The sequence below is a fragment of the Monodelphis domestica genome, chromosome 4 (assembly GCF_027887165.1).
Source record: "Monodelphis domestica isolate mMonDom1 chromosome 4, mMonDom1.pri, whole genome shotgun sequence".
Taxonomy (NCBI): Eukaryota; Metazoa; Chordata; class Mammalia; order Didelphimorphia; family Didelphidae; genus Monodelphis; species Monodelphis domestica.
This window is the reverse complement of record NC_077230.1, coordinates 320,573,221-320,717,399: the sequence shown is the minus strand read 5'-3', so window position 1 is coordinate 320,717,399 and position 144,179 is coordinate 320,573,221. Positions and strand designations below refer to the sequence as shown.

Below are 144,179 nucleotides of genomic sequence, written 5' to 3'. Positions count from 1 at the left end.
TCTGTCTTTTCCCTTCAGGCATTCTCTTTGACTCTCCTCCTTGTCAAGAACACCCTTCTTTCTCTGCTCCAACTACTTAGTCTTAAGTTTTCCTTAAGTCCCAACTAAAATCTTTCTCTCCTTCTAGAGGAAGTCTTTCCTGACCTCTCTTAATTCCAGTGCCTTTGTTCTGTTAATTATTTCCTATTTGTACCATTCTTAGCTTGCTTTGTACATATTTGTGTGTATGATGTCTCCCTCATTAGACTATAAGCTTCTTGAGGACAGGGATTGTCTTTTGCCTCTTTTTGAATTGACAGCACTTAGTACAAAACCTGGCACATAGTAGGTGCTTAATAAATGTCGATCAATTGATTGTCTTAATGCATAACATTCAAAATCAGCTGAAAAAATTTATTGAGTACCTGATACATTTAGTTTAGACTCTGGTTTAGACTCTGGAATAGTAAACATCCCCCAGAATCCAGTAACAAGGATGCACCCTCAGCAAATAGTCCCGTTCTGGGAATTTTCCCCTCTGGAAAATTTCCATGAATGAGGTTGGTTAGGCAAAAGGCAGTTCTAAGAAACAAAGCTGCATTCATGACAGCAGGGATCTGGCATCTTTACTACATGCTTTCCCAGAATCCTCTACAAATAAATCTTTTTGTGGTGTTGAATGGATGACTTTTTAATGACCCCTTTTTACTAACCCAGTGATTCTCAGCATCAGGACCATTCTTAACCCTTATTGTCAAATAGGGGCTATGTCTTTTTTGGACTCTATGGAAGAGAATGGAAGACCACCCTGACAAAAACAGAAACTGAAAAATTTTATACGAAAAAAATCTCACCCTTATAATCAACAAACAGCAAAGTTTTTTCACAGATTATTTTCCTGAAGGTTGTGTATTTTAGCTGTTACACATTATACCCCTTATCTTGGACTCTGGCCCTAGGATGCTGGGTTCTGAGGGTGAGCTTTTGCCTTGTTTTACCAGCAATCCTGCCTTCCATGCACTTTCTGGACATTTCCAAACCATGTGGACCTACATTTTGATCATCTTTCTCTTCCATGTCCTTTTGCTTCTTTCTCACTGCCCTTTTCTCTTCTTTTCCCAACTTTTCCTCCCTCCCCTCCTCTTCATCTCTCTCTCATTCCTCTTTCTTTTCTCCTGCTTTCTCCTACTCTTCTTCTATTCTCCTTCCTCTCTTCTTCCTCCTCATCTTCCTCTCATTCCTCCTTCTTATCCTTCTCTTCCTTCTCCCTTTTCTCTTCTTCTTCCTCCTCCATCCTGTCTTACTTCTCCTCTCCTTATCAGTGATATTTAGACTTTGTCCATGGAACCCTTAGTTCTGATAAGTGAGTGAGTCTTTGCCTCTGGCCTGGAAGCCAGGCCACCATGCATTGGCTACCTGAACATTTCCAAACTAAGCCCTTCAAACTCCAGATGTTGTCTTCTCCTAGGATAGCATAAATTCCCTGAGGGTACAAACTGTCTTGTTTGCATTTGTATTCTATCACTTAGACTTAGAAGAGTGTTATAAGCCCTAATAACTCATTTTTATTCATTCAATCATCACCCATCTCGCTATGGCACTTAGTACACATTTAATAAGTGTTTATTGATTATTCAATTTCTTTCCCACTCTACCTTCTTCACCATTTAAAACTTCAGATTTTCAGCCGTCATCTTAAGTCCATGCATGTATTTCATCCATGAAATCTAAAATGTGGCATTTCTTAAACCTTCAGTCACAACTTTTGTATTCATCCCATGGTAGGGATGAAACCAATACAGTATCCAGTGACCAAACAGGTACTGAGTTCCCTTCTTTTTACCACTAGATGGTGCTCATTGGGTGAGTTACATATGATACCTAATTTAAAAATAAAACTACTTTGAAAAAAATCCTTCCTCTTCCTTACAGGTATAAAAATAGTAGTTCCCTTGTGTGGGTGGGAAATGGGGGAGGGAAAGAGATTCTAGTATTCATTATAGAAAGCATCAACATAAATTTTCCCTAGATTCACCTCCATTCATACATTATGTTTGGTAAATTTCCAGCCCAAATATTTATAGCACCAGTGATGGTGAACCATACTAATATACGCTGGTTTATTTGGCATAATTTGAATGCTGTCAAAGATACAGAGGATATTAACTACACAAAGGAAGCCTGAGATAGGCAACTGTCAAAGCCAAGTTTCCACCCTTTTAAACACCTAGTGAGGCATACTTTAAGCCTTTGATAAATATGGGCCACATCAATGAAGCTACACACTCCAACCAGACAGATCACAATCTATTGATGTCTCATTTTGTGTACCTCTCTTTACAAAAGCTCAGAGTCTGAGGAAACTTCACAATTTAGTTTAGTTCAACTCATTCTTGAACAATACTCAATCCCCTCTACAAAGGACCCAGTAAGAGTCTGGCCACTGGTATCCCCCAAGGCATCCAATTATACCTTTGGATAGCTCCAATTGTTATTAAAATTTTCTTACTTCAAGCCTAAATTAGCCTTTTTGGAATCTAGCCCTTGTTCCTAGTTCTGGTCTTTAAGGTCAACAGAAAAAGTTTATATATAAAACTGTCATTTAAATTCTGAATGATGACTCTAAATCTCTTAGCCAGGCTAAACAAACTTAGTTGCTCCTTGTATGACATGATCTCAGTCTCTGCAGGGAAGGATAATCAGAATAATAAGCTCTCTCAGAGATAATTTTCTTATTGTTGTTATTCAGTTGTTTTTTAGTCACGTTCAACTCTTTGTGACCTCCATTTGGGGTTTTCTTGGCAGAGATACTGGAGCGGTTTGGCATTTCCTTTTCTAGTTCAATTGATAAATGAGGAACTGAGGCAATCAGAGTTATGGGACTTACTTAGGTTCACAAAACTAGTAAGTGTCCAAAGCCAAATTTGAATTCATGAAGATGAATCTTCCTGATTCCAAGCCTAGTGTTCTATGTGTTGTGGTGAAGGAGCCCCAAGCAGGGAGCTGCTTGGTCAGTACAGCACGTATCACTATAGAACATCTGACCAACAGACTACTATCAGGGAACCTAAATGTGCTGATGCCCAAAACATAGATTCCAGGAGAAACTTGTGGGCCACGTATGGTGGCTAGTGATATGCTATCAGGCATTGGGTATAAAAAACTCTGCACTCACAACTGCAGTTGGAACTCTTATGCTAAGCTTCCCCTGGTAAGTACCAGATCAATAAAGGACCCTCCTGCTTGATTGCATTGTCTGTGGGGTTTTCCTTGGTGGTGGGTGAGGAACTGGACCTTAACATTTGGGGGCTTGCCAGTACCCCTCCATCTTGGAACCCCCTGGACAGGAGGGCCTAAGGCACTGCCTTGGACCAGACCTTTGGGTGAGCTGAGTGTTGTGTGGCTGTGGGTGCGAATGGTGACCAAATGTGTATGGGGGTGACGAGGACCCCTGATGGGCATAAGGCTTAGTGGGGCATTCCTTCTTGCGGTTTAAACAAGAGCCCCTATGCCAAGCCCCAGGGCCCGCCTTTTTCTAAGGCAAGAGGCTTAGCCTCTCGGCATTGGTCCGACCCTCCCACTTGTTTCTGAGTGTGGACTCTGACATGGCTGCAGTTCTGTGTCCCTCGGGAGAGGGCCAGTCAGCTCCCCAGAGGAAGCGTTTGTGGTCAGGGGTGGGGAAGGAATACGGTCCAGGGCACATCCCGCACTCGGAACTTTCAGGGTGTTTGAGGCTCCTGAGCACGGTAGTTCAAGTCTCCGTCTAGTTGTCAGGCCCTGAGCACGGGATTTCATGTCCCTGTCAGGTACCCTGACACTTTGGGGAATTCCAGTTCCCCTGGCACAGGATTCGAGTCCCTGTCTAGTTTGGGAAAGGGGTTTTTCAGTCCCCTTTTTGGGAAGATATTGCACCCTAGGAGAGACTGGGGGATGCCCCAAATCTCTAGGTGATTTTTAGACACACTGAGGTTTTTTGCCACACGGAGGGATCGGGTGGCTAGCCGCTGGCTACTTGCCCCTGACAGGCAGCTGAAGGAAGCCGAAGCAGCCGAAAAAAGCCGAGGGTCAGGTTTCTTTCCTCATTAAGACTAGCTGCTTTGGGCAGTTGTTAACCCTTTCCTTGCAACTTCTTGGTCTCAATAATAGAAAATCAGCCTGTTTGTCAAACAGCTTGCTCAAGGTTTTACGGTCTTACAAGTACATGCCAAGAAATGAGATCTTAAGATAAGCTCCTAGGATTGGGGAGTTTACGTGTCCATGTCTCTGTTATTTGTCTTCTGGCTTTTGCTGTTTGTCTCGTGTGTCGTTCTGTATTTGGACGCAGGTATATGGATGTGTGGGAGAGGGTGTCCTATAGGGTTCTTTGAGTCTTTGTTGTGGCTGGATTAAGGGGGAAAGGAAAAAAAAGGGGAGGGGGGAGTTTGGGATGCAGGGTTACAAAGGAGAATAGATTTTGCACCCCTGCTCCCTCTGCCTGTGTTCCAACCAGGCAGGCTATGATGAAGTAACATTGTGACAGGCTTCAGGGTGGGAGAGAGTGCAATTACCCGTTCAATGATTTTTCCCTCCTTCTCCCTTTGGATGGGCCCCCAAAGGAGCGGAAGAGAGAAAATTCTGAGCAGAAAAGGGAGATTCTTAACTCCACAGTTAGAAACTTTCTCTTAAAATTAATTCTCAAACTGGGTGGACTGCTAATGATTTTGATATGGTACAAATGTAATGTATTGTAGTTATTGTTTGTCAAACGTGAAATGTTGCCAGATTTTTATTGAACAACAAAACTCCTGATTAGAAGTTTGCTTTATTAAACCTTGTAATGCATAATGATTTCAGTGAATTTGAGAATTGTGTAAATGTGATTGATAACAAGCCTGATGCAGAGAGGAAAGTTTATTCTGTATAGACAGAAATTGTACTGACTACTTTATAGATGTAAAAGTCATTCAGAAAAACTTGTGTTGTTGAAAAGAACTTATTCTAGAATTTGAATTTGGGAATCGTTCAAATCACATTTATTTTAATATATGTGCTGTCAGAAATAGCAGCAAGAAATTATATTACACACACAAGAAGTTTTTTTCTTTTTCAAAGTGGTTAATCTGTGCATGGGATTAATGAGATAAATGCTAAGAATTGATGTTTTATAAAAGAGGAAATTTTAAAATAATGTTTTTAATCAAGGTTATATGAATTGTTTTTAAATGTGCAAAATGCAAAATGCATAGGAAGGAATTTGTAATCTAGATGCCAAATGCTAGAAATTAGTAATGCTGAGTGAATGCTAAATATGCATGCATTATATTATGAAGAGGATTAAGTTTTCCACCTAAATAGGTTAAGGGTATATGACATACAACCTGTGTGCCCTTAACAAGACAAATTCAACCAGCCCTGTAATCGAGAGGGCTTTTCATGAGGATTAAATATAGTCTAGCTTCAGATATATCAGAGAGGTCAGGCTGGAATGCCAGGTAACATATAGCTAGTGTGAATTTTAAAATCTCCATCTTGGTCTAGCACCCAAAATTACCCCCCCCCCCCCCCACTACACGGGCATGTGCTAGTCAAAGACAAATCAGAAATAACTAACTGCCCACCTGGGCTGTCCTAAACCAAGCTTGAGCCACCATTGGCACTTGTGAGGCACAGGAAGTGACGGAGAGAGCAGCCTCGGAAATTCGCTCACTTCCTGTGGACAGGGCTAGAAGCGTGTTCGTGTGAGGAGCTTGGACAGAGAGGAGGCCCGCAGACAGCTTCCCTTCAGATGGGTCACGTGAGTCAAGGACTGATTCCTTCCACCTTGGCCCTTTGGGCCTAAACTCCCTCTGCCTTCGTCAGAGGTTGAGTAGCCCCTTACCCTTTTCTCCTCTCCCCTTCTCTCCCTCTCCTTTTCCCTACTCCCATTGTGATTAAACCTCCATAGACTCCATTCTGACTTGAGTGTTTCATTTTAGGAATTTCATAAGTAAATTCCTTGGCGGCCATTGTTCAATATTATAACAATCATAAAAGGTGCCTTTTCACCACAACACTAGGTGATTAAGTACATGTGAAAGGAAATAACTTCATATCTTATAACCTAGCTAGATAAGTTAATAATTGGATTCTGGGGTGTCTGGATTCATTTTATGAAGTGCTCCATTTCAATGAGAGTAATGAATAGAGATACTAGTTGATATTATGATACAACAAATTATAAATTGGGATTTAATCAAGTATGTAGCAATATTTTGAGCTAAAAGAAAACTAAAAAGGAGGATCTAAATGCTTTGTACTTCAGTTTGGTTACACACTGAAAGATCGCTAAAGAATTTAATCAGAGTTATTTGGAAGTTGTGAAGTTCAAACTAAAAATTCACTGAGAGTAAGTTATTATGAAAGAGGTTTGATAAATTCAAAATTTTAAATTGCAGTAAGCTACTCACTAGTTGAAGACGAATGGGCCAGGGTTGCTAAGTAATAAAATCTAAGTCAAGGCCAGCAGCCTTGGGATAAAATTGCTCAGAAGCTATTAACCCCTTCCTGGTACCCAGGAAGGAGAAAGAAGTGCTTATAACATTATGAACTGACATAGGGGCTTCAAAGAGTTAACAACCTCTGTGTGATAGAACTTAAAGATGAGTATATCTTAATTGTAGAAACGGAGGTTTTAAGGTGCTCAAGCAAGCAAATATTGCCAGCCCTGTCTGACCAAAAAGCTTGTTTGCAGCTGTGGAATCTCACTACAAACATTCCAGGTCCAGAATGATAAAATGAGTTGAGTGATATGTAATTGATAAAGTTACCTCATACGAGCTCTGGGGATTGTTGGTTGATATTTTGATTACATTTTGATCTGTATAAGGATATATGTGGCAAACAATAGCCAAAGAATAGGTAGGGTGTTAAAAATGACATATATGTGAAAATGCTTGCTCAGAAATTTATGATTGTTATGTGAGTGGCTGCTAAAATGTGTTTAAGTATCGTTTGGATGTAAACAAAACCTCACTGTAAATCTGACTCAACCATATAGTTTGTTACCTCAGTCTACCAATTTGTACTATGAACTGAAATTTATAATGGTTGAGCTCTATGCTACAGACTGTTCAATGATGTAATCTTTTTAAACCAGAATTCTTTTGGGTTACCGATTAGCAGTTGAAGTGATACCAGGGGGCTGGTTGTTTGACTTATGATAGTAAAAGCATGTTAGAGAAAGTGGGGAGGTATGTTGGGTTTGAATTTGGTAGAAGGGGACTTTGATTTAGAGTCCATAAAGCTTTAGTATGTGGGTTTGTAAAGGAAGAACGGACTGTGTGTTCTGCTTTTAAGCAGAGGGTTTTGAAGGAACAGAAAGGGAGAGAGGTGGTGAAAGGGAACAGATGAACGTTCTGCTCTCATAATTGGCTCTTTAACTTAGGAATAATATATACAGTAATGTATGTGGGAAAATCACACATGATTCTTTAATTTCTCTGGACAGTTACCCTGAAGTGATTCCTGCATGACCTTGTCTTAGTCTTTCAGATGGCCTAGGTCCAGGAGAGGATACAGCCCTGGTTTATAGGGAACTACTTAATTCAGCACTCATGTGACTACACCTGATGTGTAAATACATGAAAATAATTGCGTGATCAGCCTTGTAGGGATATTAAAGGCTTGTTTGGGGGTATGGAGATTTGTTTCTGGATTGCTGATAAGCAAATTTCTCTGAGCTGTTAATGGGTGAGACTTGTCCTTTAAGGAAAAGAAGGCTTCTGGGACCCAGTGGCAAGTGCTCTAAGGAGAGAAAAAGTCCTAGGATGGCTATAGAGAAGGCAGCCCAAGGCTCACTTTGGACTGAATTTTCCTGACCATCCTCGAGTGGAACAACAATGGCAAGTGACAGCCTTGCTTCGGGTGTCTTTTGTGACTTGGAGATATTTCCCTTTCAGGGCCTTCTTACTTCGTGACAATTCCCATGATCAGCACATAATGCAAATTATGATATTAAAGTTTCCATTTCCTCAAACAACCCTAATAATTGGGAATTCTCAAATTGTTAGGAAAATGCTTTGAGAAATAGATGGAGTTTATTCCTAGATGGCTCGTATTTGTAGCCTTAATTACCACAGTTGAGGTTTGGTTCTTGAGCTTGGGAATATAGTTCACAGCGTTCTTGATTTCCCCAGCCTCTGGGGTAAGGAAATTCATCTGTAAGATATTGTTACTCCAGTGTTTATAGATGTTATAGTTAATGTGTACTTTGCAAAGGGATATTCTTTTTTTTTTTTAAACCCTCACCTTCCATCTTGGAGTCAATACTGTGTATTGGCTCCAAGGCAGAAGAGTGGTAAGGGCTAGGCAATGGGGGTCAAGTGACTTGCCCAAGGTCACACAGCTGGGAAGTGTCTGAGGCCAGATTTGAACCTAGGACCTCCCATCTCTAGGCCTGACTCTCAATCCACTGAGCTACCCAGCTGCCCCCGGGATATTCTTTAACAGAAATGTCACATACCAACTCTGCAAACAACTCAGGAAGGGATCTGTTCCTTTAGAAGATGATTCGGAAGATGAAGTCTGTTGGTTAAGATACCCAAATGCAAATATGTGATGTTCATTGCTATTGTATTAATGTCCTGTTCCTATCTGCTATTTGCTCCAGTACCCTTCTATCTTGGGGGCTGACTCTTCCCCTTGTGACCGGTCTGCCAATCGGGAGACACTGTGGCGGGACACCCTTCAGATCTCCAGACAGTTCTCCACCGACCTGGGACCTTGGAATCCACTGAGAATGCACCCCTAAAGACACTGTCTGCAGCCTTCCCTCCCCCTCTTATTCCCCTCCCTCTCTCTCCTACACATAGGTAGGGACAGCTCTACATCCATGCTCAGCACTGAAGAAACTACAGAAGATTTGGACCTCCGCCCTTTTCCCCTTAGATCCTTGGAGAGGGGAGGGGATGGGATGGCAGGGGGCACTGAACCAGGTGGGGCCTGAGACTCTGGCCCTCTGGGAGGCTGGGCTGGCCAGATGGCACGACTCACCAGAAGCAGTGGGGAGACAGCTAGCAAAGGGAATACATGACCCACTCGCTTCCATTACTTCACTTTCTCCCCCGCCTCTTGGCTTCCCCCTCCCTTGTCACAGAGTATCCCTCAACCAGGAAAAACCTTATCCCACCCGCAGGAGCGCACTGGCCGTGCCCCCGTTCTGGCCTACAGCCCTGTGTCTCCCCTAGCTCCCTCCCTGCCCGCTGCACCCCCTCACAATAGTACCCCGAGTGACCTACTATGCCAAGCAGGACCTCTTCTTCCTTAAGGAGGGGGCCTCTGTGCAGCCTTGGGTGAGGAATGCTGCTTCTATGTTAATCACTCAGGGATTATTAGGGACTCCCTGAGCAAGCTACGAGAAGGAGGGGGAAACTGCTGGCCCCTGGTACGCCCACCTTTTCAATTCTTCTCCCTAGTCATGTCCCTCATAGGACCCCTCAATCTTAACCCCACTCTTGACATTTGGCCCCTGCATTTTTAACTGCCTTGTTCGGCTCCTAAAAGACTGGCTGGTGCCACCCAGGTGTTGGCCCTCCGACAACAGTACCAACCCCTAGCCACAACCGAACCCCGAGCCGAGGGCTGCGAAATGCCCCCACAGACAGGCTTTCTCTCTGCCCCCTGAGAGAAAAAGGAGTAGGGAATGAAGGAGCCCCAAGCAGGGAGCTGCTTGGTCAGTACAGCACGTATCACTATAGAACATCTGACCAACAGACCCCTGTCAGGGAACCTAAATGTGCCGACGCCCAAAACGTAGAGTCCAGGAGAAACTTGTGGGCCGCGTATGGTGGCTAGTGATATGCTATCAGGCTTTGGGTATAAAAGACTCTGCACTCACAACTGCAGACGGAACTCCTGTGCTGAGCTTCCCCTGGTGTATACCAGAATGAAGGACCCTCCTGCTTGATTGCATTGTCTGTGGGTCTTCCATGGTGGTGGGTGATGAACTGGACCTTAACAGTGAAAGAGCTTTGAGGTGAAACCCCATGTTTGGGACAGGTTTCCCTTTGTAAGAATGCAAGACTCCAAAACTTAGCTTAAAAATAAAAGGAGAAATTTATTAATTTGGAAGCCATGTTGAATGGTCAGGAGACAGTATGCAGGTGGAACACTGCCTCCCTGAGGAAATGGAGTCTCAGGTTTTTATACTCCTTTGTCAAAGGGGTTACAGGATAAAAAAGGGTGGGAAGTGAATCAGGAATGAGGTTCATTGAGGTTGGGGGTATAAGGGATGATCTGTGGAATTCAAGGGATCATTAGATTAGGTACCACCCAAAGCTTTTCATATTGAAACAGAGAGGTTCATATCTATATTGATTGAAGATCTAGGGGAAAGTTCAAGGGGGATGTTTCCCTCAAGGAGCAGAAAGGAATATCTGATGTCCTTTTTGACCTGGATTACTTCTGGAGTTTGGGATTGTATCCCCATATCATATCTACTGTGCCACCTAACTGCCCTTATTTATGATATTCTTCTTAAAATGTGTCACCCAGAATTAAGCACAATACTCCAGGGAATTTTTCATATAGAGGCTATTTCTCATAATGTAGCCTAAGATTGAATTAACTTTTTTCCCTGCCATATCATCCTATTAACTCATGCCACCATCTAGTCTAATCCTAAAATCTTTTCCAGTCAGTCAACAAGTATTTATTATTAAGAGTTTATATGTGCCAGGTTTGTGTAAGTACTGGTCAAGAAGCAAAAACAAAAAGTCAAGATCATGATCCTCTATCTCAAGGAGCTCCCATCCTAATATGAAAATACAAACCATTACATATATGTAAGAAAAAAACAGAGAAAATGGAAGATGACCTCAGAGGTGAAGGTACAAATATATGTGGAGGTGTGATTAGGGAAACAAACCTCCTGAAAAAGAATGGCAATTGAGCTGAGTCTTAAAGGAAGCCTTGAAGCCTTGACTGATGCCTGGTCATATATACTTTATATTTGTAAAATTGATTTAAAAAATTAATGTAAGGGCTGGGGAACTAAGACAATTGAGTAGAGAAAACACTCAGCTTTGCCCTCCTAATAGTCTCCTCCAAACAACTTTAAAATAATGCTTCAAATCAAATTCTGGAATGGCAGAGTTAAAAAAAATAGATCAATATAAGATATTCTTTTAGCTTAAGACATTTTAGGAGTTCAAAAGAGTGATCTGTGACACAAAGGTGGAGGCTAGTCCAAACTCCACATGGATGAAATACCAGAGGTGGAACTAAGTGGTGAAGACAGAAGGAATTGCAGCTTCAGGAACTCCCAAGCCAGAGTGGTTAAGGGACTTGGCAATGGTCAGAAAGAGACTATAGGGGACCCCTGTGTTAGCACTGGATCCAGGACCAGATGCTGTTTAGCAACTCCATTATTTATACCTACTTCTGGGTCATAGTTCAAAGGCAGAGAGAAGTGCTTTCAGTCCAGAGGGAAGAGAAGGACTGTGGGATAACTGGTAACTTCACTATCTAAACTTACTTTTGTATCTATACCTACTTCAAGTTCAAGGGCAAGAAGGTACACTTTGGGTGAAAAGGGAGTAGAAGCACTCAGGATCAGTATCACTAACTATCCCAAAGGACCAGAGATCCTGAGGAGCAGTGTCCATTGCAATTCTAAGGGATGAGGAGCCCTTCCTGTGTAAGAAGCAGAGTGCAGACCAGGAAAGCAGAGATCACACTTTTCCCCAGATTGCATCACCTTAGAAGTCCTGAAGTCCCAGAAATAACTCTGAAAACAGCAGTGTGAAGAAGCCTGAAGCTGGATAGTGCCTCTTAACTCTTGACTGAAGGAACAGAGCCCAATATTAACATAAAGTTCCCAATTAAGAAATAAGGTAGAAAAATGATCAAACAACAAAAAAAAGAACTTGACCACAACAATATACTATGGTAATTGGGAAGATCAAGATACAAATTCAGACAATTTTGACAATGAAGTCAAAATAGCCACAAGTAATATCTCAAAAAAAAAAAAGTGAATTGGACATAAGCTGAACAAGAATTCCCAAAAGAACTAAAGCATAATTTTCAAAATCAAATAAGGATAGTAGAGGAAAAGTTGGACAAAGAAATGAAACCAAAGGAAGAAAATTAGGAAATGACAATGAACGACTTGGTAAAAGAGTCACGAAAAAACCTGAAGAAAATAATTTCTTGAAAATTATAGTTGAGCAAATGGAAACTAATGATTCCATTAGACATCAAGAAAAAAAAACAAAATTTAAAAAATAAAAAAGAAGAAAATATGAAATATGTGATAGGAAAAACAATTAACCTGGAAAATAGATCGAAGAGCAAGAACTTAAGAAGAACTAGGAGATCATTGTATACACTAATAGCAAAAATATAATGATAATCATGTATGAAAAAATTGGCTACACTGATCATGTAATGATTCAAGAAAATTCCAAAAGACTCATTATGAAAAAATATAATTCTACCTCCAGAGAAAAACCAATGAATTCTGAGTATAAATGGAAGTTATACTTTTCTTTTTTTTTTTGCTTTTTAAAAAAATATGGATAAAATGAAAATTTGTTTTGTATGATTTCACATGTATAATTGATAGCATATTTATTACTTTCTCACTGGGTAAGAGAGAAAGAATTTGGAACTCAATATTTTAAAAGAATGTTAAAAATGAATAGTCAAATAAAAAATACATTTAAAGTGATTACAGACACTATAAAATACTTGGGAGTCTATCTGACAAGACAAATCTAGGGATTATATGAACACACAATTACACAACTTTTCACCCAAATCAAGACAGATCTAAATAGGTGAATATTCATTGCTTGTGGAGAGGCCAAGTCAATATAATAAAAACAACTATTCTACGTAAGTTAATTTACTTATTCAATGCCATATCAATCATAGCTTTTTTGTTCAGTTATATCTGACTCTTTATGACCCTATTTGGGCTTGTTTGTTTTTTTTTTCAAAGATACTGGAGTAGTTTGCCATTTCCTTCTCCAACCCATTTGACAAATGATGAACTAAGCTAAGCAGACAATTAAGTGACTTGCCCAGGTACCTGAAGCCAGATTTGAACTCAGGAAAATGATTTCAGGTCCAGCATGCTATCCACTGAACTATCTAGCAGCCCCTACCAATTAGAGTGTCAAAGAATTATTTTATAGAACTATGAAAATTAATAACAAAATTCATTTAGGATAACAAAAAAGTCAATAATACCAAGGCAATCAGTAAAAAAAAGGTTAAGGAATACAGCGTAACAGTTTATTTATTTATTTTTATTCTATCACCTGTACCACATACCTGTACTACCATCCAACTTGTACCACAATTTGTTCAGTCATTCTCCAATTGGTGGATATCTCTTCAATTGCTAATTCTTTGCCACTACAAAAAGAGCTGTTATAAATATTTTTGTACAAGTAGGTCTCTCCCCACCCCCTTTTTTAAATCTCTTTGGGATACAGACTCAGTAATGGTATTACCAGATCAAAGGATCTGGTAGCCCTTTGAGCATAGTTTTGAATTTCCCTTCAGAATGATTGGATCAGTTCACAGCTCCACCAACAATGCAATTTGAAATTTCAAATTACATTGCAAAGCAGTAATTGTCAAGAAAATTTCATATTGTCTAAGAAATACAGTGGTGAATCAGATTAGGTACACAATATGCAGTAGTAAATGACCACAGAAATCTAGTGTTAAATCCAATAAGAAATCAAATAATGATCTAGTATTTAATATTTTATTCTATTCTGTAACTACCTGAGGCCATATTTCTTTGTCTCAGAGTTAAGTTCAGTAGTTTCTGGCTCCTGAAGTTCAGTTTTCTCATCTGAGTTAAGTTTATAATTCAGTTGTCCTATAAATTATGTTAACTCAAAGAAATATATTATCTCTATACATGCTTGCATACCTGTGAACAATTAAGGGAGAGCTGCTATTTGTTAGTATGTAACAAGTCCTATAAAATGCAAGTGGGCTCCAAGAAATCTGTTATATGTTTAACTTATAATAGTTAAATTGGGATTTTGACTTAATAAGAGAGTTATAAAAAAGTGGTTGCTAATTATTATCCCTTAAGTCAGGAAAACTATTAGCAGGTTTTAACAATTTTGTTTAATTGGGATATTAGTAAAAAGAGGGAAATGTGGAAGGGAAAGAGGTAAGGAGACTGCCTAGCCTACCCTAAATGCTGATCTTGTGAAATGAAGTTCTTCCCTGACAGAGTTCCAATCTCCTAGTCACTTACCAGAAAACTGGGCAAGATATAGGCAAGGACCCAATACAGAAAAACCCTTGTGAGCTAAGTTCACCAAGGTAGCAGTGAACCCAACAAGAAAGTCCCCAACTCCAAGAAGCTCCAAAGTCAAAAGTCCAAGTCCTGAAGCTGAAAACTCCAGTCAAAGATCCAAAAAAAGCTCCAAGTCGAAGTTGAAGTCTAAAATCCCCAAGGAGCTGTCCTCTAAAGAAGAAGTCTAAAGGAGAAACCTCAAGGAGAAGTCCCTTGGACAGGAAGTGAAGGACTTTTTATAGTCCTTTTTCTACATCGCTTCCTGTCCCTTCCCCACTTTATGAGAACCAATTGTGTCTTTCAATTCACCTAGCATTACCCAGGGTGGGGCAGTGGCCCCTGGAATTGTCACCCACTTTAGCAAGTGACTTGTGAACTCTCATACTTAGTGATTGGTAAGGTACTAAGTAGGGGTACTTAAGTTTTTGATTGATTAACTTAAAAGTTGCTGATTGATAGACAAAGAGAGTTTGATTCAGTCTTCACAAACAACTGAGTGGATGGATTCCATCAATCAACTTTTCCTGATGGCAAGATAGAAATAGGGATTGTTGCTACCCCAAATGTTTTTTAGTAAAATAACCAAAATTGGACAAATATTGTTCTTTGTCTATTTAATAACCCCAGAGAATGTATGGCAATGGCTATACTCTGCACTGTTCCTGATTGGGATTTTAATTGTGGAAGCTGTAATGTTGTATCTATTTTTTCTCTAAGAAAAAAAACTAGGAAATACCATATATAAGCTAGAGAATCAGATAGGAGAATTATGTCAGTCTCCCCTTGAAAAACCCATTTCCTGGTTAAACTGACCAATTGCTCCTCCTCCTACTCAATAAAATGCAGAACTAAATACTTGGCTGGAGTTTATAGAGGAAAGTTTGGGGGAGCTCATAGCTTTTATGGAAAGCATTAAAAGGGACTCAATAACATCCCAGAATAGGAGTGACTTATCTCTCCATACTTCCTCATTATCAGAATCTCTGTCCCACCCTGTTCTAGACAATATGGCTCCTAGTTCACAAACCATCCCCTCCCATACTCAATTTACTACTACCTAACCCACTCCTTTCCTTACCCATACTGACTGCCCAACCCCCTCCACCCTAACTTCACACCCTTCCCATGCCTCCTGCCCAACCCCCTCTGCATCCTTCCCCCCAGCTACTGCTCCTTCTTCCTTTGCCCCTCCTTCCCACCCTGCCCAATTAATTTTCCATACTGCTTCTACCTCTTATCTTTCTGGTACTATGGGCCAACAACCCCTCCCCCTCAGTTTGCTTACCCCTTCCTTTCTCATACTTACCCCATTAAAAACAGAGCAAGAAGCCTAGAGACAGAAACATGAGAAAATTCAGATAGAAGTTTATTCCCTTTAAGGGAAATTCCAACTTTCACTAAAAATGGGAACTTGGTATCTATAAGACAACATACACCTTTCAGTCCTGATTTAAATAAATTCAAGGAAGAACTTCCCTCATTTGAGGAAGATCCAATATTAATTATAAAAATATTGAAGAACATATTCAAACTTTTGATCCCACTTGGATAGGTATTGAAAATTTATTAGAAAAATTTCTGACAAACAGAGAGGAAAAATAAAGTCATCTCTTTAGCTAATCAGAAGCAAGGTAGGGGAGCAAATTATTGGCCAACTGAAAATCCACATTGGAATCCCAATGTTGAACCAGATTATACAAAACTAAACCAAGGCAGAGAAGCATTATTGACAGCCATGAGAGCATGCTCTGATAGACCAGATTCATGATCTAAATTTGAAAGCACCAAACAAGAAATAGATGAGATTCCATCTCAGTTTATGAATAGACTTATTGATGTGGGGAACATATATATGGACTTTGATCTATCCAGAGAAAGAGACATTAGACAAACACATAGACAATTCATTAAGAATTGTTGTTCAGTGGTAAAAAAATACTTTAAAACTAGCTGCCCTAATTGGGACTCTATGAATCTCAAAGAATTGAGGAGAGTAGCAGCCTATGTTTATAAGGGCCATACAAAAAGACTCACAATTTGACAAAAATTCAGGGAAAATTGGAAAGCAATTTTCCAGAAACAAGGCATATACCAACATTTTACACTATATATCAAGATATGGCCAAAATGGACAAATGACTTAGACATAAAGGGTGATTTAAGTAAATTAGAGGAGCATAGAAAAATGTACCTTTCAATTCTATAGTTAAGGAAAGATTTTATGACCAAATAAGGAGATTACAGGAAGTAAAATAGATAATTTTTATTACATGAAATTAAAAGGCTTTTACACAAACAAATGCAGCCAAAATTAGAAGGAAAAACAGGAAACTAGGGAAAAATTTCCAGCAAGTTTCTCTGATAAAGACCTAATTTGTCAAATACATACAGAGGGAATGAAGCCAAATATATAAAAATAAGAAACATTTTTTTCCTTTTTAAATATTATTTTATTAGGTCATTTTCAAACATTATTCATTGGAAACAAAGATCATTTTTTTTCCCTTTCCTCCTCCCGCCACCCTCCCATAGCCAGCGCGTGATTCTTCTGGGTTTCGCATGTGTCCATGATCTGAACCCATTTCCATGTTGTTGGTATTTGCATTGGGGTGTTCATTTAAAGTCTCTCCTCAGTCATTTCCCCTGTAGTCAAGCAATTGCCTTTCCTCATTGTTTTTACTCCCACTGTTTGTCCTCTGCTTGTGGGTAGTGTTTTTTCTCCTAGGTCCTTGCAAATTGTTCAGGGATATTGCATTGACACTAATGGAGAAATCCATTACGTTCGATTGAACCACAGTGTATCATTCTCTGTGTACAATGTTCTCCTGGTTCTGCTTCTTTTGCTATGCATCACTTTCTGGAGGTTGTTCCAGTTCACATGGAATTCCTCCACTTTTTTATTCCTTTTAGCACAATAGTATTCCATCACCAACATACACCACAATTTGTTCAGCCATTCCCCAATTGAAGAGCATCCCCTCATTTTCCAACTTTTTGCCACCACAAAGAGTGCAGCTATGAATATTCTTGTACAAGTCTTTTTCCTTATGATCTCTTTGGGGTACAAACCCAACAGTGCTATGGCTGCATCAAAGGGCAGACAGTCTTTTATCGCCCTTTGGGCATAGTTCCAAATTGCCCTCCAGAATGATTGGATCAATTCACAACTCCACCAGCAATGAATTAATGTCCCAACTTTGCCACATCCCTTCCAGCATTCATTACTTTCCTTTGCTGTCATGTTGGCCAATCTGCTAGGTGTGAGGTGATACCTCAGAGTTGTTTTATAAGAAACATTTTTTAGGGGACAAATGGTCAAAGGATATGAATAGACAGTTTTCAGAAGAATCAAAGCTTTCAATAGTCATGTGAAAAAAAATGCTCCAAATCACTACTGTTTAGAGGAATATAAATTAAAACAACTCCGAGACACCATTTCATACCTATCAAATTGGCTAACATGACAAAAAAAGATAATGACAAATGCTGGAGAGGAAATGGAAAAAATTGGGTCACTAATTCACTATTGGTAGAGTTGTGAAACAGTCCAACCATTCTATATAAAATTACATACCTTTTGACTCAGCAATACTATGAAGTCTGTCCAAAGCTATAAAAGAAAAGAGGGAAGGACCTATTTGTAGGAAAATATTAAAGCAGCTCTTTTTGTGGTGGCAAAGAATTGGAAATTGAGGGGATGCTCATCATTCAGGGAATGGCTAAACAAGTTGTGGTATGATTGTGGTGAAATGCTGTAAGAAATGATAAGCAGGATGGTTTCAGAAAACCTGAGAAGACTTATATGAACTTATGCAGAGTGAAGTGGCAAACAGGTTAAGAAACTTGCCCATAGTCCTATGGCTCATATCTAGGCTCAGATTTGAATTCAGGTTTCCCTGACTCCAAGATCAGGGTTCTTTCTACTGTACTACCTGACTTCTGCTGGACAAGTGGTCTACAAATTGGCCACCATGAAATAGTTACCATTTATGAATAAAATATCTATTAAAGATGATATTTGGGGGACCATTCCTGTGATTTTATTGTGGTCTCGGGTCATATGATGGATGGTCCTCAACACTTTCAGAGGATCCATGAGGTTAAACCTATTTTCATAAAAATATGAGTGTGTTTTGATTTCTAATACAGTAAATACTGAAGATATAATTTACCAAAGCAAAAGCTCTTTGGGATCATTAATAACTTTTGAGAATGAGTTCAGAGACCAAAAAGTTTGGGAATCTCTAATGGAAAGAACTCCCAGTGATGAAATTCCTTCTAGTCTTAGAGAGTTGCTGAGTACATCTGAGAGTTTAAATGTCTTGCCATTTTCATGGCCATATCTGTCAGAAATAGACTAGAGTTCAGATCTTTCTGATTCTGAGACCAACTCACTATTTACAATGTCACACTTCAGTAGGTTTAATGTAAAGGGAATCCTGCTTAAACTAGTCAAAATATGTTAGAAAACATGGTTTAGGATCAAGAATTAAAAGACCAAAGGCTTGTGGATCACTAGCTATGACAAGGATAGACAAAGGAAGGAAGAATGATTTGTGTGTGTGTGTTTGTGTATGCACATTTTAAAAATAATAAACACATACATAGAATTTTCTCATCCTTAACCAGAACAATAGAAATAACATCCTCTGAAGAAGAAATTCCTGGCTTACATGCTGCCTCCCTTTGTCTATCAGCTTTTTGTGTTTCTCTGTCTGGCCACTTGTGCAGGTCACTGTAATGCAGTGCATGCCAAAATTCCATTGTTTTTATTAAAAGCTATGGAGAGTTATGTGAGGATAGTATAAATCCCTGACAGTCTCCAGCATGTTGTTTGACTACGGTAGTGTTGTTGTTGAGTCTTTTTGTGACCCCGTTTGTGGTTTACTTGGCAAAGATACTAGAGTGATTTACCACTTTCTTCTCCAGCTCATTTTAAAGATGTGTAAATTGAGGAAAATAGGGTTAAATGACTTGTCCAGGGTCGCACAATTGTAAGTGTCTGAGGCTGAATTTAACTCAGGAAGATGGTTCTTCCTGACTACAGATGCTCTATCTACTGCACCACCTACATGCCCAGAGATGAGCCAGTGGTAAATTTCCCACTTGGGGAGTAGGGGACAATGGGAAGTAGTGGATAATATTTTATTCGACAACAATCTGCATCGTTAGTCGTCTTCTCTTTCCTGGGATGCTGTAATACTAACAAACACTTGTCTTGCATTTTTTACTTCTTTGTCAGCAATACCTGAAGACATAGCCTATAAATTGATGTAATACTTTTGCTATTATCTCTGCAGCTTGAATAGATTAATCTGAATATAAGTCACATGTGCCAGCATGCTCATAAAACAACCCTGTCAAGTGTCTAGAGACAATGCGTAAATTTGTCAGGGTTTTCCCTTCACCTTGTAAGAAAGCTTTCCTTCTCTGAGAATTTGTATTGAGAAATCTGTTCTGCTTTCTTAGACTTGTCCTTCATGGAGACAGAGAGATTTAGATGATAGACTAGGTTTATCAACAAACAGCAATACACTGAGGCTAAATAAACACATTAACCACCTCTTTCCCAAGAGCAGAAAAAAAAAATCCCTTATTATGGATGATTGTAAGCATCATGCCTTCTAAACTGTGCATTACCTAGGGAAAGAAAGCTGACAGATACTTTTGGGGGCTGGGGAGGGAGCCAACCTTCAGGACGCCATCAGGTATGCAAATGGAGGTTATGAAATTGGACTGAATGAAGGATGTTATTAAATGGAAAACATGGCCTATCTTTAAATCATTCGACAAGCGTTTATAAAGCACATCCTATGTGCCAGGCATGGTGCTATATATACACATACAACAACTCAGGACTGGCTGAACAAATTGTGTAGTGCCATCCAAATTATAAAGCATCCTTCTGTATATCGCTTGTTTGACACATAAATCACTGGATTCAAGCCTGTGGAATTTCTACTAGTCTTCCTTTGGTCAGGGAAAAGGCAAGGTGATGCATTTGGATAGGGACCTGGCATTCAATGACCCCTACTTTTTGGCCTATGGAGGAAGGAAAGGAGAAGGGCTGACCTTTGGTCTAAAGTTAAATTTGGTAAAATTTATTTCCCACTTATCTCCCCTCCCCCGCCCCCCCCAACTCACATCCCTGTCCTTTTCTATATCTCTATTCTTCTCTCACCTTCTGCATTTCCCTTCTCTCTGCCTCTTGGAAAGCTAGTTTTCTCATGCTGTCTTTAGTAGAGCACCCCACCCAGGCTTTCTCTTCCTCACCCAAGGATTCTAAGGTTATCACAAATCAGAGATTTAGAACTAGACAGGACCTCAAAAGATAGTTAGTTTAAGCCTCTTATTTTATAGGTGGAATAACTGGGTCCCAGAGAAGTTAAGCAATTTATTCAGGTACACACAGTTACTAAATAAGTGAGGTAGGCTTTGAACCCACATCTCTTCCCTCTATGACAACACTACCTAATTGTCTCTCTTTTCTTTTTTCTTATTCCATCTCCCTTCCCTACTTCACACAAAACTCCTATTCTCTCTCTGTCTTTTAACTTGTGAGGCAAGCAAAATGAATAAACTAATCAAGACTGAATGAAAAATGATAGCCTCTTCCACTTTAACCTGCCCAGATTGTTAAACTGTATGAACTGGTATCATTTCAGGCCCTATGGGAAATGTGTTTTGGGTCACTTCCCCTTAAATATACTACTCGGTCTATTTCACCCAAAGGAAAACCTGTCTGTGGAAGGGTAAAAAGAGCATTCATATTCTTTTTATCTCACCCCACATTCCCTACTAAGGGATAACCACTTATAAACCATTTCCCATTCCTACTGTACCCTGAGACCATTTTATTTCTGGCAGTCAGGGAAGATAAGGCAAATCTCCTGTTTTATAGAAGCAGATGAACCTTGGACCCCAACAACTGGTCATTAGCATCTTTATTAGCTGCTGTAATAGGGAGGCCCTGGGTTACAGAAATGTGGCTGAACAAAGCCCCTCAAAACTACTTTCTGTGCCTCTCTTCCCGCATTTTTATTGCTGGCCCTAGAGAAATTCCCTTCGACCTTTCTAATGGTCCTATTCCACCCCAAGCTTAGACTCTTCCTTTTCATTTATTCTCCAGGAAGTTAGGCTGTTAGTTGGGCCAACTTTCTCCTTCCTCTGGTTATTTTCCAGTGAAAGATTTGGACCAAACCCTGACTCACCTCCCATAGGATCCATCAGAATAGGGGATCTATTCGTTGGAACTGGGCTGAGAGTAGAGGAGCTGGGTTGGTGGTAGGGCCACCAGTTAACTTGTGAAGTACGTAAAAACTTAGCCTTGACTCTTTCCATTTCCTTTACTGACTAACTACTGGAAGGATCCAGGCAGTTAGAATAATAACCAATTGGCATTTTACCTAGAACATTTAAAAGCATTTGTCCTACCTTACACATCTCAGTATCTATATCTTCATCTCATGACCTCTTCTCATCTGTCCTCTATTATATCATTGACTTGGTATGGGGGTCGGAACAGGTCCTATAGATATTCTTATCTTAAATCGTATAGATGAGGAAATGGAGGCTCATAGATGCCAGAGAAGATTAGGATCCCAGCTGAGAGCCCTGGGTCATAGATGGAGACTTGGAAGGGCCCTCAGAGACTATAGAGTCTGAAGTCCTCATTTTTGAGATGAGGAAATTGAGATTCACAGAGAGGTAAGTTATTTGTCCAGCTAGGCAGCTAGGAAATATCCTAGACAGAGTTTGAACTCTGGTCTTTTTAAGTCCAAGTCCAGCCCTCAAGCGCTCACTCTCTTATGCAAAAGAGAGGCAAATGGACAGTATGATCTAACAGGGTCAGGGCGATACTCTATCTGTAATTTTGAAAGGCTCCACAGAGATATGTCAGAAATACCCTGCAAGGTCAGCATATACTTTACAGAACAGAGTATCCTACTCACTCCTCCATAGCAGTAATTCCAGGTCCTTGAACACACAAATGATTGCTCTATAGAGGTCTTTTGTGAACTCAGTGCAATGGAGGATAACTTATTTATATAGATATAGAAAGGAAACAAAGCAACCAGTCGGTAGGATGCCAGGCAGCCCAACGATTGAGGAGGGGGAGGAGAGAGGACTGTGAATAAGGGGGCCTTGTCATTGACAGAGGCATGGGGGGGGCAGTCTCTGCCAGGCTATGCTGAAGGGCAAAAGTAGAGAAAACCCATGTTAGCATCCCAGTCATGGGAAAGCAGAGGAGCCAATTTTGGGGATGCAGGAAGTCTTCAGTCTCAAAATAATATTGCAGAATCCTACAGGTTACTAATTTCTGCTCATTTCTGTACACCAATGAGCCAAGCAGTAGAGGAATCAAGTTTAGAAGAATGCTCATTTTGGGATGCAATCTGTCTCATTCCTTCTTTCAACTGGGTGGGAGGTTCTAATTAAGGGGAGATAAAATGTTTCCCTTGTTTCAAGATGTGTACCTAGTTTAAACAAGTGAGATAAAGGCTGTGGTTTTGCCCAAGCAGGGCCATTGCTACAATGTAGAAGACTCATAGGAATTTAGAAATGGAAGGACATTTAGAGATAATCTAATACATAGGTATCAAAATGCAGTCCTTGGATCTCATGTATCTTGGAATAATGAAGAACTAGGCTGAAATGTAATTGGGACATATTTGATAAAATAATAAAAATAGAATAAACCAGATAATGTTAATATGTGATTTTCTTGTTAATGGTAACTTTGGCAAGAAGGGATCCTTATATACAGTTGAGTGACTTGTTTCTATTTGAGTCTAATAACATGAAATTCCCTTCTTTTTATAAATGAGGAAACGATGAGAATTCAAATGAATTTTCCTTGTTCAAGTAGCTAGTAAGTGGCAAAATTGTGGTGCAAACTCAGTTCTTCTAGACTCTAAATATGGGACCCTTAATCCTGTTCCATGCTAAAGGGCCAGGCATGAATAGTCTGGATCAAACTCTCTGTCTCTTGGTGGAGGAACTCTCCAAGAGTATTCCTAAGTGATAACTATGGATACCCTGGCTACAGCTGATCAAGGGTCAATCTTGTTTTCTGGTCTCTAGAGCTATGTCCCTAAGAGTCAATAGGGCTTTCTGGGGAACATTTACTTTGCTTGTTATCCACATTGGGTAGTGATATGGGGCACTCAGATACCTAGGCAATGCAAGGAAAAGAATATCTAAGACCGGTAACCTTTTTTTTTTTTAAACCCTTACCTCCCTTCTCAGAAACAATACTGTGTTTTGGTTCCAAGGCAGAAGAGTGGTAAGGGCTAGGCAATGGGGGTTAAGTGACTTGCCCAGGGTCACCCAGCTAGGAAGTGTCTGAACCCATATTTGAACCTAGAACTGCCCATCTCTAGGCCTGATTTTCGACTTAATGAGCCACCCAGCTACCCCCCAAAACCAATGACCTTTGACATAGGCACACCTGAGAGAACAGAAAATGGCAAAGAGGGTGTTGTGAAGAATGCAGCTATTGCTAACCTTGTGGTAGATTCATTACTATCCAAAGCCTTCATTGATATTAGTCAAGCAGTCAATACCTAGCATAATGATTAATGGATTAATATCAAACTAGAAAATAATCAATCTGGTGCAGAATGCTATATGGTTCTGTCCTTGATCCTAGTCTTCTCAATTCTTAGAAATGATTTGGATGACAGCATGGGTGGCATATTTATAAAATTTGTTAGCATGAAGTTGGGAGTACAGCTGATAAAATGAGTGTTAGAATTAGAATCTGATCTAAATAGGCAAAGACTATGGACTAAAATTAAATTGTAGTGTGGGAATAATAAGCTTAACAGAATTTATATCTCCCTTTAAGCTTTACAAAGTGCTTTATAAATATTACTTTATTTTATCCTCAAAACAATCCTGGAGATAGATGCTATTATTATCTTTGTTTTACAGATGAGGAAACTGAGGCAGAGATTAAATGACTTGCCCATCATCACACACCTAGTAAATATCAGAGGCTAGATTTGAATTCCTGATTTCAGGCCCAGCTCTCTTTCCACTGTACCACCCAGTTGCTCCCATATGCTGTGTGGCTGTGATATTTAACACAGTTTTTGCTACATAGAGGGACTTAATCAATGTTTGATTGTCTTTGTTATTCCCATGGTCTTGTACACAATAGAGGGTTAATAAATGTTTGTTGTATTGAATTACATTGATGAATAAGGAATGAAAGGGGGAAGATTACCTATAGGAAGAGTCAGTGGCATAAAATAATAAGGGAACACCTGAAGGCCATGATGATTTCCTAGTCATCACATGGAATCAGGACAGTAATTTCTCTACTTTTACACTCTTTCTTTTTTCCCTAAAGCCTGACTTTCTATCTTAGGATCAATACTGTTTACTGGTTAGGGTTAGGCAAAGGGGGTAAAGTGATTCGCCCAGAGTCACCCAGCTAGAAAATGCCTGGGGCCATGTTTGAACCCAGGACCTTGCATCTCTAAGCCTGGCTCTCAAGCCATTGAGCTAGCTTAGCTGCCACCTGGACTCTTACATTTTCCTTAGCCTCTGTGACTTCCATTCCTTAAACAAAGGATTTCATATCTTCTATCCACTAATCTCCTCTTCAATAGCTCAGTTTTGAGGGGGCTGTGGTTCCAGGCCCACCGGGGGATTGTAAAGCTTGGAGGAGATTTTATCAGGGCAGAGAGAGAAAAATGCATCATTTCCTGGAAATGCTCATTGACTTGTGCTTTGGAATATTACTGTCATTTTTGAATTGAGGGAATGTATTTGTTGCAGTGTTATGGGGAGGCGGAGGGCGAAGGGAGGTGTGCAGAGAAAAAGCGGGTTAATTTGCTGAAATGAATGGTTTTGCAGGCAGTCCTGATTTCTTCAGGCCATTAGGTGGCTGAGTTTGAGCGGCTGGCTGTTGGCGAGCCTAAGCTGCAGCCTTAATCATCATTTCAAACAAGGCACACCCGGGTTCTGGCTCCTGGCTTTCACTGAAGGATTTGTTGGGGTAGCTTAGTATTCTGATTAATTAACTTAAGCCGAGTTTCTATATAAATGCAAATTGATACCTTCCCCTGCCCACTGAGTTATGGGTAAGCAGAGAAATGGGTAATAGGCACCAAAAAAAAGAAGCTAAAATTATGCCCTAAACAGACTTCCCAGGAATTTACAGTTCCCAGGGGAAGGAAGGAGGCTCAGTGCTAGCAGGGTTATGCGCAGACAACGTTCACGTGCCTGGCATCCACAACATTTACCAACAGCCTGACGTGGAGCCTTAGCCTGGGACATTCTGACAAACGGTAAAATACTAATGAAATAAGATCAGACCTTCAGGGCATCCTCCTGGGGAGCTTGGGGGGGAGGTAGTCATTTTTTGCAGTCTGAAACAGAGGGGGAGAAAATCCTGCTCTAGTCAGTCAGTCACTAAGTATTTATTAATTAAGTGTCTGCAAGGGCTAGGCACTGGGGAAGCAGAAACCATGACTGAAATAAACTCTTTTCCCTCAAAGATTTTACACAGAGCGGAAGGGAGTAGGGAACAAGTATGTATATGCATAATGATATATATAATATATAAAGAATAGACATAATATAGATTTATATGTGTAGGGATATAATGTATAAAGAATATACATAAACATATGTATATAACAAAAATACAACATTTACATATTGTATTTTTGTAAATAGAATTTGTTTTGTAAACAGAATGTGTTTACATAAATATGTAAGTACATAATATATAAACACATAATAAATATATAATATATAGAAAGAACACATAAGTATATATTTATAAAAGTATAATATAGAAGTACAGAAAATATATAATATATAAAGAATATATAGAAATATATTTATACACATATGTAACATGAATATGTAACATTTATATAAATATGTAATATAAAGATATATAGAAATATATTTATATAATGATATGTATCTCACATATAAATATAATGCATATAATATACAAATATAAACATAATATATAAATACATATTTATGTGAATATAATAAATATATAATGTATGCAAATGAGTTAGATACAAGGTAATTTCAGAGACAGGGCACTAGCAGTTGAGGTAGGGCTGGGGAGATCCAAGTTGTTTAATGTAGAGAAGATAGTGTTGAGCTACAAATAGATAGATAGATATAAACTAGATAGAATAGTATTGCAGTCTACATCAGGCTCTGTGCTAAGAAAAATTATTCAAGAAAAAATATAAGCAGAAAGACATTCTCTGCCCTTATGAAACTTACATTCTAATGGGGGGAAGATAATACATACAGGGGAGTCAGAAACTGAAGAAGAAGGTTGTTGACTGACTAGTAAAAGAAAGCTGGTTAGGGGAAGAAGCCCATTTGAGAGTGGAGTGGACATGAAGTAAATGGTGGCTCTAGGATCAGGCTGCAGATTGGAGGTAATTCTAGGGGAGAACAAGGCTGGTAGTATGGTTGATTTATAGCAGATATAAAAAAAGTCCAGTTATTTTTAGATATTTAAAAATACATTTTGTTGTTGATACTGTCAACCTTGAAAAACATAGAACCACCAAAGTAGTTAGAGCAAATCTTTAATCAGGACAAGAAAGACAATGCTCTAACACTTCCACACAGTCATGCACAAAATACCGCACAGAGACAAGCTCTGGGACTGTGGGAATACTGTCTCAGGGAAAAATGTACCTGGGAAGGGGATTTTTCCACTGAACTGAAGAACTTGGGATACTACCTTCTGGGAAATAAAGAACAGGAAGGACAATTAATTGGCTTACGATGGAGACTAGTGAAGGAGGATTTCAGTCTAAGACAAGGGTCAGTCTGGGACTTTCCTAAAGGCAAGTTCCCAAGGGACAAAGACAAATTTGGGGATTTCATAAAATAAGATCATCAATACATATGTTTAATAAGTTTAAGCAATTATATTCTCTGTAAGAAGTGATTATCCTACTCTTGGTAAGTAAAAGACCCAGGTGTCCTGCCACCCCTCCAGGCCCAGTAATCAGAGAACAGGACCCCTCAAGTTGCCTGTTTGACTTTGATAAATAGTGCTGATCTGTAGCCATTGCAGACAGTTTAACTATAGACATAGATACAGAGAGGCTTCTTTTCTTTTTTTTAAAGAACTTTGTTTTCTTGATTAAGAGGTAGTTTCACACATCAGATCCTGAAACCCTCCCTCTAGGTCTTTTCTTTCTGTGATTCTTATCATATCTTTTCCTAAATCCTTTTATTATTATCCTGTTAATAATCAGATTTCTAGTTTTGGAAAGGGGCTTAGAAGGTTTTAGTTTAACATTTCATTTTACAGATGAAGAAACTAAGGTCCAGGGATTTGCCAAAGATAAGTATTAGAAGCAAAATTTGAATCTTCACCCTCTGACTCCAGAGCCTTCTTCCTTTATCCTTAATTTTTTTCCCCCTTACCTTCTTTCTTAGAATAGTATTATCAAATCTAAGGCAAAAGATTCATAAAAGCAAGGCAAATGGGGTTAAGTGACTTGCCAAGATTATACAGGTAGATAGTGTGTGAGGTCAAATTTGAACCCAGGTCCTTTAAAAATATTTATTTAATTGATTAATTTAGAGTATTTTTCCATGGTTACATGATTCGTCTTCCCTTCCCTCCTGACTCCCCCGTCCTGTTGAACCTAGGTCCTTCTGAGCTAGGCCTGGTGCTCTTCCAATATACCACCTAGCTGCCCCTACCCTGCCTCTTTTAGGTACCCAAGACACTTTTAGTTTGGACATTATGTGAAGTGAGTTGGTTGAAGAGGTATTCTGTTTTTCTGGGGTTCCCTGTATGTGTGTGTGTGTGTGTGTGGACTGTCCCAACACTGCTTTAAGGTAACACACAAATGGATTTGTTTTCTTTCTCCTCCTTTGCCAGATGCCAGGATTGAAGCTGGTGGTTTCCATTCTTCTTCTTCATGAACCTTTCTTTAGCAACAGCTCCCGTGATTCATTTGCCTCAGCTGTACTCATGATGAGTTGCCTGGCACACACTTTTTAGTGACTGCATGAACTCAGGTTCCAGAGTTCATTTGGCTTCTTCAACTTTGTTGTTGTTTTCAGTTGTGTCTGACTCTTTTTGACCCCAGCTAGAGTTTTCTTGGCAAAGACTGCTGTGGTTTGCCATTTCCTTCTCCAGCTCATTCATTTTACTGATGAGGAAACTCAAAAAACGGGATTAAGTGACCTTCCCAGGATCACACAGTTAATAAGTTTCTGAGACAGATTTGAACTCAGGAGGGTGAGTCTTCCTGACTGCTACTCGGCTTTATCCACTGCACCACCTAACTGACTTTTGTGAATTTTAAAACTACTCCACCCTACACAGACCATACTTTAGAAGATCTGATTTAGCTATCTCCTGATTAGTAACAATGGAGATACTTGGTTTAACAGAATCAAGTCTTGAGAACTCTACATTTCTCCACCCTACTTAGTTTAACAAGGTCAGGAATGTCTGCACCATACTCAAGGATTAAGTATTTGAGAAAATGGCCTTCAACAGACATGTGCAAAAAACAGCAGACAGACCCCTGTCCTAAGTCAAGCTAAGCTAACATTGGTACAGATGAGACTCAGGAAAGTGATGTAAGACCATCTATATAGGGCAAGTCACTTGCTCTCTTTCACCTCTTTTCCTGGAGAGGTGTCTCTGACTGGGAACATGCTAAGTGTTCCGACATCTTGGAGTGGTGGCAGCTATTTGTCTGGGTTTTGGCAGTGAGTTTGCCTTTGAGCTAATTCAGGTTCAGGCATCTTGACTAAGCCCTCTTGGAGTTCAGGCTGATTCCTTCCTCTTTTTCTTTCCAAAACCTTACCTTCTAGAGACTCTAATCTTCCTGCCCAGCACAAGCCAGGCAGGAGAAATCCTACACCCTTTTCCTTGTCCCTTCTTAAATTTCTTTCCACTATATTAATTAAATCACCATACATTTCCAGACTGACTTGGGTAAATTTTTTTTTGTTATTTGGGATATCCATGGCAGCCAATAATTAATATAGTTTAGGTCACAACGTTAAAATTATCCTTTACACTTTTCTTCAATTAAACACTAATTCTGTGCAAGGCAGTATGCTAGTGCTATATGGAGGCTATGAAGAAAGCAGTTGCTGCCTTCAAGGAATTTATATTCTCCTGGGACAGTGGAAGCATAGTCACACACTAATATACTACATATAAAAGAACAATAAACACAAAAATGATGACTGCTGACAACCAGGAGACCCAAGAAAAACCTCTTAAAGGGAGTAGGATTTAATTAGAACCTTGAAGGGAGTGAGGGTTTCCAAGAGGTGGAGCTGGGAGGGTATACCAGGTTGTAAAAACACAGAGGTGGGAGATGGCTTGTTATACTGGGAATATCAGGTAGGCTAGTCTAGCTGCAATATGGAGTATATGAAGAAGAGAAATATGGAATTGATCTGAAAAAATAGGGTGGAATCAGCCTGTAAAGGCTGCCATTTAGGAGTCACTGAAAATTCTGAAGAAGGAAAGGGGTCAAACTGGTGATTAATTTAATTTAAAAATTTAATTTAAAATAATAATTATTTTTTAATTTTAAATTTAAGTTTCCATATTAGTTTCCCAAAGTTATATGATCCAAATTGTCACCCTCCATTCTTCCCTCCAATTCAATCTGGGTTATACATGTATTATCAGGCAAAACTCATTTCCATATTATTCATTTAAAAATACATTGAGAGCTGAGTCAGCGGCCTCTCAGAGGGGTGGGTCCTACTGTCTAGAGTGTTGTGATTCAGTCAGATAAATAACGAGAGGCACTGTATGCTCATTCCGTGTCAGGCATCACACAGTACTCTGTCATGGCATAGAGGTTGGTTTATTTTATAGGTTCAGTGAGTACATACTTTTCTGGCGCACAATCATTTTTCAACATACATTTTTCCATAGAACCTAACAACAGACATGAAGCCTAAGGAGATAGTCAATTAGACATTGTTGCTACAACAGAAATAGATGAATGACATGGATAGGGTGATTTGGAGATTAGTCCCTCCTGACCCAGGGGTTGACCAGTTAGGAGAATTATTGTTACTTTTGTTCAGCTTTCACAATCAATCACAATTACTTAGGAGATGGGTAACAAAACATTTCATAGCTTGGTACAGGGTTAGAGGGTAATTTAAGACAGACCAGAATTGGGATTTTCCTCAGTTTCCAAGTTGTACATTTCTTGTGCTTGATTCAAACACCTGGCAAGATTGCTTGGTTTTTATGTAACAAATCAGTGGAGTGTGTCCTATAGACCTGGGTTTGAAGGTGATTAATGTTCTTGGTTTCCCTGGCTTGTAATGGGAGTGAATGTAACTCTGTGGAGAAGGAAAGGAAGGGGGGTAATGGGTAATAATCTTTAGGTTTTAATTCTGTGAATATAATCTTTTAGTGTAATAATCTGTGGGGATTAAGGTGGGATATATGTGTATTAACCCTATAAGCATTTGCTTTCATATTATTTCTCCTGTATTGGGGAGAAAACAATAATCATAGCAATTCCATTAGTAAGGGAAATTAGAGGGAGAAGTCACACAGAAGGGGGTTCAGTGGGTGCCTTATTTTCTGGGGGCTGCTTTGCAGTATGCATTTCCCCAGACTGTGACTCTGTTAGACAGTAGGGGTGTGATGGCTCTTCACAATAAGTGAATAATCTTATCAAACCAAAATCTCAAAACATAAACCCAAATAAACAAATGATAAGTTGTATGTTTTCATTTGCATCCCTACTCCAACAGTTCTTTCTCTGGAGGTGGAGAGCATTCTTTGTCATAAATACCTCAGAATTGTTCTGGATTATTGCACTGCTGTTAGTAACAAAGTCTATCAGAGTGGATCATTCCACAATATTGCTGTTACTGTTCTCCTGGCTCTGCTTATTTCACTCTCCATCAATTCATGTATGTCTTTCCAGTTCTTTCTAAAATCATCCTGTTCATCATTCCTTATCGCACAATAGTATTCCATTACCATCATATACCACAACTTGTTCAGCCATTCCCCAATTGAGGGATGTCCCCTCATTTTCCAATTTTTTGCCACCACAAGAAGGGCAAATATACATGTTTTTGTACGAACAGGTCCTTTCCCATTTAAAAAATTTCTTTGGGATAGAGACCTAGTAGGGGTATTACTAGATCAAAGGGCATGTATGATTGTATAAAATGGGGATAATATCTGCCCTACCTGCTTCATAAGATTGTTTGAGGGAATCATAAGTTCATGTGTGAAAAGTATTTTTATTTAATATATACATATATTTGCAATGTGTAGGAATATAAACTTTTGCGATATGTTGATATAAATGTTTGTAATCTTCACAATTAGGTTGCTTCCCATGGTATTATTTCAAGGCTTCCCAGAAGGCCCCCTTATCTAAAAATCTCTCTCCTACAAGCCAGAAGTTCTACCATTGGTTTTACTTTTTGGAATCTGTTAGCCATAGAATATAAGCTCCTTGAGGATCAACACAGTTCCTTTTGTTGGTACATATCAGCACCTATTTGTGCTATTGGGGTTTGGGTAGATACCCCAAGAGAGGCAGTGATTGCACTGTTATCAGCTACCACCTCAGGAGAAAGATGAAGGTTCTGGGAAATGGAACACAGCTTTGGGCTGGGGAAGGGTCTCCTCACCATTTTGCCCAGAAGGGACTAGTCTTTTATTTGGCCTTGATAACTTTGTTTTCTCACCTACAGCAGGACAGCAGATAGCGCCAGAGCATTTTACACTCACCGGGGCTCTGCTGTGCTCACCTGGGCTGTGCCATGAAGCTGGCTCCCTCTTGCCTTGGGTCCTGGACTCACTTCAAAGCAGGCCATCTGGTCTTTGCTGGAATGCCAAGGGGCCCAGAATTAATGGGCCACCACTCTCTAAAGGCTCCCCCAGGTCTCTTTATCATTCCGGCTGGAGGTACAAATCCTTCCTTCCAAAGCAGACCCAAGGGAAGAGAGCCAGCTTAGAATTGCCAAGTAAATAGCCCATTGTTTGTCTTGGCTCAAAGTCAGAAGAGTTTGAGGCTGGCAGCCTTTGGGGCATATGCTGGAGGGGCTGAGGACAAACAGCTACCTCTCTCTGGGCAGCAACTGAAGCTGATGTGGCCATGCCACGTGTCTAATACTTCCAGGATCCTAGCTCAAAAGCTGAAAGGGACCTCAGCAGCCATCTGGTCCAACTTCCTCATTTTGCGGTTTAAGAAACTGAGACCTATGAAGGGATTGGTACAAACAAAACTCACACATACAACCACAACCATCGAAGTGTCACAGGTAATATTGTGTCTCAAGTCTTGGCTTCTTCTCTGAATGGAAGAGCTCACTATTCTCTAATTTAATATATGACTTTCGGGATAGTGGTTTATGGCTTGAAAACTTCATTCCTCCAAACCCCGCAATCCATTACCCTTAGACCACTTTAGGGATGAATCTTAATGAATTTAGCTTACCTCAGACACCAGAAATACAGCCTATTTCCTGGGGGATTTGCACTTTTCTGGAGTAGACTTACAGAACCCAAGGTCGTGTCTACCTCGTATTGAGGAGTCCAGAGGAGGATTTTGGTATGAATAAATTCAGCAATTCACCCAAACATCTATTAAGCTCCTATAGTATGCAAGGCACTATGTTAGGACTACAAAGACAGAAACATGAATCAGTCCTTTATCGTGGCAAGAGAGCTAAATTTGGAATCAGAGGTCCTGGGTTCAAATCCTTTTTCTGCATGATCATGGACATATTATTTCTTCAGAGGAATGGGACTCAGTTTCCTCCTCTGTATAATAATGGTGTTGGACATAATGATTTATTTTATATATATGTATATGTATATATATATATATATATATATATATATATATATATAAATTAGTTTTTTTCCCCCATGGTTACATGATTCTTCTTGTCTCCCTCCTCTCTTCCCTGCCCCATTCAGAGTTGATAAGCAATTCCACTGGGTTATACACATATTATCACTCAAATCCTATTTCCACAATGATTTATTACTATAGAAATGAGGTTTCCATATAAGTGGGTTTTCCTAAATAATGGAAGGTTTCTTCTTTAAGTCCTGTGTATTCATTTAACAACCCAGAATTCAACAATCAACAACCTGTGTGCAAGGAACAATGGCAGGTGCCTTCAATCGTGTCTTTTGTTGCAATGTCAGGTTTGGATCTTCTATTTGATCCAGAGTCATAATAATGATAATGATGCATTATTATTTTATTCCAAATTATCTTGCTATAAAAATATTTATACAGTGTTATATTTGAAACATAATATAAACTATATTTATTCATATTTTATATATTTATTTATAATATAAAATATATATAATATATAAACATAACATAAAATATAAAATATGTAATATATTTATATGATGTATAAAATATATTTTATTATAAATTATATACTACGAGTAAAATAATAAAAATATAAAATGATAGCTAACATTAAATAGCATTAATTACTATAGGCCTATTCAGAGGCAGCCCAGTGGTTCAGTGGATAGAGCACTGCGCAGGAAGACCTCAGCTCAAACCTGGCCCTGACACTTACCATTTGTGCGACCCTGGGCAAGTTGCTTCATCTCTGTTTGTCTTAATTCACCGGAGAAGGAAATGGTAAACCATTCCAATATCTTTGCCAAGAAAACTCCATCCAGGGTCACAGAGTCAGACACAAGTGAACAAACACAAGTATTCTGCCTCCAGAGGTCCCCTCTCTACTCTCCACTCACATCCATTGTTCAAGAACTCTTGTTTAGACTAGTGCAACAGAGGAGTCATCCGTCCCTTCTCTCCAGTCCTTCTCTTCTCCAACTCACCTTCCACCTAGCTGCTGAAGTGATATTTCCCAGTACAGAATGCTGATTGTTCCATTTCCCTGATCAAGAAATTCATTTCTCCCTGTTGCTTTTAATATAAAATATATGCAGGGTAGCTGGGTCGCTCAATGAATGGAGAGCCAAGCCTGGAGCCTGGCAGTGCTGGGTTCAAATCTAGTCTCAGACATGTCCTCCCTGTGTGACCCTGAGCAAGTCACTTAACCTAGCCCTTACAGCTCATCTGCCTTGGAACCGATACCTGCTATTGATTCGAAGACAGAAGGTAGGGGTTTATATCTTTATCTTTACATCTGTCTATATTTTAATGTATTCATAGATAGATAGAGATAGAAATATTTATTCTTCTGTTTGGCACTTAAAGCTCTTCCTACTCTGGCTCTACCTGAACTTTGTAAACTGACTTCCCGTGATTTCTCCTCACATACTGTGTTCCAGCCGGCTTGCTGACTTGATACTGTGCAAACCCAACACCCTACCTCTCTCCCACTGATCCCATGCCAAAAATGTTTTCCTTGCTCACTACTACTTTTTAGAATTCCGTCCTTCCATACTAAGCATGAGAACCACCTCTTCCAGGAAGCCTTTCCTGATTATCCTCGCTTTTAGCGACTCATCTTACCCCTAAATGACTTTGTATACATTTTGCATTTATATATTTATACACTTTTTTTGTGTGTTGCCAGCACCTGGCATAGTGCCTGTCAAAAAGTAAATATGTAAATACATTTAAAATGTTTCTTAAAAAGTAAATACTTAAACTGAACCAAGCAATGTCAGTTGGCTGTGCTTCCTTTGGAAGCACTTGGGTTCACAAGGCTCAAAGGATTAAACCATTTAATTTACCAGGTAAAAGATACAGAAAGGCCTTGCAGCCAGACATAGAGGGTCAAAAGGCTACCGGTAGGCCCCTTTCCCAGGCCCTGTAGGCTCTGGCCTGCAGTCCTTGCAGTTGCCTTTTCCCGCTCCTCTCAGCACTCTCATAGCAGGGCTCCCACTCCCTAGCTAGGGTCCCTAGCTTGGTCGGGATGTTGAGGTGGATCCTCTCTCGATGGCTAGTTCCACCACTCTTTACAGTTTAGCTCTCCTCCAGTAGATGGTGCTCGTGACTTCTCCTCCATGTGGCCAGCTAGGGATGACCCTGGTGTGGCGACGGACCATCAATTTTGGTGCCACAAACAACTCTTGGCTTGAGTGCTTTGGGAACTTTTCTGCCTTTATGCACTGAGGGCTCATCTTTCCCACGTAGAATTCTTCAGGGTCTTCTGGAAAGACCTCTATTGGACGTGTTGGCTCTCTCTCTCTTTTCTCCTGGTTTGGCTCTGTTTGAGTCACTGCTGCGTGCCTCTCTCCCTTTCAGCACGCGGGCAGGCTATGTGCTTGCACGAGCGTTTAAGGGACTCTTCTACTTTCTTGCCATTGGCCTTCCTGTGTTCTGTGGAAGTTGGGCCGTTATACCAATTGCTATGGGTCACTGACTGAAGAACCTCCTAAAGGGAGGGGGAAAGGCCCTGCAGGAACTCAAGTTCTGATGATCCCACTCTCCTTCTATCCAATACTATGGACTGTGTGATCCCTTTCAGTTAACCAGAATACTCAACAGAGCATCCTATTTCACAACCATTCTGGATAAATCAATATTTACTTTGCTTATCTCAGTCTTTTGCATAGTAGGTATGATTTAGAAAGCTGTGCTAACATGGCTAATATGGAAGTATCTTCTTGCGTGACTTCACATGTATAATTAATATCATATTGTTTGCTTTCTCAAGGGATGGGAAGAAGAGAAATTTGGAGAAATTTTAAGAAAATTTTAAGAAATGAAAGTTAAAATGTTTTAATGTATTTGGGAAATATTTAACATTTAATATTAATTAATTTAATTTAACATTTAATGAACAAATATTTAACATGAAATGAAAATATATCTAAGTTAAAACAAAAAGCTATACTAAAGGTATCATAATGTAGGTTCATAGGCTTGAAGCTAGAAGGAACCTTGAGGTTACCTTTCATTTTACAAACGACCCTAAGGTCCAGAAAAGTTATGTAATTTGTCCAGAGTCACATGAGTAATTGGCAGTAGAGCAAGAATTAAAAAAAAAAGTATAAATTAATTTGTTGGATACTTTAAAATTCCCAGGTATCTTCCCCCACCCTGGTCCTTCCCCCCTACACTAGAGAAGGTATCCTTTAACAAAAAAGATCCATATATATATATATATATATATATATATATATATATATATATAACTATGTCTTGCTTGTTTTCTATTTGTCAGTTCTTTCCCTGGAGGTGGACGTACACAAGTCACTCTTCAAATGATATTTCTGTTGCTATATATCATGTTTTCCTGGTTCTGCTCATTCTACTCTTCATAATTTTATGTCTTTCCATATTTTTCTAAAATGAACAGAGCTGGGATTTAAACCCAGGTTCTGCGACTTTAAATCCTGCATTCTTTCAAAGGTGGCATGTTATCTCCCATAATTATTCTTATATAAATTGTGATCAATATCACCTATGTGTTCTAAAAGCATCATGGTAAAGATCAAATGAAAAAATGTACCAAGAGATGCTGTACAACTGAAACTCTTTCCAAATGTGTTTGTATCCAAATTTGGATGTATCCAAATACCTGGTGTGATATTGCCCCAGTGGACAGGACCTTGAAATCATGTCATGAATAACCTCTGAGGTGTGTGTTTCTGGCCCCTCCCCGAGGCAGAACTGCAGGTGAGAGGACCCGTCCCCACAAGCTGGAAGAAAGGTCTCTCCAGCTGGGGAGCCAGCCAAGGGAGAGGCTGGTAGGTTCCTGTCTGGAGCAGGGCCAGAAGGATCACCTTGGCTGAGCAGAGTTCCGGTTGGTTACCAGGGATACAGGATGCTGAAGCAGAATAGATAGAAGCCAAAAGTTGAGTTTCAAATAAAAGTATGAGTCGATACCAGGGCGTCACAGTGCCTCAAGGACAGAACATGAGATGTTTAGGTTAAGCAGAAGGTTAGGGAATCATAGATTTCATGCTAGATGGGATACTAGAGATCTTCTTGTCTAACCTTCTCATTTTGCAGAAAAGGTAACTAAAACTGAGAAGGATAAAACTGACTCACCAAAGGTTACAAAGGTAGTAAGGAGAAGGGTTTGGATTTGAATCCAGGATTTTTGACCCCAAATCTAGCACTTTTTCAACAGGTCAATAGTTTTTTGTTTGTTTGTTTGTTTGTTTAAGCCCATTAGGTGGCATAGGATAGTGCTGTACCTGCAGTTAAGAAGACCTGAATTCAAATCCAGCTTCAGATACTTATTAACTGTGTGACCCATGGCAAGTCACTTAGTCTCTTTTTGCCTCTGTTTCCTCAACTATAAAATAGAAGGCATATTATCACTCACTTCCCAGAGTTGTTATGAGGATAAAATGAGATAATATTTGTAAAAGTACTTAGCATAGTGCCTGGGACATAGTAGGTCCCTTTCCTTCTCCTTTTATGCCAGGGCTAAATTAGTTCTACCAAAAATTCTTTCTATGAATTTAAGTGAATTCCAAGTTCCCAGACCATGGTAGCCTCCAAGTAAATGGTCACCATTAAGTGGCAAGAGATAGTGGTATTGAGACCATGAAACTTTATGTTTAGCCAGTCATCCCAATCACATGGCTGTTGTGAAGCTGTCCCCTGCAATAATGGTTCCTCTAACCACTAGGCTTTCTTAGAACTAGTTAAAAATATTAGGCAGAGAATTGTTGTTGCACACTTGCATTCCATTTAGGGGTTTTCTTCCTGGGTTCCGGTGCCTCCTAGAAGCTTTTGGCTCTAACAAGTCAGTAAGGTAGCTTCCATTTAAGTGTGACTGGCACAGCTACCATCCAATAGTTGAATATAATAAGCCTTGGAAGGAAAGTAGATCCAGGCTTTCAAGGAAATCTCTGCGGTACCTAAATGCCTGTTGGCTCATTCTCATCAATGGCTTCCAGAACTACCTGCCAAATGGGGAAGAACTTGGCAGCCAAATGGCCTTGGATCTCAGCAGGCCTTTTCAAGGATCTGCCATTTCCCTAATAATTAAGGAGTGTTCCATCTGACTTAAAAGTGACAAAGGTGAATTTTTCAATTCACTTTGGAAGGGACCTTAGAGAGCCTGGAGCAGGATCCATGCTCTTGTCCTTCTCTGGAACCTCAAACCTGGTATCTCCACTGGCTTTTGTTTTGATTTAGGTTCTGGTGAAATCACCACAAAGAAATTAGGCATAGTAGGAGGTTCTACCTCCATCAACCTCTCCCTTCCTGGCCTGAAATGTCATATATTAATAGTAAAACACAAATGAAAATAAAAAACAACTCTTTGGCTTTGGAAATATTCTAAAGTTTGAGAATACAAGCAGTAGGCTTTTCTTGGCTGGTTATCATATCTATATTTATACATCTATATATATCTCACATTCTAGATTTTTGTTGTTCTGGAGTCATTTCAGTAGTGTCTGACTCTTCATGACCCCTTTTTGAGATTTTCTTGGTAGAGATACTGGAGTTATTTGCCATTTTCTTCTCCAGCTCATTTTACAGATAAGGCAACTGAGGTAAACAGGGTTGTGACTTGACCAGGGTCACATAGCTAGTTAAGGGTCTAATTCTGGATTTGAACTCAGGTCTTCATGATTTCAGGGCTGGTCATCTGTCCACTATGCCATCTAGCTGTTCTTTATTCTGGATTAGCTCTCTTCGTAAGTTAATTAATCAGCAATCATCTATGAACTACGTACTGGGTGCTCAGGTATTTTACTGGGCACTAGAGATACAAACAAAAAAGTGAGGTAGTCTCTGCTCTTGAAGAACTTACATTCTAAAAGGGAACAGAACACAAATAAGGCAGTTATAGCTACAGAGAGGAATTCTGATCGAGAGAACCACTAAGATTGTATACAGAGCCCCAGGGCTCTTTCCAGTAGCACTGGTCAGGTTATTTCAGAACAAGAAGAGATAGAAAAGGGTGGAGGGTGGAGAGATGGGGAGGAGGTAGCATTTCAGGGGTAGGACAGATGGCAAGTAGCCTATGCTGAGTAGGCTTTGCTGTCCTGAGCAATGAGTGTGGCATGTGAAGTCTGGAGATGCATAGATGGAGATTTTCACACCTTAAGCACCAATCAGGACATCTCAGCATCATGGCAATTCTCTAAATTGGTTGGTCTTATTTCTCTCCCTTTCCCCAATCTCCCACCTTAAAGTTTGTTGAGAAGATAATCTCTGGAGGTCTGGAGCAATTTTGGGCAGTGGGTGGGTCCTTGAGTCTTGGCAGATGATTGATTGTTAAGTCAATATTAGGCAATTTGATGATCATATCTATATTTATAAAAATGCTTAGTTCAGTGCCTGGCACTGTGTAAATGTTAACATTATTACCATTCTTCTTCTTTTTATTACTATTATCTTGCTAACCATAGTTGGCAGATGGTAAGGGCAGAACACTTCTAGCAAATGACAAATAATGGGGCAGCATGATATTGTGGAAAGAACTCTTACAGCCCTGTTGCCATTAACTAGCCATGTGACCTTAGGAAATAACTCTGTGCCTCAGTTTCCATATCTTTAGAATAAGGGGTCTAGATGAGAAGCCCTTTCAGCATTCTAGTTCTGTTTGTTGGTGCCTGCAAATCAATTGAAATCCAAGGGACAGTTCTGGTACAGAATGACTGGAGGAGGAAACAAAGATATATTTTAGGGGTACTGGGCTTTTTCCATCACTTCAGCTTCTCAGCAGGGCTAGATGAGTCACTGAGCATGTGGTCAGCTGGAAAGATGCTGTCTCATTGTGCCAGTGGTGTCTGAGCAACACTGAGTCTGAGCTAACTAGAGCTTTCAAGTCCTAGAAAAAAAAATTCTAAAGAATTCAATCTTAGCTAGAGGATTCTGGGCAGGAGAAAATCAGAGCCTGAATGTAAAGATTGGGCTTTAGGGGCTCCTTGGACCCCTTTCTAGATACTAACTTTCATTCTTAACTTTGGGATTAAGGAGGCAATTCTCATCTGATGTCAATAGTATGATGGTCAGTGTTTACATCCACATGGGGAATGAGAGATTTGAGATCCAGGTGATTGCCCTGTTAGCTAAGATGGGCTTTTTGTCCAGGATCCCTCAAGTCTTGAGACTCTTGCCTCTGAATTTGGGCTTGAAATGGACTTGTGATTAGGAGAAGGAAGACCCTGGTAAAAGCTAAAGCCACTGTAAGAAAAAAGATCTGAGAAATAGGAATGGAGAGATGTCAGAGGTTAAGTCACAGTCAGTGGCTGTGGAATTTCCTAAGGAGGCTGAGAAGAGGAATTGGGTGAAGTCTTCTCTATTAATGATGCTTAGATAGGGAAAAGAGATGGTGACACATACTCTTTTCTTTCTTTAATGTATTGTGGGGAGGGGCGGAGTCAAGATGGTGGTTTAGTAAGCAGCAAAAGTTCAAACCTCGTGGAAGACCCTTCCTTACCGATACAGACTGAATGCTCCTAGGGCACTGAAATTCAAGCTGAACAACAGGACAGAAGCGGGGAACCCTCTTTCTGGACTCAAATAAAAAGGTACGCCCCCCAAAAGCCGGTATCCGAGAATACTCAGGGCTAAGGGGAAGGCAGAGAGAAGGTCCCAGGACCCCTCCCCCACAACCCAGAGGGCTGAGCCCCCAGCAGCAGCGGGAACCTCTGAGTGGGCAAAGGTGCTGGTTTGGAGGGTCTACCTTGTGAGCAGTGAGGCACCAGGCTCGGAGCATCCAGCTTGGACAGCGGGGAGGAAGCCAGGGAGAGACTGGCCATGGCTGGGTCCCTCCATTGGGCTCCAGTCTCACCGTTGCCTCGGGGCACATCCAGACCAATCCAGTTGAACATAATTCCATCAGAACTCCTTAGAGTTTAGGGAGGCGGGCAAAGGCACTTTCGGACAGCGGAGAAGCAGCTGGAGAGAATTGGAGAGAGCCTGGGCGGCCCAGCCTTCCAGGAGTCTTCAGAGCCTCAGAGCTTAATGTATTGTGGGCTACCCACATAGACCCCTTTATAACCCTCCCTACTCCCAGCTAACTTCCTAGTCACCCAGATTGGCACCCCCAATGTCATCCTTGACTCTTTCACACATTGGAAATATCCAATCAGTTGTCATATCTTATTTCTATTTCCACAACCTTCTTCACATACACCCTCTTCTCTCCCCTCACAAAGCCATAATCCTTGTTTAAGCCCTTATCATCTCTTGTTTGAACTGTTGCAATAATCTCCTAATTTGTTTGCATGGCTTTTAAGCCTCTTTCCATTTCAATGCATTCTTCACACAGCTAGCAAAATGGTTTTTCCTAAAGCACAGGTCTGATTGGATAATGCAGGAGGTGGTAGAGTGGTTAGAGCATGGGACGTGGAATCAGACATCTACTGGCTATATGATCTTGGGCAAGTCAGAATTCCGGCCTCAGTTTCCTCATCTGTAAAATGGGGATGATAATAGGGTGAACTTTACAGGGTTGTTGAGAGGATAAATGACATAACCTATGTAAAATGCTTTGCCAACCTTAAATTGCTATATAAATGCCAGTAGTTATTCTGACTAGAATAATTATTATTCTATGTCCCAATCTTCTCCACTAAGAGATGCCAAGACGTTATGAAATCTAGGCTCATATACGAACTCCTATGTTTGGGATTTCAAGGTCTTTACAATTTGGGTTCTTCTTTTCTTTCTGATCTGCTAGATTACTCCCCTCTATGAACTCTGCAATGCCATCAGATTGGCTGACTTTCTGTTCCTCTCATACAATGCCCCATCCTTTGCCTTGGTACTTTTGTATGGTATATTCTCTATGCTGGAAATCCTTCTGCCTCCTACAGTTCCTGATTTCCTTCAGAATTCATCTCAAGGGCCACCTACTTCAGGAAGCCTTTCTGATCCCTCCCCTGGCTGCTACTTAATTATCCTCTGAGGTTATCTGATACTGGGATTAACATCTATCTTGTATCTCTATATGTACATGTTAGAATGGAAGCTCCTTAATAAGAGAGAATACTTTACCTTTGTAAAAGTGGAGCAATGGATTGAACATTGAGCTTAAAGTTAGAAAGACCTGAGTTTAAATTTGACCTCAGATATTTTTAAGTTGTGTGATCTTGGCCAAGTCACTTAACCACAGTCTCTTCAAGTATAAAATGGGGGTGTTAGGAGCACCCACAACCTAGAGTTGTGAGGTTTGAATGAAAATGGTCTAAATCCCTCTTGAAAAGAGAAATGCAAATTAAAACAAATCTGAGGTACCACCTGACATCTATCAGATCGGCCACTATGACAGTAAAGAAAAGTGATAGATATTGGAGGAAATGTGGCAAAATTGGAACACTAAAAAAATTGTTGGTGGAATTGTGGAGTGATCCAACAATTCTGGAGGGCAATTTGGAACTATGCCTAAAGGGATATAAAACTATGCATATCCTTTGATCTTGTAATATCACTACTACACCTATATCCTAAAGAGATCATAAAAAGGGGGAAAGGACACACTTGAACAAAAGTATTTATAGTACCTCTTTTTATGGTGGCAAAGAATTAGAAATGGAGGGGTTGTCCATTAATTGGAGAATGACTGAAGAAATTATGGCATATGATGGTGATGAAATACCATTGTGCTATAAAAAACAATGAGCAGGATGATTTCAGAAAAAGCTGGAAAGACATACACGAAGTGATGCAAAGCAAAATAAGCAGAACTAGGAGAACATTGTACATAGTAACAGCAATATGGTGTGATGACCAACTGTGAAAAACTTAGCTACTCTCAGCAGTACAATGACCTAGGACAATTATGAAGGATTTATGATAAAGAATGCTCTTTATCTCCAGAGAAAGAACTGTTGGAGTCAGAATGCAGATTAAACTAGCCATGATTACACAAAATTAGAAGGGAGACTAAATATGAAAAACTTAAACCACCACCGATGATCCATTGTCAGCTTGTGAGAGCCTCTTTGGAGTCCCCACCTCTCCCCTTTACATTATAACTAGCACAAGGATTGAGCTGGTTTCACCAGGATAGATTAACAATAAGAAACTGCTGTTGTTATCATCCTTTATTTTTATTTTTATTTTTTAAACATTATTTTATTTGGTTATTTACAAACATTATTCATTGGAAACAAAAATCATTTTCTCCCCCCCCCCCCCCCGTAGCCGATGCATGATTCCACTGGGTATCACATGTGTTCTTGACTCGAACCCATTTCCGTGTTGTTGGTATTTGCATTAGAGTGCTCATTTAGCGTCTCTCCTCATTCCTGTCCCTTCCACTCCTGTATTCAAGCAGTTGCTTTTCTTCGGTGTTTTTACTCTCACAGTTTATCCTCTGCTTGTGGATAGTGTTTTTTAGATCCCTGCAGATTGTTCAGGGACATTGCATTGTCCCTAATGGAGAAGTCCATTACCTTTGATTGTACCACAGTGTATCAGTCTCTGTGTATAATGATTTCCTGGTTCTGCTCCTTTCGCTCTGCATCACTTCCTGGAGGTTGTTCCAGTCTCCATGGAATTCCTCCACTTTATTATTCCTTTTAGCACAATAGTATTCATCACCAACATATACCACAATTTGTTCAGCCATTCCCCAATTGAAGGGCATCCCCACATTTTCCAATTTTTGGCCACCACAAAGAGTGCAGCTATGAATATTTTTGTACAAGTCTTTTTTCTTATTATCTCTTTGAGGTACAGACCCAGCAGTGCTATGGCTGGATCATGTAAACCTTAAAATTTCTTGGACTTATGAATGTTGGAAATTTCACCATTGGAAAATTTCATACTTGAAAAATTTCCTACTGATAGTAAGAACTCTATTGGAATGTGAAAAGCCTTGGCATGGGAGGGTCCTTCTCCTCCCTACCTAAGACTACTTTAGGACAGAAACCTTTTGCTAAACAATGGAAAGGGCTTTGACCTATACTTAAGCATAGAACAGGAAGTTCTTTGAGTCATGATTGATTTTAGAATTGATACAATAGAGATACTTGGAATGACAGAACCAGGTCTTGGAAAATACAATCTCCACCCTACTCAGAGTAAAATGATTTAGGAAGGGCTGCAGCAAGGATCAAGATTTAATTATTTGAGAATATGACCTTCAACAGACATGTGCAAAGGGGCAGACCTCTGGGCGGTCCTGGGTTAAACTAGAGCCACCATTGGCACAGGGGAGACATCGACAGTGATTGGTAGATGTGAGAACTGAGGGGAGGGAACTTAGATGGTTTCCTTAAAGATAGCGGGGTCTGAGGACTGGAGGGGTTGAGAGGTTTTGCTCTGAGAGGTTGTCCTCTGAGAAGGCTTGCTCTGAAGGAGGCTGGAGGTGGAGGCCCCTGAGACTGTTTCTCCATTTTGGTCACGTGAGTGATAGGGACTGATCTCTTTTCTTTGCCTCAGTTATCTAAGGGCTTGGGCCTTTTGGCCCAGCCTAAAAGGGGGTATTTAAGCCCTATTCCCTTCTCTCCCCCTTCTCTCTCTCCCTCTCTCTCTCTCTCTCTAATACCTTTCTTCCTCCTGTTTGTAATTAAAAACTCCAAAAAAGGTTGACTGCTGACTTGAGTTTTCATTTAGGAATTACATAGCTGAATTCCTTGGCGACCTTAAATTAATATATATCAGTCTTTTAAAGTGATTTCCTTGTCACAATCAAAGGGTAGACATTCTTTTATTGCCTTTTGTGCATAGTTCCAAATTGCCCTCCAGAATGGTTGGATCAGTTCACAACTCCACCAGCAATGAATTAATGTCCCTACTTTGCCACATCCCCTCCAGCATTCATTACTTTCCATAGCTGTCATGTTAGCCAATCTGCTAGGTGTGAGGTGATACCTCAGAGTTGTTTTGATTTGCATCTCTCTGATTATCAGAGATTTAGAACACTTCTTCATGTGCTTATTAATAGTTTTGATTTATTTGCTTCCCTTGCCCATTTATCAATTGGAGAATGGCTTAATTTTTTGTACAATTGATTTAGCTCTTTGTAAATTTGAGTAATTAAACCTTTGTCAGAGGTTTTTTATGAAGATTGCTTCCCAATTTGTTGCTTTCCTTCTGATTTTAGTTACATTGGTTTTGTTTGTACAAAACCTTTTTAATTTGATGTATTCCAAATTATTTCTTTTGCATTTTGTGACTCTTTCTAAGTCTCGCTTGGTTTTAAAATCTTTCCCTTCCCAAAGGTCTGACATGCATACTATTCTGTGTTTGCCTAATTTTCTTAGTTTCCTTCTTTATGTTCAAGTCATTCACCCATTTTGAATTTATCTTGGTGTAGGGTGTGAGGTATTGATCTAAACCTAATCTTTCCCACACTGTCTTCCAATTTTCCCAGCAGTTTTTATGAAATAGTGGATTTTTTATCCCAAAAGCTGGGTTCTCTGGGTTTGTCGTATACTGTCCTGCTGAGGTCACTTACCCTGAGTCTATTCCACTGATCCTCCTTTCTGTCTCTTAGCCAGTACCAAATTGTTTTGATGACTGCTGCTTTATAATATAGTCTGAGATCTGGGACTGCAAGGCCCCCTTCCTTTGTATTTTTTTTCATCATTTCCCTGGATTTGCTTGATCCTTTGTTCTTCCAAATGAACTTTGTTATGGTTTTTTCTAAATCAGTAAAAAAATTTTTTTGGAAGTTCAATGGGTATGGCACTAAATAGATAAATGAGTTTGGGTAGGATGGTCATTTTTATTATATTGGCTCATCCTACCCATGAGCAGTTAATGTTTTTCCAATTGTTCAAGTCTAGTTTTAGTTGTGTGGAGAGTGTTTTGTAGTTGTGTTCATATAGTTCCTGTGTTTGTCTGGGGAAATAGATTCCTAAGTATTTTATTTTGTCTAAGGTGATTTTGAATGGGATTTCTCTTTCTAGTTTTTGCTGCTGAGCTGTGTCGGAAATATATAGAAATGCTGATGACTTATGTGGGTTTATTTTGTATCCTGCAATTTTGCTAAAGTTGTTGATTTTTTCGATTAGCTTTTTGGTTGAATCTCTAGCATTCTTTAAGTAGACCATCATGTCATCTGCAAAGAGTGATAACTTGGTCTCCTCCTTGCCTATTTTGATGACTTCAATTTCTTTTTCTTCTCTAATTGCTACTGCTAGTGTTTCTAATACAATGTCAAATAGTAGAGGTGATAATGGGCATCCTTGTTTCACTCCTGATCTTATTGGGAATGTATCTAGTTTATCCCCATTGCAGATGATATTAGCTGATGGTTTTAGATATATACTGATTATTATTTTTAGGAACGACCCTTCTATTCCTATGCTTTCTAGTGTTTTTAATAGGAATGGGTGTTGTATTTTATCAAAGGCTTTTTCTGTGTCTATTGAAATAATCATGTGGTTCTTGTTGGTTTGCTTGTTGATGTGGTCAATTATGTGGATGGTTTTCCTCATCCTTTATTTTTAAAGAGAACCAATGACATCATGGGGTAATGTCTTGACTTGCTTGTGAATTGGATTTAGGTGAGGCAGAACTGCACAAAGTTGTCAGTCTTATTCTTTCATCTAAGTCCAGTGGCAAGACAAAAGTCTTGAAATGCAAAGATGACTCAAGTACCTGCTGTTGCTCTACTGGATGTGGTCAGTCCTACCTGAAGTCCTCTATCTCCAAACTTAACATATGAATTTAAGTCAGATTCCAAATAGAAACTTCTAGATCCTAGGTCAATATTATGTTTTGTTAAGCCACTGCAGTTTCCTCAGTCAACAAATTCCATCTCTTCTAGCAGAAGTTAAAACAGAATGGAGCGAAGTGGTCCCTTTTTAGTAAATGAAACAATCAAACTTTTCCTTCATTAGCAGGAGAAAAAGTGAAAACCCAGAATCAGGATCCAAGATACTTAAACACTCCATATCATTTACTTCCTTTTTAGGAAAACCCAGGAGACTCACAACAAACTTGAAGGGAAACTGGTAACTCATAATTCTTGTTATTGTAATTATGGGCAAAAAATAGATGATAATAAACTGACATTTTAAAAGCTCTTTAAGAAACTTAAGAAAATATTTTTTCTGGTGCTGTTTAGAAATAGTGTTTTGAGGCTAGGACTAGGATTCTACTTTGGGATTATAATGTATGGCACTAAAATTGGAGCACTAATGCACTGGTTTTAAATTTTTAAAAAATTTCCATATTGTTCATTTTTTTTTAAACCCTTACCTTCTGTCTTGAAGTTTGACTTCAAGGCAGAAGAGTGGTAAAGGGTAGGCAATGGGGGTCAAGTGACTTGCCCGGGGTCACACAGCTGGGAAGTGTCTGAGGTCAGATTTGAACCTAGTACCTCCTATCTCTAGGCCTGACTCTCAATCCACTTAGCTACCCAGCTGCCCCCTGTTCATTTTTTATAAGTGAAGAATCTTGTAAAAACAAAATCCCCAAACATATACCCAAATAAACAAGTGAAAAATCATATGCTATTATCTGCATTCCTATACCAATAGTTCTTTATCTGGAGTTGGATTGAATTCTTTGTCATAAGTTCCTTAGAATTGTCTTGGATCATTGTTTTTTTGAGAGTAGCTAGGTTAATCACAGTTGATCATTCCATAATATTGCTATTACTATGTACAATGTTTTCCTGGTTCTGCTTATTTCACTCTGCATCAGTTCATGTAGGTCTTTCCAGCTCTTTCTGAAATAATCTTGTTCATCATTTCTTACAGCACAAAAGTATTCCGTTATCATCACATACCACAATTTTTTCAGCCATTTCCCAATTAATGGACATCCCTTTAGTTTCCAACTCTTTACCACCATAAAAAATTTTATATATAAAAAATTTTTGTATAAGAAAGGCTTTTCCCATACTAATGCACTTGTGGTGGAGTTGTGAACTAAATGACTATTATGGAGAGCTATATGGAACTATGACCTAAAGGTGATTAAATTGTATATATCCTTTGATATAGCAATACCACTATTTAGCTCTCTGTCCAAAAGAGATCCAAAAAAATGGGAAAAGACCTTTTGGTATAAAAATATTTATAATAATTCTTTTTTCTGGCAACAATTGAAAATTAAGGACATGCCCAACAATTGGAAAATGACTGAACAAATTGTGGTATATGATTGTAATGGAATAGTATCATGCTGTATGAAATGAGAAGGATTTCAGAAAAACCCAGAAAGACTTACGTGAACTGATGCAGAATAAAATGAGCAGAACCAAGAGAACACCATACCCAATAATAGCAATATTGTACAGTGAACAACTTTGAATGATTTAGCTATTCTTAGTATTACAATGATCCAAGACAATCCTAAAGGGCTCTTGATGAAAATACTATCCATCCACCTCCAGAGACAGAACTGAGTCTGAATTCAGATCTAAGGTTACCATTTTTTACTTTATTTTCTTCATGGTTTAAAAATGTATCTTCTTCTATAATATGACAAATATGGAAATATGTTTTGCATGATCAAATGTGTATAATAAATATAAAATTGCTTAACATCTCAAGGAAAGGGAATGGGAAGGGAGATAATTTGGACTCAAAATGTTAGAAAATGAATGCCGAAAGTTGTTTTTATGTGTAATTGGGGGAAAAAAAGAAAGCATTACTGAAGGGAAAAACCAGTGCTGCTATGTAGATTTTTCTGTCTTTGTCTTCCTTGAAGTATGTGTGTAGGGAGAAAATTTCTGGGTCAAAGGATATGAACATTTTAATTACTTTCTTAGCATAATTCCAAATTGCTTAAAAAAAAACTTTGAAAAGAAATGAACTAAAATACAAATGTGTATCATTCTTTACTAACCCTTTGCTGCTCCCTTAGCAACTTATTCTAACTCTAATCTTATACACATACCCCAAATATAATGCTAACCTTAACAACATCATTCTCCTTTTTAATTTGGTGGCAAGACCTCCCAGCAACTTTGTTTACCAGTTGTTGGCTTCCCAGGATTTAAAATTGCTTCTTTTTATTGAGAGCCGAATTGACTGCTTCCAAGTTAATTGAAGGGGCATTAGTTTGTCTTTCTAGTACTCCAGTTAAGCTAAAAAGCTCTATATTTTCCCTTTGGCTCCTGGCTCGAAGATCTCTTCTTTCTTTCTTTCTCACTGTAAGAAAAGAACAATCTATCCCTCTCTGCCTGGGAACTTGAAACTCTCTGCTGCCCCTATGAGACTGAGAACTCTTGTGTATCACAATTCTCTCCCCAGTTAACCCAACCCCTCCACCATCACTCCTAACCTCCAAGACCCCCTTTGAGAAAACATTGCTTAAATTAGTTCTGATTAAACCAATTTGTTTTCATTTCCCAAAATCTATGCAGATGGTCAATATGAAAGATCAGCCTTAAAAATTCCCTGTCTTTCCCAGATTATTGGGGGCTGACATTTTGGGGCTGGTCTAATCCCACCCTAGATGTTGCTATTGAATTCCAGGGAACTTGCAAGAGAAAGAATTTTTTTACTCTACCCCAAAATCAACTGAACTTCATTATTTAGGGAAATTCTCTCATTGACAATCATTTAACAAGAATATAGGTGACTAGTTATATAGATGAATAGAATTTGAGGTATAGAAGAAAGTTATTTAAAGCTAGAAAGTCATTGCATGAAGGAGTGAATGGAAGCAGGTCAAGTTCTTCTAAAGAACAGAAGCATGGTACAATGGAAAAAATAGTTTCTCTAGAGCTAGAGTTCTTGGGTTCACAATCCTTATCTCCTCTGTACTGCCCTTGCAAGGCTAGGAAAGGGATGGAATAAATGTTAATATTGCAGATTAAATTGAAGAGAGTGGACATGGGCCTCTGAAATCTAACTCTAGATTTTTTATACTAAAGATCAAAACAAATAAACTATATTATAACTCATAAAACATTGGAATTGGAAAGAATTTTGAAGATCCTCTAGTCCTTTGACTGAAGGATTAAAACTGAGGGTCTTAGAAGTTATCAGTTCTAAACCTTTTCTCACTTAGTGGTTGAAGAAATTGAGGCTCAAGATGGTTAAGTGATTTGCTCAAGGTGATAGAGAAAGGTAGTAGTTAGGACCTCTAACTCCAAATCTACCCCTTTTACTCTACCTCTCTGAAATAGTTCCCTCCTCATTTTAGAACTGGGGAAACTGAGTGTGAGAGAAGTGTACCCAATGTAGAGCTCTGAACAGCTGTTTGGTAGTGGGGCCATCAGATCTAAACGAACAAGGTAAATCAATCTTGAACATTTTTCTTTTCTTTCTTGTTTAAATATTTTATTTGTAAGCTAGGAGCAACATCTATTCGAATCCCTGCCATGTAGGCCAGGCTAGGTTTTTTTTTTTTAATCCTTCCCTTCCCTCTTGGAATCAATACTGTGTATTGGTTCCAAGGCAGAAGAGTGGTTAGGGCTAGGCAAAGGGGGTTAAGGACTTGCTCCAGGTCACACAGGTAGGAAGTGTCTGAGGCCAAATTTTAACCCAGGACCTCCCATCTCTAGGCCTGGCTCTCAATCCACTGAGCTACCCAGCTGCCCCCCTCCCCAGGCTTTTAACTCTTGCAAGGTCATGAACCTAGTCTCAAGTGTTAAATAGTATAGGTGAGAAACTTGAACCATTAATGGAACTTCCATCTCCCTTAAGTTCATAAAGACCAACATACTAGGAATCAAGGGACTCTTAGGTTTGACAATCCTACTGTGAACCCTCATAGTAAATGTGGAAGCAAGGAAGCTGGACCATGCAGAATCAATGCTGTGTCCTTGCTGAATATCTTTTCCATGCTCTTAAATAAACCCTTTTAATGATGTTAATAGCAAAACGAAAATCAGAGAAAGCATACATAGGAGGAGGGGTGTGTGTATGTGTGTGTGTGTGTGTGTGTGTGTGTGTGTGTGTGTGTGTGTGTGTGTATGGCAATACTGAGAATGAGATTACTCAGATCAGCCAAGGGAAAATGTAATACAATGGGATGTTCCCCAAAGTCTCTCTCTAGTTTAGCAAGCTGGTGCTAAGGGGATAATGGAGATTGATTACTCCTCATATCAACTTCTTCTCAGTCTCCCCCTCCTCCTTTCTAAAGTTAAAATTGTTCTTGTTAAATGGTCTAAAAATGTCTCACTTGGTTCTAATTTTGAGGATGAATTTCCTGATTAGCCAAAGTCAGGTCCAGCCCAGAAGTCCCTAGAAGTGTTCAGTGGGGCCCAGCTCACCTTCATATATATTCCCATGGACCATAATCACAGAATATAGGGTAGGAGACACAGTCACCCTCATTAAAAGAGTTAACTGAAAGCCATTACAAGGGTTAAATATGTAGAAGGGGAACTATACTATTTCTGTTAAATTTTTACCTTTCATCTTAGAGTCAAAACTGTGAATTGAATCCAAGACAAAAGACCAGTAATAGCTAGACAATAAGAAATAAGTGACTTGTCTAATGCCAAATTTGAACCCAGGACCTCCCATTTCTAGTCCTGGCTCTCACACTACTGGGCCACCTAGCTGTACCCCCCAAAACTTCTTTGTTGTTATTTTTAAAAATTATTGTTTTTTGTCTTAGTAACAATTCTAAGATAGGCAGCCAAAGGCTAGGCAAACGGAGTTAAGTGACTTGCCCAGGGTCACACATCTAAGGAAGTGTCTGAGTCCAAATTTGAACTCCTGGTCTGCTGCTCTATCCACTGAGCCACTTAGCTATCCCAAGGAACCAAATCATTGCCGTGTATTATGCTATACATATTTTTCTTAGTTTCCTGTTTTCTTCCTAATCTTGGCTGCATTGGTTTTGTTTGTGCAACCCCTTTTTAATTTAATTTAATATAATCAATTAATTATCCATTTTATATCTTATAAAGTTCTATCTCTTGTTTGGTAATAAATTCTTCCTTCTCCATAGATCTGAACAGTAAACTATGCTATGCTCCTCCATTTGCTCAAGATACCAACTCTTATGTCTAGATAATGCACCCATTTTGACTGTATTTTGGTACAGTGATGGTGGACCTTTTAGAGACCACATTCTGTGCTCCACCCCCTCACACACTGAGTGCTGGGCATACCCTACTCCCCACTTTACCTCATACAGGAGAAAGAGGAAGCACTTCCATTGGGCTGCTGGACAGAGAAGCAGGTGATATGAAAAATGTCCTCAGGCATGGTGGAGAGAGGGAGGGGAGCAGCTCTGCCTTTCTAGTAACAAATTCTCAGGGGGGTGGCAGCTCATGTGCCCATAGAGAGTGCCCGCTTTGCCATCTTTGGCACCTGTGCCATAGGTCCACCATCACTGTCTTAGTATAGGGTATGAGTTGTTGGTATATGTCTAATTTCTGCCATTTTATTTTTCAGTTTTTCCTATAGTTTTTGTCAAAGAGTGAGCTCTTGCCCCAAGAACTTTGATCTGTGGGTTTAGCAAATATTAGATGACTATGGTCATTTTCTACTGTGTATTGTATACCTAATCTATTCCATCGATCCTCCACTGTATTTCTTAGCCAGTACCAGATTGTTTTGATGATTACCCACAGCAGCACTTTGTAATATCAAAATACTGAAAGTAAAATAGATTTTCTATCATTTGGGAAATAGGTAAACAAATTGTGATATATAAATGTAATAAAATATTACTGGCATGAGAAATCATGAATATGAGGAATTCAGAGATGTATGGGAAGATTTTTATGAACTTATTCAGGAGTGAAGTCACCAGAACTAGGAAAATAATATCCACAATGACCTAGAGGCAGTGAGATGGTGCAGTGGATTGAGCTCTGAGCCCAGGTTCAAATGCCATGTCATATGTTTACTAACCTTGCAACCCTGGGTATGTCACTTAATTATCTCAATTTTCTAATTAAAATGAAAACAAAATGGCACCTATTTCTTAGAATCATTGTGAGGGAAAATGGGTAATATTTGTGCATTTAAAGGCTAATTATAACTGCTTATTATAAAAATATAAAAAAATTTAAGGTATCTGAACCCCTCATAATTATAGTGACCAAGCTTAGTTCTAAAGAAAAGATAAAAAAATGCAGAGACTGTTGACAATATATACTATGTATTGTTTTCCTCTTTATAATGTCTGGGGCCAGCTAGGTGATTCAGTGGACTCCCAACCATGCCTGGAAGCAGGAGGTCCTGGGTTCAAATGTGACCTCAGATACTACCTGGCTTAGAGACCATGAGCAAGTCACTTAACTCCAATTGCTTAGCCCTTACCATTCTTCTGCCTTAGAACTGATGTTTATTATCAGTTTTCAGTTTTAAGACAGAAGGTAAAGGTTTTGTTTTTTTTTAAAGTAAACTCGCTGACGGCAATAACTGTCCTTCCTTCTGCTTATATTTGTAAAGTACTTTTCAAACTTTAAACCACTATATAAATGTTAGAGATGAGTTATAATTATTTCTAAAATGTATTTATTGGTCATTTTTATATCCCCAGATGTCTTCATCAATTGAAGCCTGTCTTTAAAGATCCTGAGGCTAATTTACCACTTTTACTGGAATAAAATACTCTTAGGCATATTTCTCTGAAGTCAGTATTTGCATGTTGCTTCTTCCCTTGCCTATGCCAACTTGAACCTTCTCTTCAGTTTCCTGCCTTGTACAGAAGTACAGGAAGCAATTAAGGGAGCAAATACCAACCTCTTAAATGCTCAGCCTCAAAAAATACAGTCATGAAAAAGAATGAAAAAACCCCCAAGCATGTATTAAGTGCCTATTATGTACCTAGGCACTGTGCTAAGTAAGCCCTTTACAAATATTATCTCATTTGAACCTCACAACAACTCTGGAAGGTAGGTGCTTTTATTATTTCCATTTGACAATTAAGGAAACTGAGGCAGACAGCTGTTAAGAGACTTACCCAGGGTCACATAGCTAGTAAGTGTCTGAGGTCAGATTTAAACTCAGGAAGATGAATCTTCTAGACTCCAGGTCTGGTACTGTGTCACCCAGCTGAAATTTACAGTTTTTAATAGTTTGCAAAGCAGTTTATATATATAATTTGAAACTTTACAACAACCTGTTGAGATAAATGCTGTCATCACCATCTTCAGCTTACTGATAAATAAACTGAGGCTTAGAGAACTGAAGTGACTTGCCAGGGTTACATATAGCCACTAAGCAGCAGAGGCAGGATTTGAACCCTGGTCTTCCTTTCTCCATGCCCAGTGTTGTATCCAGTATGCTGTGCTGCCTCTCTTCTGGAGTTTATTGAGACAGTTCCTTTGAAAGACAGATTTACTAAAATACGTCTGCCGAGTATTTCCATACTCAGGGTTTTTCCTATCCATTTTCAGATCTCTCCAGAAAAGATTCTTTAAGAAAAAAGCAATATGAAAAATGAAGTTTACCTTTGTTCATGGCTGCCATGGTTAATGGAGAGAAACTGGGCAAATCCCTTCAAGTGATATAATAAAAAAAGCATTACATTTTAGGTCCTTTGTGGGTTCTGGTGTACTACTTACTACTTGTTTCCTTCTCTGTTTAAAAGAAGAAGAGGTAATCCTGGATAAATTCTATGGCTCCCTTGGCTTTAAATCTATACCATAATAAACTAGTTAATTCTAATCTCCTTTCCAGTTCAGTATTTTTTTTTAAACCCTTATCTTCTGACTTAGAATCAATGCTGTATATTGGTTCCAAGACAGAAGAGTGGTAAGACCTAGGCAATGGGGTTAAGTGACTTGCCCAGGGTCATACAGCTAGGAATTGTTTGAGGTCACATTTGAACCCAGGACTTCCCACCTCTAAGCTTGGCTCTTAATCCACTGAGTCCCCTAGTCATTCCCTCAATTTCAGCGCTTTAATCCTGGCTGTGCTAGATTTGGCCCAAATCACCTCCAAGGTCTCTTCTAGCTCTACATTTCAACAATCCATGAAGAGCTTCCATAAAGAATAGTCTCATCTCATTGTCATGGGCCATCATTAAAAGCAACTAAGACACCAACAATCAAAAAAAGGGCTTCCTTTTGCCCGGGGTCTTCTTCCCCTTGCACATATAAGAATGGGGCACACACTCACTTTCTTTTTTATTATTATTATTATTATTTTTTTTAAATATATTTTATTTGATCATTTCCAAGCATTATTCGTTAAAGACATAGATCATTTTCTTTTCCTCCCCCCCACCCCCCATAGCCGACGCGTAAGTCCACTGGGCATTAGATGTTTTCTTGATTTGAACCCATTGCTTTGTTGATAGTATTTGCATTAGAGTGTTCATTTAGAGTCTATCCTCTGTCATGTCCCCTCAACCTCTGTATTCAGGCAGTTGCTTTTCCTCAGTGTTTCCACTCCCATAGTTTATCCTTTGCTTATGAATGGTGTTTTTTTCTCCTGGATCCCTGCAAGTTGTTCAGGGACATTACACCACCATTTATGGAGAAGTCCATTACGTTCGATTATACCACAGTGTATTAGTCTCTGTGTACAATGTTCTCCTGGTTCTGCTCCTCTCGCTCTGCATCACTTCCTGGAGGTTGTTCCAGTCTCCATGGAATTCCTCCACTTTATTATTCCTTTGAGCACAATAGTATTCCATCACCAACATATACCACAGTTTGTTCAGCCATTCCCCAATTGATGGGCATCCCCTCGTTTTCCAGTTTTGGGCCACCACAAAGAGCGCAACTATGAATATTTTTGTACAAGTCTTTGTGTCCATTATCTCTTTGGGGTACAGACCCAGCCACACTCACTTTCTTACTTCTATGTTTACTCACTTATTTTCCTGGGGTCAGTACTTCAGAGTCAGCCATTCAACACCATATTGTTGAGGACCTGATAGGTAGAAAGTGTGGGTTAAAAAAAAATATTGTGGCCAGGGGACTTCATTTCCCAGCATTCTTTACTCTTCCTGGGCTTCCCTTGTCTTGCGTTCCTGTGTTGTGCCCTTTCATGGGGTTGTTTATGAATTTGCTGAAACCATGCTTAATGGGCTTTGGGCTTTTGCTTTAGCTTCGGCATGGCAGGTGTGGGTCTCTGGCTCTTTGCTCTGCTCACTCAGCTGAAGGAATTCCTTTCTCTCTCGCTTTATTGTTATTAAATCCTATAAATTTAAATTCTTGGAGTATTCATTCATTTTTAGTCTTACAAAAGCATTGTCCGAAGCACAATGGCACAATGGACAGAGTGCCAGGTCTGGAGTCATAAATGCTTATCTTCCCGAGTTCAAATCTGATCTCAGACACTTACCAGCTGTATTACTCTGAGGAAGTCTGTTTATTTCACTTCCTAATCTGTAAAATAAGCTACAGAAGAAAATTGCAAATATTCTACTATCTTTGCCAAGAAAACCCCAAGTGGGGTCATGAAGAGTCAGATACAACTGAAAAATGACTTAGTGACAAGGGATAGGAGGTAATTTCAGGAGGATTGCAAAGAAAGAAGATGCACATCCCTGAGGATTAAATGTGATCCTACCCCTGAAAAACCAGAACTTTTAATATTAAGAAAGGCTGTTGCAAGACTTGATAGAAAAACATATTGAATTTAATTGGAAAAGCTTCCACTCCACTAACAAAATCTATGTATAGAGTGTTTTTACAGATCTAGAACGATAAGCATCAGCAGTACAATCTATATTTTTTTCTGAAATGAAAAATCAACCAATATGACTATAGCTTTTGGCTTCCCAGGAAGAAAAACACTCTAATAAAATCTCTTTTTACTGGGCTGTAAGAGTGAGACCACTTGGCAGACAGATTTAGCCACTGATGCAAATCTGGGTTATTATTGTTCAGTGTTGATCTAAGTTTATGAGATACCAGAATTGACCTCATTGAGTACTGATATCATATAGCTTTCTTGGAAATTTCAAAAATGATGAATCTTTAGGACCTTTCTAATAAAAAAAAAGACTTTACAGAAAGCTCAATAAGAAGATAAATGAATAGCAATGGATACAGAATCATTTCCTGATATCACAAAGTTACCACTCAAGGTTGAAAATTGGTTCTAGATGGTAGATTTGGACAAGCTATATTTGGAAAATCAAGGTTATTGAGTAGAGAGTGTCAAAGACTTTGAAAAAGGGATAGGGAGGGAGGTGCTGAGGATGAGATAATGGAGAAACAAATGTCAGTGGTTGAGGATTCAGTATCATTTGTGTTGGGATCTTAATTGTTCCCATGTGGTGGGAATATTTTCTGGGCAAAAACTGAATTTTGTAGTTCTACAGAAAAAAAGCACAAGATTCTTCTTCTAGAAATTTAGAAACTAAGGCAGAGTCACAATTTTGCTGAGGTATTTGGGTGTATTACTCTGGAGAGGCTGAGCCCAGCAGAAAGTCTATTACCCTTATTACTAACAGGGTGATGAGAAGGTGGAGGAGCAATTGGATGGCAATCTCAGGGTAGGACCCCTTATTCCTGTATTTCAAAGGTGGCAGGAAAGACACATTTAGAATTCCAAGCCTTCTGTTTCTGATGCTTAAAAAAACTCACATCTTAAAAAATTATTGAATAAATGATCCCCCCCCCAATTACATGCAATAACAATTTTTAACATTCTTTTTCTAAATGTTTGAGTTCCAAATTCTTTCCTTTCTTCCTCCTATCTCTCCCTGAGACAGCAAGCAACTTGATCTAGGCTATACATATGTGGTCATGAAAAGCATATCTCCACCTTGGTCACTGATAGAATACTTATATATATAAAAAAAACCCAAATACATACAAAAAAGTGAAAAATAACATACTTTGATCTGTATTAAGATTCTATTGGTTTTTTCCCTGGGAGGTGGATAGCATTTTTCATCATGAGTCCTTTTGAATTGTCTTGGATTGTTGCATTGTTGAGAATAGCTAAGCCATTTACACTTGATCATTGTGCAATATTGTTGTTTCTGCCTGAGATGGGATTTGTGCTCAGGAAGATGCGTGTTCCTAACTCCAGAACTGGCTCTCTATCCACTGTGCCACCTAGCAGCTCTATCTTTGACCCCAAAATTCCAGGATGCAGTTCAAATATTATAGTGACCAGCACAATAATTCCTTTTGTTAGAAGGATTTTTCCCAAAGAAGAGAAGATAAAGATAATTAGGTTTCACATTCTATCACTGATACTATTTATCTATAGGGACCAAAACAAATCTGGACATTTCTGACATGACTTGGCTCTTGAGATCTCCTCATTAATTAACTGAAATAAAACTATTTCCTGGGCTCCACAGATTTCTGAAGTCATTGGCTATTAAATGATTATAAAGTATTCATTAGCTATTAGGTACAAGATAAATTTTCTATAATTGTTTTCTTGGACTATTCGCTTACATCCACTTTTTCTTTGTTTGTTAAGCTGAAGAAGCAATTTCTGACTCCACCTTTGGAGCTGTTAAAGATGTAGGAAGGAAGCAGGCCTAATATCTTTAGCAAAGAGAGCTGTTAAATTGATATTGGTAGTGCATGATTGAAAAGTACAAAATAAATTTTAAATGATATTTATAAGAACTAGAGAGTTTAATAGAGAAAAAACATTTAAGAAGAACTAGTACTGTCATCCCAAATGTATATGTGCTACATATACTTGTCATAGTAAGAATTTATTAAGCCCTCACAAAGGAAAACAAGTGAGAACGTTGGAAAATTACTCAACTCCTTTGATTCTGTTTTCTATATTTGAGCCAAGATGGATAGTATAACGAGTGAAAGATGAAATGACTAAGGAAACAAAGGTTCACTCTTTCAAGAAAATCAATTTATTAAGTGAAGCATGGCAAATTCCCAACAAATAAGCACCAAGTTCCTTCCTCACTTAGGACTGGACCCCAAATACAGGGGTGGGCAGGGTTTTATATAGTAAAAATAATCAAATAAGACTAATTATCTAAAAGGAAACAATATGAGATTAGATAATCTGATTTCTAATTGGATGAAAGATTAGAGAGTCTTCAAGTTAGGAGGGGGGGAGTGACCAAGTACAATTCTCTGGATTCAGAAAAGGAGGAATCCCACTCCTACCAAGTGTCTGTAAACAATCAAAGGAACTCAGAGATAATGACAGATTGATCCGTGTGGGACCAGTTCTCAGATAAAATATATGAAAAAATTCCTTGCATCAATCTTAAGATCTGACTGTGTTTCTGGTCAACATAACCTAGGTACTTGGTTATGGGCCTCCAAACATCAAGTACAGGTGGTTCAGTTTCCCAGCCTTGAGGCTAGGTTCAAACAATGAAATAAGGTTTCTGCTAATTCTCAAAATTGAATAAAGTTTTCTCAGAGGACAGACGTTCAACTGGTTGAACCATAATTAAATAGAAAAGGAACTGAGCAAGCTCTAGAATTGAGTCACAATATGGAGTCAGTGTGGGTTTACACAATTGCCTCAATCCCTACTACCATTTGCTGTCCTAATCCCATCAATTCTCAATGTCTCCTCAGAGACTGGGTTTGGGAAGTGGAGGTTTAGGTCTGGAGGAGAGGGTTTAAGAGAAGCGACCCACTGCCTCCCTTCTTGATCTTAGCTGTTGACAGGCAGGATAGATTTTTCTGTCTCTGGATCCTCCCCAAACCCCAATTGCCACTTTCTCCTTTGAGATCTGAGTTCACTCCTCAGCCCTGGTCTTAAACTAATTCTCCTTCTTTGGGGAGAGGTGTGGTTCTCCCCAAATCTTCAGTCCCCTTCTTTGGTGTCAGAAAGTAGGCAGACCTGATCTAGATAGTAACACTTTAATAGAGAATCAATCACTCAGGGAAGGGAAAATTGGAGGTTTGGGTAAGGAAAGTGGGTGGCAGGAGTCTCTAACAACTGGCAGACTGACCCCCCCCCCCCAACTCTCAGGCGGTCCAGGTTCTCAGCCTTGATCCCTTTTCTAGTTAGCTGCTGGTTTTTCCCTACTCCTGAGCTAATCTGGTTAATTGATGGAGTTCAGGACAGATTGGGCAGAGAGAGAGGTGGAAAAAATGCTTGGAAAGGATTTCCTCAGTAGATGGCTTCTTCCAAAGTCCAATCTACTGTGTTGAGGTGAGCAAAAGACTTTGAGGGACCACTAGGAAGCAGTTGGTGTCCAGGGGGGAACCTCCAGCCTCTCAGATCCTCTTGTCAGGATCTTAGTTGAAGGAGTGGGAATTGAAGTGCAGTCTGGAGTTCTACTCAGCTTCTGTTCTCACCCTGGAATCCTGGATCTCTTCCTTTCTGCCCCTCCCCTACATGGACTGCTTCTTGTTTCACTGAATCAGTTTTCCTTCTTTTGCATCTTCCTCTCTTTTGCATATTCTTCTCTTACCAGTATTTTATACTATTTACCAAGATAAGATAAAAATGGATATATAACTTAGACATAACAGGAGATATCATAATCAAATTAGAAGAACATGGAAGGTATTACCTATCAGATATATGATATTATTATATTGTTGCCCCAGTACCAATCAAAGCTTTGTAGTTTTGTTCCCCAAATTTTATCCACACAAAAGGTTCTTGATTATAATTGCTTTGCAAAACTGGTACCATTGTGTTTAATGATTCTGTGTGATTCATGCCTTGACATAACTCTTGCTCAGTGATTTCTTGCTTCAGACCTACGGCTTCAGTTTGCAAATCTGTTTCCCCTTCTATTAGATCTTAATAAAAACTAGGTATAGACTAATATTTTATGCTATTTACCAAGATAAGATAAAAATGGATATATAACTTAGACATAAAAGGAGATATCATAATCAAATTAGAAGAACATGGAAGATATTACCTATCACATTTATGGACAGGTATATAGAAGAATTTATATGGATAGATTCAAATCTATCCATATAACATATCTATCATTTAGGTATCTATATGATGTATCCATGAAAATGTGGGTTTCAAGACTGTGAATTGGCAAAACTGTAAAGATAATTTTTAGAGTCTTGATTTAAATAAAAAATAAGTGGTTGCCATGGGAAAAATTCCCAAATATGAAAATACCCAAGTCAGCTGGGTTTTATGGAGATTTTAATTAATACAAATGAAGGAATTTAAGGAAAGGGAGAGAGAGAGTAAATAGTATGAAGGTTAAGAGAGACTAGTCAGTCTTTAATCACTCACCACAAGATTTGTCCCAAGCAAAACTCTGTCCTTCACTGAAATCCTCAACTCCTGAACTGAGTTCAGAGACCCAGCTCCTCCAACTAACTCCAAACTCCAACTAAGTTCAGAGAGACAGCTCCTCCAAATTAACTCCAAACTTTCCTAAGTTCAGAGAGCCAGCTCCTCCAAACTAACCCCAAACTCCCTCTAAGTTCAGAGAGCCAGCTCCTTTTAAAGAGAAATTTCTCTTATGCCACCTCCCCTAAATTTTCACATTTACCAATCACAGTAGAAGTTTTCCCCAGGACTGTCCATTCTTAGTTCACATCTTCTTTTGTTATCACCTTCTCTGATTAGATTATATCTTCTGAGTATTTCACATCTCTTTGCTAAGCTTGCCCTTTGTAAGTTGCTTGACTTTTTAGTGATTAATTTAACCTTTATACGTACTTAGCACCCTTTTGTATTAGATCTAAAAACAGACCTACCTTAGGGTTTTTGCTTCACTATAAGTATGGAGTTGGGGATTTTTCATTGTTCAGTAAGGAGTTTACAACTTTATATTTAGAATATTCAGAAGTACTCTTTTTGGGGTCGATTGGAAACTGAGAGGATATCCATCAATTAGGAAATAGCTAAACAAATTGTGACATATGATTGTGAGGAAATTACTGCAGTGTGATAGAAATGATGATCAGATTAATTAAAAAATGTGTGTGTGTATGTTTGTATGTATTTGTCAAATGATACCTTCTCTAGTGCAGGAAGGTGAGGGAGGGAGATATCTGGAAACTTTAATATAACAAACAAATTATTTTTTTAAAGTTTAAAAAAAATTAGAAAATGGAAATGACTCAATTTCCCACCAACTATACTGCTTTTGAGCTTCTCTATCATTTTCCCTGTTCTATTGAATACCTTCTCCTCTATTATTCCTTCCTTCCCTTCTTTTTAGTTTCCTTTTGTGTGTTGTCTGCCTCATTAGATTGTAAGTTCTTTGAGGACAGGGATTTCCTATTTTTATTTATATTTGTATTCCTTCTGTTTAGCACAGTGCTTGGCATAGAAGAAACTTAATAAACATTAATTCCTCAAGTTATTAGTCTTTTTATCTCCTCAAATATTTGAAGAGATCTTTGTTTGGCTCCTTCTTTTGTCTGCATTATTTTCTAGTTTCTATTATACTCATTTACCTGTAAGAAAGGATGATATGACAGTAAATCATTGAAATAACACTAATGGTATAGCATGTAAAGCTCTCTACAAATAAAGTGCAATGTAAATGTTAACCATTTAAATATCAAGATGCTAAGTCTTAATATAGTCACCAGGAGAAAACTCTTTATCTGTTAAGTCAGTCAAGCATAGACTTTAAACTAAGAGGGATAATTGATTTACTTAGAGGGACATTACACAAGAAATATATTTGGATTGGCTGAGGAAACTTGATTATACCCTTTGCATAATCTAGGTCATTTGGCCCCAGGAGATCACATGCCTGGCAGAGGAGGGGAGAGAGCATTCCAGATAAACTCCTTGAGAATAATTGGTTGAGTTTGGTATGGAGGCTCCTGGGGGTACAGGCACAGAGCCTCAAGCTTCAGCTATGGTTTCTTCTTTCTTTCCCCTTGACTATAGACATTTCATGAGTTTTGAAGGGTCCAGAGGATTTGAATTTGTCTCTTTTGGTATCCTAGCAACATCTCTAGAATGGCTAATGGCAATGTTTGATTTAGGTAACCAAGCACAGCCTAGACATAGTGAGCAAAGTAAATTCAAGGCTTTATAAAAATCTAAGCCATACATAAGAAGAATATCTTGAGGATTCCACAAAGGATTTCCAGGAGCTGTGTGTTACTCCTTGGTCAAATGTGCTCTCTATACTTGAGCTGACGTTCCCTGGAATCTGTATGTATTCATGGGAAATTGAGTCACAGATTTTTGGTGAGAATTATTTGTACCAACTCTACTACTATAGTAGGTACTTCTATCTAAAAACTAAGTCTGACTGAATACTTGATATCAACTGATAAACATGATGGGAAGTACAGGAATGAGGATTTGTGAAGTACTGCAATAGAACCACACCCCCTTCATCACACTTTAGGACTAAGGTTTTAGGCTTATTTTGCCTTTTCAGCATATTTCACAGTCATGTGACTGCCCTGCTCATAATCCTACAATGTGTGCCTATTGCCTCTGGAATAAAATTGAAATGCTATTCACATCCAGAGAAAGAATTGCCAGAGTCTGAATGCAAATCAAAGCATACTTTAAAAAACGATTTTTCTTGGGGGTTTTTTGCCTGTGTTTTCTTTCACCACATACCATGGAAATACATTTTGTTTGACTGCACATATATAACTAACTGATATCAAATTGCTTGCTTTCTCATTGAGAAGGAAGGACGGAGAGAATTCAAAACTCAAAAGTTTTAAAAATGAGTGTTAAAATTGTTTCTACATACAATTTGAAAAAATAAAATATTTGAAAAAAGAGGGGACAAAAGGAATGAAGTCTGATCTTCTACCCAATATTTAAGGGTGACCCCAAAATGACATGAGCCCATCTTTCTGATTTTTCTTACTCTACTTTCTTGAATGTTCTCTCTATGTTTTAGCTAAACATAACCCTTTATGTCCCACTTTCCTATCTTTATGAGTTTGCTCAAATTGTTCTGCATTGCTAGGTTGCCCCATGAAGCTGCAGATATGAAAGAATCATTCCATGAATGTAAATTGAAGCAAGTGTAGGTGATATTCAGATAAACAGAACTAGACTGAATATATTATAAACAAGGCAAAAGAACTGTTATTAGAATTAATAAATGCTCCAGATTTCTTATTTCAAGTCCCAATATCACCTCTTTTACTTCATCTCAGGATAGAAAATAAAGACTAGAGTAAGCTCCTTTCATACTCTAGATCTCAAAATGCCTTTTTATTACTTCCCTTCCATCTCTCTTTTCTTTTAGTTTCTGATAAAGAGGTGGCCCATCTTTTCACCAATGTCAAACCATCTATTTTTACTCTTAATAACATTACCTCACATCTTCCCTGGCCAGATTTCCTCTATAATCATTCTCCATGTAATTCTTAATTTCTTCCCATCTCCTGGCTCCTTCTCTGCTGTTTTCAAACATGACCAAGTCTCTAATTCCTCTAATGAATATTCATGTAAAATATTGAACATATTCTCCAATTGATAAATAGTCAAAGGATATGAACAGGCAGTTTTCAGACAAAGAAATCAAAGCTATCAATAGTCATAAGAAAAAATGCTCCAAATCACTATTGATTAGAGAAATACAAATTAAAATAATTGTAAGATACCACTTCACACCCATCACATTGGCCAATATGACAGAAAAAGAAAATGACAAATGTGGAAAGGAATATAGGAAAATTGTGGCAGTAATTCACTTTTGGTAGAGTTGTGAACTAATTAACCATTCTGTAGAGCAATTTGGAACTATGCCTAAGATCCATTAAATTGCACAAAACCTAAGAATATGAGCCATTCTCCAACTGATAAATGGCCACTATTAAGGGCTCAATCTGAAGAGATCTTTTTAAAAAGGAAAAGCACCTATATACACAAAAATATTTATAGCAGCTCTTTTTGTAGGGCAAAACATTTGGAAATTGAGGGGATGTCATTCAAATGGGGAATGATTAAACAAGTTGTTGTATGAGATGGTGATGGAATACTATTGGGTTTTAAGGAATGATGAGCAGGATGCTTTCAGAAAGAGCTGGAAAGACTTACATGAACTGATGCAAAGTGAAATGAGCAGGACTAGAACACTGTACTCAGAAACAGCAATACTGTATAATGGATAATTGTGAATGACTTAGTTATTCTCAGCAATGGAGTGATTCAAGACAATCCCAAAGAACTTATGATGAAAAATGCTATCCACCTCTAGAGAAAGAACTAATAGAATATGGATGCAGATTGAAGCATGGCATTTTCTTATATGATACAGCATGTTTAAGCAACATCAAATTGTTCACTGTCTCAGGGAGAAGGGAGGAAAGGAGAAAATTTGGAACTCAAAATCTTAGGAAAAAAACAAATGCCAAGAATTGTTTTTACATCTAATTTACATATAATAAAACATCACTAAAAAGTAATAAAATGAAAATATTGAACAAAATTTTAGTAAGAGATGCAATATATTTGAAACATTTTCTTTGACCTAGTGGATTTGTAATAGAAATGCAGTGTTGGTTTAATATTAACTTATAGCTAGAATTTATTTAACATTTTAAGGTATGCAAAGCACTTTAAATATGTTTCTCAGTTGTGAAATAGGTGCTATTATCAGTACCATTTTATAGATGAAAGAAGATGAGAAAACAAGATTAAGTCACTTTCCCAGGGGTCATAGAGCTAGTAAGTGTCTGATGTAGGATTTGAACTCAGGTCTTCTGAGTCAGATAATCATATAACATATTTATAACATATAGCCCCTCTCTCAGGGACATCATGGTGAAGACTTATTATTCATAGTTCTTTATTTTTGGGAATTTTGTCATTGGAAGGAGCTTCCAGCCCCCAAGAAGCCATGTGGCTGAGATTGAGAGAAGCCATAGGGAGTGACAAAGGAGATGGAAGACTTGAAAAGGCTTTGGTCCTTTTTGAATGCTTCTAGATGGAAGATTATGTATTGCCTCTGTGATAGGAAATGGAAAAAAACAAGCAAAGGTGGGGTAGAATGTTCATGCAGGTAGGGAAGGAAGTCATTGGATGGGCCAGCAAAAACAAACTGGTGTAGATAGTTGACCTGCTGCAAAGAAGCCACAGCTCTGGTGAGAAAACCAGGATCCAGGTGCCAGCACTGTCTTGCACCCTGATGCTTTGGAACGCTTCCTGGGATAACCTCTATCTCCAGTCTACCCATCAGATTCTTTCTGTTCCCCCTGGTGAGAGAAGAGATGGGGAGATTGAGGGTGAGAAGGGAGGAAAAAGAAATTCACCTTCCTGGTTGTAGTCTTTGCAGCTTGTAAGTGGAAACTTTTTTTTGCATTTTATGTCCCATGTAGCTGCTATTTTTTTTAAATGACATTTATTTTCATTCCAGTCCAAAACTATAAGTGAACAGTTTGGGATAAAGAGAGTAGTTTCCAGATTAAAGTGGAGAGGTTTTCCCCAGCTCAGGTTGATGGGGCAGGGAGAGGGGGAGAAGCCAAATAGAGAAAATTTTCTTGAATATTAGTAATCTGTGAGGTAAATTTTGAGTCTTAATAAGAAAAAGACTGAGTTAGTGGAAAGAGGTATAAAGTTGGTATATTTTATATTAGGGTAACTACCCTACTTATAATACCCAGCCTATGCCCTGACTATTGGGCAAAAACAGTGAAAATAACATATGTTAATAAATGCAAGAAAAGCTTTAAATAAAACATAGTAAATATTCACTTATTTTAAAAATATCAAAAACTCTAGAAATAAATAGATCTTTCCTTAATATCATACATAGCATCTACTAAAACCAAGAGCCAGCATTCCTTAATGGAGAAACACATACACACAAAAAACATTTCTAATAAGACTGGGTTAATAGAGAGCATTTCAAGAACTTTATCAAGAACTTATGAAGATATAGCTTCTACTTTTGGGGAGAAATTATTTATTGTTTATATCATGGTTTTTCCCTTTCATTGATCTGGATTTCTGGCTAATTTCTATCTTAATTTCTTCTTCTAAAAGTTTTTTCCTCCCTCTTTTGAACAATTTTGGATTTTTTTTTGCAGTTGTTCAATTATATATAGGGAATCAGAATTTGTCTTGTTTTCTTTTTCATTAGAGATTATTGCTTTACATTTCTTTTTAAAACAATTTTACTTTTTTTTTTTACCATTTATGTGTAATAAATTTCCATACCAGTTTCCCTAAGTCTGTGTTGGCGAACCTATAGCACACATGCTAGAGTGTGCTGGAGGGGATTGCTCCCTTCCCCCTCTCCTCATGGGCCTAAGAACATTTCTCACATGACCTGCCCCTCTGCTCAATAGCCCAATGGAATCGCTTCTTCCCTCTCCTGTCTGGGGTAAGGAAGGGGGCTCACATGCACTGTGAGGGCTGCAGTTTGGGCACTCAGTCTCTAATCCTTAGAGTCTCTAAGCCATATAATTTAGGGCATAAAAATAACTGCCCTAAATTATATGATTCAACTCTTCTCCCTCCCCCACTTCTCTTCCCCCTCCTGGTGCTGGCAGGCAATTTGATCTAGGTTATACATGTATTATCATGTAAAACAAATTTCCATGTTGTCTATTTTTTGTAAGGGAGTAATATTATAAAACCAACCCCCCCCCCAACATAAACCCAAATAAACAATTAAAAAATAGTGTCATTTCATCTGCATTCTAACTCCAACAGTTCTTTCTCAGGAGGTGGATAACGTTCTTTGTCATAAATCCTTCAGAATTGTTATGGATCACTGTGTTGTCGGTAATAGCCAAATCTATCATAGTTGATCATTCCACAGTATTGCTGTTACTGTACACAATGTTCTCCTAGTTCTGCTTATTTCATTCTGCATCAGTCCATAAAGGAGTTTCTAGCTCTTTCTGAAATTATCCTATTCATCATTTCTTACAGCAGAAGAGTATTCCAACACCATCATATACAATAATTTGTCCAGCCACTCCCTGACTGATGGACATTCCTTTAGTTTCCAATTCTTTCCCATCACAAAAAGAGCACCTATAAATATTTTTGTACAAGTAGTCTTTTCCCTTTTTAAAAAAAATATCTTTGGGATACAGACCTATCAGTGGTATTACTGGATCAAAGGGTATGTATAATTTTATAGTCCTTTAGACATAATTCCAAATTGACCTTCAGAATGGTTGGGATAAGTTGAGAGCTCCACCAGCAATGTATGTTTCCCAATTTTGCTACTTTCCCTCCAACATTTCTCATTTTCCTTTACTGTCATATTGGCCAATCTGATAGATGTGGGGTGATACTTCAGAGTTCTTTTAATTTGCATTTCTCTCATCAAGAGGGATTTAGAACATTTCTTCATCTGAAAACTGTTTTTTCATATTCTTTGACCATTTGTCAATTGGGGAATGACTTGAAGTCTTATAAATTTGATTTCATTCTTTATATATGTTAGAAATGAGATATTTATACCAGAGCAATTTATTATAAGAATTTCCCCCAGTTTGTTTTTCCCGTTGTAAGGGTTAAAATTATGGCTGAGTCTGAATGTAATAATATTTTTTGGTAGCCAAGGATTTTATTTATAAAATCCTAATGAACACCCAAGTCAGCTGGAAATTTTATTTTGATTTAATTGATAGTAGAGGAGATTAAGGAGAAGGAAGAAGGAAAGGACTAGGTTTTCTCCCCCCCCCCCCCCCCTTCCCCTGCCTAGGAGATAAGGTTTTGGAGAATGAAGGAGGAAGGAGTCAGGCTTGAACTCCAAAAGGGAAAGGGCTAAGCCAAGATGCCTGAACTTGAAATCAGTTCCAGGGCAAAACTCACCACCAAACCCAGATAATAGCTGCCACCAAGCCAAGGTGTCAGAATGTTTAGCACATTGCCAGCCAGAGTCATCTCTCTGGGAAAAAGAGGAGGAGAGAGGAAGTGACATGCCTTATATAGACAGTTTTACATCACTTTCCTACGTCTCATCTGTACCAATGATGGCTTAGCTTGACTTAGGACAGCTCAGGGATCTGTCCTTTTTTTTGCACATGTCTGTTGCCTTTTTCTCAGATACTTAAATCTTTGAGTTTGGTGCAGACCTTCCTAATCTTGTTAAACTAAGGAGGGTGGGGAAAATGTGGACTTCCCAAGGCCTGATTCTGTTATTCCAAGTATCTCTATTGTTATTGATCAGGAAATAACTAAATCAAATCTTCTAAAGAATGGCCTGATTAGGGTGGAATAGTTTTTAAATTCACACCTTTCAATCTTTATTGGATTGGTTTTGTTTATACAACTCCTTTTTAATTTAATATAATCAAAATTATTCATTTTACATCTTATAATGTGCTGTATCTCTTGTTTGTTAGTAAATTGTTCCCTTCTCCATAGATCTGACAGGTAAACTATTCTATGTTCCCCTAATTTACTTTATAATATCATTCACATTTCTTTTGAGCAAAAATGTATTCATTGTGTTGTGGCCATTTGGGAGAATATTTGGCAATTTTCTTCTTTGTTTATGAATCTCACTATTAGTTTATCTTCTTGGGACCTAGGTTTATAAGTAAGCTTTCTCTCTTGGCCCATCTGTCTTTTGGCTGTTTTTTTTCTATTCCCCCTAATTTGCTTCAGGCTTTCTTCCTCATTTTCTGTTTCTCTTTCTATTGTTATTTTCATGGTTTCCTTTGCAAAGAGCCTCAAGTCTGAATGGCCTGAATATTCTCAAGTTGGAGGTGTTGAGGGCATAACTCTAGTTACAGTGTTATAACTAGGTGTCTATACCCCCTTTCTCCTAGGGCACAGGAGCTTTGTTCCTTCTAGCTTCCTCTGTACTCCTCCCCCTCCCCCCAATAAATCTGCCTTTAGACACATCTTAGCTGTGTGACCCTGGGCAAGTCACTTAACCAAGTTTGCCTCAGTTTCCATATCTGTAAACTGGGGATAATTATAGAGCCTATTTCACAGGGTTGTTATTAGGATCAAATGAGATGATCTTCATAAAACATTTAACCCAGTACTTGGCACATAGTAGGCATTTAATAAATGCTGGTTTCCTTCCATCCTTCCTTCCACTATAGTTGGACCTCTTTCCATTCCATGGCTGTGCAGGATCAAAGTTTTCTACCTGTTATGAGGTTGGGGTTTCAGACTTAGCCATCATCATGAGGAGACAGAATAGCAATCAGCACAGATGGAGTTTGATATACAAATCTTTTCAGGATGATCTGAGGGTAGTTAGCATGGAAGGTGACTTTAAGTGGTTCTGCCATTGGCTGCTATTTCAAAATACTTTTTAGCATTTAGAAATATTTCCATATTCTTGCTGCAGTTTTAATTACTAAAGATTTGGTACAATTTTTGCAATTTTGAGTTAATGGGATAACAAATTATATCAAGACTTACCTATATTGTAAGTTGTTAGTTGTCAGAGATTTTCTCCTAGGTAGCATAGTGGATAGAATTCTGGGCTTGGGATCAGGAAGACAAGTTCAAATCTTGCCTCAGATACCTACCTGCTAGCTGTTTGACCATGAGGAAGTCACTTTGTCTCTGTTTGTCAGAGTTTTGTCATCAATGAAATGGAGATAATAATAGCCCTTACCTCCCAGGATTATTTTTTTTTACTTATTATTATTTTATTTTCCCCCATGCTTACATGATTTACACAGTCTCCTTCCCATCTTCCCTCTCCCCTCCCAGAGTTGACAAGCATTTCCACTGGGTTATACATGTGCTATCCCTCAAAACCTATTTCCATTTATTCATTTTTGTAATAGAGTAATCTTTTAAAACCAAAATCTCAAATCATATACCCATATAAACAATTGATAAATCATATATTTTCTTTTGAATTTCTACTCCAATAATTCTTTTTCTAGATGTGGGTGGCATTCTTTCTCATAAGTCTCTCAGAATTGCCTGGGATCATTGTATTGCTACTAGTAGCAAAGTATATTACATTTGATCATCCCAAAATGTTTCAGTTACTGTGTACAATGTTCTCCTGATTCTGCTTATTTCACTCTCCATTAGTTCATGGAGGTCTTTCCAGTTCTTAAAGAAATCATTTGGTTCACCATTACTTATTGCACAAAAATATTCCATCACCATCATATACTGCAATTTGTTCAGTCATTAGGGAGATATTTTAGAGGAAAGGTTGTCAAGTGCTCTTTTGGATCTATAGCACCTGAGGTGTTAACTCCCAGGATTGTTTACAGACCAGCTCCCCACCCTTTCTCCATCTTAATCCTAGACTCACTGGAGAAAGACCTATTTTTATTTCTAGAGCAAAAATGGGAAGGATGAAGTGTCTTCTCAGTTTCCAGATGTACTCATCATCTCAATGATCCTGAAAGAGTACAGGAGAGAAGAGAAGAGAAGAGAAGAGAAGAGAAGAGAAGAGAAGAGAAGAGAAGAGAAGAGAAGAGAAGAGAAGAGAAGAGAAGAGAAGAGAAGAGAAGAGAAGAGAAGAGAAGAGAAGAGAAGAGAGCGGCATTGACTGAACTCATAGAGATGACTCAGAGAATCCTTCTGATGCCCAGATCAGGTTCTTAATAGTCAGTGAATGAATAAAATAAAAGATATAAAAAATTGAGAGACTTTACATTTTACAGTGTGGAAAAGGTTCTATATTTTACTGGATATAGAAATGTGGACACAGATACTTGCATACTGGGTATATACAAAATATTTTGAGAGGAGGTAGGGAACACTAACACCCAGGAAGATTCACAAAGGTCTCCTTTACAAGGCAGAACTTGGATTTCTTTATTGCTGGACACTGGGGATACAAAGAAAAGTACAGGAAGATCCCTGCTCACAGAGAGCTCATAGTCTAGTGGGAGACAACCAGAAAACAACAATGTACAATTAAAGCTTTATACAGGATAAATTAGAGATAATCAACAGAGAGAAGGCACTAGCATTCAGGGTCATCAGGAAAGGCTTCTCGGAAGCTAGGGATTTGAAGTGGAGAAAAGGAAGGAGGATATTCTGGGGATAAGAACAGAAATGAATGAAATCTTTTATATCCAGAACAAGTCTGTCCTCATGATTCTGTCTGTCCACAGACTCATGAAGGGGAGAAATGTGAGATCAGTCTTGAAAGACAGGATAGTCAGATTGTGAAAGGCTTGGAATAATAGACAAAGAAGTTTGTATTTGATCCTAGAGGCAATCAGGAGCCATTGCAGTCTGAGTGGGGGAATGACATGATCAGACCTGCGCTTTCAGAATACCAATTTGGCAGCGTGTGGAGGATGGATTGGGGAGAGGGATAATATACACAGAGATCAGTTGGGCTCTTTTAGCAGTCCTGAATCTGGCTCTGTTATCTGACACATAAAATTCCACCCCTGCCTGAATTCTCAGGCTTTTAGTGAGAGCATTGCCATGGAACATAGGTCTGCTGCCCTATCAGTGTTATATGGTTCTGTTTCTATCAATTCTATTTCCTGACACTCCTCTTCCTAAGCTAAGATATGTGGCTTGTGTTGACTTCCTACTTAAATGCTACTTCCAACATAGCAATAAGTAAATGTATAAAAATCACACCACAATTTGTCCAGTGGATTTGAAAATCACTTTACAAGGTACAAAATAGTGGTCACATTATTAACATTAATGAATGATTCCCTGGTACTCTTGTTGGAATAGAATCCATTAGTCAGTAGTCTAGCTTCCATGTAATTCTAATGGAGATACATTTGCTTAAAAAATTAACTCTTCCATTTAAAAGGAGAGGAGAATAAGAAAATTCAAGATTAAAATAAAGTCAAATAAGAGAGAACATTAATAGAAATTTTCTTAAAGATTAAAAAAAGTTACGTTCTTTCTTAGAATCAATATTAAGTATTGTTCCAAGGCAAAAGAGCAGTAAGGACTAGGCAAATGGGGTTAAGTGTCTTGCCCAGAATTACACAGCTAGAATGTATCTGAGGTCACATCTGAACCCAGGACCTACATCCACCAAGATTTTTGATGTGCATATGACAATTGGTCATTTCTTCTCATAATTTCATATTCTCTTGTATATTCCCTTTATATCTTCCCCTTCTTTTAAGCTTCCTTTTTTTCTGTTGAGGGCACCACCATCTTGCCTATCAGCCAGGTACATAAGCTTGAAATCATTCTTGACTCTTCCTTCTTCCTCAGTTCCCATAACTAATCGTTAATCAATTTCTCACTCCTCAGCAACATCTCTCACATTTATTTCTTTATTCACTCACACACAGTCACCCTTACAATGCCTCATCACCTTTTATTTGGACTACTTAACCAGCCTTTGTCCTCCATGCTTCACATCTATTTCTTTTACAATCTATCTTCCATTCCATTCAACAAAATCATCTTCCTACATCAAATTCCGATCAGGCCATTCTCCTGTTCAAAAACAATCAGAAGTTCCCTCCTTCCCCCGGGCAGTTTGCAGGTCTGGAGATGAGCCAAGGTCCTGTCATAGTCAGCTGCATTTAACAGGAGCCAGTCCCACCTTCCACAAGTTTCTGACACAAATCAAACAAACATTTATTAAACACCTCCTTTGTGGAAGATTCTATGCATAAATCAAGGGCGTCCTTGATGAGGATGTTAGTAGAGAACAGGCAGACTTTTGCAAGCAATATTTGGTAGACCTCATGTTTGTTATTCACAGTGGCGTAGAGTACAAGATCCCATTCTGCTTATTATTTATTGGTTTTGAAAAAGCATTTGATTCAACTGAGCAGAATGCTTTCTTACAGGCTCTCTTCAGTAGGGTATCTCCAATTTGTAAATTAAAAATCATTTAGTATTCCATATAATGGTAGAAGCAAACCTGTTCAAAGACCCTTCTGATCATAGGCTAAGCAAAAACAAAACAAAACAGGGAGCTATATTCTATCCTATGTGATGGAGAAGGTACTGGGGATATAAAGGCAGAAACAAAATAATCTCTAGCCTCAAGGAACCTAAGTCCTACCAAGACATATATAACCTGAGAACAGATAAGTAAGTCAAAGATAATTTGAAGACTGAAAACCCATTAAGACTTAGGGGGTCAGGAAAGATTTGCTTTAAAAATGCCACCTGAGCTAATATAATAAAATAATATGATAAAAATGATAATTCTACCTAAATTAATTTACGTATTCAGTACTATACAAATCAAACTACCAAAAATTATATATAGAACTAGAAAAATTAATAACACAATTCATCTGGAAGAATGAAAAATCAAGAATTTCAAGGGAATTAATAAAAATAATTAATGAAAATGAGGATTGTGTCCTAGCGGTACCAGATCTCAAACTACTCTAAATCAGTACCCATCAAAACAATCTGACTAAGAAACATAGTGGTGAATCGATGAAATAGATTAGGGGTAAAAGAACATAGAAATCAAGTGTTTGATAAACCCAAAGATTCTAGCTTTTTTCCCTTTTATTTAAAAATATTTGAAAAATTTTGATAAATTTCCATGAGTTTTTTGAAGTTATATAATCCAAATTGTCTCCTTCCCTTCTTCCTTCTCCCTCATGGAGCTTGCAAGCAAATAATGGATTGTATATGTATTATCATCCAGAACATGTGTCCATATTATTCATTTTTGCAAATGATGATTCTAGTTTTTGGAATAAGAACTCACTGGTTGACAAAAACTACTGGGAAATTGGAAAACAGTATGGCAGAAACTAGGTATAGATAAATATCTCACAACCTATACCAAGATAAGGTCAAAATGGGTATATGATCATGAAATAAATGGTAATACCAGAAGTAAATTAAGGAAACATAGAATAGTTTATCTGTCAGATCTATGTAGAAGGGAAGAATTTATGACTAAAACAGATAGATAATATTATAAGATGTAAAATGAATCATTTTGACTATATTAAATTTGAAAGGTTTTATAGAAATAAAACCAGTGTAACCAAGATTAAAAGGAAACAACAAACTCAGAAAATTTTGTTATAACAAATTTCTCTGAGAAAGGTCTCATTTTTTCAAATACATAGAGAACTAAGTCAAATTTATGAGAATAAAAGCCATTTCCCAATTGACAAATGTTCAATGAATATGAACAAACAGTTTTCAGATGAAGAAATCAAAGCTATCAACAGTCATATGAAAAAATGTTCCAAAACACTGTTGATTAGAGAAATGCAAATTAAAATAACTCTGAGGTGCCACCTTATACTTATCAGATTGGCCAATATGACAATAAAGAAAAATGATAAATGTTGGAGGGGATATGGCAAAATTTGGACACATGCATAATTGGTGTTGTGAATTGATCCAACCATTCTAAAACTATGCCCAAAGGGATATAAAACTATGCATACCCTTTGGTCCAATAATACCACTATTGGATCTGTATACCAAATAGATAATAAAAAAGGGGAGAGGACCTATTAGTATAAAATTATTTATTGTAGCTCTTTTAGTGATGGCAAAAAAAACAAAGGAAATTGAGGGGATATCCATCAATTGGGAGGAAATGAACAAATTATCATATATGCTGGTGATGGTATACTATTATGCTATAAGAAATGATGATCAAGATGATTTTATTTTTTTTTATTTAGGATTTTTTCCCATAGTTACATGATTCATGATTCCTCCCACCCTTTTCCTCCCCCATCCTGGAGCTGACAAGCAATTTCACTAGGTTATATATGTATCATTGTTCAAAACCTATTTCCATGTTATTAGTATTTGCAGTAGAGTAATCTTTTAACATCAAAACCCTATTCATATCCCTATCGAACTATGTGATCGATCATATGTTTTTCTTCTGTGTTTCTGTTTCCACAGTTCTCTCTGGGTGTGGATAATGTTCTTTCTTATAAATTCCTCTGCATTGTCCTGGGTCATTTCATTTCTACTAGTAGAGAAGTCCATTACATTTGATTGTGCCATAATGTATCAGTCTCTGTGTACGATGTTCTCCTGGTTCTGCTCCTTTTTCTCTGCATCAATTCCTGGAGGTCTTTCAGTTCACGTGGAATTCCTTCAGTTCATCATTTCTGAATCAATGGACACCCCCTTATTTTCCAATTTTTTTTTTGCTGCCACAAAGAACATGCCTATACACATTTTTGTATAAGTATTTTTCCTTATTATTTCCTTATTATTTCTTTGGAGTACAAACCCAGCTGTGGTAAGGCTGGGTCAAAGGGTAGGCATTCTTTTAAAGTCCTTTAGGCATGATTCTAAATCACCCTCCAGAAATTAGAAAGAGAAACTCCATTTAAAAATCACTCTAGACAGTATAAAATATTTAAGAATCTATCTACCAAGACAAACACAGGAATCATATGAACAACTTCAAAACACTCCATTTTATTTGTTTTTTTTTTTCAAAGCACCAGCTCCTTGTCTTATTTATGAGTTCAAGAATTCTTTTACTTTCAATTTGATTAACTTCTCTTTTAATTTTTAGGATTTCCATTTTAGTTTTTATCTGGGGATTTTTAATTTGTTCTTTATTTACTTTTTTAAGTTGTAAGTCCAATTCATTGATCTCCACTCTCTAAATTTGGTTGTTATAGGCACTCAGAGATATAATTTTTCACCTGAGAACTGCTTTGGCTGTATCCCATAGGTTTTTTTTTTAAACCCTTACCTTCTGTCTTGGAGTCAATACTGTTTATTGGCTCCAAGGCAGAAGAGTGGTAAGGGCTAGGCAATGGGGGTCAAGTGACTTGCCCAGGGTCACACAACTGGGAAGTGTCTGAGGTCAGATTTGAACCTAGGACCTCCCATCTCTAGGCCTGACTCTCAATCCACTGAGCTACCCAGCTGCCCCCCATAGGTTTTGATATGATGTATTCTTATTATTATTCTCTTTAATGAAGTCTGAAATTATTTCTATGATTTCTTTTTTGATCTACTCGTTCTTAAGAATTAGATTATTTGGTTTCAAATAAATTTTAAATTTGCCTTTTAGTGGACCCTTGTTAAGTATAATTTTTATCACATTATCATTTGAAAAAGTGGTATTTATTATTTCTGCTTTTCTGCATTTGTTTGCAATATTTCTATGGCCTAGTACATGGTTGATCTTTGTATATGTACCATGTATTACTGAGCAGGTATATTCCTTTTTATTCCTATTCAGTTTTCTCCAGATATCTACTAATTCTAATTTTTTTCTAGCATTTCATTAACTTTCCTTCTTTCTTATTTATTTTTTGGTTGGATTTATCTAGTTCTGAAAGGGGAAGATTGAGATCCCTCACTAATATGGTCTTATTATCTATTTTCTCCTTAAGCTCCTTTAATTTTTCCTTTAGAAATGTAGATGCTATGCTATTTGGTGCATAAATGTTTAGTAATGATATTACTTCATTGTATATAGTACCCTTTAACAGAATGTAATTTCCTTTCTTATTTCTTTTAATCTGATCAATTTGCACTTTAGCTTTGTCTGGCTGGTATTATGATTGCTACTCCTGCTTTTTTTTACTTTAGATGACATATAATAAATTCTGCTCCAGCTTTTTTTCTTGAATCTGTGTGTGTCACCCTGCTTCAAATGTGTTTCTTATAAATAACATATAGTCTGATTCTGGTTTTTAATTCACTCTGCTATCCACTTCTGTTTAATGGGTAGGTTCATCCCATTCACATTCAGCATTATGATTACTGTGTTTTGCCCTCCATTATATTATCCTCTTTAAATCCTACTCTATTCCCTTTCTCTCTGTTCCTCCTCACCAGTGTTTTTCTTTCTGTCACCCCCTCTACACACACTTCCCTCTCTCTCTTCCCATGTCTTTTTCCCTTCTACTTCCCTGTGGGGTAAGATTGAATACTACATACCACTAAATAGGGTAAGACAGAATTCTATATCCTGCATATACTTGTTTTACCCTCTCTGAGCCCTTTGCAATGAGAGAAAAGTTTAAGCATTGCCCGTTCCCACCCTTATCCTCCCCTCTATAATGATTTTTCATGCCTCTTTATGGTATATAATTTACCCATTCTATCTCTCCCTTCCCTTTTCTCTCAGTGCACCATTCTCTTTCAGCTCTTTAATGATTTTTTTACATATCATTCATATGCATACATATCATATCATACGTACATATTATTCCATATAATCACATTTACATATACATCATATCATCATAATCAGCTTACTTCCCCACCCTCTTTCTGAGTAAATCCCTTCTATCTTCTCTACTACTAAGGGTATTTTGAGAATTATAGAGATCTTCCTTCCATGTTTACATATAAACATTTTGACCTTAACTAGTACCTTAGATTTTCTCTTTCTTATTTATTACCTTTTTGGGCTTCTCTTGTGTCTCATATTTGGACTTCAAATTTTTTGTTTAGGTCTGGTTTATTCCTCAAGAATTTTTGGAAATCTTCTATCTTATTGAACGTCCATTTTTTTCCCCTGAAAGAAAATATTCAGTTTTGCTGGATAGGCTATTCTGGGTTGTAAACCCAAGTTTTTTGCCTTCTGGAATATCATATTCCATGCCTTTTGATCCCATAATGTAGAATCTGCTAGGTCCTATATGATTCTGATTGTAGCTCCATGGTATTTAAATGGTTTCTTTCTGGCTGTTTGAAGTATTTTTTTCCTTGGCTTAGTGGCTCTCAAATTATATTCCTGAAGTTTTCATCTGAGGATTTCTTTCTAGAGGTGATCTGGGAATTCTTTCAATTTCAATTTTATTTTCTTGTTCAAAGATCTCTGGGCAGTTATCTTTGATAATTTCTTGTACTATATTATTCAAGGTTTTTTATCGATCATGGCTTTTAGGTAGACCAATAATTCTCAAGTTGTCTCTCCTAGATTTATTTTCTAGGTCAGTTGTTTTTTTCAGTAAGATATTTAATGTTTTCCTCTACTTTTCATTCCTTTGATTCTGCTTTATTGTTTCTTGATTTATCATGAAATCATTAATTTCTAGATGGTCACTTTTGATTTTTATGACCTGATTTTGCTCTGGCAGTTTTTGGTTCTCCTTTTTCAGTTGGCCCATTTCTTCTTGAATTACTTTCATTTCTTCTTGCATAATTTTCCTTTCTCTTTGCATCACTTTTGTTCTCTTTCCAACTTTTCCTCTGCTTCTCTTAATTGATTTTTGAAGTTTTTGAGTTCTTCCAGAGTCTGTATCCAAACCATATTTTTCTTTTGAATTTTGTGCATGTTTCCTTTGCTTTCACTGTCCTTCTGTGCCTGTACCTTGATCTTTGTCTCCATAAAAATTCTTTAGAGTTAGGTGCTTTTTTTTGTTGTTTGTTCATTTTTCCTATCTAAGTATAGGTAGGCTTGGGGGAATGATGTGATGTTCTGAGGGCTGAAAGCTCTGAAAGCCCCTTTCCCCTGATGATTCAATTGAACCTTGTGATGTTGATTATCTTAAAGACTTGCCTCTGGCTTAGGTGTAAGCTTTTGATTTCACTCTGATCTTGATCAGGTCAGGGACTAATCAAATTCTAGCCTTTGGCTCAGTCTCAAGTTTTTAGTCTCACTGTGTACTTGATTTTATCAGGCACACCCTTGATTATTCTGTCTTGGAGCTCTACCCTGAGCTTTAGGCAAAAATATCAGTATTTAGTACTATCACCCACCCCAAAGTGTGAATTAAGTGTTTGTCCCAAGCCCAGACTAGAATTTTCTGGAATTCTCCACAGGTTTGAAATTTCAAGGGGTATGGGTTGGTTTGTACCTCTATTTGCTCAGGCAGGATCTCAGGGTGTGGATGTTGGCTTGGGCATAGCTTCCCAAACCTTGGACAGCAGATGTGGGGAGGGGGGAATGGCTAGCGCTTGGCTTGCTCTTCCCTCCTTGCTACAGCTTCTTGCTGGGTCTGCTCTCCTCTCACCCTAGTACTCCAGATGTTTGTTGCCTACCTTTTGGATTTTTCTTTTCTTGAAATTTGTTTTACTCTGTCTCTTTGTTGGTTCGTTCACTCTGTTTGTGGAGAAATTTTAATCTTGGTTGGAGAAGATTCTCAACAAGCAAGATGATTTCAGTAAAATCTGGCAAAGTCTACATGGACTGATACAGAATGAAATAAGCAGTACCAGGAGAACATTGTATATAGTAACAGCAATATTGTATGAAAATCGATCGTGAAAGACTTAGATATTCTCAGCAATATGAGGATCCAGGACAATCCTGAAGGACTTAGGACAAAGAATGCTATCCATCTCAAGAGAAATAACTGTTAGTTTCAGAATGTAGATCAAAGCATATTCTTTTTCACTTTAGTTTATTTGGGTTATAATTTTGGAATTTTGGTTTTATATGATTATTCTCTTATAAGAATGAACAATATGGAAATATGTTTTGCATGATAAAAATGTATAATCTAGATCAAATTGTTTATCATCTCTGGGAAAGGGGAAGAAAGGGAGGGAGGGAGATGATTTGGATTATGTAAATTCAGAAAACATATGGAAAACTGTTATCACATAATTGGGAAAATAAAATATTTTATAAAAATAAATGTTATATTGCTTGTTAAAATTAAATAAATAAAATTATATCTGAGTTGAGTTGCAGCATAGCATCTAGGATATAGTAGTTACTTAAAAATGCTTATTGATGATTTATTATTTATTGATTGATTGAATCTTAGGGGAAGCAAAGGATTCCAAGAGGCAGAGGTGAGGAGCATTTGGGTTCCAAGCATGGGATACACAGCCTGTGCAAAGGTGGAATATGGAAAGTAGAGTTCAGGGAACCACCAATAGACTTCTCTCCTAAAAATATAGGTAGCTCATATTTTACTACCCACATTTTACATAGTAGAACCTAGAGAGTTATAGTGGTATGGTATAATTTTCTGGCACAAAATTGCCATTGGTCAAGTGCTGGGACTCAAACTGAGACCCCACTGGCCTCTAATCCAGAGTCTTGGCTATTATACAATATCCTTATCATGCATGGGAGATAATTGCCTACAAAGTAAACATTAAGTCTCAGGCTGGTCGAGTACTGAATTTTTCTTACTTCACTTATTTCAATATTGACATTAATCAACTCGCTGAGACTTGAGAAAAATGAAAACCATTAGAACTAACTTGTAAAATTAAGTTCTCTTATATTCTCCTGTCCCTAAAATAACAATTTTAATGTTACAAAATATATTTGCTAAGGAGATTAAAATTAGTGAATTGAACTGGACATTATTTGAATATGCAAAATACCTGCTTCATCCATGAATGTCAGTATGTAGGTGGATCTATTCCCAATGAATCATTCTGCAACCCTCCACTGAATTTGATGTCACTGCCTTACCATCTTTTAGAGTGAGAAACTGGACCTTGAGAGCTATGAAGCGTTGTTTAGTTCCTAGCTAATAACTATGTGAAAAATTAGGCAATGATTCTTTTTTAAAGAAAGAAAGAAATGGCAAATAAGACAATCATAAAAAAATAAACAAAACAACCTTAGGAAGACTTAAATGAAGTCATGAAAAGTGAAGTGAGGAGAGCCAGGAGAACACTTTATGCAGTAACAGCAATATTGTTCAATGATCAGTTGTGAATGACAACTATATCAGCAACACAAAGGATCCAAGACAACTCCAAGAGACTCATGATAAAAAAAAAAAGCTATCCACCACCACAGAAAGAACAGATGGACTTGGAATGAAGATTGAGGCATACCATTTTTTCACTTTATCTCCTTCTTGAGATTTTTTCTAATATAAGCAATCTGTGTCTTCTTTCACAACATGATGATCCTAGAAATATGTATTGCCTAATTGCATATATATATAAAACCTGTATCATATTACCTGACACCTTGGGGAGGGGGAGGGGAAAGGAGGGAGAAAGAGAACATGAACCACAAAATATCAGAAAACAATTATTAAAAATTTTATTGACACGTAAAAGAATAAAAATAAAACTAAGTTACCTGCCCCCCCCCAAAAAAAAACAAAGAAAGAAAGAAACTTACTTGGAAAAGATAAACTCTGAGGGAAAGTGGGAAGAGACAGCCTGGATTGTTGCCCTTCTTAGGTGAAAAACCAAACCTAAACAAATCAATAACACTATCTCTTGAATTTCCCAAAATACCTTTTCTTATATTTTACTTAATATTCATATTTTCTATATTACCAAAGCAAACTTTTAAAAAATAAAATTTTTTAACCCTTACCTTCTGTCTTGGAATCAATACTGTGTATTGGCTCCAAGGCAGAAGGGTGGTAAGGGCTAGGCAATGGGGGTTAAGTGACTTGCCCAAGGTCACACAGCTGGGAAGTGTCTGAGGACAGATTTGAACCCAGGACCTCCCGTCTCTAGGTCTGACTCTCAATCCACTGAGCTACCAAGCTTTCCCCCCAAAACTGAATTTCTAACTGTTCATCTCATTATTGTTATGAGCCTAGGTGGGAAGGATGGTTGGGGACCTTTGATAGAAAAAGGGTGGGTTTGGGAGAGAAGATACTGTGACTACTTATCCCATATAATTCACTGGATGAGGATGGGGGTGGTGGAGAGGGTAGTGGAAAGATGTTGGGGAAATAAAGATTTTCTTAATAGTACTTAAACAGTTGCTGCTGTAGATGTCCAGGTAGCAGCTAGATTTTAACTACCCTAAGGAACTATCAACAGTCTCAGAAAGGGAAAGCTGGGAGTTTTCATAGCAGAAGGAAAGAGCAGAGTGAAAGTTTGGGAAGAGAGGCAGTGAACATCTCACCCTGCCTCTAGGATCCTCAATTACCCTTAATGGATTTGGGAATGTCTAGACATTCTGAAAATAGCTTTAGCCTGGACTGAGAGTGTTTCTTCAAGTGGAGTGTATGTGTAGGGAGCCTCTGCCCTAAAGTTCCAGTTAGTCATGAACAATCAGGAAATAATTACTCAAAAATATAATCACAAATGGCAGCTAGGTGGGATGATGGAGTCTGCACTGGATATGGAGTCAGAAAGATCTAAGTTCAAATATGACTTCAGACACTGTACAAGTTAAGGGCAAACCACTTAACCCAGTTTGCCCCAATTTCTCATCTGGAAAAGGAAATGGCAAACCACCCTAATATCTTTACAAAGAAAAACCTCAAATGGAGTCATGAAGAGTTGGATATGACTGAAGTGACGGAACAACAAAATAATCACAAGTATGTTAAATAAATCCCGTTGTGTGTGGGAAGCATAATACCTCCTCCTACCCATTCCCCCCCCCCCCAAATCCCATCCCAAACCATTTCAGTTTCTAGGGAAAGGAAGAGGATTCCTTTCATAGCATAGTTTATTCCATAGGGACTCCAGTTCCAGTTTCAAGCCCTGATCCGGATCCCAGGCACCTTGGCTTCTCCAAGTTTCCCTGCTGGGTTGACTAGTTGCAAGCTCTCACTTGAATCATATCACCATGGCTCAAATATCTGGGTACTGAGACTGGTAAAATGAAATAAAACAGAGACTGCAGGCTCATATTTTTCTGAGGGGATGGGAAGAGGAGGTGTGCGTTTGTTGGGGGGGGGGCAAATTATCCTCCCTCTAGGTTCTGTTCTTGGTGTCCATGTTGTTGGTGAACTGTGAGCTCCCCTCTGATCCACCTCTGGGCACCAGTAAAAGAGAAATGTATGAAGCAGAATGATTTTTTCAGTTTCACCAGTTTTAAAGATGTCGCCTATTCCAGTTATGCAGCCACTCAAAGCAGGATAGACAGCCTATGTGGTAAGGATAAAGACTGCTTCCATTTTTAGGAAATCTGGATGCCTCCATGTTAGGTCAATTAGTCATGCTCCCAAGACTCCATTACACATGTGCAGGTATTTTATCTTTCCAGGATAAGCAATTTGAGAGCCAACATCTTCTACACTCTGTGTATGCCTATGCAAGGCACCTGGTACAAGGAATTTTTGTAGATTTGATCCAGTCTAGCCTGGGCTCCTACGTTCAGGTCTATGGGGTAAGAAGTCTTGCCCTTCTCACTCTTTTGATCACTAGAGTAACCCTCACTTCACATCAGAATAAGTCTTTGTGTCAAAGAGTTGACAAAGTATTGGGAGAGGGCACTTTCTGCGTATGAACTTTAGGCGGAGAAAGATCTTATGATTAGCTATTTGGAATACTCTGACTCATCCCCTAGTGTTGCTGCTGCCACTGGAAAATGCTTTTCTTATTTTAAATCTGTTCTCTAAGTGATCTTGGTTCCCAGCTTTTTCATTTTTGCAGTGGGGCAAGGAGAGTCACTAAAGTTACCCAAACACTTGATGAAAATTTAAAGCGTTTTAAAGCTTCTGATGGAATCCAATGATTTCCTGAATGATTTCTCAAGAATATAGTGAAGAAGGGAAAATAGCAGCTATACTGAATACATAGAACTATGCTAGTTTTTTCTGCCTCCTCATGAATTCTTAGTTGGTTAGCCCTGACTTTAAAAGAAAGACTAAGACTGCCGTGGAGGACTAAAAGCATTCTCATATCAATAATGATATGTTTAAAAGCCTCAATATTCTATTGTCCAGAAAGAACATTCCTCCTTGCTTACGATTGGCCAACACTGTTGATTAAATATTAAAAATTTGTGGGTTTTCTTTCACTTCTGTTTTAAATCAGCAAGAAGCAAGATTTGAAGAATAACCAGAGAAGAAACAAGGAGGTCAACAACGAGACCACTGAAGGAAAGAAAGCCTAGGATAAGGTAAACATGATATATATATATATTTTCCCCCTCCCATTTTGAACTCTGCATTGCTACTTCAGTTTTAAACTACTTTCTAATCTTCAAAAAATATTTTATAGAATTCTTTTGTTTTCATATCACCATAATTTCCTGTTATGCCTCCTTTTCCTCTGAACTCTGTCTTTCAACAAGAAAACCAGTTGAGCAAAACCAACTAACACAGTGGTTGATTTAGATCCTTAGTGCTTCAGTGCATGTCTATAGTCCCTCAAGTCTCTACTGAGAGAATAAGTATATTCCATTATCTGGTCTCTGGTATCAAAACTGATGATTTTAATTCGCCTGAATTCAGTTGCCTTTTAGTGTTGTTGATAATTGTAGCTTCACTGATCCTTGTAGAATTTACTTTTTTTATACTTCAATAACATTCTTCACTCCCTTCCTTCAGAATTCAAGCACATTAATGAATCATATATTTCGAAAGTCAGGCATTTGTGGTTTTGTAGTTTAGTTTATCAGCTCAAAGGATCATAGATTTAGGGTTAGGAGTGACCTTAAGGTCATTTAGTCCAGTCTCTTCATTTTACACATGAAGAAACTGAGGCTCAGAGAAATTAAGTAACTTGTCCAAAGTCACCAGCTGGTAAATAGCAAAGTTTGAATTTCATCCCAAATCCTGCTGTGACTCCAGAGAAAAGGCTTTTCCTATCAGTTTGGTTTTCAAAGCAAAGGTAGAGAAAGTAAAGAAAGAGAGCTATTCACTCACTTTCTCCTAGAATGGAGGTAAAAGTTTGTGAGGGTCTCTGGCTACAAGGACCTGAGTTGAGAAAAATGGTAAAAGGGAGACTTTAGTAAAAGGGAGTCCCCTGGGGTTCTTAGGATTTAGAGCTGGAAGAGATCTTAGAGAATATTTCAGTCCTTCTTCTATACCCTTCCCCCACTTTATGGAGGAAAAACCCAAGTAGTTTAAGGAATTTATCGCAAGTCACAAAAGTGACCTAAGCAGAATTTAAACCCAAGTCCTCAGACTACACACCTAGTGTCCTTGATTCTGTACTCTGAACTTGCAATGTAATAAATGATCCAAGAGGTTACTTGACCATCAGGAGTTGGAGATTCCTTCACATAGTTTCTACATCAAATCAGAGACTGGAGTCTGTTTAAAAACAATTTTCTAACGTTTTAAATTTAAGATTCCATTTCTAGTGTTCTGAAATGAGAAAGATTATATTTCCAGGATGTTCTGAGTGGTAATAGAAGTAAGCTTCATATTTGCAAAATCAGAAAGATGGAATTTCATCAGCCACGTAGTTTCACTCATAAATGAAAAGGAACTCCGACTAGGGCATACCCAACAAGGAGTCATTCAACTCCTGGAATATTTTCAATGAGGAAGAACTCAGCATCTCATGAGGTCTAGTCTCCTCTTAGACAATTCTCATTTCAAGTCAAGTCAACAAACATTTATTGAATACTTGCAATGTGCTGGTCTCTGTATTAAGTACTGGGGATATGGAATATAAACATAAAGAAAGCCAGTTCTTGTTCTGAAGAAGTTTACATTCTAATGGAGGAAGACAATGTATAGAAGACAGTTGAAAAGGTGGAGGTACATGATTGCCAAGTCCAAAGAGTAAAGATTGCTTGGTCCATGGGTCCCTCCTGAAAATGACGGATCTTGGAGAAAATCACCAAGGGAAGAAGTGGGGCCAAGGAGATAGAGGTAGAAAGCAGCTGAAGTGTGATGGGATAGCCCAGAAAGATCCTAACTGTTGGGCAGTTCCTCCTGATGTCCAACCCAAGTCCACTTTTTCCTACTTGCACTCATTGCTCCTGATTCTGCGGTCTGGATAGATATAACTCTGATCCATCTTTCACATAGTCTTTCAAACGAATGTTGTCTCTCTGAGTTTTCTTTCCCAGGCTAGATATTCTTAGTTCCTGGCACTGATCTTCATATCTAATCCAATAAGCCAAATAAACGTTTATTAAACACCTGCTACATGCCAGGCATTGTGTTAAGTACTGGGGATACAATAAAAAAAAAGATAGTCCTTTGTCCTTAAAGAATTTACAATCTAAAGGACATATGACACAGGCTTACTGCTCGACCATTCTGGAGGTCTGTCTCTGGATATTCTTCAACTTATCAGTGTCCCTCTTAAATTGTTATATCTGGGGATAGCTAGGTGGATCAGTGGATAGAGAGCTAGACCTGGAGGTGGGTCTTGGGTTCAAATCAAGTGACCTCAGACATTTCCTAGCTATGTGACCCTGGACAAGTTTATTTTATTTTATTTTATTTTATTTTATTTAATTAAGACAAATTTTCCATGGTTGCATGATTCATATTCTTTCCCTCCCCTCCTCCCACCCACTCCTGTAGCCAACACGAAATTCCTGGACAAGTCTCTTAACCCCCATTACCTAGCCCACTTTTCTGCCTTGGAACCTTTACTTAGTGTTGATTCTAAGACAGAAGGTAAGAGTTTTAAAAAACAAAACAAAACTGTGATGTCCAGAACTGAATACAGTCATGAGATTTTGTCTCAGAAGGTAGCCTGATTTCTCACTATGATACCCAAGGATATAAATGCTTTAACACTTAACACATTCATTCAGTCATGCCATATTCATTTAACATCTCTTCTGTGCAACTTACTATATGAGGAAATGAGGGAAATTCCTGAAAATAAAAAATATATTCCTAAAAGTAAAAATAAATAAGACATTGTCCCTGTTCTCAGAGAACTTACAGTCCAGCATTCTCAGTGTATAATATAGTACAGAGAAAAATAAGATTTAAGTGCATAACTAATGAATTGTGGTATGGAGTCAGATGCAAGAGAAATCACTTTCAGCTGGAGCAATCAGGGGAGGCTACATGGAAAAGGTACCATTAAACAGAGCTTTGCAACTGGGTAGAGATATCAAGAGCCAAAGATGGATTTTTTAATGCCAGAGAATTTCTTCAGATCATTACAGTATGAAAGGAGGAGGATGCTCATGGTTTTCATTCAAAGCGTTGTTGGTTTTTGTGAGAGTTGCAAGGCAGAGGGTGAGCCCATAACCTCCTCTCCAGTGAGCAAGGGAATGAAGGAAGGAAATTGTGGTATATATATATATATAAGGAACAATGAGTAATAAGAGTTTGGCGAAATAGAGAATTGATGAAGGGAAGTGGTATGAACACACTGGACAAAGCTGGAGCCAGATTGTAGAAAGCCATGAGTGCTAGGCTAATGCACTTGGCTATTCTCTAATAATAGGAAACCATGTTAAGATTCTCAGTTGCACCATAGACTTGTCAGTTGTGAACAAGCCACTTCTCTTTTCTGTGATTGAGGAAGGTCTGATCAAAAGAGGGTCTAGGAGCAGACGTTGGCGTTCCTCAGGATACATCACATGGGAAATGATGAAGGAGGTGCAACAAACTACACTAAAATTTTTTTAATCTTTTTTTTAATTTTTAATTTTTTAAAATAATATTTTATTTGATCATTTCCAAGCATTATTCATTAGAGACAAAGATCATTTTCTTTTCTTCCCCCCCCGCCCCCATAGCCGACATTCCACTGGGTATCACATGTGTTCTTAATTCAAACCCATTGCCATGTTGTTAGTATTTGCATTAGAGTGTTCATTTAGAGTCTCTCCTCTGACATGTCCCCTCAACCGCTGTAGTCAGGCAGTTGCTTTTCCTCGGTGTTTCTACTCCCACAGTTTGTCCTCTGCTTATGGATAGTGTTTTTCTCCTAGATACCTGCAGATTGTTCAGGGATATTACACCGCCACTAATGGAGAATTCCATTACGTTCGATTATACCACAGTGTATCAGTCTCTGTGTACAATGTTCTCCTGGTTCTGCTCCTCTCGCTCTGCATTACTTCCTGGAGGTCATTCCAGTCTCCATGGAATTCTTCCACTTTATTATTCCTTTTTGCACAATAGTATTCCATCACCAACATATACCACAATTTGTTCAGCCATTCCTCAATTGATGGGCATCCCCTTGTTTTCCAATTTTTGGCCACCACAAAGAGTGCAGCTATGAATATTCGTGTACAAGACTTTTTCCCCATTATCTCTTTGGGGTACAAACCCAGCAGTGCTATGGCTGGATCAAAGGGTAGACATTCTTTTATCACCCTTTGGGCATAGTTCCAAATTGCCCTCCAGAATGGTTGGATTAGTTCACAACTCCACCAGCAATGAATTAAAGTCCCTACTTTGCCACATCCCCTCCAGCATTCACTGCTTTCCTCTGCTGTCATGTTAGCCAATCTGCTAGGTGTGAGGTGATACCTCACAGTTGTTTTGATTTGCATCTCTCTGATTATAAGAGATTTAGAACACTTCTTCATGTGCTTATTAATAGTTTTGATTTTTTTTATCTGAAAACTGCCTATCCATGTCTCTTGCCCATTTATCAATTGGAGAATGGCTTGGTTTTTTGAACAATTGATTTAGCTCTTTATAAATTTGAGTAATTAAACCTTTGTCAGAGGTTTTTGTTCTGAAGATTTTTTCCCAGTTTGTTGTTTTCCTTCTGATTTTAGTTACATTGGTTTTGTTTGTACAAAACCTTTTGAATTTGATGTAGTTGAAATTATTTATTTTACATTTTGTGATTCTTTCTATGTCTTGCTTGGTTTTAAAGTCTTTCTCTTCCCAAAGGTCTGACATGTATACTATTCTGTGTTTACCCAAATTACTTATGGTTTCCTTCTTTATGTTTAAGTCATTCACCCATTTTGAATTTATCTTGGTGTAGGGTGTGAGGTGTTGATCAATTCCTAATCTCTCCCACACTGTCTTCCAATTTTCCCAGCAGTTTTTATCTAATAGTGGATTTTTGTCCCCAAAGCTGGGATCTTTGGGTTTATCATATACTGTCTTGCTGAGGTCATTTGCCCCCAGTCTATTCCACTGATCCTCCTTTCTGTCTCTTAGCCAGTACCAAATTGTTTTGATGACTGCTGCTTTGTAATATAGTTTGAGATCTGGGACTGCAAGTCCTCCATCATTTCTGTTTTTTTTTTTCATTATTTCCCTGGATATCCTTGATCCTTTGTTATTCCAAATGAACTTTGTTATGGTTTTTTCTAAATCAGTAAAAAAAATTTTCGGAAGTTCAATGGGTATGGCACTAAATAGATAAATGAGTTTGGGTAGGATGGTCACTTTTATTATATTGGCTCATCCTACCCATGAGCAGTTAATGTTTTTCCAATTGTTCAAGTCTAGTTTTAGTTGTGTGGAGAGTGTTTTGTAGTTGTGTTCATATAGTTCCTGTGCTTGTCTCGGGAGATAGATTCCTAGGTATTTTATTTTGTCTAAGGTGATTTTGAATGGGATTTCTCTTTCTAGTTTTTGCTGCTGAGCTGTGTTGGAGATATATAGAAATGCTGATGACTTATGCGGGTTTATTTTGTATCCTGCAACTTTGCTAAAGTTGTTGATTTTTTCAATTAGCTTTTTGGTTGAATCTCTAGGATCCTTTAAGTAGACCATCATGTCATCTGCAAAGAGTGATAACTTGGTCTCCTCCTTGCCTATTTTGATGACTTCAATTTCTTTTTCTTCTCTAATTGCTACTGCTAGTGTTTGTAGTACAATGTCAAAGAGTAGAGGTGATAATGGGCATCCTTGTTTCACTCCTGATCTTATTGGGAATGCATCTAGTTTATCCCCATTGCAGATGATATTAGCTGATGGTTTTAGATATATACTGTTTATTATTTTTAGGAACGACCCTTCTATTCCTATGCTTTGAGTGTTTTTAATAGGATTGGATGTTGTATTTTATCAAAGGGTTTTTCTGCGTCTATTGAGATAATCATCTGGTTCTTGTTGGTTTGCTTATTGATGTGGTCAATTATGTGGATGGTTTTCCTAATATTGAACCAGACCTGCATCCCTGGTATAAATCCTACTTGATCATGGTGGATGACCCTTCTGATCCCTTGCTGGAGTCTTTTTGCTAGTATCCTATTTAAGATTTTTGCATCTATATTCATTAGGGAGATTGGTCTATAATTTTCTTTCTCTGTTTTTGATCTGCCTGGTTTTGGAATCAGTACCATGTTTGTGTCATAAAAGGAGTTTGGTAGAACTCCCTCTTTGCTTATTATGTCAAATAGTTTGTATAGTATTGGGATTAACTGTTCTCTGAATATTTGATAGAATTCACTTGTGAATCCGTCGGGCCCTGGGGATTTTTTCTTAGGGAGTTCTTTGATGGCCTGTTGGATTTCATTTTCTGATATGGGATTATTTAAGAATTCTATTTCTTCTTCTGTTAGTCTAGGCAGTTTGTATTTTTGTATATATTCATCCATATCACCTAAATTGGTGTATTTATTGCCATATAATTGGGCAAAGTAATTTCTAATGATTGCCTTAATTTCCTCTTCATCGGAGGTGATATCTCCCTTTTCATCTTTGATGCTGTTAATTTGCTTTTCTTCTTTACTTTTTTAAATTAGATTGACCAGTACTTTGTCTATTTTGTTTGTTTTTTCAAAGTACCAGCTTCTTGTCTTATTTATTAAATCAATAGTTCTATCACTTTCGATTTTATTAATTTCTCCCTTAATTTTTAGGATTTCTAGTTTGGTTTTCTGCTGGGGTTTTTTAATTTGATCGCTTTCGAGTTTTTTTTATTTGCATTTCCAATTGATTGATCTCTGCTCTCCCTAGTTTGTTAATATATGCACTCAGGGATATGAATTTACCTCTGATTACTGCTTTGGCTGCATCCCAAAAGGTTTGAAAGGATGTCTCGCCATTGTCATTTTCCTTGATGAAATTATTAATTGTTTCTATGATTTCTTCTCTAACTAAATGATTTTGGAGTATCATATTGTTTAATTTCCAATTACTTTTTGATTTGGTTTTCCATGTACCATTACTGATCGTTATTTTTATTGCCTTGTGATCTGAAAAGGCTGCATTTATTATTTCTGCTTTTCTGCATTTGTATGCCATGTTTCTGTGATCTAGTGTATGGTCAATCTTTGTGAATGTGCCATGTGGTGCTGAGAAGAAGGTGTATTTCTTTTTGTCCGTATTTATTTTTCTCCATATGTCTATTAATTCTAATTTTTCTAAGATTTCATTCACTTCTTTTACCTCTTTCTTATTTATTTTTTTATTTGATTTATCTAAATTTGATAATGGTTGGTTCAAGTCTCCCATGAATATGGTTTTACTGTCTATTTCTTCCTTCAATTCTCCTAGTTTATCCATTAGAAATTTGGGTGCTATATTATTAGGTGCATATATGTTGATTAGTGATATTTCCTCATTATCTAAAGTTCCTTTTAACAGAATATAATTACCTTCCCTATCCCTTTTAATCAGGTCTATTTTTGCTTTGGCTTTATCAGATATCATGATTGCAACTCCTGCCTTCTTTCTGTCAGTTGAGGCCCAGAAGGTCTTACTCCATCCTTTAATTCTGACCTTTTGGGTGTCTACCCGCCTCATGTGTGTTTCTTGAAGACAACATATGGTAGGGTTTTGGATTCTAATCCATTCTGTTACTTGTCTAGGTTTTATGGGTGAGTTCATCCCATTCACGTTCAAAGTTATGATTGTCTCTTGTGGACTCCCTGGCATTTTGATATCCTTCCCTAATTCTAACCTTTCTTCTTCAGCTCTAACTTTTTAATCCAGTGATTTATTTTAAATCAGTCCTCCTTGTCCCCTCCCTTGATATATTTCCCTTTCTAGTCCCTCCCTTTTTGTTCCCTCCCCCACCCCCTCTTCATCCCTCCCTTTTTTACGTTCCCTCCCCCCTCCCCCCTTGGTTTTCCCTTCTCCCTAACCTTGTTGGGTAAGATAGAATTCAAGATCCCAATGGATCTGGATGTTCTTCCCTCTCAGAGTTGATTTCCCTGAGAGTAAGGTTTAAGTGAAAACTCTCTTCTTCTCCTTCTTATAGGATTTTTCTTCCCCTCCCCTTCCCGTGTGAATCTTTGTGTGAGAAAGATTATTCTATTTGGTCTTTCTTTTCCCCCTATTTACACATTACATTTTCCCCACATATTAATATACATAGATTGATATAAATATAGTCCTTATAGAAGAGAGTTTGAATAAAAGAAAAAGATAACATTTTTCTCCTTTTCCCTTTCCTTCATATTTACCTTTTCAGGTATTCCAAGCTCTTTGTTTTTTGATATCAAACTTTCCACAGAGCTCTGGTCTTTTCTTTGCAAAAACTTGGAAATCTTCAATTTTGTTGAATGCCCATACTTTCCCTTGGAAGTATATAGTCAGTTTTGCTGGATAGCTGATTCTTGGTTGAAGACCCAGCTCTCTTGCCTTTCTGAAGATCATGTTCCATGCCTTACGATCATTTAGAGATCATTTAGAACTTGCAAGGTCTTGTGTGACCCTGATTGGCATTCCTTTATATCTAAATTGTCTTTTTCTGGCTTCTTGTAAGATTTTTTCTTTTGCTTGAAAGCTTTGGAATTTGGCAATTATATTCCTGGGAGTTGTCTTTTGGGGATTTAGTGTAGAGGGTATTCTGTGAGCTCTTTCAGTGGCTGTATTGCCCCCTTGTTTTAGAATCTCTGGGCAATTTTCTTTGATTATCTCTTGTATTACGATGTCAAGTTTTCTGTTTATTTCTGGCTTTTCTGGTAGTCCAATTATTCTTAAATTATCTCTTCTCCCTCTATTTTCCAAGTCTATGATCTTGTCGGTGAGATATTTTATGTTCTCTTCTAATTTCTTGGTCTTTTGGCTTTGCTTTATTAATTCTTGCTCTTTTACGTGCTTGTTGTCTTCCAGTTGGCTGATTCTGACCTTTAAAGCCTGGTTTTCCTTTTCATTTTGGTCAAACTGGTTTTGTAGATGCATGAATTTCTTTTGCATTATTTCCCACTTTTCCTGCCAGAAGGCTTCCATCTTTTTTATCATTTCTGATTCAAATTCTTCATGGGTTTGTGGAGAGTTTCCATTTCCTTTGGAAGGTTTCGGCGCATTTGCTTGTGTTTCCTCTTCTATCTCCTCTGTATTTTGCATTTTTGCTCCATAAAATGTGTCCAAAGTCGCCCCCTTCTTCTTGTTTTTCTTGGAATTTTGAGACTTTTCTGTGCTGTTTGCCATCTTTATCTGAGTGGGGATGTCTAGCTTTTCTTATCTCTGTCTGGTGTTCAGAGGCTTTAGCCCCAGGCAAATTGTCCGTTCGCAGGTGTTACTGCTCTTGGTTCCCTCCCGATGCTTCTTCGTTGCCTTACTTTCATGCTCTTAGCCTGGCTTGGCACTTTCGAGAGGTATCTCAGAGCCTTTGTGGGCCAGAAAGGCCTGCACTCTGAGGGGGGAGGGGCTGAGGCTTCCTGGAGCTCTGAGGGCTCCTGATAGGATTAACTTCAGCTGGGTTGGATTGAGTGTGTCTTAAAGCAGGGATCTTCCGTGAGACTCGGATGGAAGGATCCAAGCAGGGGGCTACAGGTTCCCCTCTGTCTCTCTCTGTTTCCCTGCTGTCTGGGTGCCCCCGTGACTGTCTCAGGTTGTTTTCAGGATGTGTCCTTCTGAATAGCCGGCCCTGAGGGTTACTGTTGTTTTAGAAGACCCTGCACTCTGAGGAGGGAGGGGCCATGGCTTCCCAGAGCCCCGAGGGCTCCTGATAGTATTAACTTCCACTGGGTTGGATTGAGTGTGTCTTAAAGCAGGGACCTTCCATGAGACTCGGATGGAAGGATCCAGCCAGGGGGCTACAGGCTCCCCTCTGTCTCTCTCTGTTTCCCTGCTGTCTGGGTGCCCCCGCTACTGGCTCAGGTTGTTTTCAGGGTGCGGCCTTCAGAATAGCTGGCCCTGGGGTCCTTTTGCTGGCTCTTAGGTTCCTGCTGCTGCCTTGGACTCAGCACTCTGGGTTGGGGGGGATGGGTCCTGGGATCTTCCTTCTGCCTACCCCTTAGATCCGAGTGATCATGGGTCCTGGCTTTTGGGGGGCCATACCTTTTGGTCCAGGTCCAGGAGGAGGGTTCCCAGGATCTATCCTGTTGTTTGTTTTGAATTTCTGTGTCCTAGGAGCATACAGTTTGAGATCGGTAAGGATGGGGTTTCCGGAGATCTGAACTTTAGCTCTCTCTAAGCCGCCATTTTGACCAGAAGTCTCATTTTTTTTTTAATCTTAAAAAAATTATTGCCAGAGAATTCCTTGAGATCACCACAGGGTGGAGGGAGGAGGATGTTAATGGTTTTCATTCAAAATGTTAGTTTATCCCAGAATGTTAGAACTGAAAGGAAATTTAGGCATCATCTTACCCATGCTCTTTATTTTGAGAAACTGAGGCCAAGAGAGATTTAGTGCCTTGTAAATGTTCACAGAGCAAGTTAGTAGAAGAGTTAGAATTTAGAACCTGGTGTTGGGGCAGTGAGATTACACAATGGAGAGAGAAGGGGGGGAACAGAGAGAGAGAGGGGGGAGACAGAGAGAGAGAGAGATCAGTTAATAAACATTTATTAAGCACCTACTATGTGCCAGGCATTGACTAGGAATGTAAAGACAATCCCTTCCCTTAAGGAGTTTATATAATCTAATGAGGGAAGACAAAACACAAAAGGAAGCTAAAAAGGAAGGGATGGAGGGATGGGCAGGAAGGTAGCAATTCAGAAGCATCCAAAAATCTGAGAAGTGCTATTATAAATATTGGGCACTTTTAATAAAGAAAAAAGCATCCTGCAGATTTTATATTTTCACTTTATTTGAAGAAGATGTTTTGCTTTTCCGGTGCAAAATGGAAGCACTGTCTACCTTCTTAGAATTTGGGCTTTCACATCTTTTTGCTTTTTGCTTCAGTAAATACTTCTTTCCCAGAAGAAGACATGATTTCACTGTGTACTGTTAGAGAGAGGTCATATATTTTCCAAAATACAGAAACTTAGTAGCCTCATAATAAAATATTTTGATTAAATTTGAAAATACCTGAAGGATTTTTTATTTTTTCTTTTCTACTCTTTTAAAAAAATTAATTTATTTAGTCAATTTAGAACATTACTCCTTGGTTACGAGAATCATATTCTTTCCTTCCCTCCCCTCTCCCCACCCTTCCCATAGCTGATGCGCATTTCACTGGGTATTACATGTGTCTTTGATCAGAACCTATTTCTATGTTGTTGATGTTTGTACTAAGATGTTCATTTAGACTCTTCATCCTCAATCATATCCCCTTGACCCATGTAATCAAGCAGTTGTTTTTCTTCAGTGTTTTTACTCCCACAGTTTTTCCTCTGAATGTGGATAGTGTTCTTTCTCATAGATTCCTCCAAGTTGTTCAGGATCACTGCATTGCCACTGATGGAGAAGTCTGTTACATTCAATTGTACTTCAGTGTAACTGTCTCTGTGTATAATGCTCACCTGGTTCTGCTCCTCTCACTCTGCATCACTTCCTGGAGGTTGTTCCAGTGTCCATGGAATTCCTCCACTTTATTATTCCTTTGAGCACAATAGTATTCCATCACCAACAGATACCACAATTTGTTCAGTCATTCCCCAATTGAAGGGCATCCCCTCATTTTCCAATTTTTGTCCACCACAAAGAGTGCAGCTATGAATATTCTTGTACAAGTCTTTTTCCTTATGATCTCTTTGGGGTACAAACCCAGCAGTTCTATGGCTGGATCAAAGGGCAGACAGTCTTTTAGCGCCCTTTGGGCATAGTTCCAATTGCCCTCCAGAATGGTTGGATCAATTCACAACTCCACCAGCAATGAATTAATGTCCCAACTTTGCCACATCCCCTCCAGAATTCATTACTTTCCTTTGCTGTCATGTTAGCTAATCTGCTAGGTGTGAGGTGATACCTCACAGTTGTTTTGATTTATATCTCTCTGATTGTAAGAGATTTAGAACACTTTTTCATGTGCTTATTAATAGTTTTGATTTCTTTAACTGAAAATTGCCTTTTCATGTCCCTTGCCCATTTATCAATTGGAGAATGGCTTGATTTTTTGTTCAATTGATTTAGCTCTTTATACATTTGAGTAATTAGACCTTTGTCAGAGGTTTTTGTTATGAAGATTGTTTCCCAATTTGTTGTTTCCCTTCTAATTTTAGTTGCATTGGTTTTGTTTGTACAAACCCTTTTTAATTTGATGTAATCAAAATTATTTTACATTTTGTGACTTTTTTCTAGCTCTTGCTTGTCTTTCCTTTCCCAAAGATCTGACGTGTATATTATTCTGTGTTCACATAATTTACTTATAGAAAGTAGAATAACTTTTCACTACATAATATAAGTATAAGGAAGGAGGAGTTTCCTCATCCCTTCTGTATAAACAAGAGGTATTTAGGATGGGCAGGTGTGAAACTTTCTCAGTGAGACCTGAAGACAGAATCATCCTATTGACTGAGAAAATTAATTAGCAATGCCTTTGGGAATGGTAAATAAATAAACCCTTCAGGGCTGTCAAATATTGGAGCCCTTTGTAGAAAAGACCTCTCTTCCTAAACCAAAGGTAGTTTTCTCTTTCTCATCCCCCTTCATATCATCCATGTAGTTTTGAAAGAGACCTATTGGACCACTAGGAGACAATGCATCCATTGGTGAAAGAGGATTCAAAGCCTGGAATCTTTGGCAATCAAGAATAAAAAAATGTTTATAGATAAATAAATGTCCCAAAGGGGTGCATCACTCAAGGATGAAGGACTCAGGATTCTAACAAAGAAAGAAAGTTCATCTAGGCCCTGTTTTGACTTATCTTTGGCATATATGTTTTCTTAAGATCTCTTAAATTAAGAGGCCATGTTGCCATTTATGTGCTCAAAAACAAAAACTAACTCAATATCCTCCATTAAAATGAAATATTCTGGGAGAAAGAACAAGAATCTACTGCCTACAAATTCCTTTGGCACCAGGTTCTCTGACTCCACCTTGAATACTTCTCCCTTCCCTTAAAGCTTTCACTTCTTTGACCTAATGGGGGAAAAGTTTCTATTTATCACACTGTTTTCCCCTTCTCATGGCTATTTTTCTCCCCTCATACTTCATTCCCAAACTTTCCAAAAATTTCCCCATTATCATCATAATTTAATTTTGTTCCCATTCTTGCCACCTATTTGGCGTGTATTTATGGGAGAGTGTGTTCCAGGCTTATAGGGGAATGTTTTATAAGGACCTTTATGATACTGTTTTAATAAGTGCCTTTGTTTGTTCAGTCATTTTTCAGTCATGTCTGACTCTTCTTGGCAAAGATACTACAGTAGTTTGCCATTTCCTTATCCAGCTCATTTTCCAGATGAGAAAATTGAGGCAAATAGGATTAAGTTGCCCAGGGTCACAAAGCTAGTCAAGTGTCCAAGGCCAGATTTGAACTCATGAAAAGGAGTCTTTCTGACTGTAGATCAGGCACTCTATCAATACATTGTACTCTTTAGCAGGCCATAGAAGGGCATCCTACAGAAGTAAATAAGATCATAGTAGCATAGAACTCTTTTCTAATTCCTTCATTTTACAGATGAGAAAACTGAAACCCAGAGAAGAAGATACACAGATACTCAGTACCAGGATCAGGATTTAAACCCAATCCTCTGATTTTAACACCATTGTTTTTTTTTAAAGTGTACCACATGGCCACACAGTCTTTCAGAAAAAACAAATGGAATTAGGACCCCCCCCCCCGACTCCTTCCCCAAGCCCTCTTTTCATCCCCATCAAAACCACTTACTTTTGCCTCACACATGTAGATTCACCCTTCAAAGCCATGATGTGGTCATCTCAAGGGCAATGAGAAAGTCACACGGGAGGCTTTCTCAAGAACTTTAGAGGGAGGCACAGAGGCGTTTTGGGGAAGACTAAAGAGAGGAGATTAGGTTAAAAATAGACTGATGGGGGAAGTAAGAGGAAAGAAGCCTGAATGGCACGAGATGAAAGCTACAATGGAAGCCTGCAATGTGTGAGAGCAGAGAGTTACTCCCCAGGAATAAGAAGATAGAAAACCCATGGAAAGGACTTTGATAGGAATCAAGCACTTTCCCATTGCCTGTTTTGGCTCTAGAGCTCCTCAAATTTGTTTTCCTCCTCAACGCATGCATACTAAGCAGTGACTCATACTTTGTACTTTTCCTAACATATGAGTTCTGCATGTCAAACCGTATCTGCCCTGTCGCCCCTCAAAGTCCTTCTCCCTTAGATTGCCTAACTTATAAATGAATCTGCTGAAGCATCAGTAAGTATTAATGGACTAGTGCGGTTCCCTCCTCAGTAACATATTCGTATATTAACAAGGGAGTTCTGTAATGACTGCCTTCTCGAAGGATTCTCTCGTGATGAGAATTTCACGGACTGAGGCAGTCTAGAGTGGGCAGCCATGGTCATGAGTTGGGATAGTTATAAGAGAGCTAATTATTAAATTTTCAGTGTAAGTGTAATTTATTGTTCTATTGATTGTCTAGACTTAAGTGATGGGAAAAGTAATAATAATGCAAATTAAACTTAAAAGTATATAATGGCACACGGTGTGTGTGTGTGTGTGTGTGTCAGTTTTTAACATTTTTCAAGAGGCAGATGGGTGGCTCAGTAGTTTGAGAGCCTGACCTAAAGACAGGAGGTCCTAGGTTCAAATCTGGCCGAAGACACTCCCTAACTGTGTGACCCTGGGCAAGTCACTCTTCTGCCTTAGAACCAATGCACAGTATTGATTCTAAGACAGAAGGTAAGGGTTTCAAAAAAAAGACATTAATGAAGTTCCAAAAAGATTTTAGCAGGGACCATACTATGATTAGCGTCAATATAAGCCAAGCTAGTTCATCTCTTTGTAAGATTCATGATAATAAAAGCATTTTCCTATGTTATTTCATTTTATCATTATAAAATCCTTGTGTGGTTGGTTCTATTAATATTCCCATTTTACAGAAGAAGAAACTGAGGTTGAGAATTTAACTTGCTCAGGGTCATCCAGCTAGTAAGTGTCTTGAAGCTAGATTTGAACCCTGATCTTCTCAACTTTAAGTCCAGGGCTCTATGCATTTTGTGATCATGTGGTGGTGAAGAATTGGAGAGGATGGCCAGATAAGGGTGCTCAGAAGCAGTGCAATGTGGGGAGTAGTTTGGTGCTCCTTACCCTTTCTCTCTGGGCTGTTTTTGTGTGTCTGGGCCTGCTGACCTTATGGGAAAGACAGTCAAAGTTTGTGCAGCTTATTTATGTCCTGTCATGTGTCTGGGTGATGGTTCATGGTTTGATCCTTGCTCACTCCATAACTAAGACAAGGAATCCAAGACTGGAATGACAAGAACGTGGCCAGCTTGGAGCAGGGTAGCTGACCTACAGTCACTGAACTAGACACCCTGACACTTGGAGGGGACAAGCTGTGGGTGGGGAGGTCTAGACTGGGGTGAGGACCAAATTGTGGAGAGCATCACAGTCAGGCTAAAGGAATGCAGACTTCACTCAGCAGATATTAAGGAAGTACTGAGTAATTTTGCACAGACTTGAGGAAAGAGGAAAGAGAAGTGAAGGAATTGAGAATCAATAACTCCTAAAAAATATTTCATCTTTGATCACTTTGTCAAGTGGAAGAGGGATTAGACTTGTTATTCTTGGCCCCAGAGAGTAGAACTAGGTGGAAGTGCCAGAGATAAGGTAACCCTTTCTAACCATTAGGGCCACCCCAAAGTCTTCAAGCAGAGGAGGAATGACCCCTTGTTGAGAGTGCTGAAGAGAGAGGATTCTTGGCCAATTTCAAATTAGACATGACCACAGCTAAGCGGCTTTTCCTGCTTTGCGATTCTGTGAATAGGTATTCTCACATAGCCTTCCTTTGGGGCAAGAAATTTGAGGAAGGAGCTGACTTGGGAGCAGGAAGAGTAGCCTGGGTTTCTGAGCAAGCAGGAAAAAGGGAACCAAGAACTGATATAAATATTATAGATTCGGTGCTGGGAGTCACTGATGTAGCTAGATGGTTCAGGGAATGAAGAATTGGGCCTGGAGCCAGGAATACCTGAGTTCAAATCTGTCCTCAGACATTTAATAGTGGTGTGACCCTGAACAAATCACTTAACCTCTGTCTGCCTCAGTTTCCAGGGTTATTGTGAGGATCAAATAGCTCTTACTGGATTACAGCAACCAGGTACTTTTTAGATTCAGGTTTCCTTTTGCATATTTAAAAACAGAATCCCTAAAGAGCTTTTGTTTATTATAGACTATATCTATTGATACTTAACTGTATTTGAATTTTAAAATAAGATGATAAATTATATTAATCTAAAATAACAGTAATAAACATATTATGTGTTAATATAATTTAAATGAATTTTTTGAATTTATTAATGAAAAATTTTTAATGAAAAATAATTATTTTCCCAAACAAAAAAAATGAGAAAGAATAGCATTATTTTACATGTTTTTTTCAGATCTTACAAAATTCAACTTAATAGAAGTCAAATTCTCTTACCTGCTTCTGCATTCATTCTGTTGCTATATTTTATTTTAGTTGAAGTAATTGAAGAATATTTGGTGTCACACAGATCTGCATTTAGAAAAAGGAATAGTATTTTAATGCACAAATGTAATGTCAAAAAAGTTCAGTCTGCAATAAAACTGAAGCAGAATTCTGAGTTAATAACTATTTATTAAAGGGATCTGACCCCATTCAATAAATAGAATCCCAATGGAAGGATTTCTATATGAACTGGAAAGACCTCTAAGAATTGACGCAGAGTGAAAATGAGCAGAACCAAGAGAATATTGTACAGTGAAAGTGAAACATTGTGGAAATATCCAATGTAATGGACTTTACTACTACTACAATCCAGGACATTTCCTGAGGGACTTATGGCAAAGAATGCTATCCACATTGATAGAAAGAGCTTTGGGAGTAAAAACTGCAAAAGACAAACTTATGATATCACTTATCACTTGTTTATATGGGTATGTGATGTGGGGTTTTGGTGTTAAAAGATTACTCTATGGTAAAAATGATCATGTGGAAATGGGTATCAAGTGACAACATTTGTACAACCCAGTGAATTGCTTGTTGGCTCTGGGAGGGAGTTGGGAAGAGAGGAGGGAAAGAACATGAATCATGGAAACATGGAAAAATATCTTTAAAATATATTTTTTAATTTAAAGAGTAAAAGAGCAAAACATTTTTTTAAACAAACAAACAAACAAACAAACAACTAAGATCCCAGACCTTACTCACAATCTGAGAGCCCAATAGCACCACCATTCAGATTTTATAACGTAATGGTCCACATCAAAGGCTTTAAGTCTTACATGGTCTGCATGGTACAGTACAAAGTGGGCGTTTTCATTGCTAGATTGCAAGCCCATAGAACACCCACTGAACTCATTGCCACCAAACAACAGGGTGGGCACATGGCAACAAGCCTTTTGCTCCTCATTCACATGGCAACACGTTAGCAATGGAGTGGTCTAACTTGGTCAAAGTCGGGTTGCTATATGCTGGGTCCAGCCCCTTGTTTAGGTCTGCCTAAAAAGAATCACAAGAAGGAAATGACAAAGGATGGAGGAGCTCTTAGTATATCTCAAGGGCTTTCCACTGAAGCTTGTGACATTTCTATCATGCAGTACTTAAATGTTCAGGTCGGGGGTGAAGGTTTCTTTCTATAATCTTGCAAGTCATGCTTACAAGTTGAAGTTTAACATTAGGAAAGTCTATTCAACTATAAAACCCAATTCGATTTCTCCTAATTATATTCCGTATTAAGATTAATTATCTTTACCTGACTAAATGTATGTAAAATTCTGTTAATACATAAGGAACATCAAAGCAATAATCATTACCCCTATGGAATCACATTAAACTAGATAATACTGATTGAAAATTAACAGAGATAAAATAATTAATTTAAGATGGGCAGGTTCTACTCAAATAGAGTAGGGGGCAAAAAATGCCTTAGTCTTATGAAAATTGTTTTGATTTCCTCGACCTCCTGAAAGGGTCTTAGAGTTCTCTAGGGATCCTTGGACTATACTTTGAGAATCACTGGTCCAAATTTTCTAATAGTCTTTTTTGTGGTTTGACTTGCCAGTCATTTGGTCCTGTTCATTCGGGGTTCCAGCTTCCTCTTCCTGTTTAGGAGTCAAGAAAAGTAAAATTTCCCCCCAATTTCTCTGCTCACAAAGTCAATTTTCATCTTTTACAGACAAGTCATAGACTTCATTTCAGAAACTGATGTGTACCCTGAAGTTTCTGATACCCTCTCCTCCAGACAATTCACAAGCCTATGCTATCTCTTACAAGAGACATGCTATATATTGGACTTCTCAAAACATATAGCATCTATTCATTTTCCTAAAAAGCTACAAGAAAGGGAAGGGATGTTTTTTAAAAGACTTCAAAGGAAGAAGAAATATATCACCAAATACATATGTAATCTTATTAGTCTACTGGACTGAGTTTGTAAAACAGAAAATAGAATAAAGCAAAGTAATTGACTTTCAACAAAGAAGGGAAAAAAGATAAGCATTGTTATGTCTGTAGAATATCTCTAGCAGTCTTTGGACAATTAAAAAGCTTGCCAAATTATGAGTGTTAATTTCCTAGAAGAACATTTCCATCAGTACCATGTTGCTTAAAGCTTTCTCTGTTTTGTGCATATCAGATGCCATGATGATGGGTCATGAATCAATGCTCTGGATGATCAGTGATGTTCTTTCTTCAAGGGACAAAAACTAGCATAGTGTGTAAACAAAAGGCAATTTGGATCTAGCACTATACTAGGAATCAAGAGCATCTGGGTTTAAAACCCACTTCAGGCATTTACCAGCAGTGTGACTCTGGGCATATATCACTTAATCTCTTTGTACATCAGTTTTCTCACCTGTAAAATGAGAGGACCGATCTCAATGGCTCTGTCAGTTTTAAATCTGTGATCTTATACTTTGCCCTTCCTTCTTCACTTATCCACTTCCAGATCATGGGAAACAAAATTGAAAAATCCAATCAACAAAGAATTACTTGGCTTAAAATTTGTGAGTGAAGAGCCAACCATTTGCACATGGGAATGAATGAAAACACAAAAAGAATAAAGGGATTGGTAGGCCAACTGGAGTTGGAGAGATGAGGAGGGCAAAGGGACTTTGTAAATGTCTCAGTGCTTTAGGAAAAGGTTGTTAGAGGAAAAATTAATGTTGGGTCCAGTCTTAGAAATGAAAGAGGAAATAAAAATATAGAAATTGGGACCAGTGTGAGACCACCATACTTAAAGGTCCTTCTCTGAATAGATTTAGAGCAGTGATAGGGGATTCTTTTAGAGATGGAGTGCCAGGCCCCACCCCTACCCTACCCCTCAGACTAAGTGCCATGCCCATCCCCCCACTGAGTTCCAGGTCTGCCCCACCCCCCTTTACCCCAAAGCACTCCCATTGGGCTACTGGGCAGAGGGTAGGTGAAGTGAGGAATACCCTCAGGCATGGTAGAGAAAGGCAAGGGGAACAGCTCTGCCAGAGTCCCTCTGCCTTTCTAGTGTAAAAGAAAACTCTTTGTTCTCTCTGAGTTTACACTGGTGAAAGAGAATCCTTTATTCCCTTTGCCTATTTTGAGTTAACACTAACTTAAGTATCCCTACTCAGATCAAAGACAGGATTAACTCTCCTTTGTCTATTTTTTAATTGAATCAACACAAGATTGAGCACCCAATTTAGTACTAGGTGAGAAGCTAGCAAGGTACTTAGAGAATTCACAAGTCACTAACTTAGAGAGCTCCATCCTTTAACTCAGTCCTAAACTTGTGAATCCTGTGATCAGAGTTTACACCCTCAGAAACTCAATCAACCCAGAATCTGTGAACCCTTTTGATGAGTATTTACCCCTCCAGAAGATGAGATGGTTCCCACAAACAACGCTCCCTGGGCAGTGCTAGACAATTTGGAAATTGAGATTAGCCCCAGTGAAGAGGGGCAGGGACAAGAAATCACCATAAAAAGCCATGAATCCTGTGGCTTGAGTTAGTTTTGTGGAGATAGTCTCCTGACTGGAGAGAGTCTTTGAGGGAACTTAGTTGGAGATTGTGGCTTGGATCATGGGTTTAAAGCTCAGCTTCAACTTGGACTCCGACTCCTGGACTACTTCCTGGGGTGAGAGAAAGACTGACTCCTTTCCAAGTTTCTGGAGAGACTAGTTTCCATCTTGGAGGAGGCCCCATGATTACTCACTATTGGCCTTCCTGGTTGAGAGCTAATTAATCTTTGTCTGGATTAAGATAGGATAGATAACTTTTTGTTCCCCTTCATATTTCTCTACTTTATTGTTTCCTCTCTATTTTGTAAATAAATTGCTGATTCGAGATATAATAAATATTGGTGACCACATAATTTCATAAAATTATTGTCCAACCACTAATTTTCACCTTTATACTAGTAACAAACTCTAGGTGGTAGTGGGGAAGGGCAGCCACGTGCCCACAGAGAGAGGTCTGCATGCCAACCTTGGTACCACCATCATCACTGATTTAGAGAAATAGGGAAGTCCAATTACACATTTTTCTTTCCCTAGGCTTCCTTTGGGTTTGCATGGGTAGTAAAAGATTATGGAGTGGGTTGGGGACCTTAAAAAACCTCAGAGTAATTGTTAGGGAAAATTGATCTGCACAGCTTCTTACAACAGACAGAATAATAGCTGGGGACTATTAGACTGTGAGCTCCTTGAGGACAGAGATGGTCTTTTAACTATCTTTTATCTGAAGCACTTGGTCCAGGACACAGCAAATATTAATTTTAAAATTTTCTTACCAATTACATGTAATAGATTTCTACGTAAGTTTTCTGAAGTAATATGATCCAAATTGTCTCCCTCTATTTTTTCCCTCCCTCTTCCTAGAACTAGCAAGCAATTCAATTTGGGTTATACATGCATTAACATGTATGACATATTTCCATGTTGTTCATTTTTGTAAGTGAATAATCTTAAAAAATCAAAACCCCCAAACATATACTCATATAAACAAGTGAAAAATTGTAAGCTTTCATCTGCATTCTGACTCCAACAGTTCTTTCTCTGAAGTTGAATAACATTCTCTGTCACAAATTCCAGAATTGACCTGGGTCATTGTATTGCTGATAGTAGCTAAATCTATCACATTTGATCATTCCACAATATTGCTTTTACTGTGTTTAATGTTTTCCTTGTTCTCCTAGAAAATATTAATAAATGTTTATTGATTGACTGACTATGATGTGTCAAAATTTCCTACTTATCCTGATGGTTCACTGCCTTTATATATCCACCAAACTATATATCATGGAGAATAGCTATGAGGTAGCAAGAAGATTAACAAGAGATGTCTAAAAATTCAAAGGAGAAAATAGTCTAGGAAAGGTAGCAACAAGAAAATAGATGACCTCAATATCTAGTCACAAATATACAAAATGTACATAACATGATGAACATTTAATCTTGTAAGTATCACTGAGACTTGGTTTAATGATACTCATTCCTAGAAAAAAGTAAGGCTCTTGATGTTTATACCTTTCCCAAAAGGAACAAGATGGAGTTGTTGTTGTTTTAAAGGTAGGGGAGTAAATAGCATTTTGCTTAAGAATATATTATCATGTGAAGAAATTCAGGACCCATAGGGTAAAAGAGAGCAAGGGTGAAGATGAAAGGAGGCAATAACAAGAACGATATTATCAGATTATACTATAGACCACCTGAGCAGAAAGAGGGATTAGATGAGGATGTTTGGACACTTCCTAAGATCACAAGCTTGACATGAAGGCATGCTATATTAATGATGGAGAGCTTCAGGTGTACTAATATCTTCTGGAGTTCTCTTTTGCCAAGGCAAAATTTCTTGGTTTGTCTTAATTTCATCCTACAAAAGAAGGAGGGATTCTATTTTGGGCCTGATTCTTCCAAACAGGAAGGCACTGGTTGCTGGAGTGACAAGTTCATACTAGAATCTGTGCCAGTGAAAGGAGAGGAAATCTAGATATAGTATGACATATACCCTAAGATTTGGAGGGAACAAATTTCAGAAAAAGGATCTCCTGAAATAAAGTGTTAGAGATCACCTAGGAGGGACGGGAAACTCTGGAGACTGAAATCTAACATAACTCAAAGAGAAAGAATTCTGGGTAGAAATGATGCTGCATGGTTTCAGATTATGGAATGGCACAGCCTCCCAAGAGTTAAAGCTAAGGGTTATCCTTAGGATAATAGCACATGATATTACTATTATTGAGGGTACCACCATCTTCCCAGTCACCTAGGCTTGCAACCTCGACGTTATCCTTAATTCTTCACTCTCTCTCACTTCTTCAGATTCAATCACTTCTCAAGTCCTATTAATACATGTCTCTTGAATATACCCCCTTTTATCCTCTGACCCTGTCACCACCCTGGTACAGGTCCTCATCACCTAATATCTGAACTCTTTCAGTAGCCTGCTGTTGGGTGTCTGCCTGTCTCAAGTGTCTCTGAACTCCAACCCACCCTCCACTCAGCTGACTAAGTGATCTTTCAAAACCCTCACTATTCAATAAACTGGCTTCCAGCAGCTCCTTGTTACCTCAAAGATAACATAAATCTTTGGATTGACTTTTAGGGCTCTAATTTACAACCTGGCCCCAAACGATGTTTCTATTCTTCTTTACTTCCCTTATCATTCTCTGCAATCTGGTGTGTCTAGCCCATGAATGTTCCCTGAACATGACAATTCTTCCAACTCTGTGCCTTTTCTGTGGCTGCTCCCTATGTCTGGAATCCCCACATGCCATTTGTCTCTGGCTTACTTCCAGTCTCAGCTCAAATCCTAGTCTTTCCTGCCTCCTTCTAATGCCTTCCCTCAGATTGCCTTATGTCTACTCTATCTATTTTGTTCATATTTAGTTGTTGTTTTTTACTTGTCATTTTTCACATTAAAATGAGAATTCCTCGAGGGCAGGGAATATTTTTGCCTTTCTTTGAATCCCCTCATCTAAGTACAATACCTGGCATATAGTCAATGTTTAATAATTGCTTGTAGACAATTCTCTTAAATGTTTTTAAATTTATTCTCATTTTATTCTTTAAAAAATCTTACAGCATTACTTTAAGGTGGAGGAGAATAACTGTGATACAGATATGAGTGAAGAGCTCATGGAAAAATAAATTATGATTAATCTAGACAATAAGGAGGCCAAAGGGAATGCTTGCAAATTGACTCATTTGACCCTACTTATCAAAGCTTTAACTCTGCAAATACTTGGAGGCACAATTATGCATATTTGTTTTATTCATGATTTGTTTTGTTCTGGGATACCAAAAGCATTTCTAATGATGATGAATTAACAAAATTTTTGTGCTTTATCTCCAAAATCCACTGCTCCATCTTATTAGGAAGCTAATTCTATACTTTGCAAGTGTCATAGCAGTATTTAAACCCAATTCTTATGATTCCAATCCAATGCCTTTCCATTATGCCTCATAAAATTTATGTTGTATGCCAGCATCAGGAGAGGAGGAGTTAGATGGCGCAGTGGATAGAACGCTGAACCTAGAGGTAGGAAAACAAGTTCAAATCAAGCCTCAGACACTTACTAGCTATGTGATCTTGGGCGTGTCATTTAACTTCTGGCTACCTCACTTTCCTCCAGTAGGGATAAAATGGGGAAAATAATAACAGCTACCTCTCAGAATTGTTGTGATCATCAAATGAGTGCTTAATAATGCCTGGCACATAGTAGGAATGCTTGCTTTCCTTCCTTCCATCCAATAGCAATGTCAATTGTTGAAAGGAATATAAAAAAACAGTAATAGTAGTAGTCTCTTGGTAACCGAGGATGACGATTGTCTTTGTGCATTTTCATCTATAATAGATGAAAATGCACAAAGACACTTGTGCGTGAAGGAGATTTAAGTGGAAAAGCCGATGCACAGAGACAGTCCCACTCTATCGGCGTTGGAAGCCTGGGTCCAGTGGCACGAAAAATTGTTAGGTCTGGAGACTTCCTCAGCTGCATTGGATGTCCGTGTTGTCATTTGTGCTCCAATACGCCCTAAGCACTCCACAGTGCCTTGCTGCGTCGCCATCTCAGCCGTTGAACCTTCTTATTGGTTTCTTCCGCCTGTTCCGCCGAAGCAGTCTTCACATGCTGGGTGAGCAAAGCCCTGGTTCACTGGGGGTTGATGACATGATGGTTACCCTCACAAGGTTTAGCTGGCCTGTCGAAGCCGTTGCCCGGGGTGTGGCCACTGCCGCATGCTAGCAGCTACTGGGAGCCACAAGTGAGAGCTGGGTGTCAGGTGGGGGTCAGAGGCTGGAGAGCTGCCCTAGGAGGGCACGACAGAGGCTGGAGAGCTGCCCTAGGAGGGCACGACAAGCCCTCCATACCAGAGATACTACCCCTCCCTGAACACCCCATACACCAAGCATCTCTACAATTGCACAGTTTTCATAAAAGTCCCTTATCATTGGTGGGTATTACATTAAGAGTTATATACATTTAAGGAATCTAGACTAAACTTTGGGTGCATTGTTATTTAGATAGATAACCAACTTAACTAGAAACTAACAAGTAACTTATCTAAATATGTCTTGCAATCTACAGACTCATTTTCTTTTTAAACCCTTACCTTCCGTCTTGGAGTCAACACTGTGTATTGGCTCTAAGGCAGAAGAGTGGTAAGGACTAGGCAATGGGGGTTAAGTGACTTGCCCAGGGTCACACAGCTAGGAAATGCTTGGGGACAGATTTGAACCTAACATCTCCCATCTCTAGGCCTGACTCTTCATCTACTGAGGTACCCAGCTGCCTCCAATCTATAGACTCTTAAAAGGTATTTGATTGATTAAAGTAGCCCCTTGGGCTTTACTCTGAAGGGAGAGAAGAATATTAACAATTGGGGAAGAGAAAGAAATTTGCCTCAGACATTGAAGGAATCTCTGCAAAGACAAGAAGACAGGAAGACAGGGTAATATCAGAAAGAAGATAGAAGTCCTTTTCTTTTCCTTGGAAAATGTAGGGTATAAAGAGAAAAAGTATAAAAAAAGAATGCTAAGGTAGGTTGGAATGAGATTGAGAAAGGCTTGGAATAATATACTATTAAGTTTGCATTTTGTCCCATATCTATTAAGGAGGTAATGAAGATTTTGAAGGAAAGTCACATGATCAGACTTGTATGTCAGGAAAATTATTTTAGCAGTGATCAGAACACAGAGAGCTGTCAGGTGAGGGGAAATAAGGGTCTCAACTAAAGTGGTGGCAAAAAGAATGTAAATAAAAGAGCAATTGCAGAATTAGAATTAGCAGCATTTGTCAGAGGGTAATTGTAATCAATTATAATGAGTCAAAAATGATGCCCAGCCTTTGACTTTGGGAGATTAGAAAGATGTTGTTTTTAGTAATTGAAATGGGGGACCTGGGAAAAGGAGCATATTTTGGGGGTGGAGAAGCTGAGTCCAGTCTGAATACATGGAGTATAACCTAACATAATCTTTGAGAATTCTCTGTGGGTTAGCCTCATGCCTCTGCACACTGGCTCTAACCTTCTTCCTTATAACAAGAGGTAGCTGGAAATGTGGGCTTGGAGTTCTGGGGAGGAGTCAAAGTGAGAAATAAAGATCTGGCTGTCATCCACATAAATGTAACTCTTGAAACTATGGGAATATATCAAATTGAAAAGAAAAAGGTTTTTCTTAAAAAAGGCTAATTATAGAGTTTAGAAGGGCAATCCAATGCTTAAGAGGTAAAATAAAGGAGAAGAAGCAGTTAGGAGATTAAAAAAAAGAACTATTAGAAGGTGTGGAGGAGAGCCAGAAAAGAATAGGGGGCACGGAAACTAGGAAATCCTTTCCTAGAAGTAAATATGGAACAAATATGTCTTTATTGGCATCTTTGAACCTAGGTTCATTTGCTTCTGTATGTTGTGTAACTTATGTGTTCCACTATTCTACTTTTTAGTCAATACCAAATAATTTTTTGTAATTACAACTTCATAGTATAATTTGAGATCTGTTAGTGTGGAATCCTTTCTTTCCTACTCCCTGCCCATTATTTTCCTTGAGAATTTTGACCCTTTGCTCTTCCAGATTATCATTTAATCTTCCTAATCTTTTGAAAGTTTTATTGACATAGCACTAAGTAAATTAACTTGGGCAGTATTATCATTTTTGTTTTATTGGCATGGGCCAACTATGAATAATTAATATTTATCCACTTATTTAGGTCTGTCTCTATTTGCAGTTGTATTCACATGATTACTGTGCATATCTTGATAGGTAGAGTCATAAATATTTTATATATCCTGGAATTTCTCTTATGACTTCCTTTTAGGTTATGTTGTTAATATGTAGGAAAGCTGTTGATTTCTGTGAGTTTGTTTTTATATCATGCTATTTTTCTCAAGTTGATAATTGTTTCAATTAATTTTTAGTTGATTTGTTAGCATTGTCTATACAGACCATCTTATCACTTGAAAATGGCAATAACTTTGTTTTTTCTTTAGCTGTGTTTGTTGTTATCAAGTTAGTCATGTCCAACTCTTCATGACCCCATTTATGGGGTTTTCTTGGCAAACATACTGGAGTGGTTTGCCATTTCTTTTTCTGATTGCCTATGTTAATTGCTTCAATTACTTTTTCTTGTCTTATTGCTATTGCTAGCATTTCTAGCAGTATGTCAAAAAATAATGGTGACAATGGACATCCTATTTTAACCCTGATCTTAAAAGAAATACCTCTATTTTATTTCCACTATATATAGTGCTGGCTCTTGGTTCTAGTTAGAGACAACTTAGTATATTAAAATTTTCATTTATTACTATGCTTTTGAGTAGTTATTTTTTAAACAGTAAAGGGGTTTGTATCTTGACAAAAGCCTTTTTTAAAATAGATTTTAATTTTTATTACTAATATGGTATATTATGTTTATACCTTCCTCAATTTCTCATATATTTGTATCATTTTATTATACATCTTAAATATTGACCTTTATTAAAGGAGTTTACTATTAATATTTCCCCCAGTGAATTGGTTCTTATCAAATTCTATCTTCATTTATTTTTCTTGTGCAGAATCTTTTCAATTTTATGTGATTGGAATTCTCCATTTTCTATTTTATTTCTATTTCTGTCCCATTATAGTCAAAATTCTCTGCCTATCCATAGCTACAAAAAGGTTTTTTCTTTGTCCTCTTCTCAAAAATGGTATTTTAAAAAATATTTAGGTTATGTATCAATTTAGAATTTTTTATGCTATATGACATAAGATGTCAATCTAAATCTAATTTCCTCCAGATTACTTTTCAATCATACTAGCAGTTTTTGAGGGATACAGCAACCTTATCACTAATAATTAATATCATTAGTTTTATCTATCATAATACTTTTATATTTGATTATACCTGGGTCATTAACCTAATCTATTCCATTAATCAACTTTTCTACTTTTAACCAGTATTAATTAAATTTTATTTGTGCTTTACAATATAGGTTGAGATCTGATAATGCCAGATCATTTTCATTACCAAACTTTTTCATGATTTCTCTTGAAATATTGATCTTCTCTTCCTTTAAATTACTTTTATTATAATTTTTTCAGTTTTATGAAGTAACCCTTTGATAATTTGATTTCCATGACAGTTGTGGAAAGGAAAACTGAAACAAGTTTTGGACTTTCTGCCAATCAGGTGGAATAAACAGCAGTTGGAATGTTAGAGAGAAAATATTGACAAGAATGACAGTTGGTGGGGGAAGAGAGTGACAGTTGGTCTCCAGGACTCTCTTTCCTGGCCCTCGAACTGGAAGGAGCTCTCTCCCTGTCTCTGGATAGAAGTTCCTCTATTCCTGATTTTCCCAACTGTGTACTCTACCTGGATTCCTGTGATCATGTCATCGGACAAAAGGATTCAAGGGGAACGGTTTGAACTGTAAGGTTGGTCTTTAGGGGCGTCAGCCTGAAGAGATAGGTCAGAACCTTTTTTTCCTCTTGCTGTCTATTGCTAAGACTTTGAACTTAAGAAAACTAGCACAGATTAGCATAGACAGAAATAAAAGAAACCCTCCACCGGCCTGTGAGGCCTGGCCTCAGCTCAAAAGCTGAGAAAGGCTCAAACCCAATTTAGGGAAATCCTGATTCCCTCTTCCCTGATACTTTCCCAATCCAAATGTGTTATTAAAATTCATCTTTATTTAAATAAACTGCAGTCAGATAAGAGGACTATCATTTCAAGGGAACATAGAGGGAGCTGAACCTAAGGACAGCCATTCAACTATAAATGGTTCTTATCGGACCCCTGCCAGATGACCTTGGTCCCCATTGGAGGTTTGTCCCTCAGGGGGTCTGTGCTTACCTGCTCTGGGGTATCTTCAACATTAATCAATAGAGAAGACATCCCCTCAGGCTATCATAGGTGGCCCATTTCTCTGGAATCCTATTTTTCATAGGTAGCCTCCCAGAAGGGATATTTCTCTCCTTTTACCTCACTGGTAGCCGTATTCCCTCTATCCCTTCAACTTCTCCATTCCCTGGTACAAAGTCTTCCTTATTCCCTTATACCTCTTCAATATTCCCTACAATCCCTTTAAATATTACACAGTGAATCTATAAATTAATTAATTTAGCATTACCATATTATTATATTAACATTAAAGTTCATTTTTAAGGAAATGTTTAATAGAATTCACTCATAAATCCTTCTATTTTTGTGGTATTTTTTATTTAGGAGTTCATTTATGTGCAGCTCAATTTCTTTTTCTAAGATTGGGTTATTTAAGTGCTCTACTTTTGTTATAATAATCTGTATATTTTGTTAATATTCATCAATTTCATTTGTCATCATTTTTCTGGGATATAACGGCAAATATAGTTTCTAAGAATTTTGTTTTCATTTGTTTAGAATTCTTTTTATTTTTTATATTGGCAATTTGTTTTTCCTCTTTTTACTAGATAAGCTCATCATCTATTTTATCATTTTTTAAATAAGTATAACATACTTAAAATTTTTTTACAATGATTTTTACAATTTCTATTTTTGTTTTAGTTGATTTTATTTGATTTCTTACTTTTCTAGTTCTTTTAGTTTCATATTTACACAATATTTAATACACGGATGTGTCCTTTTTTTTTAATTGATAATGCCAGCTAATGAGAACCTATTTCCATGATGTTGTTTGCACTAGGATGTTCATTTAGAGTCTATATCCCCAACCATATCCCTTCGACCCATGTATTCAAGCAGTTTTTCTTTGGTGTTTTTGCTCCCACAGTGTTTCCTCTGAATGTGGATAGTGGTTTTTCTCGTAGATTCCTCCAAGTTGTTCAGAATCACTGCATTGCCATTAATGGAGAAGTCCATTACCACCACAGGTGCTGACTAGACATATGACCCATGTGACTTCTTTCAGCCTGAGTTTCATCTGCAAAAGGGGATGATAATAATATACTTTGCAGGGTTATTGTGAGGAGCATCAATTTTATGTAAAGTGCTTTAGAAACCTTAAAAACCTGGAACAACCTCCAGGAAGTGATACAGAGTGAAAGGAGCAGACCAGAAGAGCATTGTACACAGAGACTGATACACTGTGGTACAATCGAATGTAATGGACTTCTCCACTAGTGTCAATGCAGTGATCCTGAACAACCCGGAAGGATCTAGGAGAAAGAACACTATCTACATTCAGAGGAAAAACTGTGGGAATAGAAACACAGGAGAAAAACAACTGCTTGATCACATGGGTTGGTGGGGATATGACTGGGGATGTAGTAGTAGGAGGAGGAGTCTCTTGGTAACTGAGGATGACTATTGTCTTTGTGTGTTTTTGTGCACAAAGACACTTGTGCATGAAGATTTAAGTGGAAAAGTCGATGCACAGAGACAGTCCCACTCTCTCGGCGTTGGAAGCCTGGGTCCAGTGGCACGAAAAGTCGTTACATCTGGAGACTTTCTCAGCTGCATTGGATGGCCGTGTTGTCCTTTGTGCTCCAACACGCCCTGAGCACGCCACAGTGTCTTGCTGCGTCGCCATCTCAGCCGTTGAACCTTCTTATTGGTTTCTTCCGTCTGTTCAGCCAAAACAGTCTTCACATGCTGGGTGAGCAAAGCCCTAGTTCACCAGGGGTCCACGACAACCCGATGGCTACCCTCACAAGGTTTAGCCGGCCTGTCGAAGCCATTGCCCAGGGTGTAGACTCTTAAGTTATCACCCTAGTGCAAACATCAACAACATGGAAATAGGTTTTGATCAAGGACACATGTAATACCCAGTGGAATTGCATGTCGGCTACAGGAAGGGTGGGGGGAGGGAAGGCAGGGAAAGAATATGATTCTTTTAAGCGAGGAATAATGTTCTAAATTGACCAAAAACATTTAAAATAAAAAAAATATAAGCATGTCATCATCATCTAATCCCTCCCAATTTCTAAAATGTATTTATCTTTTTGGGTTTCTTTTGACTCCTTTTATTTACATTTCAAAGTATTTACTGAACTCTGATATTTTCATATAGAAAGTATTCCTGTTAAAAAGTCCTGTCCCGCTCTCCCCCCATTATGAATCATTGCTGGGAAAATAAGGTTTTTAAGTCTGCTTGACTTCTTTCTTATTTATTTTATGGTTAGACTTATTTAGCTCTGAGAGGGGAAAGTAGAGGTCCTTTACTTTCTATTTACTCCTGTAATTCATTTAACTTTTCCTTTAATAATTTGGATGCTTTACCATTTGATAGATATATGTTTAATATATGATATTATTCTACATTATTTCATTGTTTATAGCTCCTTTGAGCAAGATGAAGTTTTCCTCTTTATCCCTTTTACTTAGGTCAATTTTTGCTTTTGCATTGTCCGAGATCATGATTGCTATCCCTGCTTTTTTTGCTTCAGTTGATTGTTCTCGCCTCTTATTTGAACTCCTTGTGTCTCTCTGTTCCAAATATATTTCTTGTAAACAACATATTGTTGAATTCTGGCTTCTAATTCATTTTGCTATCTATTCTGATTTTATGAATGAGCTTATCCCATTCTAGGTCCCACCCTCCTAAAAAGGGCTTTTCAAGAGCTGAAGAAACTACCCTTGACTACCTTGGCTGAAGTTTTTATTTCCCATTCTTTGCCATTCTAGAGTGAATCTGTCTACCTTCTCCATCATGAAATATCTAGGAGGTATAAGTTCTTGCCCACACCAGTACCTCTCATTGATGATTTAGGGTTCAAATGGCTTCTCAAGTTCCTTTTTCATTTACTGTTCTATTCTCTTCTTCTAGGGTAGCTTGGCAAGGTCACCAAAATTAAAATAAAAAAAAAAAATCAGCCTGGTTCTGCTTTGAGAAGCACTAGCAGAGTCAACACTGGCTCTGGGCCACTGGCAAAGATTCAAATTCCCACTACATAAACATTGGCAGCTCTCCACTATCTTCAAAACAAAATGAAACAAAATTCCATCCTTTGACCTTGTTACCTGTCCCAGACCCCAGACTACCATTCTATAGTTTTCTTCCCCTTCATTTTTACTTCTTTACCACTTGCTTACTGGCAGCTTAAAATCTGGCTTCCATCCCTATGTCTATTTATTCTACCTCTTTGAGACCTTTCCATTCACACTAACATCCTAGTTTAGGTCCTCATATCCTCTCACTTGGAATACATTAATAGACTACTAATTATTTTCCCTGCTTCTAATATCTCCTATCTCTAATCTAGCTTCCTATAACTGGTGGAATAATCTTCCTGATGAAAAGGACTGATCCTGTAAATCCCTTGCTTTAAAAAAACAAACAAACAAAACAAAAACAACTTTCTATGACTCTTCATTGTCTATAGGAAAAAAATTAATTCCTTTTTCTAGCATTCAAGATTACCCTTTGATTCCAAACCATTTTGTCCAGACTAATTGTTCTCCTACTGACCTCCTACCTTTCACAAATTTAGCCCGCTTTCTCATTTTTTATATAATCCTGGTGGATATCCCTCATGCTTAGAATGCATCCCTTCTACATTTCCACTTATTGAAAGCCCTCTTATCCTTCAAGATCCACCATTTTCTTCATGAAGCTGTCCATGATCATGCTTCCCCTTCTCATGTGTCCAGTCTTCTTGCACTTTACTGCCCTCTGTGTACTCTATGGTCCAGTTGTATTGGCTCCCTTTGCTATTATTTCTCATACCTGATACTCCATCTCCCAATACCATGTACTGGCATTAGCTGTCCTCCATGACTGGAATGCTCACTCTTCTCATCTATGACTCCTAGATTTCTTGTTTTTCTTTTTGTAGGACTCAGCTCAAAACCCACCTTCTGCAGAAGACCTTTACCTATTATCCAGACATGCAGTTGGATAACACCCCATGTAGCTGATCTATCTTTGAATTACAGAATGAATAGAAGGAAAAAAAAAGTCGTTTGAATTATTGTTGGAAAACTTTTTAAGACTACTCTCTTTTTCAACAAATATTCTTTCAATGATGCTATAAAACTGTGAATCATAGAACACCACACCACACTTTTTCAGTGAACTGTCTATGGGTCACTCAAAGGGCAATGGAGAAATTCATAGGGAGTATGAGTAATCTGCAAAACATTATAAGTGAAGAACTTTGCAAGAAAAATAATTTAATGGATATCAACAGAACCATATGACCTAAAATAAAGATGGATGTCATGTTAGTAGGAAGTATTACCAATGGACTGCCAACATGCTCCATTACTATCCACACCTAAAAGAAGGTTTCTGGAACATTGAGTAGACATTCTCCCTATATTTCTCTTACCCCTCAAAGAATTTACACGAGGTCATGGGCAAGATTCTTATAGGATGTTCAATCATGGATAGACTCCATTTGGTACTACTGGAGTTAAGTACCCACAGATCCTTAGAAGTATAAAAATACCAAATTATTTCTGTGCTACTTTTTTCCCTTTCCTCCAACTTTGATGAGGATTTAAGTGATCATATATTTTTATGTCTAATAAGTTATATACATCCTTTGCCTGAAGCTCAACATTACTGTTCTATATTTGAGCAAAACCAGGGGCAAAGGAACAGCTCTAAAGCTTTTCTAGTATGATTAACTAATTAATAGGCAGTGAAGTAGTTGAAGAGGAAAAAATATAAAGTATTTGTTATTCCTCTCTGAACACACCTAACCGATGGAGCAGCTTTTATTTAATTGTGGAGTCGAATTAATTTATGGAACATCACTAAAGATTCAGTTGAAAGAAATGCATTTCCATTTGCAGCTTGAGGTCATTCAGATGTGTTAGGGAGGCTAGCAATCATTTGAAAGAGAGCATGCACCTAGGCTTGGATGGTTTCAGAATTACCAAAAGTGGAGCCTTTTAAAAAAGCATGGCTCAGGATTGAGTTTCATCTTCTCACATGGGAATCTATGGAATTTGTAGCAGCATAAAAGTTTTGAACTATCCATCTTTCAGAGTCCTTGCTACTTTCTCCATGAAGTCTTCCTTGATGCTCACCACCAGCCCATAGCACACACTCTCCCTGTCTTAGTCTCTGTCTCTCCTCCTCTTTTCCTTTGTTTCTTTCTTTATCCCCCACTCCCACTTCATGCCTCTGTCTGTCTGTTTGCCTCTCTCTCTCTGCATGTCTTTCTCTGTCTCTCTGTCTCCTCTTCCTTCTTGAGGAGGACTTCGTGTCTTACCCAAGCAGGTACTATAGCAGCTGCCCTTGAATCCAACCCCACTGTATCTCAACCTAAGAACTTAGTAGTCTTCTGTTACTGATATGGACTGGTTGACCCCTCCTTAGACAGACTGATGGTTCCCCCACACCTGCTTCCAAGGAATCATTTTGGTGTCAGACTTTGTACAGCAACCTGCTTGGCTTAGCCCACTACATGTAGCTCAGAACTCCTGAGCTTAAGAAATCCGCCAGCCTCATCCTCCCTAGTTGCAAGAGTTACAGGTGGTACATACACCACCATGCCTGAGTCATAGCAGCTTTAAGGCATTTTGTTATTTGTCTCTTTTGAACATTCATCATCAGTTTTAGATGTACAAGCCTGGAGCTCTTTATAAGACTAGAAGGTCCCTGAGGGCAAATTTGGAGCCTTTAAAAAAAAGCCAAAATTTCATTTCTCCCTTGGTACATATACCGGTACTCACATGGAATAGATCTTTTACAAGTATTTGTTGAATGGAATTGAACCAAACCTACAAAACTTGTAATCTTGCACATTCTGATAAGTTTTTCTCAGCTTAGAAATTGTAGATGTTGGGGCAACTAGGTAGCACAATTAATAGAGTACCAGGCTTGGAGATGGGAGGTCCTGGGTTCAAATCTGGTGTCAGAATTGTAACTGTGTAGCTGTGTAATGCTGGGCAGATCCTTGAAGCCCAACAGTCTAGTCCTTGCTGCACTTCCATTTTAGGATTAATACTAAGACAGAAGGGGGCAAGTAGGTGGCTCAATGGATTGAGAGCCAGGTTGAGAAATGGTAGGTCTTAGGTTCAAATGTGACTCTCTAGCTGTGTGATCCTCAGCAAGTCACTTAACCCCCATTGCCTAGCCCTCACTGCCCTTCTACCTTGGCACCATCACATGATACAGAGTCTAAGACAGAAGGTAAGGGTTAAAAAAAAAGAAGTAATAGATGCTCACTTAGGAAATACAGCAATATACAAAGCATTCATTTTCCCATATGCTTTTGTTGTGAGTTCTCATGAAAATATCCAGACAAGATCCAGGATGGCAATAGTATTTTTAGACATTAGTATGTATCTGTCTAGTTTCACTTGAAAAACCATCTGCTGTCAGTGGCATAAGGTGAGAGCCAACTCGGATGCCCTGCCAAAGAGGATGGAGTGTAGCCACGTGATTATCATAATGATAATGACAATATTTGGGCTGGGGACTGGACCTGTGATTATATTGATAGGAAGAAAGAACTCCCTGGTGAGGAAAGTCTTTTTTCTATGTAGGATGGCACCCTCTCTATCACAGTTGCTGTTTTCCAAAGCCCCTACCTTCCCTCCTAGAATCGATCCTGCACATTGGCTCCAAGGCAGAAGAGCGCTAAGGGCTAGGCAATGGGGGTTGAGGAACTTGCCCGAGTTCACACAGCCAGGAAGTGTGTGAGGTCACATTTGAACCCAGGACCTTCATCCCTAAACCTGGCTCCCAATTCAGTGAGCTCCTTAGCTTCCTTCTATCCCATAGTCTTAGAAGCGTTACTGTCCTGAGAGATTAAACAACTTGTCCAAGGTCACAGAGCCAACATATGTCAGATGCTGGTATTGGAGCCAGGGTTTCCTTGCTGTGATAAGTCAGCTTTCTGTCTTCTTGCAATGTTGCTTCTCGATGATAATAATCAAAACAACCACCACCATCATAACAGCTTTAAAAAGAATAGCTTTGTTTCCTCCATCCACACAGCCACCTATGAGATAGACGTGCTTAGTATTCTCACTTTACTGATGAGGAAATGGAGACTGGGAGAGATTAAAGGATTTGCTCAGGTTCAATAAGAGTCTGGGGAAGGGTTTGAGGTCATTTCTTTTCAAGGACAAGTCCAGGGTCTTGTCTATTGGGCCACCTGGGTGTCTCATAAAAGGTTCACATGTATGTATAGCACATTAAAGATTTAGAACAAACTCTTTTCCTCACAACAAAGCTGAAAGGTAGGTAGATAAAGGAAGCTGGTAGTGCTGGGTCTGAAGTCAGAAAGACCTGAGTTCAAATCCAGGCTCAGATACTAGCTATGTGATCCTGGGTAAATCGCTTTAACCTTTGTGTGCCTCGGTTTCCTCATGTGTAAAATGGGAGTAACCATTCCAAGGGTTTTGTTGTCAAGATCAAATGGGATAAGTATTGTAAAAAGTACTTAGCACAGTCCTTGGTACCTACTAGATATTAAATAAATGTTTGTTCCCATTGCCTTCCCTGAAAGCATCATGATCCCCATTTAAACATGGAGAAACAAGCTCAGAAAAACAGTGACTTTGTTGAAGGTTACACAGCTTGAAGTAAAGCAGAAAATTCAGGACTTGATCAAAAATGATTCTATAATTCACATGCAAAAGCAAGACAAGTCCTCCTCTTAAAAAAACCTGCATTCTAACAGTGGATGACAAAAGCAAAAGGGCTCACCGCTGGTGGGCCAATGGATAGAGTGTGAGGCTTGGAATCTTTTTTTTCTTTTTTCTTTTTTTTCTTTGATCATTTCCAAGCATTATTCATTAAAGACATAGATCATTTTCTTTTCCTCTCCCCCTCCCCCATAGCCGACACGTAAATCCACTGGGCATTACATGTTTTCTTGATTTGAACCCATTGCTATGTTGATAATATTTGCATTAGAGTGTTCATTTAGAGTCTCTCTTCTGTCATGTCCCCTCAACTGCTGTATTCAGGCAGTTGCTTTTCCTTGGTGTTTCCACTCCCATAGTTTATCCTTTGCTTATGAATAGTGTTTTTTTCTCCTGGATCCCTGCAAGTTGTTCAGGGACATTACACCGCCACTAATGGAGAAGTCCATTACGTTGGATTATACCACAGTGTATTAGTCTCTGTGTACAATGTTCTCCTGGTTCTGCTCCTCTCGCTCTGCATCACTTCCTGGAGGTTGTTCCAGTCTCCATGGAACTTCTCCACTTTATTATTCCTTTGAGCACAATAGTACTCCATCACCAACATATACCACAGTTTGTTCAGCCATTCCCCAATTGATGGGCATCCCCTCGTTTTCCAGTTTTTGGCCACCACAAAGAGCACAGCTATGAATATTTTGGTACAAGTCTTTGTGTCCATTATCTCTTTGGGGTACAGACCCAGCAGTGCTATGGCTGGGTCAAAGGGTAGATATTCTTTTGTCGCCCTTTGGGCATAGTTCCAAATTGTGTGTGGCTTAGAATCTTAAAGATTTGAGTTCAAACCTTGTCTCAGCTATGTGACTCTAGCAAGTCACTTAATCTCGGTCTCAGTTTCCTCATCTGTAAAATGAGGATAATAATAATAGCACCTACTCTCCTGGCATTGCTGTGAGGACTAAATGAGATGGGTGTAAATACATTGCAAACCTTCAAGCTATATAAATGTGAGATATATCAATAACAATTATCATCATTATTAACTTACATAGAGAATTAGTGGACAAGAATGGTGTACGATACAGCATGAACTTGGCTGATATAGTTTCTGTGGTGTGGGATCTCCCTTGCCTAGATGACATAGCTAGTAGGAGTCTAAGGTGGGATTTGAGTCCAAGTTGTCCTCACTTTTTGCCTTTAGTGCCTCTGGGAGAAGAAGTACCCACAAAAGGGTACCCACAAAATGGGGGTGATAATAATAGCATCTGTCTCCCAGGAGTCCTCTGAGGATCAAATGAGATAATCACTGTGAAGCCTTTATCCAAGTGCCTGGCATATAAATAAATGCTATTTAAATATTTGCTGTTATTATTATTATTATTATTAATTTCCATTATTAAATGAGAAACACCTTCACACAGGGGGGAAAAACCTTTCTCTCAAAATAGGTTGAAAACTTTTCCTAAGGATGCGATTAAGATAGTGGCCAATCCCATAGCATGTTGAGATTATAGTTTTTGGAAAATGCCTTCTTTGGCATGAATTCCCTCTTCCCTACAGAGAGAAAGGGTAAGAGCTTTATTATCTATTCAGTATTCTACCTTCCCTCCATAAAGCTCAAAGCTTTATTCTGAGAACTTTCCACTTGTAACAATCTCTAAAGTTATACAGAGAGAAGAGGAAAGAGATGGAATTAGAATAAAAGTGCGAGAAAGAATATGGAATAGAATATGGCAAATTTATGATCCTGACAAATTACAAAGAACTTGGGTCTCTGGGTCTCCCTGCTTTCTTAGAGCTGGCTTCTAATGGTAGAATTTATATGATTCAAACTATTTTAAGATTATTCTGCATTCTTGGGATTTCTGACAGCTAAATAATGCAGCTGGTGGAGCACTGGGCTTAGAATTAGGGAGATCTGAGTTAAAATCTCATCTCTGACCTCTTACTCGCTGTGTGGCTCTGGATAAGTCATTTAACCTGTCTTGGTTTCCTCAATTATAAAGTGCACATCATTATAGCATCTTTCTCACAGGGTTTTTGTAGGGAATAAATGAAATAATATTTGTAAAATGCTTTGTGCCTGGCACACAGTGGTATTAATAAAGGCCAGCTATTATTATTATTATTACTATTAATTATAAATATTATCACTATCATCAAATTGTTATTATGATCAAATGAAAGAATATCTGTAAAATGCTTAGCATGGTACTGGTACCTAATAGGTACTATATAAATGCTATTACTATTATTATCAGAATCAACTGAGAGAATATTTGCAAAGTGCTGGTACATAGTAGGCAGTATGTCAATGCTAGTTATTATTATTTTAGTGCCTAGCACATAGTAGGCACCATATAAACACTAGTTACTATTATTTTTTAATATTAGGATCAAATGAGAGAATTATAAAATGCTAAGCACCTGGCATATAGTAGGTACTATATAAAGGTTACTTATTATTGTTATTATTATCAGGATCAAATGAGAGGATATTTGCAAAGTACTTTGAACAGTGCCTGGCACATAGCAGGCACTATCTAAATGGTAGTTATTATTATTATTATTATTATTATTAAATTTGGATCAAGTGAAAGAATTGTAAAATGCTTATTACCTGGCAAATAGTAGATGCTATATAAAAGGTGCTATTATTATTACTATTAGATTTAAACAAGATGTTTGCAAAGTCCTTAGAACAATGCCTGGCACATGGGCAATATCTAAATTCTAATTGTTATTATTATTAGGATCAAATAAGAGAATATTTGCCAAGTGCTCAGAATAGTGTCTAATAAATGCTTGTTCCATCCTCTCCCTTCCTTTTTGGACTAAGTTTGTGTTAATAATGTCTAGTACTTAGGAGGTATTCAATAAGTACTCATTGACTTGACCTACCCTCCTCTCTAAGGTACCATTATAATTTTTAAAAGGAAATGACATCCAGGGGCAGGTAGGTGGCTCAGTGAATTGAGAGCCAGGTCTAGAGATGGGAGGTTCAGGGTTCAAATGTGACCCCAGACACTTTCTAGCTATGTGACCCTGGTTAAGTCACTTAACTCCCATTAGCCCTTACTATTCTTCTACCTTGGAACCAATATAAAATCTTGATTCTAAGATGGAAGGTAAGGGGAAAAGAGAGACAGATATATAGAGAGAGAAGAGGGAGAGGGAGAGAGGAAGAGAGGAAGGAAGGAAGGGAAGAGATAAAGAGAAAGAGAGGAAAAGAAAGAAAGAAGAAAAGAAGGGAAAAAGAAAGCGATAAAGACTGAATGAATGAAAGGAGAGGGTGAAAATGAAAGAGAAAAAAGAAGGAAAGAGAAAGGGAGGAAAAAAGGGAGGGAGGGAGGAAGAAAAAAGAAAAACAAAAAAGGGAATGTCATTGGGGGAGACTTGTACAGTAGGATTATAGATGCTCGCCAAGCTCACAGACAGAGCTTCGGCCAGTCACCAAAAATCACTGTAGTTTTCTCCTGTCTCCTTAAAGCCTGGGAAGATGATTTGGGTTGCCTTTGGCGTAGACATTCCATAGAAGACAAGGTGACCTATGTTTCTGTGTTTCAGCCCAACACACGTCTCCTCTCAGCATTGCCGGTCACCACAAGAGAGATGGAGCCAAACCGCAGCTTCAGGGACACGTGGGAGAACTGCACGGTGGACAGCTTCAAGAGAACTTTTTACCCAGGGGTCTATTTGGTTGTATTTGTGGTGGGGGTCTTGGGAAATGGCTTTTCCATCTTCATTTTCCTGCTGCCTTCTAAAAAACCCAAGTCGGTGAACGTGTTCATGCTGAACTTGGCCATTTCAGACTTCCTGTTTGTGTGCACACTGCCCTTCCGAGCAGATTATTACCTGAGAGGTTCTCACTGGGTGTTCGGGGACCTAGCCTGCAGGATCATGTCCTACTCCTTCTATGTCAACATGTACATCAGTATTTACTTCCTGACTGTGCTGAGCATCTTGCGCTTTCTCGCTACGGTGTGTCCCTTCCGGCTCTTGCACATAACTAGCCTCAGGACAGCCTGGATCCTGTGTTTGATCATTTGGGTCTCCATCATGGCCTCTTCTGTCAGCCTTCTGAGTAGCGGCTCGACCCACAATGGCCAGCAGGCGGTGTGCTTAGAGCTGAGCCTTAACAAACTCACCAAGTTGAGGATCCTGAACTACGTGGTGCTGGGCGTCGGCTTTGTCCTGCCTTTCTGCACGCTGAGCATTTGCTACATGCTGATGATCAAGACTCTGCTCAAGGTCAAGTTCCCAGAGTCCACTGCGCGCATGTCTCACAAGAAGGCTCTGGTCACCGTAGCTATTGCCCAGCTTCTCTTCCTGCTGTGTTTCCTGCCCTACCACATCCTGAGGACGCTTCACCTAATCCAGTGGAAGGAGAACGAGTGCAATGAGGTGCTACACAAGGCTGTCATTGTCACCGTGGCCCTGGCTGCGTCTAACTCCTGTCTTAACCCTCTGCTCTATTACTTTGCTGGAGAGAATTTTAAACAGAGACTCAAAGTGGTGTTCAAAAGGGGATGTTTACTGGAACAAACGCACTAGTTTTATTTGTATGTAGTTAAAAACAAGCAAGCAAACAAACAAAAAACAAGCATGAGTAAGATTTTTCAAAAAGAGAAAATGCCCCCTATACTTGTCATTATTCTGTACACATTTCCCATAATACCTTGCATTTATGCCATCACGCTGACAACAAAAACACATGCCTGTTGGTTGAAATTTATTTTTTATAGCATTTAAAAACATGTCCTTCAGGCACACTCTAAGAGGTCAAATCTGAAAGGGTAATTTGGAAGAAAGATATTTTTACCTGGGGTAAAAATGGTCGATGAAGAATAATTGTGTTTGAATTGGCTTTTCCCCCCTTTGATATAAAGAGGAAGGCTTGTTGGAAATGGAATGGGTAGTGGAGAGTATATCTAGAAAATAGGATGTTAAAAAAAAACACTTTAAAAAAGAAAGTTACAGGATGAATTGGATGCAATAGTGGTGTAGATGGCATTGTGGGTAAAGTCACCCTAACAGAGATGGTCCAGCCCTCTTGACTGCAGGGGTTGGTAGAGGAGAGCCTTGAGAGCATGACTCCCACAGTAATGGGGCTCTTAAGCTCATGACCCCAAGACACTTTGCAGAAGAATATTAGGGGAAGTATAGGAGAAGGAGTGGGTCGACCTCCTAAAAAATAGGGAGGACAGTTGCCAATGTCTGCATATTGGTGCCCTAGGACAAAGCCTTACAGAAATCTGGACTTGAGAAGTCAGGAAGAATTGGTTTCACCTCACACCTACCAGATTGGCTAACATGACAGCAAAGGAAAGTAATGAATGCTGGAGGGGATGTGGCAAAGTCAGTTCATTAATCCACTGCTGTTGGAGTTGTGAATTGATCCAACCATTCTGGAGGGCAATTTAGAACTATGCCCAAAGGGCGCTAAAAGACTGTCTGCCCTTTGATCCAGCCATAGCACTGCTGGGTTTGTACCCCAAAGAGATAATAAGGAAAAAGACATGTACCAAAATATTCATAGCTGCACTCTTTGTGGTGGCAAAAAATTGGAAAATGAGGGGATGCCCTTCAATTGGGGAATGGCTGAAGATATTGTGGTATATGTTGGTGATGGAATACTATTGTGCTAAAAGGAATAATAAAGTGGAGGAGTTCCATGTGAACTGGAACAACCTCCAGGAAGTGATGCAGAGTGAGAGGAGCAGAACCAGGAGAATATTGTACAGAGACTGACACATTGTGGTACAAGAGAACATAATGGACTTCTCCATTAGTGTCAATGCAACAATTTGGAAGGATTTATGAAAAAGAACACTATCCACATTCAGGGGAAAAACTGTGGGAGTAGAAACACAGAAGAAAAACTACTGCTTGATCACATGGGTCGAAGGGATATGATTGGGGATGTAGACTCTAAATGATCATCTTAGTGCAAACATCAACAGCATGGAAATAGGTTCTGATCAAGGACACATGTAAAACCCAGTGGACTTGCGAGCCATTTACGGGTGGGGGGTAGGGTGAGGGGAGGGAAAGAATATGATTCTTGTAAGCAATTGACCAATTAAATAAAACTTAAAAAAAAAAAGAATTGGTTTCTCATTTTGCCATGGTCACTCACTAGCTGTGTGATCCTGAGCAAGAAACTTAACCTCTGTCAGCTTCAGTTTCCCTATATATAAAATGGAGGGTTGTAGTAGCACTTACCTCATATTTTGTTTTTAGCATCAAGATAACAAGTATTTATTTGACAAGCTAACAATCATTTATTTGGTAAGATAACAAGTATTTATTAAACATTTACTATGTTCCAGGTACTGCACTAAAATCAGGATTAAATAAGTGCTTTGTAAACCTTAAAGCACTCTATAAACGGCAGGTACTATTAATTATTATTAATTCACTCCACTAGTTATGACTCTGTCTATAACAGATACACACACATACTGAGTGTAGGACTATCTTTAAGTCTCTCTCTTGTGATAAATGGGCCACTCAGACCTCTCTTAATTTCAAAGAAATTCTTAGAGCAATTTAAAAATAGGATTATTGATTCTACTTTGTGATGTCATGGAAAGAATGCTGGACTTGGAATAGGAAGATTTAGGTTTGGATCCTAGCCCTGCCCTTCACTATAGAAACTTAGAGGAAACGAGACCAGAAGGGACTTGAAATGAAGACCCTAATTCAAATTTTATTCCTCGCCATGTGCCCAGGGATAAGTGATATGACTCTTCTGAATTTCATAGTCTTCCTCTGGGACATGGAAATGGAAAAGCTCCTTGAAGCTAGTTTACAGGGTTGTTGTAAGGCTCAGATAAGGTCATGTAGACCCAGAGCTTTGTATGTCTTAGAAATGCCACAAGTATCCGTCATTGCCATTATTGAGCTGTCAACAAATGCCTGAGATTGTCGCTTTCTTGATCTACTAGAAAGTGATGATAGCTTAGGTACCTTACAGGTCAGAGATTCTTCCATCCTGTTCTTGCAAGTAGACATTATAAAATGGTTTTCTGATAAAGAGTCAACAGCTCCTGGCCAGGAAGAGACTTATTCCACCTGTCTTCATCTACCTTCAAAATGATTCAAAGTCCAGTCCTTATATCTGAGAAGACCTCCTTCAACGGTGACATTTCAGTTGATTTTAAGCATCCCATAATAGTTTTTACTTTAAGGAAGGACTGGATTGTCTGTTAATAGATAAATGTGCCTGTCAAGGGGGATTTCTTGTGTGAGTTATGCCAGATACAAAACTTGACATTTTCGGAAAAATGTCCATATGCAAATAGACAGAAGACTCCTCTTAAATGTAAACAGCTACTTGCATTAAAATCATAATTTTAGTTTTATTTAAGCATTATTAAGAAAGAATATTAGAGAAGAGTTTTAAGTCCCACCTTAGCCCCACTCAATTAACTAGCTGTGTAACCTTGAAAAAGTTACTAATCTTTCTCTTTGCCCCAATTTCCTCATGTGTAAAATAAGGAGGTAGTTCTAGATGACCTCTAAGGTCCTTCTCAGTACCAAAGTTCTATATTTTTAAGATTATATTCTTTAATAAAATTTTTTCAATTCAATTTAATTAGGGTTGCCTGGCATACTAAGAGTACCAGACAGCTAGATGGTACAGTGGTTATAGCTCTGGACTTCAAGCCCAGAAGACTACCATTCAAATTTAGCCTTCAGTACATACTAGCTATGTGACCCTAGTTGAGTCACTTAGCCTTTATATAGCCTCAGTTTCCTTATCTGTAAAATGGGATTATAATACTAGCACCAAGTTCAGAGGTAGGTAAGGGTAAAATGAGGTAATATTGTAAAAAGCTTTATAAACTACAAAATGCTAATTAAATATTAGTTATTAATAAGGAGTACTGGATTTGGAGTTAGAAGGCCAAGTTCAAATCCAGTCTTTATCAATTATTACCTAAGTGAACTTCAATAACCCATTTTGTATTTCTGGGCTTTAGTTTCCTTAGGCTACTTTCTTCTGAGGCAGTATGATACAATGTAAAGTGTGCTGGATTTGAGTTGGAAGAAATGGGTTCAAATTCAGTCCTGCCACTCATTACCAGTATTACCTTGGACCAGTCCCTTACCATCTCTGGTTCATAGTTTTCTCACCTGTAAAATAAAAGCATTGGACTCAATTGCATCTAAGGTTCCTTCCCTTTCTCCATCATATCTATCATCCTATGTTCAGAAATATTGGAATCATAGATAAATTTCCCTAGTGTTTCCTCTTTTTTCTCTAATTCATCATACCTGGCATTTGAACCAATTTTGACTCTGGGTTTTTAAAAAATGCACCTCCTATTCTAAATCTTCTTCAGTAACTTCCAATAAGCAAAGTAACAAAAACACCAAATACAAGAATGCAAAATTTAATTACAAGTTTGAAAATGTTTGGAAGAGTTTCCAAAATTAGGGAGATAATTGACTTTTCTTTATTAAATTTTATTTTTTCAGTTACCTGGAGAAACAATTTTTGACAATTGTTTTCTGACATTTTGCAATTCAGATTCAGACAATTGAATCAACACCACAATGGACAAAACTGAGCACTAATTATTGTCTGGGTTGGGTTTTGCAATGTGCCATCATGTAAGCTCTTTGGCACTATCTTGTTAATCCCAGTATGATCAGTGGTTTCTTTCTATTGCAGCCATCACTTGCAGTTAAAAGGGATGATCCTAAACCATCATGGTAGAAAAAGGAGGAACAAAGATTAGGAGATGAGGGACATAATAAGGAGTATCACTTGGGCAGCCCATGCTCAAAACCTAGTCACCAGGGTTGAATAAGCCACTGGGTATTTCCATGGGATATTTAAGGAAAGGTGTTAGTATTGATAACTTGCTGGTGTTATCTCAACTGGCTATCCTTCTGCATCATTTGAGTGACTTTTCATGTGACTGTGAAAAGAGAGTGTACTCAGAGTAATTTCTCATTCACCACAGTCATGACAATCCTGGGGCCCAGGTTTTCCCTTTTTGTCACTTTTTTGTGTTTTAATCTAACATTGCTAAACTGGAATAGACATTTTCAAAATACATTCAAGTTTGTACCCAATGGGTTGTGTATATGTGTGTGTGTGTGTGTGTGTGTGTGTGTGTGTGTGTGTGTGTGTGTGTGAGTCAGTCAAGCAACATTTTAAAAGTGCTTATTATGTGTCAGGCACTATGCTAAGAGCTAGGGATACAGAAAAAGTCAAAAGATAGTCTTTGCCCTTAAAAAGTTCAAAATTTATATATTACCAACAAAGCCTAGCAGCAAGAGATAGAAAAAGAAATCCCATTTAAATTAACAGTAGATAATATAAAATACTTGGGAGTCTAACTGACTAGAAAAATTCAGGAACTAAATGAACATAATTACAAAACACTTTTCACACAAATAAAGTCAGATCCAAACAACTGGGAAAATGTTAATTGCTCCTGGGTAGGTCAAGCCAATAATAAAAATAACAATTCTACTTAAATCAATTTACTTGTTCAGGACCAGACCAATCAAACTTTCCCAAAATTATTTTGTAGGACTAGAAAAAAAAATAATAAATTTCATCCGGAGTAACAAAGGGTGAAGAATACCAAGGGAATCAATGAAAAAAATGTGAAGGAAGGTGGCCCAGGAGAACTGGATCTCAAACAGTATTACAAAGCTTTAATCATTAAAACAATCTGGTACTGGATAAGAAACAGAGTGATGGATCAGTGGAATAGATTAGGTATACAATACACTATAATAAATGGTTATAGTAATCTAATGTTTAATAAATCCAAAGATCCAAGTTTTGGGGACAAGAACTCACTGTCTGACAAAAATCTGCTGGAAATTAGAAAATATTAAGTGTCAGTCTGATTGACAGAGATTCTACCAGACTAATGAGACTAGAGTGAGGATGGTAGTATAACAAAGCTTTAGTGGAGGAAAGGGGGGGCAAGGGGTGGGGGTCCTGGTGCCAGCAGAGGTAGCTGTGAAGTACCCTCTGAGTGGAGGGAGGGGAATGGAAGAAAGAGGGGGGGGGCAAGGGGTAAGACCAGAACCAGTAAAGATGGCTGCCAAGTCTCCATCTGAGTGGAGATGGGTATAGCCTTTTATAGGGTGGTTGTTAGAGATGAGGTAACCTGGATTGTCTCTTTTGGTCAAGGTGAGCTATTTGGGTTCAGTTCATTGGATGATCCTGAAAGGGTGGGGAGTCTGATATCTGGGGGTGGGGAGAAATTCCCAGGTGTATAAAGTTCTGAACAGAGTATGTTCAGACTAAGGCAACAGAGGATTGGTGTCCTTCCAGGCAGGTATTGCTAGGACAATTTCTGTTTGGGCAGATGCTGGGGTGAGGAGGCCTATTAGTTTTGGTAAGGATTGGGAAAAGGGTGGTTTTGATCCCATGGTCTATCATTGTGGTGGAGATTGGGGTTAGATTAACATTTCACACCATATACTAAGATAAGGTCAAAATGGGTAAATAATTTTGACATAAAGGGTGATACCATAAACAAATTAGGGGAGTATATAGAATTAACTGTCATATCCATGGATAAAGGAAGAATTTATGACCAAACAAGATAGAAAGCATTATAGGTTGTAAAATGGATAATTTTGATTATTTTACATTTTAAAAGTTTTGCACAAACAAAACCAATGCAACCAAAGTGAGAAGGAAAGCAGAAAACTGGGGGTGGTGGTGGATTTTATAGCAAATGTCTTTGACAAAGGCCTTATTTTAAAAAAACATAGAGAACTGAGTCAAATGTATAAGAATATAAGACCTTCTCCAATTGATAAGTGGTCAGAGGATAAGAACAGGCAGTTTTCAAAGAAATCAAAGTTTTCTATAATCATAGTGGAAAAATGTTCTAAACCACTCTTGAGTAGGGAAATCAAATTAAAATAACTATGAGGTACTACCTCACATCTATCAGATTGGCCAATATGATAGAAAAGGAAAATGATAAATGTTGGAGGAATTGTGGGAAAACTGGAACACTAATGCACTGTTGTTTGAGTTGTGAACTAATCCAACCATTCTGAAGAACAATTTGGAACTATGCCCAAAGGACTTTAAAACTGTATATACCCTTTAATCCAGCAATATCACTACTTGATGTCTATCTCAAAGTGATTTTTAAAAAGGAACAGGCGGGACTTATTTCTATCAAAATATAGCAACTCTTTTTGTGGTATCAAAGAATTAGAAATTGAGGTGATGTAAATCAATTGGAGAATGTCTAAGCAAGTTGTAGTATATGATTATAATGGAATACTTTTATACTATAAGAAAAACCTGCAAAGACTTAACATGAATTGATGCAAAGTGAAATAAGCAGAACCAGGTGAACATTGTATATAGTAATAGTAATATTGTATAATGAATGAACTGTGAATGATTTAGCTGTATACAGTGATCCAAGACAATCTCAAAGGACTCATGATTAACATACTATCCAACTCCAGAGAAACAACTAATGACATCTGAATACAGGTCAAAACATATTATATTTTACTTTGTTTCGTTTTTGTTTTTGTTGTTATTGTTTTACATGATTGCTTATTTAAATTTTTTATCAGAAGGTGTCGGGGAGAAAAGTAGGGAAGAAGAGAATTTGGAACAAAGAAAACTTTAAAAAGAAAGTTAAAAATTGTTTTTATTGGGGAAAAATAAAATGTTATTTAAAAATAAATGAATAAAAAAAGAGCTCACAATCTGAAGGTTCATGTGATAAAATCCCCTCATTTGAAGGCTCTGAGTAGACCCTATGAAATTTTTGAGTTCCTTATATATAATACAGCATACATGTTCTACATATATTAAATATATAGGTTAAATAAATAAAATGGCTTTTATTTTAAATCTTTGTTTTTTTATTATTAAATTTTGCCTTCATCAGAAGATATCATGAAGCTATAGAATTGGCTATTCTCTCTTTTTTAAACTATGAATGTTTATTGGTATCAATTCTTGGATTTCCCCTACTTTCTTTGGTAGTTAGTATTAGATTCATTCCACTACTCAGCTCATGATGACCTTAGTCCACCATAGCCTCTCAAGGGAAGGAGAGATAGTTCTTCTCATTTGCATCAAGGCAATAGGTCCTGACATTCCAACAGGACCCAGTGCAGAGACAAGGAGATGTTCTCAGTGCTTCTGCTGAAAACTAGGTCTGAGTTCAAAGGATGCCACCCTCCTGGAGAAGCGGCTCAATTAAGAAGTCTTAGGAAAATGAGATTGGTTTCTTTAAGCCCTGGGAGACAAAGTTGAACAAGAAAACAACTCTTCCAAAACCAGTCTCAATCCCAATCCAGACTCATCACCAACGCTGGAGAAAAAGCATCTGTGATCCCAAGGCAAGGGTTGACTGTTGTTTCCGATCTGCATTTTAATTAAAACACTTTAATGTTACCAAATATCACAGCTTTTAACCCTTCACTAAAGTATGTGTGACTTAATTTATCAAAAAGCAAAAAGGTCTTTTTCAAGGAGAGACAGGATGGGGAACTAGAATGAATCTTGACTTTGGACCTGAGAACTCAGGCTTGAATCCCAGAGCAGCCACATACTACTTTTAACCTTGGACAAAATACTTAATCCCTTTTGGCTATTAGTCTTCTCATCTATTTAAATGAAAAGGTAAAATTAGCTGAGCTCTAAGGTTCCTTATAACCCTCATTCCTTATCCTGATTTTTCTTGCACTAGAATATAGAATATGTACATTAAAAAAAAATAACCTTAGAAAACAACCTTAAGTAGTATTAAAAAAGTGGCCTTAAAATATGCCCAACTTTAGACACAATGTGCTCCGTATCTTTTGTGTTCCATATCCCAGGTGGCTATGTACTTTGCCTACCCCTAGTCCCACCTCTCCCCTGAGACAAGTTAGCCAGAAAAGTGAAGACGTTTCTGGATGTCTTCAAATAGTTTTGGATATTTATGAAACTATGATCCTAGAACAGAAGTTATTAACCAGTATCAATGAACCTTGTTTTAAAATTGTTAACTATTTTAATATACTTCAATATAATTGAGTCTCTTTTATAAGCCCATGAAGTTTACTTTATGCACTTAGAAACATAATTCTGAGAAGGGATCCATGGGCTTCACCAGACAGTCAGAGGGGTCCAGGAAGCACAGAAAAGTTCAGAACTGCTGCCCTGGAAATTCAAATATCCCTGGGAGAAGGTGGCTTATCTTTTGGACAGGATCTCTAGACCGACCGCTTTGTATTTCAAGAGAGATAAGCTCTTGCTAGGGCAACACGGAACATATTTAGAGGCCTTCAACAACGTGCCCCTCAGGGAAGCTGCCAACTGGCAAGTTGCATAGTTATGAGTGGGAAGGCCGGTAGTGTAAATATGGAGATTTGAACCATGGACTTCAATCCCCAGAAGCCCTTGCTCTAGTTCCCAAGATGCCCTCTAATCTCACTGAGATCCCCACCTGGGCGAGATCAAAATTTCTATTTAACTGGCTCTAAAAGCCTACTGAGCTCTCTTCCTACTTCCCCTTCCAAGCAGACGCGTCTCTCATGATGTAAGTGAAATTGAGTGGGCCTTTTGGCCTTCCTAGGCACATGCTTTCTTACTTGTATTTTCTTAAACTCTTAATCTTTAATAAACCTCATAAAATATAATACTTCTAGAAGAGAAACTAATTTCTAATGCTATAGTAGGGAACGTACCTGTTTACCTGCTTATTTATTCTAAATGTTTAAGCAGAGCCCAATTTGGAAGAAAATGGTCCTGGCTGTCCATTCCTGAAGAAGCTGTTTAGGTAGCTCAGGACAATGAGTTTGTCCAAATGGGGGTATCGTTGACCTTGTGTGCATTGATCTAATGTACCAGTGGATCTGGGACCATATTCTGGGACTCTGGAGATGATAGCTTTCTTCTAGAGTCCTCCTTCCCTCCCAGTGCCTTTCTGTGTAAGTGTCAGTCTGCGACCTCCCATGGATTATATCTGTAGTTGACCCAAGTGTGGTTGTTTCATATGATGGACTGGGCTAGTAAAGGACTGCTCCTGGCGACTACATAAGAGGAAGCTCTGGGGGATTGACTTCTGGACGTGTAGGCCACACACTATTCATCCATGAGATTCCTTTAATTCAGAGGAGTTAAATAAGTTGCCCATTGGCAACATGTGACCTACAACAGTCCTGAGTGTGGCCCAAGCCTGACTAAAATGTAACTGGAAAAAATTTAACAAAATAAATAAAAATTCAATAAGACATAGATAATGTTACATTTTAAAACTAAATCAATACAGGGTTGGCAAGAATCCTCATGTACAGATTAGTGGCTCCCATTTCTATTTGCGTTTCACACTATTGCTCTAATTGTTTGTTGTACAGGAAAAATTGATGATTCAGAGTGCCATGTTTGTTAAAAGAAAAAAAAAACATACAGCCTACTTGGCTAATCTTTTTTGATCTCAGGCAAATGAATATCCAAATATGGCATTATCCAGGTGGTGGACTTGTGTAGCCATGGAGGTGGTAATAATATTCATGGGCATGACAGTGGCTGACAGCAGGGGCATCATCTACAATGGAGATAGAAAGACAAGTTACTCCAGGACAATGGTAGCTTTAAGGAGTAATCCTTTGTAGTGGAAATAAATGCTAGCCAAAGATTCAAAAAAAGCATGAGTCCTGAGATCCTAGCTGAGCAATACATCCATGAGAAAGCTATACCCAAAGAGAACTTTATGTGAAACCCCCAAAGGAAGAAAAAGACTTCCAGGGTCAAGAGTTAAGAAGTACCCCTCTACCATATCTACTCTCTGCATATGAAACAAAATATCATTTTATTCTAAGTTTGTCTCCACTCACCCTTGCACAGATTCTGTGTTTATTTTTAGGAGAATTTAACTCTAGCATTTAAGTAAATGTCTTTTCTGAAAGCTAGTTAGCTCTAGTACTTGATTGTTTATAAGGAGCATAGTAGTGGGGGCTCAGGAGCTTTAGTTGTTAAGAGTTTTATTATAAAGGCTTTCTTGTTACCCTTAGAATTCCAATAGAATAGGTCATCAGTCATACTTTGGGGACACCAAAATTTTAATAAGATTTTGAGTGGGGAGAGTGACCTCACAAAGAATGCTACATATGTAAACACTGCCACTCTAATAATACCTGTGAACACTGATATATCACGATAGCCAGCTCCAACACCTCTGTGTACTACACTGCACCAACACCTGTGAACATATGCCACATACTAAAACATAAAAAGAGATCTAAGACCAAGTATTATTGCTACTCTGCCTCAATCAATCTTTTCCTTATAATCACATCCCTCCAAGTTCACAAGATGCCTTTCCTCAAAAGCATATTCTTTCACACCCCAAGTAGAGGCTGGTTTCCACATACCATAAACCATGTACAGCAGCCCCTTCCTATTTTCTAACTCCCTTTAAATATCTCAGCAGAAATGCCAGTCCAATCAAATGCTGCCTGAATCAATTGTTTCTGACAGTAGCCTAAGGAATCTCTCTCCCATATTATACAAAGCCTATTCTGCATTCCCTGATACTTCCTAGATCTTCAACACCCCTATCTCCTATCAGGTCTGATCTTCCCCTCTCTTTTCTTAGAGTAGGGGGGCACCCTTGCCTCTCCATTTATTCTGGAATACAGAAAGGGCAAAAATGACTGACACTTCATAAATTTCCTTATTCTGTGCTTAAGGAAGTTGGAAAAGTCCAGTTTTCTACTGGACTGATAAGTTTGACTAAGAAAAGTCTAGGGCCTTAGAGGTTCTCTACCCAGTACTCCCTGAATATTCTTGTGAATTGTCCTTCCCTTTTACTTCCCTCAAAAGCCTTAGTATTGCTGAGAGTCACTAAGATTATCCTCTCTGCTCTCTCTTCTTCCCTCTACCTCAGTAGGAGGGATTAATTTAGAGGCATAAACAAGGCTACTTGAGTCTCCATCTGAGAAGGATGAATGTTAGTCAATTCTATTTTGCCTAGAAGGGTCTTCGTCTTGGCAAGGGGCAACATCTTGCTCCAGTGCCTTTGGAAGAGAACTGCTGCTACTATGTTGGATTTATAAGAAAGCATCTCAGACTACTTTTCTAAAGATATTTTAAGATTGGTGCATTGCCCAAGAAAAATCATCATGGCTTGCCATGTGACACATCTCCATGACTTTTTGGTGACTCAGTCATCATACTTGCCAGTGTTCTGGAATGTAGGGTCTTGAACTCATTGAAGGCTGATGCATTTTCTTGCCATCTGTTCATTTTTTGGAGATCTTATCTACTCACTAATCATCTAATTCTCTTTGGCAAAGAATTTAGGAAGAGATAAGATTTTAGCTGGTCTGTCTCCTTTCTATCACCAGTTATCATTATTCCTTTCCCCTTCAGGCACTTACTATATCACTTTTTTGATCTTTCATTTGCCCTAACATCACTAAAAAAACAAAAACAAAAAGCACTCTTTTTGTCATCCCTGATAAACATCATTATCCTTAGTTTCTTTTTAGTTTTGGTAGTCCTGACACTAATGTTTGAGGAATGTGTCAGTCCTGTGTATTCATCTTCTGATACATGTTTTCACTTCCATCTCTAGTATTTATCTTAAAAATATATAAGTTGGTTGATAAATTCCCCATGTATCTACCTTCTCAATCAAAGCATATCACTTATCCTTTCCTTCCTCATGAGAATCTTTGGAGTTTGTGCTAGAAATTCATTTTTGTGAATGTACCATGACTGGGGCTTACCATTTCCCCCATAGAAATTTGGCCAGTCAGGTACCTTGCCCATAGACTGGGCAGTTTACCCAGAATGCCCTGTGTTTGTATAGTTTTGTTTATATATATATGTATATATATATTTGTGTGTGTGGTTTTGTTTATATATATATATATATATGTATATAATCATGAATGGATTTCCAAAAAAGAAAGATATGACTACCAGAAGGTAGTCATATCAAGGGTGGTCTCTATCTTGTCCAAGAAGAACTAATTTCAGTGATGTTAGGGATAAGAGAGCACTATGTGCTGCTGAACAACCCTGAAGAAAGCACAAAACTTTGCTGAGGAGGTCTACTATAAATATATGTTAAATAATCTCACTTAGGCCCTAGGGGATGACAAGGTAGTCCTTTTACATCTCCATAATCAATTCAGTACCCCACTTACCATAATAACTTATCTAAGGCTTTTCTTCCCTCTCCTGTGGCTTTCTCTCTCTTCACTCTCTCAGCTGAGAACCTCATACTTCACTGAAAAAGGGGCCATTTTCTGAGAGAACTCCTTCCTTTCCTCTCATCTCACATGAACACAGATGCCTTTTGCCACATTCTGCTCCTTTACCCTTATCTCATCTTATGAGGTAGCCCTTCTCCTCCAAAGCACATAAGAGATCTCAATCCATTTCATCTTCTCCAATAGATGGCTCCTTTTATTATTCCCATTCTCCTGTTTATCTTCAATTTCTCCCTATCTACTGATGCTTCCCAACTGTCTACAAATACTCCATGTTGTTCCCTTAGTCAGAAAAACTTCAGTTCCTGCTAGCTATTGTCTTATATCTCTTCTCTCTCAGGGCTAAAGTCCTTGAAGAAACTATCTACAACCAATGCCTCCACTACCTTTCCTTTCACTCTTTCCCTTAACTCTTTCCAACTTGGCTTTTATCTCACCATTTGGTGGCATCTGTTCTCTTTAACAGTCATCTCTGCCTTACCACATCTAATGGTCTTTTCTCAATTCTCATCCTTCTTGACTTCTCTGAAGCCTTTGGCATTATCAATCATCTTTTTCTTGATACTCTCTTCTCTCATTTTTCATGACATTACTTTCTCCTAGTTCTCCTCCTACCTATATGACTAGTCCTTCTTAGACTCCTTGTTGGATCTTCTTTCAGGTCATGCCCAATAGCCATGGACATTCTCCACTTTCTTTTCTCTCTTTCTACTGTTGCTCTTGGTCATCTTGACATTTTCCATGGATTTAATGATCATCTCTATGTGAATGATTCTGCCAGAAGCTTTCTTTAGTCCCCTGAATTCTAGTGCCATCTGCTCTGTTGATTATTTTCAATTTATTGTCTTGTTCATAGTTTGCATCCTGCCTTCCCTGTTGGATTGTGGATTCCTTGAGAATAGGGAAGTTTTTGTTTTATTCCTTCTTCATTTTTCTTAGTATAGTGCTAGGCACATACTTAATTAATGCTTATTGACATGGCAGGAACTCCAGAGACAACCAGCTAGGTGGCACAATGGATAGAACACTTGGCCTGGAGATAGGAAGATGAGTCTTCCTGAGTTCAAATCTGGCCACAGACACTAGCTTTGTGAACTTGATAAAGTCTCTTAACCTTATTTGCTTCAGTTCCCCATCTGTAAAATGAGCTAGAGAAGGAAATGGCAAACCATTACAGCATCTTTGCCAAGAAAACCCCAAAAGGGTTCATGAAGAGTCAGACATGACTGAAACAACTGAACAAGAACCAGAGAAAGTGTCCTCTGGAGATCTTCTGGAGCATCTGGCTGACAATCTGGCCAGAAGGAGCTACAGAGAGGTGAAGACTGTAAGAGAGCTGATCAGATTAAGTCTAGGGAAAGAAAGTAGCTGGTGAGACCTCCTGAGTGTTCTCTTCAGTTCAGTCTCCAACCCTACTCCATCTTGAAGTGGGATGCTATTTTTTAAAATCTAATTACCCCTTACTTATTGCTTTTCCTGTTTACTCTTGTTTAAGCTGTCATAAAACAAAATATTATCATCCAGAACTTGTTTGGTTATTGAAAATGCAGAGGGAAAGGGAGAGAAAGGCCAATGTCCCTTAAAAGGATAGGTGTTATTTTTAACTTAGCACAAGCTGAGTAAGGAGAGTAGAATTAGAACTGAAGAAAGAGTACCTGTTATTTTGATAACTTTCCAGAGTGAATAAGTCTGAAATTGAATCCTAGACTTATTTATCCTTTTTAAAATAAATCTACTCAGAAAGAAAAATGAATGAACTGAGAAAATCAGGACTATCAGAGCAGAAAATTAATTCCTGAGGGTATATTCGGGCAGGTATCAGGCTTCTTGTTGTTAAGAAGGTGGAGGGGTTTACATGAGGAACTCCAGCCCCATATCAGAAAAAGAAATTGAACAAGCCATCAAAGAACTCCCTAAGAAAAAATCCCCAGGTCCAGATGGATTCACAAATGAATTCTATCAAACATTCAAAGAACAACTAATCCCAATATTATACAAACTATTTGACATAATAAGCAAAGAAGGAGTTCTACCAAATTCATTTTATGATACAAATATGGTACTGATCCCAAAACCAGGCAGGTCAAAAACAGAGAAAGAAATCTATAGACCAATCTCCCTAATGAATATAGATGCAAAAATCTTAAATAGGATACTAGCAAAAAGACTCCAGCAAGTCATCAAGAGGGTTATTCACTATGACCAGGTAGGATTCATACCAGGAATGCAAAGATGGTTCAATATTAGGAAAACCATCCACATAATTGACCATATTAACAAGCAAACTGACAAAAATCACATGATTATCTCAATAGATGCAGAAAAAGCCTTTGATAAAATACAACACCCATTCCTACTGAAAACATTAGAAAGTATAGGAATAGAAGAGCCTTTCCTAAAAATAATAAACAGTATATATCTAAAACCATCAACAAACATTATATGCAATGGGGATATACTAGAAGCCTTCCCAATAAGATCAGGAGTGAAACAAGGATGTCCGTTATCACCTCTATTATTTAACATTGTACTAGAAACACTAGCAGTAGCAATTAGAGAAGAAAAAGAAATTGAAGGTATTAAAATTGGCAATGAGGAGACCAAGCCATCATTCTTTGCAGATGATATGATGGTCTACTTAAAGAATCCTAGAGAATCAACCAAAAAGCTAGTTGAAATAATCAACAACATTAGCAAAGTCGCAGGATACAAAATAAACCCACATAAGTCATCAGTATTTCTATATATCTCCAACCCATTTCAGCAGCAAGAATTAGAAAGAGAAATTCCATTTAAAAATCACCCTAGACAATATAAAATACTTAGGAATCTATCTGCCAAGACAAACACAGGAACTATATGAACACAACTACAAAACACTTTCCACACAATTAAAACTAGATCTAAACAATTGGAAAAACATTGATTGCTCATGGGTAGGATGAGCTAACATAATAAAAATGACAATCCTGCCCAAATTAATTTACTTATTTAGCACCATACCCATTGAAGTACCAAAAAACTTTTTTACTGAATTAGAAAAAAACCATAACTAAGTTCAGGGAAATCATGAAAAAAAAATGCAAAGGAAGGAGGACTTGAAGTCCCAGATCTCAAACTATACTATAAAGCAATGGTCATCAAAACAATTTGGTACTCACTAAGAGACAGAAAAGAGGATCAGTGGAATAGACTAGGGGCAAATGACCTCAGCAAGACAGTCTATGATAAGCCCAAAGATCCCAGTTTTGGGGACCAAAACCCACTATTTGATAAAAACTGCTGGGAAAATTGGAAATCAGTATGGTAGAGATTAGGTTTGAATCAACATCTCACACCCTACACCAAGATAAACTCTGAATGGGTGAATGACCTGAATATAAAGGTGGAAACTATAAGCAAATTAGGTGAACACAGAATAGTATACTTGTCAGATCTTTGGGAAAGGAAAGACTTTAAAACCAAGCAAGAGCTAGAAAAAAATCACAAAATGTAAAATCAATAATTTTGATTATATCAAATTAAAAAGGGTTTGTACAAACAAAACGAATGCACCCCAAATTAGAAGGGAAACCAGAAACTGGGAAACAATCTTCATTACAAAAAACCTCTGACAAAGGTCTAATTACTCAAATTTATAAAGACCTAAACCAATTATACAAAAAAAATCAAGCCATTCTCCAATTTATAAATAGGCAAGGGACATGAATAGGCAATTTTCAGTTAAAGAAATCAAAACTATTAATAAGCACATGAAAAGGTGCTCTAAATCTCTAATAATCAGAGAAATGCAAATAAAAACAACTCTGAGGTATCACCTCACACCTAGCAGATTGGCTAACATGACAGTAAAAGAAAGTAATGAATGCTAGAGAGGGTGTGACAAAGCTGGGACATTAATGCATTGCTGGGGGAGTTGTGAATTGATCCAACCATTCTGGAGGGCAATTTGGAATTATGCCCAAAGGGTGCTAAAAGACTGTCTGCGCTTTGATCCAGCTATAGCACTGCTGGGTTTGTACCCCAAAGAGATAATAATGAAAAAGACATGCTCAAAAATATTTATAGCTGCACTCTGTGGTGGCAAAAAATTGGAAAATGAGGGGATGCCCTTGCAATTGGGGAATGGCTGAACAAATTGTGGTATATGTTGGTGATGGAATACTATTGTGCTCAAAGGAATAATAAAGTGGAGGAATTCCATGGGGATTGGAACAACCTCCAGAAAGTGATGCAGAGTGAGAGGAACAGAATCAGGAGAACATTGTACACAGAGACTGATACACTATGGTACAATTGAATGTAATGGATTTCTCCATTACTGGCAATGCAGTGATCCTGAACAACTTGGAGGAATCTACAAGAAAAACCACCATCCACATTCAGAGGAAACACTGTGGGAGTAAAAACACTGAAGAAAAATTACTGTTTGAATACATGGATCAAAGGGATATGGTTGGGGCTGTAGATTAAATGAACATCCTAGTGCAAACATCAACAACATGGAGATAGGTTCTGATCAAGGACACAAGTAATACCCAATGAAATTGCATGTCGGCTGCAGGAAAGGTGGGTGTAGGGGAGGGAGGGAAATAAAATGAGTATTAACCAAAAAATTAAATTAAATTAAAAAATAAAAAATAAAAGTCTGCAGAAAAAAGAATACCTTCTTTAAAAATTGTTCTCTCTGTCTCTCTCTGTCTCTCTCTTTCTCTGTCTCTCTCTCTGTCTCTCTCTGTCTCTGTCTCTGTCTCTGTCTCTGCCTCTCTCTTTGTCTCCCCCCCCCACACTCTTTTTCTCTTTCTTTTCTATAAAAATAGTCTTCCAATGATGTTCCATAACTGTAATTCATGTAGCATCTACTAAAAGGCAGAGAGGATATTAACCTACCACTTTTTCCTTCCTAGATAGGAGTTAGGGTAGCTGGTTGCCAATAACTCCTCAAGTTTTGCCCCTGAAAAGACAATACTGGTTCTCTCAGTGTGCTGGAGTTGTGTTTGTGTCTACCAATCAAGTCACTTAACTGCTTTACTCCTACCTACTAGCTATTCCCTTTTTAAATTGTCTTCTAGCTGTTTTATTATGCTCTGTTAAGTCAACTCTATCAATATCATTATTTTATAGAAGAATTTCATCAAAATCAGTCAGTAACCATTTATTAAGCTCCTACTATGTGCCAGGTTCTGTGCCTTAGCCCTGGGAATGCAAAGAAAGGCAAAATATAGATCCTGCCTTCAAGGAACTCACCATCTAATGGAAGAAAGCAACCTATGAAGAGAAGCTGAAATGGAAGGAAGAAGAGGGTACCATGGAGGCATAGTGAAGTCAAAGAGTACAGTTAGGTGGGAAATGATGAAATGGCAGCACTGAGCCCCCTCCTTAAATGGATGATCTAGGAGAGGTTCTCCAATGCTTGCCTTCCACCAGTATCTTAATAGACCACAATCCACCATACACAGCCCTCAGTCCTACTCCAATCTTCTCATACAGTAGAGCGGGCAAAAATCCAGAAGTTCAGTTCTTGGCTCTGATCCCTCTTGTGAGCTGAACACAAAGCTTTTGCTATTGAACTACACAATCTCAGCTACTGTTTCAATTAAGACAAAAACCACAAGACACCAATCCTTCTGTACTGAATATCATATATGTTGATGTGATGAAGGAGAAGCCTAGCTAGAGTCGCGTTATTCTTCCAAGGCTCTATTGACAGACTCTTCTTTCCTTCCAGATCCATTTGGTCATCTACTTTCCTAGAGATTTAATTTGACCATCATTCTCTCCCTTTATCCCTTTAGTAGTCATTCAGCACCTCTTAGGTTTTACAGCTGTGTAACTGGTAAGTCACTTAATTTGCTGCTTGACTCAATTTCTCCTATGTAAAATGAAAATTATATCACCTTCCAGAAAGAAATGTTGTAAGGCAAAAATGAGAAAATATTTGTAAAGTCCTTTGCATACCTTAAAGTGCTATATAAATGAAATTTATTTATTATTATTATTATTACAATTCATTCCCAAGAAGATAGCATTTTCTAGCTAACTTCAGAGTCCCCCTGAAGGAAAATAGCCTAAGAAGGATAATGGTCTCCTGCTCACTTCCCAATATTTAGCAGCTAATTGTCTCTAACTTAAAAGTTCTTTAGTAATTATTACTCCTGTGCTACTAAAAGATGAAATCAAAACCCAAAGCCCATTCATGGATATTCCAATGAGATTTATTGAAAGATATGAGTTATTTCAGAGAAGAATTGCAGCCAGTTGATCTTAGGTGATCTTAAATATTGACTCCTTGGTGTGTGAATACTGTTCTTTATCCCTTTAGGTTCTCTGAGATGAAGGAAGCATCCTTCCAGAGTGGTAAGGTAAGGCTTCTTCTAGTTCTGCACCAGACTTCTCCATCCTCTTGGTAAGAGTAGCCATAAGCATATGAAGGTCATAGAATGTCTTTGTTACCCTTGTTGGTACAATGAAAAAGCTCTACTTTTATCATCAGTCCCCCTCATTCAAGTGATCCTAGGAATTGGTGAGTGCTGATTGCTCAGCAGATACAAGTGGAGCTCATGAGAAGTCCTTTTGCACTCATTATTGACTTCTGACTCTGTAGTCAGAACCTGTAGTTTGGGGGA

The 144,179-nt window shown here is 38.3% G+C and overlaps 1 protein-coding gene across 1 annotated transcript; it reads left to right on the top strand.

Moving 5' to 3' along the window:
- The first annotated feature begins 25,396 nt into the window (after window positions 1–25,396).
- CYSLTR2 (cysteinyl leukotriene receptor 2) lies at window positions 25,397–126,399 on the top strand. The gene is made up of 3 exons (XM_007495422.3): window positions 25,397–25,566; window positions 84,306–84,390; window positions 123,889–126,399. The coding sequence occupies exon 3, from the start codon at window positions 123,934–123,936 to the stop codon at window positions 124,873–124,875; it is 942 nt and encodes a 313-aa protein (XP_007495484.2). The 5' UTR covers window positions 25,397–25,566; window positions 84,306–84,390; window positions 123,889–123,933; the 3' UTR covers window positions 124,876–126,399.
- The last annotated feature ends 17,780 nt before the right edge of the window (window positions 126,400–144,179 follow it).

Excerpts from the sequence above, each read along its gene's own strand:
- CYSLTR2 (XM_007495422.3), top strand. The coding sequence starts at position 123,934 with ATGGAGCCAAACCGCAGCTTCAGGGACACGTGGGAGAACTGCACGGTG.